General features: G+C 44.3%; 3 protein-coding genes across 9 annotated transcripts; 1 reads left to right on the top strand and 2 right to left on the bottom strand.

Moving 5' to 3' along the window:
* The first annotated feature begins 23,123 nt into the window (after window positions 1-23,123).
* LOC147889597 (pentatricopeptide repeat-containing protein At3g12770-like) lies at window positions 23,124-26,361 on the top strand. Of its 4 annotated transcripts, none has more exons than XM_087391898.1 (5): window positions 23,124-23,407; window positions 23,506-23,618; window positions 23,867-24,087; window positions 24,226-24,390; window positions 24,529-26,361. In XM_087391898.1, exons 1-5 carry the CDS (start codon window positions 23,339-23,341, stop codon window positions 26,352-26,354), a joined length of 2,394 nt encoding a protein of 797 aa, XP_087248024.1. In that variant the 5' UTR covers window positions 23,124-23,338; the 3' UTR covers window positions 26,355-26,361. The 4 variants fall into 4 exon arrangements, with proteins under 4 accessions (XP_087248024.1, XP_087248023.1, XP_087248022.1 ...); XM_087391897.1 differs by having other exon boundaries at window positions 24,226-24,417; XM_087391896.1 differs by having other exon boundaries at window positions 24,226-26,361.
* Window positions 26,362-47,257: 20,896 nt separating this feature from the next.
* LOC147889596 (beta-adaptin-like protein C) lies at window positions 47,258-106,449 on the bottom strand. Its single transcript, XM_087391163.1, has 16 exons — window positions 106,185-106,449; window positions 102,291-102,413; window positions 97,563-97,760; window positions 53,817-53,930; window positions 53,348-53,598; window positions 51,931-52,066; window positions 51,534-51,713; window positions 51,304-51,396; window positions 50,411-50,622; window positions 50,250-50,313; window positions 49,987-50,170; window positions 49,364-49,452; window positions 48,834-49,237; window positions 48,431-48,620; window positions 48,052-48,255; window positions 47,258-47,949 (listed from the first exon to the last, which is right to left on the bottom strand). The coding sequence occupies exons 2-16, from the start codon at window positions 102,375-102,377 to the stop codon at window positions 47,629-47,631; spliced, it is 2,727 nt and encodes a 908-aa protein (XP_087247289.1). The 5' UTR covers window positions 102,378-102,413; window positions 106,185-106,449; the 3' UTR covers window positions 47,258-47,628.
* A 4,584-nt stretch (window positions 106,450-111,033) lies between these two features.
* Window positions 111,034-124,020, bottom strand: LOC147889595 (pentatricopeptide repeat-containing protein At3g09040, mitochondrial-like). 4 transcript variants are annotated; one of them, XM_087391875.1, is made up of 5 exons: window positions 123,792-124,020; window positions 119,561-122,973; window positions 119,271-119,360; window positions 118,567-119,157; window positions 111,034-112,073 (listed from the first exon to the last, which is right to left on the bottom strand). In XM_087391875.1, exon 2 carries the CDS (start codon window positions 122,913-122,915, stop codon window positions 120,381-120,383), a length of 2,535 nt encoding a protein of 844 aa, XP_087248001.1. In that variant the 5' UTR covers window positions 122,916-122,973; window positions 123,792-124,020; the 3' UTR covers window positions 111,034-112,073; window positions 118,567-119,157; window positions 119,271-119,360; window positions 119,561-120,380. The 4 variants fall into 4 exon arrangements, with proteins under 4 accessions (XP_087248001.1, XP_087248002.1, XP_087247999.1 ...); XM_087391876.1 differs by having other exon boundaries at window positions 118,567-119,143; XM_087391873.1 differs by having other exon boundaries at window positions 119,271-122,973.
* Between the last annotated feature and the right edge of the window lie 20,159 nt (window positions 124,021-144,179).

Raw genomic sequence — 144,179 nt, 5'->3', positions numbered from 1 at the left:
GAAGGGACATCTTCCATGTGAGTGCATGGGGGTGGGCTCCCTCAATTGCAATTGACAATTTGAGGGTTGCATTTTTCATATACTCCAAAACCATATCCCTAATGCAAGATGCATTTTGATTTTCCCTCTTATTTTATATTCACATGGGTAGGCTGGCACAAAAGATGCTTGCCACCTCAACCCCTTCTCACACATTTTATATCCTAGCTACCATTGACCTTGCCCACACCTCATTTAATGTTGCCAAGGTGGAGGCATGGCACATGGGGGTTTCCTCCCACATTATCCAATATATGTATAATGTGGCAAGCAGCATGGATTATATGCATTATTTTCAAAGATGCTTCCTACATGGAGGGGTGGCACATGGGCTCCCTTGCCACCTCAACCATGGGGCCTTGGCTACTCAATATATTATGTGACTATTGCCACATGCACACATAGTACTTCCACTTATTACATTTACATTGGAAATTTTTGAGCAATAACAATTCCCCCCCCCCCCCCAGGCATGGAAAGCTCAGTGTTACATGCCTGGGTCACAACCAAACAAAGAAAGGCTTGAGGTAACACTTGTTGAAGACCTTTTGACCATGGGGCTCTTCTAGTTCTTGAACAACTACAAAGCCGTTGCTTCGTTCTTTCACCACCTTGTATGGTCTAGACCAAGTGGGAAGGAACTTCTTGTCCATTTGGTGGTCCAGCCTGCTATCAAGCCATAACACTAAATCACCATCATTATAGTGCCTTTCCTACCCCTTATAGATTTTGGAATCCATTCGTACTTTTTGTCGATTTTTTTGAATATCTGCATGATGTTGAGCTTGCTGACGGGTCTCATCCAACTTTTCAAGCTACACCAATCTAGCCTCTATCCTTTCATCTTCAGTCATTTGCTACTCTCAGGCCAACCTTAGAGTAGGAATCTCTATTTCTAGTGGCAGAATTGCTTCAGTGCCTATACCAACTTAAAAGGGGTATGTCCAATGGACGTCTTTTGACTGATGTTGTATGCCCATAATGCTTTAGAAATGTTTTGATCCCACCGGCTACAATGTCCTGCCACCATCTTACCCATTGATTTGCAGAACAGACCATTAGTCCACTCCACCTGCCCCATAGATGCAAGGTGGTAGAGGCTAGAAGTGTGGTGATTGATGCCCATATGGTCCATAAATAGCCCAACTGCTTCCTTCAATAATGGGCTCCCGTGGTCTGGACACTATTTCAATGGGCATTCCGAACTTAGTGCATATCCATTCAAAGAGAAAGTTAGACATCACTTTTCCACTTGTAGTAGGAGGGCCATGGCTTCATCCCACTTGGTGACATATTGTGTGGCCACCAAAAGGTATTTCTTCTTGTGAATTGTCATAGGCAAAGGCCCCATAAACTCTAATCCCCACTTTTGAAATAGGTGAATTAACATGACCGGGTGGGAGCTTCCAGTTACCACCACCGGGCTTACATGCATGATTACTATGGTGTAGTGAATTATGGTAATTAGGGATTAGAGGTGATTAGGCTTCATGATTTACTTTTGTGGGAATTACTACCCGATGGTGGTAGTTGTCATCAGCCATGTCTATCATGGCTATGATTCCACCATGCCACCACTCACCCACCGCTGCGCTTTAGCATGCATGATCAATACGAGTGTAGTAAAAATTACCAGCCACCAGGCTCGCATGATCAGTAGAGAACTAGAGTGCATGGTAATGAGTGATTAGACATGGTAATGAGAATTACTGCTCGATGATGGTGGCTATCATCAACCACATCTATCGAGGCTAAGATTCCATCGGGCTGGTAGTTAATTAGCAGCCACTAGAGTGGCACCACATGGCGTCTTCTTCATGATTACCAGCTCATCTGGGGGATTCCAATGCAGTGGCTTGCAATTAATATGGATAGAACCCCGGGCTCCAACCACTGCAGTGGCTTGAACTTTATAATATATATAAGATCCGTGGCATTTGGCATTTTGCTATGTTGCTCTGATCTGCCCATGCTCTGCTACTTTGCTCCACACCCCTCCTCTAGCTCTTTTTTGCCCCTACTCTACTTTGCTCAACACTCCCTCCTCCAGCTCTCATCACTGCATCTGCTCCCTTGCTCATCTTTTGCTCACCCACTCATCTTCAGCATGCCTAGTACCACCACCCCTTGATGCTTTGTGATCCCAATAATATTTGCCTTCTCATATAAGGTGATTGTATTGCACTCACTTGGAGTAGAAATGCTAGCACTAGTGGAGACCGTTCGTTCCCACAGGCGATTCCCCACACATCTGAATGTCATCATCTTAGATAACATGCTCATAGAGGGCCTCTTTCTAGCTGTGTTGTATGGGTTCCCCCTAGATGTTGACGAAGGCCTCAATATTTTTAGAGTAGAGTACTCTCGACATGCTGGGGGGGCTATAATCTGAGTCTTGGCAATGTGCATGGTCTTCGGCGTCTCCATCGTATCCTCCTTTGGCTCCCTAAAACTTTTTAATGCAACAAGCTAGACTAGTGGAAAACTGAGTTGTACAAATTCCCTCTTGCTTAGATGAGGCTATCAACAATGGCTAGATGTAATCTTTTGGGCTCTCAATGATCTTTTGCCTTATTGGATGTAATGTTTTGGTCTCTAAGGCATTTATGTAATCTCTTTTTGTTGAATTTGAGGCTCTCAGTATGCACTGTTGTTAGCTTTTATATTTGTATTTGAATGGTTATGGCCGCTACCTGTAATCTTTTGTTTAAGGCTCTCAACAATTGACGAGTTTTTATAAATGTAAGATCTTCTATTCAATTTTTGCTCGGTATAAGTTGATAATTTTTATATAACCTGTTATTAGACGTAGATGTACATTGTTATCTCTTTTGCTCAATTTTCACTCAATAAATTGTACCTTTGCCCTCATTTATATTTACTACAACAAGGACTAAAATACCAAGAAAGAAGGACTACAATTTTCTTGGTTTATGACCAAAATAGCGCTAAAATAGCTCGAACGACCCACCATTGTGGTTGCATGGACATACATCTAGAAAAAGACAATTAAACTTTCAAAAAATGCAATAGGGGCAAGGGCCATATCGACATGCATTATATAATATCCAGGATGCCATTGGATAGAAATGGCATGTCGATATGGCCCTTGCCCCTAAAGGGGACCCCTCAAGGGCCATATCATTAATTGCATTTTGCTTGGTTGCACAATAGAATACATGCAGTGTTCAGAACAAATAGATTGCATCTCATTATTACGCCAATGCACCTTCATGACGTCGAGAAAATTTTTGACGAGAGCGCGCATCCGTCCAAAATTCAAATATTCACCTAGAAGCGCATCACGTCGCAACCCCAAAATGGCCCCGAATATAGCTCTGTGATTGGCTACACCCAAGCAAATGTTGACCCATTTGTGATTGGAGGCAAGCGATCTATATAGAAAATCCTAAAGAGAATTTGTTGCTTAGGCATTCAAAGGAGACATGGAGTACAGTATAACAACAACAAAAGATAGATTTTTTTTTCACTAGCAAGCATTAGGTAGCACCTAAGATGTTTGATGGAAAAAAGAAGAGGCCATGATTTACTTGCACTAAACAAATTCTTGCTAGGTTAGATACTATCGAGCCTTCATAAGTGTAGTTACTATGAGAGAATAGCATGCACCACTTCGAAGATGCACTATACATGATCGGGTTTGATACTGTGTATTATTAAATGCAATGACGTTTCACATGCTTATGAGCCATATAGCATGCAAGTGCATGGAAAAAGAAACAATTCAAAATTGTAAATAGTGTTAGATTTATTAAAATATCTTTGCGCATGCACAAATTGCACTTTTTCAACTTCTTTCATTTTAAGATGCATCTAGAAACCCATAAATACCAATGACTATCAATGTTTTAAAACCACCATGCACTAGTCCCAATAGTTTAGATTTCAAATTTTCAATCCGTTTGGGTTTTCAACAAATCCAAAGAAAGTTATGGAGCATACCCTTAAATGAGTATGCACCACTTTAGCACAACATTGAAGGCCCATTAACCCATGCATAATGATCTCATTTAGGTGTGTCCTTAGGTTAAGGAGAAGCTCACGTAGTATACTTTAGAATGATTACTTGGTTGCATGTATATATAGAACAAAATTTTGATGTTTTAAAATAAATTGCTATATCCTAAATAGTCTTCAAGATGCATGCTTCACATGCAACATAGCACTTGTAATGCTTTAAAGGGCCCATTCCAAATCCTTATTCCATAATTTTTTACTCTAAAAGGAAAACACTCTACTTATCCCAAGATTTTTCCATGACAAGAACCTACACAATAGTGCAATTAATACTTAATATGAAGATTCAATATGCACGTCTTGTCCACAAACTAGAATCAAATAAGACCAAGTCAACATATGACACATGGATTCCATATGCCATCTAAGAAAATCCTTGTAAGAATACCTCAAGGCACAAGAAACCCACATGCAAATTGCAATTGAATGCAAAATGTATGACTGCATCCTCACTTATGCAATTGAAAACCAGCATAGCACATGGGAAAGAAGTATATGCTTTCCAAGATAACCATAAGACCCATTGCATAGCTCAAAAAATTTAGAGAAGTACAAACCTTTAAAATGCAACCATAGAATCCATTGCATCATTCGAAGCAACAAATGGAAAGGAAAGAGATGCTTTCCAAGGCAATTATAAGACTCATTAAGTGGTTCAAAACATTCAAAAGAAGTACCAAACTTTGAAATGCAACCATATAACCAATTGCATCATTAAAAGTAACAATAAAGAGGAGTGACTTGATCCAGTCAACAAACTTGATCCACTCAACAAACTTACAGTTCCCAAAAGTGCTTGGGCATAAGTTGTATTAAGTCCCTAAAAGTAGTTAGGATGTCCCCCTACTCAACCAAGTCATAAAATCGTATTTGTTTGATGAAGATAGCGTTTAAAGAAGAACTTGATCTACTCAACCAACTTATCGTTCCGAGAACTGCTTGAGCATAAGTTTTAAGTTTAAGTTTTGAACCTAAACTTCCCTTACTGAGAAAGCGAGAAAGAAATGAACCTTCAAAAAGATCATTTCTGTAGTGATCACTGGAAGAACCACTTCTAAATTAGCCAGATCGATCTGCATATTGAATTTCTGTAGTGATAATTGGAACCTTCAAACCTGTGATCTTCCGATGCCGATCACTGCACCGGCATATTGAATTTCTCTGGTTGTCAACACAATCCGCATCAGATCCTCGCCCACCACAATGGGTCCTCCATAATCCCTCCTTACCTCCGCCAATAGCTCCGATCTGTCAAACTCCACCGGAACAAAATGGTTCAGTACCAAACACTTCACTGTAGCTCCCGCCGCAACCTTGCCCACCTCGGAGGATAGCGTGTGATAGGACGCTATGTTGCGTATCCCTTCCGGCGTCCTGCCTGGAGCTAGGTGAAGCTCCCGATGAATAAAGCACTCGTGGACGAGGACATCTGCGTCCTGGGCAGCGTCGATTAGAGCTGGACAAAAGGCTGTGTCGCCGCTGAACACCAGGCGCTGCCCATCTGCCTCAAAGACGAATCCGAAGGCGTACTGGACGGGCGCATGCGACACTTCGACGGCACGAACCGTGAGCCCACTGTCGGCCCAGAGTACATCGCCGGCTTGGATCTCGCGGACCTGGACCTCAAGCGCAAGTGTGGAAGGGCGCTTTTCGAAAGCGATGCGCTGCGCAAGGTCGGGGGCCCAAGCAGCCAAGAGGCGGTCGACGAAGAGCTGAGTTCCGGGAGGTCCGAAGATCTTGGGAGGTGTGTCGCGGCCCTGATGCCAGGAGGAGATGATAAGCTGGAAGAGGTCGACGACATGGTCGGAATGGAGGTGCGTAAGGAAGACAGCGTCGAGGTTACGGCCGGGGCAGCCGGCGGCAAGCAAGCGCTGGGTAGCGCCGGAGCCACAATCGATGAGAAAGGCTGAGGCCTTGTATTGCACCAGGTTGGAAGGGCCGTAACGTTGGGTGGAGACTTGGGGACACCCTGTGCCCAGCAGGGTCAGCTCCATAGACGATGCACTACTGATCTCAGATAGCCTCTGTGGAACAACGGAACTTTTTTCACCCTATTTGGTCAGCTCATGCACTACTCGAGCGAAAAACGCAAGAGGCGAGAGGGGTCCTTTGCATCTTTGCAGCCCTCCAATCTCCACCAAAATCGAGCCGGCTATGCACGAAGAAACGCACGTGCGAGAAGATTAACTTCCGCTCTTTGCACACCAAATGGTGCCCAAGGGTGGATGGTCGTTTGGACCAGTAGAAAGCCACGATTTAAGGTTTAGGTGGCCACATACAATGCCCAAGCTTAGACCTTTGAATCCAATGTGGAATCCATCTCATGCCCTAAAAAAGGCCTTCCTTGCACAACCAAACTTGGCTGCCCACCGATGGGCATCATGATTTGGGTCCCCTAACTCCACGTCGATCCGGGTACTCATTTTTACAAAAGCGGTTTGTACTTGGGCCATCCGTGGACACTACACCTTCGTCACCCTCCCCTCCTACCATGGCCTCAACATCCACTTGTTTGGCCTCTCCCCACCCCCCTCTCTGACCCCACCCCTCAAAACACCCCTCTCTCCTCAATTTGATCCAATAGTCTACCCACTGCCTCATTGCTAGACTTGTCTAGTAGTATGACCCTCCTATAACTACACATCCAATTTCAGAGTGCACATTGTCAGCATCGACAATTATGAGCCGCCCACAGGTAGTAGTTCCATGTTGGTCTAGACGCTAGCAGCCAATAACACATTGCCACATGTTATAAGGATCACTGAGTGCGAGCTTCATAGGAATGACTCTAGAGGGCCTTCAAGGCCCTATCAATAATCCCCAATGTACACATGTTACAAGTGCGGACAACGAGCCACATCAAATGCTCCATTGCCAAAAGAGGGGTGCAACTCCAACATTCGATTCATAACCCTTTCCTCCACGGAAGCACACAAGCCATGTTTTATCAAGATGCCATTTTGTTGAATCACTTGTAGACATCATGCTTAACACTATCACTCATTCTTTCATACATCCTTAGTGGGCATCTCTTTCACTGCAGTTGACTCAACCCTCATCACCTACGTTCTTGGTGCAACCGCTCATAGATGAGCAATAGATGAACCTTCCCATTTTGGGTTCGATTTTGCAACCAACACTTTCCACCAAAGGAGGGGGAACTTGCATGGAACTCAACACTTTTGATGAATTGGAGGAATTGCTATGGAGTTCTCAAGAAGGAGCACATGAATTTTAATGTGAGTCCCTTGTTGATTCCTTCTTTCTTCAATTTCTAAGACATCTACCATTTTACCAAATGATCATTCTTTTTGCCTCGAGTGGATGCTCAACACAAGACCTCCATTCTCTAGAACTCTTTCAGAACTATGGTTCACCATAGAAGCGCATATGTCTTTTGAATTGCCGGGTGTCCAGCACTCAGACTATCATGACACTTAAAAAGAATTTGGCGCCTAATGTCATTATTATCTAGGACACATACTCTACCATTGTAGAGCAAGTAGCCATATTCAATAGTATATTTTCTCCACTTGAGTCCTTTACCACTAAACTATGGTGTGTCGCCATTTCCATGCGACTCCTCAGTGAAAGCCTCTCGATAAGTTAGATCCCTCTTCACAATTGCTTTCCATATTTCAGAAAAGTGAGGATCAAACTCACATTTTCCTTTTAAGGACTCTATGAAGTCATTTTAAAATCGAATAAAACTCAATTCATGCTAAGGGAGTCTGCTACCACATTGAACTTTCCCTTCCGATACGTCAGTGTATATCAAACTCTTGCATTAATTGAACCCATCTAGCTTTTCTGCCTTTAAACTCTGGCTGATTGCAAATCCACTTAATGCTTGATGGAGAGGAGGTCTTGTCAGAGAGCAATAAAGAAAGGAAGAACACCAAAATTTATGGGTGCTAACTCACCCAGATCAAGGTAAGCTCTAATTATGTATGTATGGTACAAAGGGGTATATATTGGGCCATTGGCCTTTACCCCATCAACCTCCCACTTAAAGGCCAATGCGCCTTTAAGGGAGAAGATGGGCATCCTAATGTCATCCGACACCCATCAATACTGTGCAATGTGCAAACTGCTCTGAGGAAAGACTCTTTGTAAGAAGATCTACAGGGTTCTCATTTGTGTGAACCTTGACAAGCTGGATGCACTTGTCCTCAATCACCTCTTTGATGAAGTGATACTTCACATCAATATGCTTTGTCTTCGCATGGAAAACAGGATTCCGTGCCAACTAGATGGCACTCTGACTATCATAGTGCAAAACTGGAACCTCTCCTTCAATTCTCAAGTCTCCCACTAGACGAGTAAGCCATATAGCTTCCTTGCATGCCTCAGTGGCTATAACATACTCTGCCTTAGTGGTAGACAAAGCCGTACATGGCTGCAAACGAGAGACCCATCAAACTGCACCTCTAGTGAATGAGAAAACATATCCTGTAGTAGACCTCCTGGTGTCTACATTCCCTGCAAAATTAGCATCTGCATATCCAACAACAGATGTGTCCTTCCTCCCAAAGAAAATGCACATGTTCTTTGTACCTTTCAAGTATCTTATGATACCTTTCACTGCCTCCCAATGCTTCTTGCCAGGATTTGCCATATACCTGCTAACATCTCCCACTGCAAAAGCAATATCTGGACGTGTAGCAACCATGGCATACATCAAGCTTCCTATTGCGGATTCATAAGGTATCTTTGCCATTTCAACCCGCTCCTCATCTGACTTAGGGCTGTCCGCTTGGCTGAGTTTTACATATGGAGGCAACGGAGTACTTATGGACTTCCCCCTCTCCATATTGAAATGCTCAAGTACCTTGCTAATGTACTCTTTCTGTGACAAATGAAGGAGTTTCTTGTTCCTATCTCGAACAATCCTCATGCCAAGTATGTGACTAGCATCACCCAAATCCTTCATGTCAAAGGTCTCATGCAACCTTTTCTTCAAGGCATCCACATCCAAAGTAGATTTCCCAGCAATAAGCATGTCATCAACATATAAAATCAAAATAAGAAGACTGTTATCTGATGCCTTCTTTGTGTAGAGGCAATGATCTGTCTCACTGTGTGTTACCCTTGGGATCACATAAATGCATCAAACTTATGGTACCACTGCCTAGGAGCCTGCTTCAACCCATAAAGGCTTTTCTGAAGCTTGCATACAATCCGTTCTTTGCCTTGCACAACAAACCCCTCTGGCTGCTACATATAGATGTTCTCATGAAGATCTCCATGTAGAAAAGCTGTTTTTACATCCATTTGGACAAGCTCCATGTCCTCTCTAGCAACCAATGCAAGCACTATACAAAGGGTAGTCATCTTCACCACTAGGGAAAAGATCTCATCAAAGTCAATACCCTTCTCGTGCTTAAAACCCTTGGCTACCAACCTTGCCTTATACTTAGGCAATGCATCTGCTGGAGACATCTTCAGCTTGTAAACCCATTTGCATGGCAATGCATGCTTTCCTTTGAGCAAATAAACCAAATCCCAAGTGGCATTCTTCATCAAAGAATCCATCTCTGACTGCATAGCCTTCTCCCACTTATGCTTGTCATTCCTAGACATAGCATCCTTAAAGCATGAAGGCTCACCACAATCTATCAACATGACATAATCTAAAGATGGAGCATATCTCTGTGGAGGTCATGAGACTCTAGTGGAACTTCTCAACACTTGCTCACCATGAGCATCTTGCTGTCCCAACTAATTTTCCTGCATAACCTAAGGTTGTCCACATAGATGTGGCTCTCCCACCTCACGATCTATGGGTTGTCCATGCCCTACATCATGTGGAATAAGTTGTGCATGCCTCTCATATGGTGGTTGTCCATCCTCTTAAAACACCACTCTGCATATCTCAACAGTCTTTTCTAGCTTCTTGTGCATCTTGTCCTCATTAAAGATAATATCATGGTTGCGTACTATCTTCCTGGCCTCTGGATCCCACAATCGGTATCCCATCTCACCTGAATCACCATATCCAAGAAAAATGCACTTCCTTGACTTTTGATCAATCTTGTTGCATTTTTCCTTAGGGATATGAACATAAGCTTCATAGCCAAATACACGAAGATGCCCATAAGATGGTGGCACTTTCCCATCTAGTGCCTTGCTAGGTGAGCTATTAATAAGATGTATTGCTGTCTTGATAGACTCAACCCAAAAGCCATGAGGTAGACCGGCATTAGAAAGCATGCTTATATTCCTTTCTTGAATAGTTCTATTCATCTTCTCAACAACCCCATTCTGAGAAGGATTCTTAGGAGTAGTCGACTCCTGCTTGATGCCACGTAGCTCACGAAAATTCTTAAATGCATGAGAGGTATACTTTCCTCCATTATCAGTGCATAAGCATTTGAGCTTCTTGCCCAACTGATTTTCAACAAATGCTAAGAATTTTTGAAATGCATCAAAGACATCACTCTTCTTTCTGAAGAGGATAGACCCACACTTTCCATGTAGCATTATCAATGAAAGTAGCAAAGTAAGAAGCACCACCCCAATGAGACAGTAGGCATAGGTCCACACACATCACTGTGAACCAACTCCAATGGTTCAAGCCTCTTCTTGCCCAAAGATTTTTTATGTGAAGACCGTGTTTGCTTCCCATACATGCAATGCTCACACATGCTAAAATCTAAAAAATTAAACACGGGAACATACTGCAAATTAGAAAGTATCTTCATTCCTGTCATGCTCATGTGTCCCAACCGATGATGCCACAAAGAGACAGATTATTGCTCGGTCACATTGATTACATTATCTCTTATGCCTGACACATGCATTGAGTACAACGTTCCATGCTTGGAACCTCTAGCAATCACAAGTGACCCTTTGCTAATTTTCCATGTATTGTTGCCAAAAAACACATGATAGCCATCATCATCAAGGTGTCCCATACTTATCAAGCTCTTTTTCAGATTTGGAACATGCCTAACATTCTTGAGTACAAATGTAGAACCATTAGGAAGAGACAAATGGATAGCTCCCACTCTAACAATGTCACATGGATAATCATTTCCAAGTCTCATGGTTCCTTTCCTTCTAGCATCATAAATGGTAAACCACTCCCTATATGGAGTGACATGGAAAGATGCTCCCAAGTCTAATATCCAATTCTGTGACAATGCATCATCACTAGTCACAAGAAAAGCATCCTCAAACATAGAGGCATAAAGAATTTCACCCTCATCACTAGTGTTACTTATGGCATTCATTTCCTCTATATTGACCGTGGATTTCTCTTCCTTCTTGGGCTGCACATTAGCTTTGCCTTTTCCTTTATCGTTCTTCCATTTGTAGCAATCCTTTTTGAAATGGCCTTTCTTCCCACAATAGAAGCATTCGAAATCCTTTTTGGCATGGGATTTTCCTCTAGATTTGCTTCTAGACTTGCTTGTATTTCTGTCATGGTATTTCCCCCTAGAATATGACCTCCCTTTCACATTGAGAGCACTTGAACTTTTAGTTCCAGCATTGTTCTTTCTATTTCCTCTTCAATGAGAAGGCTACTCTCAACATCACTGCTTGTCAGGCCTCCTGCATGGGCTGAATTGCTTATAGCAATCCTAAAAGTATCCCAACTTTCAAGAAGGGTGACCAATAAGATTATTGCCTTAACTGAGTCATCAAAGGCAATTTTCTGAGCTGAAACTTGACTGAAAATTGTGTTAAACTCATTTAAATGGCTAGACATTGAAGTCCCTTCTTCCATGCAAAGATCTATGAGTTTCTTCAGCCAATACACTTGACAAGCGGCACTCTGCTTCTCATAAAGATCATGCAACTTTGTCCACACACCATAGGCACCACTTGCAGTATCTTTCACATTGAAATACACCGATTTTGAAAGTGTGAGCATGATCATGGAGCGTGCAGGCTCATCCAATTCCTTCTACTCTTCATCACCTTCCCAATCCTCTGGCTTTATGCCTTTGCGTTTTATAGGCTTTACTTGCTTCTTCTGCACTAGAGCATTGTAGATTTGCTCCTTCCAATAGGAGAAGTTTGTGCCATCTAACTTCTCAATGTTAAACAATGCATTCTCTGATGCCGAAGCCATCACAATGGATGACAGAACAACCAGGATACACCACACCAATGTACCAAACTCAAGCCCAAAAAATATCAACTGCAATGACAACATCCACACTGTCACTGTCACAAATACATGTTCTGCTATAAGTGAACTCGGGGCATCCCAAAACTAGCCAATAGCTTTTGCACAGTAGATCCGATGCAAAAAGTGTAAACAGAAGAAATGTAGCTTGTAGAAAACTCTACAACTTTTCAGTTTACAGAAAGTCCAAAATCCTTACAGATTTCCTTATATCTGCTGTTGGAATCCACCACCTGCAAACTTTTACTGCTGTAATAACAGTTTGCAATAGTTTTGGCTTGTCTTGAACTGTCAATATCTTCCCAACCGTAACTTGGTTGCCTTTGTTGTAAACACCAAAGTTGTAGAAAACTAATAGATCTACAAACTTCTAGTTTACTACAGGTCCAAATTCATTATGTATTTTTTGATATTCACTGTTAAAAGCAACCCCCTGCTCACTTTTTCTAGCTGCTGTCATAAATTGTCAAAACTATAAATCATGGACATACCGGGCATCATAACTTTTTCTCTAGATCTCGAATTGAAACGCTTTCAAAAACAAGATTGCATATTGTTCAAAAAACTAAAACTTCTTAGTTCAACTCAGAAGACAATTCCTCATGGATTCTCTGATATCTACTTCTGAAAACAGCCACTTGATCACTTTTTACTGCTGTCACAAGACTGCAAACTGCCAATCAACAACTTTTCCTGAAGCATTTGAGGCATAAACTCCAATGAAATAGCCCAAAAATTTTGAAAATTGTTGTCCAGAAAATTCCCTTAGTGGGAAGAGTATTGCACTCACAAAAAATAATCCCTTCCTGGGATACAAGACAGCTTCAGAAAAACACTGCTCACTTATGCTTACTGTCTCAGATAAACAAAGGATCAAAATGCATCAATTGTAAGCAATCACTTTTAGCTAACCTTTGGCTTGATATGCATCAACTTGAAGGCATAACCCCAACTGAAATTTGAATATACTAGCCGCCTTTGATCAACTGGAGTCCGCCACAAGCAAAATGCATTTTTACTTTTGGGCCCCAAAAAAAGCAACTTCCAGTGGCTGGAATTGCAAAGTAGCAGGTCGTTTTTGATCGTAGATAGATAATATTCCTTCTCTCTTGCTCAAACAAGGCAATAGATTGTTGGAACAGTCGAAGCAACCAGATATATATGGTTGAAACAGTAAAAACGAGCTAGTATATGTCAAAATACAGCTCCCAGGGCAGCCCACGGGCAGTAGGAGACTCCACGCAACAAGTTCGGGCTCTTGGCATAGCAACACTGCAATGCTACAATCTCCTTGTGGGCTTTGCTCAACTAAGCTTTGATACCAGTTGATGGAGAGGAGGTCTTATCGGAGAGTAACAAAGAATAGGAGAACACTGAAAATTGTGGGTGCTAACTCACCCAGATCAAGGTAAGCTCTTATTATGTATGTATGGTACAAAGGGGTATATACCAGGCCATTGGCCTTTACCCCAACAATGCTTTCTTGATCAAATTTTGCACCATACAAATAGTGCCTCCACTTCTTCGAAGCAGAGACAATAGCATATAGTTCCTTCTCATATGCCAACTAATTCCATTGAGCACACTCTAACTTTTTTCATTCAAAAGCCATTGGTTGACCTTTTTTTAAAAGGACCACCCCAATAGCAAAATGATTGGCATCTGTCTCAACCACGAATGGTTCGTTGGGATCCACTACCTTTAAGATAGGAGCTGTTGCTATAGCTACTTTTAATTTTTCAAAACTCCTCTTTTGAGATTCATCCCATATGAAGGTTCTTCCCTTCCCCTTAAGCTAGAACGTCATCAAAACAACAATCTTAGCATAATCTTGGATGAATTTCCTATAAAATCTAGACAAACCCAAGAATATATGTAATTCTTCTAGATTTGGAGGATGTGGCCATTCCAATATGGCCCTTACTTTTTGAGGATCGATACAAACCCATTCTTGGAATATTATATGTCCCAAGTACTTTACTTCTTTTACTGCATAGAATTCACATTTCAATTCTTTAGCAAAAAGTGAATTATCTCTAAGCAGTTGCAACACTTTTTGCAAATGTTCCAAATGCTTTTTTCTAGTTTTACTATATATAAGGATATCATCTAAAAATACTATAGACAATTTTCCTAAATATGGTCTTAAGACACTATTCATAAGTGTCGTGAAAGTTGTTCGAGCATTCGTTAACCCAAATGGCATTACTTTAAACTGATAATGCCCATACCTAGTACAGAATGATGTGTTAGGGACATCCTCTTCTCTAATTTGTACTTGGTGATATCCTGACCTTAAATCAATTTTAGTAAAGTATTTTGGTCCTTGCAATTGATCAAAGAGCTCATCAATGCGAGGCATAGGATACTTATTTTCTATGGTGATTTTATTTAATGCTCTATAATCTATGCATACACGCATAGTACTATCCTTTTTCTTTACTGGTAAAACTGGTGCAGACCAAGGTGAGCTACTTGGTTGAATTTGGCCCTTCTTAAGGTATTTACTTGAGATGAAGGATTTGGGAGAGCTACATTATTTCTTGGGCATTGAGGTGATTAGATCACCAAGTGGGATACGGCTCTTGCAAAGGCAGTAGGGATTGGACATGCTGTCCAAATATGGGATGACAGGCTGTAAGCCTATTTCAGTTCCTTTGGAGCAGAATGTGAAGCTAAGCGCAGATGCAGGTGAGCTTCTGGAAGACCCTACTATGTACAGACGCATAGTAGGAAGTTTGATTTATATGACTATTACCAGGCCAGATTTGAGCTATGTTGTTGGATTGGTAAGCCAGTTTATGCAGTCTCCAACGAAACCGCATTTGGATGCAGCTAGACACATACTCAGGTATGTGAAGTCCACATTGCAGTATGGACTATTTTATGAGACTTGGGTTCAGATACAATTGCATGGATACACTAATGCTGATTGGGCTGGTAGTATTTCTGATAGACGATCTACCAGTGGATATGTGTTCTCTTTTGGGAGTGCTACAGTCACTTGGAAGAGCAAGAAACAGCCTACAGTTGCATTGTCGAGCACAGAGACTGAGTACAGGGGTGTAGCAATGGCTGCATGTGAGGTAGCTTGGTTGCATAAGCTACTTTATGATATGCATCAGGGCCAGTTGTCATTTATTGTGACAACATGAGTAGTATACACTTGGCAAATAACCCAGTCTATCATGCTAGAACAAAGCACATTGAGGTGCATTATCACTATGTGCCAGAGAAGGTTTTACTAGGTCTTATTGATCTAGTTTATGTCAGCACAGAGGATCAGGTACCTAACATATTCACGAAGGCATTGGGCACAGAGAAGCTGCGCAAGTTCAGAGACCTACTTGGTGTGCAAGAATTGGGATTGAGCTCAAGGGGGAGTGTTGAGATATCGAGCTCCACTCGTGATATGCCAGGGTGACCATTGTGCATTTATGTCACCGACTTGTTAGCTGCATATGCGGTTGGTGGATGACAGGTATCCTTATATACTCTAGTTCATGGCTCAGTTAGTATGCCACCTTAGTTAGCTGAGTTTAGTTTGAGACCCACATATAGGGTTCTTCTATTTCTTTGTACTAGAGTTCTTTTGGCTTTCACAACTAAGAAGAGGAAAACTGTTTTCAACCTCCACCTTTGTGTGTATTCCCCCATTGTGTATGTGAGAAAGCCGCAAGTGAGACTCCTTCCTTCTCTCCCACTTTCTTCACAGCCCCGTGATCATGCCATGTTGGACGTTTTCAAATTCCATAACAGTCATTGCGTGGCTGTTGGGATGCAAATCTCCATGGCATCAACAATGGGTTTCATCCAATTAGTTTTTTTTCCGCTTTGTTGCTTTCTATCCACTTTCAAAGAGTTTTTTTAAATCCATCCCTTCTTTCCTTCGGTGTGTAAATTGAAAAGAGGCTAAGCCTTTGTCAAAAAATCCCTCTCTCATTATCCCTCTATGTTCTCACCCTCCTCACGTTCTTGTTTTGTTCTTTTCTTTCTTTTACCCTCCCTCTCTCATCTCTCTCATCCTACTTCCCCCCCCCCCCTTCTTGCTTTCCCTCTCTCTATCATCCCATGGTTCCTCACTTCTTGCTCTTATTTCTTCTATCCATGCGCTGACCTCTTGGACCCTTCATTCACTCAGTCTCACATGTGTCTCTTGGCCATCTCTCACAACTACTATTCCCTTGGATCCATTCACTCTTCCCCACACTCCCCCCCCCGTCTCCATAATCTGTTGTTGCTACATATACACAAAACCCTTTCTCTTTCACTCAGCCTCAACTCACTAGAGATGCCCCTCCCTAATGTCTATCCCTCAACCTGACTATCCTCCCTTTCTCTCTGTGCTCATCCCCCTCATGAGTGGCACTACTCCTACATCAATGTAGCCAATGAATTGCCTAACCATTGTTGATGCTCGAGATGCAATGTGAAAGCTGAAGACAAGCGTCGGTTGCTTCAAAATCTACATGCAGATTGCTCCATGTAGACTTTGATTTCCTGCTATTGGACCATTAGACAGCTCCATGAAAGCTTGGTCTCAACAAACAGTACAAAAGTAGCATGATCATGTAAGGAATTGTCAAATGTCCATGGATTTATTGCAAACTATCAATCCTCCATGCAGGTTTTGAAGAGTTAAGTAGCTTTGACGATCACTTGATTGAGAGAAGAAGGATTAATGCCTCACACAATCAAGTAGCATTGTGTCAACAATAGATGAACATGTTGATTGCTTCCCTATAATCTTGGTGGGTTTGAACATTCATGATGATCTCTACTTTGTTGCCAAGCTTTGAAAGACGGTGTATCTATGAGGGATTTCAAGGAATTGTTCCAATTTGTAGCGTTTTGGTTGCTGTTGATGAAAAAAAATGCTCCAGGCAGCCAAAATTTGTTTCCCTTCTTCCCATTTGGATAGGGACTATCATTCATTAGTTGGATTGCTATTGATGATCTAAAAAGCTTCGGGCTGCCAAAATGCATTTTTGTTCTTCTTCCTATTTGGATAGGTACTATCATCCATCAATTGGTCATCTCTACAAAGATCCGCATCGTTGATTTAGTCTCCTTGAAAGCAATAAGACATTGATTTGCTTTAACTCTCATCCCTTTTTTTTAGCCCAGTTCTTTTGGCTGCCTCAATGCACATGGTGATCACTTAGCAATATAACTCATTTTGATTTGTTGACCACGTCCCATCTTTATTGCCATAGCTTGCTCAAAGCATCCCAAGTCATGGAAACCAATTCCCATCCTAGGAGAGACATGTTTAACTCTAGGTTGCCCTACATATTCACTTTTTTTATCTCTAGAGATTCATAGAAAGTAGATAGTTTTGAATTTTTTTGGGTATAGCCCGTATTTAGCTTGTTATTAAGAGGTTGCCCACACTTTGGGGGACTGAGGGTTGTATATCTTGTTGCCCACTGTACCTTTGAAATCATTGCAAGACTCCTAGCTTCCTGAAATAGGGAAGAAATCATCAATTTAGGCCCACCCATCTTCAGTTTACTGCCTATCAATTGCTACAACAGTAGCCTTGGTTTGTTGCATTAGAAATCAAGCTCTAAATTGTATTCAAGGCATCCCCAACCTTGCAGAGATTGACCACAGCAGCAAAGGATCTTCCAGTTGTTGTGTATTACGATTGCGGTTCTTGCTTCTTCTCATACTTGTATACTATTTGGTAGAAGAAGTTTTGATGTTAAAATCCCAAGGAGATAGGAAATATCTAAGTGCAATGAGAGTTATTATTTAAACTAAGCAATTGAGAGTGAACTTGATCTTAGGAAAGGGAATTATACAAAAGGAAGCGGCAGTATCATCATAAACTTTGCTAGGCATGCAAGAAAAAAATATGCATTTTGGAAGGACAAAACTATTTTGCATCCAAGCAAGTACATGTGCCTTATTGTAGATGGTATGATTAAAGTATAGGCAACACTGCCTTGATTTTTTGCCCCTCCACTGAAGCTACAAGGAAAACACTTTTAGAGAAACATTTATGTGGAGTGTTAGTGCATGGATTTAAACTCTTTGCAAATATATGGACTGATTCCTTGCATCCAGATCATAGCAATCAAGTTATAACATCCATTATGTAGGTAATTCATAGTGTATGTGCAAAAAAATGTCACCTACCATCAATTTTGAGGCAAATTATTGATGGCAAGAGAACAAGAATGTATTTATGTTCTCATTTTTCTTGATTCTAGTTGCTCATCAAATCTTATCACTAAGATTGAAGTTGGATTTTTGTATGTTTGATATACACATGACGATGTCAATCATGTTTTTAGCATTGTCCCAAGGAACGCAAGGATCTAGAGATAATAGTTGAGTTGATAATGAGATGTGGGAGGCAAAATTGGTGGCCACAAGGGAAGTACATTATACTCCAAGCTCAAAATAATGTGTGATTGGAGGAGCTTTATTCAACCTTTCCTATGAAAGGGTGGGGATGGTCTCAAAGGTCATAGCCATCTACACTACTTTCAATTTTCCTTGAGGGATGAAGAACTAGTAATGCAGTGAAAACACTATCCTATTGATAAGAAATGGGAGTCTGAAGATTCTTATAACTTCTTAACTTCAATTTCAAGCAAGGAAATGTATCCAAAATGGGATCCTATACAAGAACAAACCGATGCATATGAAATAGATGGCTTATCATTGTTTATTAGATGCAAAAAGGAACGATGGCAAAATACCCTTCTTAGCAGGCACAAAATGCAATCATAATTAAAAAGACATGAGTGTTGCAATGTTTCCAATGATGAGGATATATTGAGTGATGGAGAGAGTGATGAAGAAGAACCCAATGTTTCCAATGATGATGATATAGAGAGTGATGGAGCTATGCACATACTAACCCAATTTAACTGGAAACATTATTCTGAAAAATATCTTAGAGAATGAAATTAAAATCCATAGATTAGTGCATAGGTGGTGCACAGCTCATTTTCGTTTTGCTTTCCATGCACAACACCATATATCTAAAGAATAAACAAAGACATTAGAGAAAATCAAAACATAAATTGGAAAAAGGATTACAACTATACTTGTACATGGACGTGTTAAACATAGAGCTTATTTATTATTTGCCCCTAAATTTTATCTCAAAGTATAGAATTCTCTGATCCCAATTTTTTGCGAGGTTTTTTGAATCTCTTAATTTTATATCAGGCCCAATTAGTGGGTACCCACAAAATCTTTTTATATACTTGGGGAATTTGCTCATCATTTCCATTCAAGATGACATATCGTAAGCTACTTTGATATTGATCATTTTCAATTCCACCTCACCTATATCCTTGAAAAAATAAAAATAAAAAATAATGAAGCCTTAGATATAATATATAATAATTAATGCTAAAACTTTACAATTACAAAACAAAAAAAGCTCTAGAAATGTCAAAGAAACTGATAATTTTGCCCTAGGAAAAGATTGCTTCACATAATTTACAAGAAGCCAATTAAAGACTCGCTATTATAAGACCAAGGACCCACAAAATAAAAATAGTTGTTTTTAACTAGTTGTTTAAAGCCTGTGGTGTAAATAAATCAAATCTATAATTATTGGAGTACAAAAAGGAGATAAAACATTAAAACTTGGTACCTTTCAATGAAGCTCTTCTATCTCTACATAGATCTATATTTGAAAATTGAGAATAATAGAGCAACCACATGGACAAATAAATCTTGATATCTACCTTTCAAAAATTAGTCAAATAAAAACTATTCTTAAACTAAAATGAAAAGATACTACTTAAACTGCTAAGACAAAAAGATTTCATATCTCTAAACAAGAAAATGGATCTTGGGCTAGTCACTCTTAGAAACATTAAGATAGTAGATTTATTCATGGACGGAATTTTTTTGATTTGGGGACATAGAGGCCATTTATAAAAATGAGGGGGATTTAAAAATAGGAATATACATGCACTAAGGGGACTTTTAAACTCAAAATTACATGTATTCATATGGAAGAGGGTAAACAATTGTGCAAAAAAAATGTAAAATTATAAATATAGGGGAATTTCATAGGAGTTCTTACTTGCACATGTTTTATTGTACTTTGTAGAGCGCCTACCTCAAGAAATTGACAATCAAATGGAGGAAAGTTTGCAAGCCCTAACTCACCCAACTTGGAGAAAGGCACTATGTCTTAATTTTATGGGTTTTCAAATCTTATTACTGTTTACATTCAACAAATTTAAAACAATGGCTCCTAATGCATGAACGTTACATTGGTCTTAGTTTTTTTGAGTTCTCTATATTTCTCATGCTTTTACAAATAGTATATAAGAAAACAAAGCAAAAGCATTACTCGTTAGGTACTTTGGCTCAAACTTGTATGGTGTTTCTAAGTTTTTAGATTGGAGTTGGTGATTCTAGGTTTTAAAGTTGGAGTTGTTGCAATTATTAATGGCCATTAAATATGTGGTTAGCTAGCTTAATTGTCCTATATCAAGATGAGACCTTCCATCCCTTCTAAGTACTACATTGGGTACTTTGGCTTGAACTCATATGGTAGTTCCAGGTCTTCAATTTGAACTCTTACTGGAATGGATAGGGGCATTGGAGATATTGAGGATGAATATGGTTCATCAACAATTGCAGAAGATTAGAATTTCTCATGAGGCATATGTGTCCTCAAAGGGGTAGAGTTTAGCCTTGGAATTTGTGCATTTGGCACAAACTTTAGGTTTCTTGTACATCAACATTGATACTTGTTAATGTTGTTCCATGAAGTCTTTAATATGATGATCCTTATGTGTACTACTTCACCTTTTGGAAGACTTATCTTCATGATGATTGGATTTATTATCATCAATGCTTGTGTTTGAGTAATCCTACTATCCTCGATATCTAATGCTACCTCATGAGCACCACTATAGTGAACAGAGCTACTTATCTTTTTCATTTCATTTCAAATGATCTTTTTAGGTTATATATGAATTCACCTATTTAATACTTGCCATAGGGGCAAGGATCACACTTGGGTATCATGCGCTTCATTCTACCTATGAATTTCTTAGCCTTTTCTTTTCTATCATAGTTATCTTTCCTAGTTCTAGGGCAAGGTCAACTTGTAGCCTTTTAATTTGGGATCTCCTCTTAAACTAACTTGATAGGAGATCCTAGGTAGCTCTTTCCTACACCAATAGGTTTAGATACCATTTGAAAGCATCATCCACCAAGTTCATGGGGAGCCAAGCAATTTTTATGTTTGTATAGAAACCTTTTTCAATCTCCTCCACTAGATTTTGGAAATTCAATTTTGCAAAAAGTTCTTTTCTCATTGTTGTGGTGAATTTTTCTTGGTCATTAGAAGAAGTTGGTGGCATCCACATCTTTGTCTTGTCTTAGATCTGCCATGTTGCTTATGGAGGGAGAGATGTTAGAATTGTTGGGTGATAAGGGTACAAGGAATCCTTTGAAAAGAAGTGCACTTTAGTGTTTCGCCTAATTGCAAGTGCATTAATGAAAGGGTCTCTAAGTCCTTTCTTTGTAGTTTCCTAGTTTGTGAATGGCACTATGGTGGTTGACTTCAATGTGGAGGCTGTAGTTGCAATTAATTTGTTTGTTTGTAGATGTTTAATATGAATAGCATTAGACATTTGGAATTCACCTACTCCTTGGTTTTACGTATATAGATTGCATGATATGGTCTACTAATTGCAACATGGGCCAAATGTACTATGTAAGTTTGGGAACCCATGTTTAAGATATCCAAGTTGTTGTGGACTAAGTTATGTTCGAAAATGTGGAATTTATGGGTTAAGTAGTGTCTTTCTTCTATTGACTAATAGAGTTTAAAATGATGATCATTGTGTCATAAAATTTCCCAAATATGCGAAATTGAGGTTCACTTTGGGTTCTATTTGATGTCCAAGTGGCCAATTTACAACCTCTAGACTTGAAGTCTTTTGTGTGTATATTCGTCTTTAAAGAAAAATAATTAAATTTAAATGTTAGGGTTAGGGTTGGTCTTCAAGTTAGTCTTTGTTTGGTTAGGGGGTGCCCACTACCATGATTGACTGATGGTTGGGGACATGGAGGCTGGTGGGTACACTGAGAGGAGGGAGTAAGGGGGTGAATGCACTAAGGCAATGGTAGAGTTAAACGGGAGCTTTTGGTTGGTTTCAAGAGCAATGGCACTCTGGTGCTTCAAATGGCATCCTCCAAAATGGAGGTGCTAATCTCCATGCCAAAGGTGCTTCAAATAGGTCTCGAAATGCGTGCAAAAGCCACCACCAGCCGCGCATTTCGGGCAATGTGTGCACTAACTCTAACGAGACGCCCGCCCATCATTTAAAACTGGCGAACTATTGGACGGGGGGATGGGCATGTAAATAGCCTGAAGCAATCTCTTTTTTATTGTTTCTTTTCGGCATTGTATTGAAATTGAAAGTGCCAACAATGCCCGTCCGCTTATGGGGTGAGCAGGATAAAATCCTAGCGCATACGCACCCACACATGTTAGCGGTTTGGTCTAAACATTGTTGGGGGGCAATCTTCGCTTTGAATTAGTTGAGTCAAGTGTGTTAGGTGCAATTTTTCCTTTCAATTCTTGGCAGCAAGTGTGTTTCATGGAACCAGTTTTCTGAGATGAGACATGATGACACCTTGTTTTTGGCCTGCCGTTTCCAAGTCTTAGTGAAGGACTCCAACAAGAGAGAGAACTATTTTTGGGGGCTTTATTTTTGGGGTCCTCTTTTGTGGGAGAACTCGCACTTATACCGTTCCACATGTCGCCCGATCTGCATCTCGCTTGTGCATGCATGTGAGGCCACAAAACCCCCACTAGTGCTCCATACCTCATTTGTCCTGAAAGATAAACTACATGGCAAGCCAATTGAAGCTGGGTAAATCTTGTTTGCTCATGTGTGGTGGTGTGAGTGGATCCTAGAGGACTCTTGTTGATGGCATCTCCACCGATTTCCTTCCCAGATCCATGGCCTCCCCCCCCCCCCCCCCCCCACTCTCATCCATCCTCGACATATCCACCCCTTCCTTGCCTCCTTTACAATCCCTCCTCCTTTCCACTCTCGTGATCTCATTTTCTCGGTTGCCACGATTTTTGATGTTTATGGGTTCTCTCTTGCAGATAGCGCCATGGATTGCCCAGCTTTGGACCCCCTCTTTACAGTGCCTTCACGACGGTGGCATGAAAGGATCAAGAAGGTGAATAACTTTAAACTGATCCGTTTTGGTCAGTCAGAATCCAATCCTTCAGCAACTCAATTGCAATCTCGCATCTTACGCATTGTTTCTTGTTGCAGCGGAATTCAAGATGCCCTGGCTTGGTCCACAGTACCGTAAAAGAGGCCTTTTGGGATGCAGGTTTGGTGGAGGCCTCCATGGGGGCAAGCAGAGCTAGCCACTTTGAAGCAAGGTGAAGCTCACTGATCGTATAGAAAAAGCTGTAAGTCGACGACATTCTAGTGAGAATTGGGTGCTCATGCTGCCTTTGCATTTTCTGCATGAAGTCACCCTGGACTGAAGTTAGCTCACAGTTGCCCTTAATAGAATTCAATTTAGTGCTAGGCTATATAATTGAGTTCCGCTGCGCGAGGCATGAGTTTGGTCGCCTTTCCCCCGTATATACCGTTTCTCTCTCTGCTCTCTGTGTCGACCTTGCAGGCAGGCAGGGCATGCAGATTCTTTCGGCTCTTCCTTGTCAACGGGTGTTTTGGGTAAATATGGTTATGGGAAATTGCCGAATGACGCATCATTGGACACGGAAGTCACCAACCAGCAAGCCACTCATGCTTTCAGTAGAACCTTGTCTTGTCTTTTGGAAAGATGCATTGACAACAGAGACCTGGCGGCAGGAATGGAAGTACATCGTCTTATCGTGAAAAGTGGGTTTGAATCAGACTTCTATTTGGGGAGCCAGCTTATTCGCATGTTTAGCTCGTTTGAGAGGCTGGTAGAAGCAAACCAAGTATTCAACAAATTGTCTGAACCGAATGTGTTTTCGTAGACTGCAATCATTTCAGCACATGCCAGGCTTGGCAACAGTGAGCAAGCTATCAAACTATATCACCAACTGAGGAACGCAAGCGTTACTCCAGACAGGCATGTGTTTGTTGCAGTCCTAAAGGCGTGTGCCACAGCAACAGCCCTGATGGAGGGCAAGCTTATTCATTTGCACATCATTGAATGTGGGTATGAGTCACAAATATTTGTGGGTAACACCCTTATTGACATGTATGCAAAATGTGGGAGCCTCCAGGATGCGTGCTTGATGTTTGATAGATTGCCAAAGCATGATATTGTTACATGGAATGCCATGCTTGCAGGCTATGGCCAATGGGGTTACAGTCACGAAGCTCTGCAACTTTATAAGCGGATGCAACAGGAGGGCTTGCAGTCAAACCGAGTCACATTCATTTGCATCCTCAAGGCATGTGCCTGTATAGCAGCCTTAGATCAGGGACATCAGATTCACACTGGCATTATTGAAAGTGGCCTTGATGCAGACTTATGTATCAGCAGCACCTTAATCGACATGTATGCAAACTGTGGGAGTGTCCATGATGCAAGCATAGTGTTTGAAAGATTGCCAAGGCGGGATGTGGTGACATGGAGTACTTTGATTGCAGCCTATGGTCCCCATAGGCATGGTCAGGATACTCTTGAACTGTTTGACAAAATGCATTGTGAGGGAGTGGTGCCAAACCAGGTCACTTTTGTTTGTGTCCTGAAAGCATGCTCAGGTACACTGACCTTAGAGGAGGGCAAGGAGATTCATTCCCTTATCACAGAAAATGGGTTTCATTCAAATGTTTTTCTTGGTAGCACTCTTATTGATATGTATGTTAAACATGGCGAACTTGAGGATGCACGCATAGTGTTTGACAGATTGCCAAAGGAAGATGTTGTAACATGGAATGCCATGATTGGAGGGTATACCCAGCATGGGCAGAGTAAGGAGGCTCTGCAACTTTTTCATCAAATGCAGCAGAAAGGCATTTCTATAGACAAGGTCACATCTTTTTACACTCTAAAAGCATGCTCCAGTATATCTGCCTTGGAGCAAGGGAGGCAGATACATGCTCATATAATTGAATGTGGCTTTGATTCAGATATTCATATTGGCAGTACCTTGATTGACATGTATGGGAAATGTGGGAGTCTTGGGGATGCACACGTGGTATTTGACAGCTTGCCACAGCAGGACGTGGCAACATGGAATTCTATGATCGCAGGGTATTCCCAGCATTGCAATTATACTCAGGCATTACGCTATTTTGATGCCATCCAGCAAGCAGGCTTGAAGCCAGATAATGTGACATATCTGTGTCTTCTTTCAGCTTGTAGTCGTGTGGGCCTGGTAGATGAAGGTTGTTGTCACTTTAAGTCAATGGTACGGGACCATGGCATTGCACCGACACTTGAACATTGTGTATCTATGACTGACCTTCTTGGTCGCACAGGGTACTTGAATGAAGCTGAAGACTTGCTTGAAAGTCTTCCATTCTGTTCTAATGTGGTCGGGTGGACGTCCTTGCCTGTTTCCTGTAAAACTCATCGCAATGTAGACCTAGGTAGACGATGCTTCGGTAACTTTGTCACACTGGATCCGGGAAATGCTGCAGGATATATGCTAATGTCAAGCATTTATGCGCAAGCAGGCATGCGAGACCATGCAGAGAAAGTAGAGAATATGAGGAGCCATGTACACGTGTGGAAGAAGCCAGCTAAGGCCTTCATTGAGATAGAGAACACCGTGCATGAATTCAGTGTAGGAGACAAAACTCATGTAAGAAATTCTGATATTTATGCAAAACTTAAGATGTTAAGCTTGCAAATGAGAGCTGAAGGATGTATGCCAAGTTTCAGCTCAGTTTTTGACTATGCATCTGATTTCGTATCAGACAAGGACAAGAACAATGACCTTTGTGGACACTGTGAGAAATTGGCCATAGCTTTTGGTCTCATTTCTACCCCCAGAGGCACAAGCATCCGAGTAACAAAAAATCTTGGAATGTGTGCTGATTGTCATCACACCACCAAGTCGATATCTAAGATAGAATTACGAGATATTATAATTACTGATGAATTCTGTGTACATCATTTCAAGGGTGGTGTGTGCTCTTGTAAAGATGACTATGTTTTAAAATAGGAGTCAGTATTTGAAGAAACAATTTGAGAAGATCATGAAACTGTAGCATTGAATCATATTCTGGGGAATCTGCATGCATATGAACGCATCCTTATATGTAGATAGATAGATAGATAGAATACATACACATACACATACTTTTTTTTGGTAATATCCAGTGCAGTATATTTATATGCTCATGAATTTACATGATGGGAGGTCTCCGAAATGGAGAGTATCCCAAAGATCAGAAAACCAAAGAGAAAAGCTCTATGCAAGAAGCATCCATATCACCCTTATGGCAGGCATCACACACACACACACACACACACACTCACACACTCTCTTTTTTGGGGGTAAAAGTACACACACACACACACACACACACATGCATGTAGACGCGCACACATACATTTGTGTGTGTAGTTGGTTAAATTTGAATTATTGTTGGAGGTAAAGATCCAGTTTTTCAGTTTTCTCACGCAACAAAACAGTGGATCTTAATTTGGGCATTTTGACAGAAAAAGCTTCAGAGTTGGTGGGCTGAATGCTCTCTACTCCAAGGTCTCCTCTAAATATTTACACAATGCTATATTTTGATGTCTATTTAATTTAAGTCTATAGACCAATAAAGACTTTCTTCAAATAAGGCTAAATATTTTGAGATAATGACACTTGGCATAATTTAAGTTGGTATGAGCAAGTCCATTTAGTTGAGCGTTCATTTGGATATTTTCATGTGGGAGTCTGGATCTCCATCTTTTGTACCTATTAACCATGGACAGTTTTTTGCCATGTGGCAATTTGACGAGGAGCTTAGGAAATGTTGGCACATGCCACCCTAAGGCTCTTGGACTAACACATACACAAACATGCAAGTGAGTACACACACACACACATTGTCAAGCACGTAGCACATGCAGTGTTATTACACGTGCACATGCATGCGTACACTTTCTTTTTTGTGAAATACGCGCGCACATGCACACACACACACACACACACACACACACACACGTGCATACACACACATGCGGGCACACACACCACACATACATACGCACACAACACACATATGCACACACCACACATACATAAACATCTATTTGCTTTATTATTTGATTTAAATAATTAATCATTCAATCGATATAGTGCCGCAACATCACGTCAGTTCCTACTCATGCTTTATTTATGCAAACCTATGCAATAAAATTCGTATTCTTGTAAAAGTTAAGATGTTAAGCTTGCTAAAAAATATATGCAAGGTCTTAGATGAGTCTTCTATTGCATTTCATTAATTGACATTGTGATAAATTGGCCATGGCATTTGGCCTCATTTGAGCACCAAGAAGTTTATTCTTCCAAGTAAACAAAGAAAGTTAGAATGGATGTTTGTAATCATCACACCACTGATCTTATATGCTAGAAGCATATTCTTAGAAATGTGAGTTGTTTTGAACGATCCTTCATTAAGCTTTAATTTAAAACAACTATCAAAAGTAAAATTTAACGTTAAAAGGGACATTCATGTACTCTAATCTCCATCAAACCAACCTACACATAGATAAGGTTTAGCGAGAAAATGAATAATAAAACCATTGATGCCACTTGGGGTGTGAATTAGGACCACCTCCCCAACTAGAGTTTAAATATTGGGCTTATTCGTGCTTATTTTTTAGAGAGAGAAGCTTTTCTTACTATGAACAGGATGTGAAGTGACTATACATAATAGCAATTCAATACAAAATTTACCAAAATGATTAAAATCTCCAAAATTGTCCACAAACATTGTAGGATTTATCATGTACCAAGCAAATCCAAAAGTCTTTAGAACCTATGAGATGGATGTAACAGGTTGAAACAAAGCCTTCAAGCAAATCCCTTTGATTCTTCAAACATTACATAAGCCACACCTTTACTTGAACCAAAGTTGTCTAGGAAAAATTGCAATATCCAAGATGAGGACATCAAAGAAAAAAGAAGAAGAAGAAAAAGGACATTAGCCAAGTTTCACAACAAGCTTTAGAAAGGGAGAAAACTACAACTATTTGGATATAGAGTAGTGTAGTAGTTAGGATGGTGAGGGTATTTAAAAAATTGGAACTATATTCAAGAAATCCAAGCATCAACTAGATGATCTTGGAATTCAGCCTATAGGGTGAGTACGATGATTGATGGTGGTTTATGAGGTGAACACATTGGAGAAGACATGGAAAGAAGCAGCCAAATAGGAAATTCACCTTCAAGACTAGGATAACAGGCACACTTTGAGGGAGTAAAAGAGCATGCAAGTGTGGAGAGGCAAGAATGGGAAAACAAGAAGAAAGAGTGATCATCTTTCAACCTCTAAATTAGCCAAAGGTACAAAGGAAATAAAAAACATAAAACATAAAAGCTAGCTTGAGTTAAAAGACCAAACTTTTAGAAACTTGCCCCCGTGACCTCTTAGCCATTAGATTCCTTATTAATTCTTCAAAGTTGAACTTTATATAGCCAAAATTTAAAGTCTAACAACTATCATAAAAAATATTAGTTTTGCCTCGAACTTTGATCGTGAGCCTCGAACTTTGATCATGAGCCCATGAGAATGAATTGGGCCTAGTGACTGGATGGGTACACCATACATAACCATGGTAGAGCTCCCTAGTAAATGCATGGGTGCACAATAACAAACCATGGTGGATCGAATTATCTCAAAGTTCATGTGACTAGAACTCACAAGGATATCCTATGTGAACTTGACTTGCCTCATTAACTTTGAGATTTTGTCTTATGCCAAGGTAGACCCTCAAAGCCATTGAAGGTGCAAGAACTACTTCCATTGACATAAAGGTCCTATGGGTGCACAAAGCTATCTCAATCACATATGATGTTGGGCTATGACCAATGGAAAGTGATTCATGAATATTGGACAAGGAAGATTTATCAAGCTCTTAATCATAATCCCAAAGAAAAATGTGATCTTGTCACAAGCTCTAATCATAATCCCAAAGAAAAATGGGATCTTGTCACTAAGGTGATTGGTGTGAACCCAAAACATAAGTTTGTCTCATGTGGCCAATATCACAAAGATCTCATCACATAACCAAGATTGTGAAAGCTCGTCATGACAAAGACAATGAAAGCTAATAGATAGGTCAAGGAGCTTAGATGGCGATCTAGACAGATACTAGGTGAAGAGCTACTAGCTCTATCTAACATCTACAACTTAAGAGGGGGAAATTAATATTAATGTATAGGATCTAAGTTGTACTTATTGTACAAACTTCTGCTGCATAGTCATTGTGCTCACACATGCACATATTACCTACTATTTTTTTCTTTTTCTTTGTCAAACTTGGTTATCACATGCACCATAAAAATCCCAAAAAATCTTATACATTAACCCTTTTCTTATCTAATGCAATGTAAGAGGGGATGTCATAGAGATAGAGCATAGGAACAAACCCTAATCCTAACCTTAAGGGGTGAACATGTATATATTTCAATTTTTTTGTAATACAACATAGTATAGTAAGTCATCTCTTGTGCACTCCACCATTCTACCCTTGTACTTCCAAAAAGACCAAGTGGTTGTCAAAAATATGAGAGCTTGTCAAGAGAAAGTGGTTTTATGAAGTTATCTACTACTTGCTCTTGTATTGCACAGTGAACAAGGTCTATTTCTTAAATTAGTGGAAGTCTCTTGTGGTTGTAGCATCAACTTTGTATGGGACTTTCTCTTTGCTTTTTCTTGTCTCACATTGGACTAAACCTTTTTGAGTGAGCTGAAAAGTTACAAAAGATAATTGTTTGAATAGTTGGAAAGAGACAATGTCACTAAAATTATTGAGAGTCATCAAATTATGATGTTCTCTCATCAATAACATCTCTAGAAATTATAAGCTCTCTTTTGATTAGACCACAAAGGCAATAACATCTCTAGAAATGATAATTTATCTTCTGATTGGATCACAAAGGCAATAACATCTCTAGAAATGATAAGTTCTCTTTTGACTATATCACAGAGGCAATAGGCCTTTGATTCTTTATTATAGCCTATGAAGACAAATTTGATAGGGTTTAATATCTAACTTGTTACTAGAGCTCATTTGGAATGTGTACACATCCAACAAAATCTCAAATAACTAACTAAATTCTTTTACACCCATGAAACCTTCTTTTGTAAACTACAATTTCACATGCTTTTTCCCAATATGGACAAGAACATTCTTCACATCTAGCATGCATCTAGTTGCCATGTTGTCTCTAGAAGTAATTGAGCTATTTTGACTCACATTATCCTCCATTATCACTTCAAAGGATCTTTATTGTTTTCTAGTTTGATTTCCCATATCAAAGAATAAATAACTCTTTAAATGCATTTATAGAATATAATTTATTCTTTAGAAATAGATCTCTGGCATAATCATCAATGAAAGGTGATGAATTTAAGGATTTGTTGAATGATTGAGTTTAGGCATAACCCCAAATGTTTGAAATGTCACATCTAGAGTATGTTTGTTGAATGATTAAGTTTAGGCATTACCCCAAATTTTTGAAATGTCACATCATCAATGAAGGTGGAATTTAAGGATTTGTTGAATGCTTGAGTATAGGCATAACCCCAAATGTTTGAAATGTCACATCTAGAGTATGTTAGTGCTCGTAGATCATTAAGTTAGAAGATTTTGATGTGTTGACTTCCCAAACAACATGGTTCACAAAATCCTTTTGAAAATAGACCTACTAAAGATAGAACTACAGAAGGCTTTTAAGCATGTTTGTTTTCTTGGGTAAAACCAAACCTTTTAAATCAAGGCGCGTGAAGCTCTTGTTCCATAATGTGTTTAAATAAGCACCTTCGTTCTAAGGAGGATGGTGCTTCTTGATACTCTTGAGAGTCTCTAATAGGACTATACAAATAGATAGCTTTGGCTTGATGATCATTTTTGCATTGAGTGTTGAATTTACCTCTTTTGCAGTTTCTTCCCTTAGCAAAGAATACGTACTCATGATTCTTTGAATTTGTTGTGGAACTTCTCCTCATTTACCTTGCATGTTAAACACGACTTCAAAAGTCAATAGATCTTCTTTGGTGACCATGTCTAACAAATTTCTCATAGTAATTGCTTGGATTATTCAATGCAATTTGATCTAATATTTCATTCTTTATTTCCTAATCAATTGGATGCCAATTGATCCACAATTCTTTAAGTCTGACAAGGTAGTCTAGACCTATCATTGACTATGACTTTTTGGCATTGTTTGATTGAATCTCAAGCATGATAATCATGGACATGTTCTTACCGATGAATCTATTAGCTCCCAAAACTATTTGGCTTTGAGCTTCCATGGGCAGAATTGGCGCGATGAGTTCCTTGAACTATCACTTGTTTGGGGGCTTTTTTAAACATCGAGTAATTAGATTACCACGCAAGACAATAGCAATTAGGATACCTTCAAGGTTTGATCACACAAATTCATTTTGCATGGCCTTTCCATCAATTATCAATGGCTATTAAGGCAAGAAAAAGAGCCTTCAAGTGATGAAGATGAAGAGGGAGAGAGACAATACACAGGTTGAAAAATAATGCATTCCATTCAATTCATTTCATCATCTCCACATAGGTGCAATCCCTTAATCCAAAAGATACAAGATTCAAAAGGTAGGTGAGGGCTCTCAACCTTAGAGCAAGTGCACATATTTTATGACATATTTATGCTCAGTTATCACTAACACACCCAATGGATAGGAATTTCAGAAAAAGTTCTAGCCTGAACCCACCAAAATCTTTCTAGGTTTGATCAAATGGAAGTTTGTAGACTCTTTTCATGATGTAAACATCACATCAATCCAAGACTATGCTAGAACATAGAATGAAGAGCCCGGTGCAATACCAAGGTTCAAACTACCCCCAAACATAGCTACATTGAGCAATAAAGGAAAACTAGGCTATAGGGCATATTATCATTATGTGAGTGTGAATATACAGTGCTACAATTTTATGGTAACATGCCAGACTTGGGAACCCATAAAGTACAATGTCATCCATACACGATAACAAAGAATAGAAGTATAGAACCATGATTGCATAAGTATGTCCACACTGTACTTGCATGGAATGGACAAGGTATAAGCATCACATAGCCTAACCACAAGTAAATATATCTCACATCTACATCAAGCTTTGTACCATATGTGTGGCACAACACCTCAAACCCTTGTCAATGAAGAATATGGCACATTGCCATAGAAATCAGCCAAGAAACACAAAAGAAATGATCAAGCAATGAATATAATACTATATACATGTCATGATCATCCATTGACTTAATGAGAGCCATAGTAGCATCCTAGAAAGAAAAATGACATGAAAAATCTGCATCAATCAGCTCCATCTCCCTCATGCACTAGAACGCATGAGGAATTCCTTCAAGAAACATATGTGGTCGACGTATGAGGACACCCTCTACAAAGATTATTAACACATGGAACCAATTCCTTCAAGAAACATATGTGGTCAATGTATGAGAACACCCTCAGCAAAGAGTATTAACACATAGAACCATAAGTGTATCATATCCACTTGCCAATAGCATAGGAAAATCCATGCTATCCCACCATATATCATCCATAAGCATAATCTTGAACATCCATCAATATGAGCATGGAAAGATATATAAGTCCCATCATTCTTAGTTGCATAATAAACCATAACATGGATGGGTAACATGCTGATAAAATATGAAGAGGGGAGAGGAGAAGAGTGGAGATGAGGAGAGAGGACACAGCTAGAGAGTACACCACAAATGACTAACTGTACACTAGATTTAGTTGAAAAAATATAATATATACAAACCCATTTAGGGTTAGGGTTAGGGTTATGGCATCTAACCCTTTCCTTTATAGCACTTTATTGGGTTCATTCTATGCACATATGATCACATGATGGTGCTATGCACATATGATCACATGATGTTGAGCATGAACTCTCAACACCTTTCCTCAAGATCAACATCATGAAGTAGGCCTTCCCTCAAGATTATCTGCAGAGTTCGACATGAAAGATCTTGGACTTATGCACTATTGTCTTGGAATTTAGTTCTAGAGAGATTCAGATAGCACATTCATGAGTCAGCTCAAGTATGTTGACAGTCTCCTGAAGAAGTTTCATATGGCAGATTGCAAGATTGCAGCCACTCCCATGGAACAGAGTTTGAAACTTACAAAAGATTCAAAAAAGTCTACAGACAATGACAGGTACTATAGGCAGCTCATCGGTTCTCTTATATATCTGACTATCACAAGGCCAGATATTTGTAATGCAGTAAGTTCACTTGCACCGTTTATGGCAAATCCAAAACAGTCTTACTAGAATGTAGCCAAAAGAGTCTTGAGATACATCAGAGGTACAAGATAGTTTGGGATAGAATACAGAGAAAGTCATCCACAGTTGCATGGATACTGTGACAGTGACTATGTCGGAGATCATGAGACCAGGAGATCGACATAGGGATATATATTTTTCCTTGGTCAAGGTGCTATATCATGGTTGTTGAACAAACAACCAATTGTTTCTTTGTCTTCGATTGAAGTAGAATATAGAGCACTCATCCAGGTGCATGTGAGGCTATATGGCTCAAAAGACTATTGTCAGAAACAGATTACTTTGATGAGTCAAAGCCAACAATAATAGACTGTGATAAGCAATCGACTTAAGCATTGGCCAAGAATCTGGTATATCACTCCAGGACGAAGCACATTGATGTCAAGAGCACTTCATTAGAGAAAGAGTCTTACTTGGTGACATCACACTGTAGCATTGTGAGAGCAAAGTGAATGTTGGAGACATCTTTACCAAACCACTCGGTAACGAGCTATTCAAGAAACACCGACTAGCTCTTGGTTTGACATAGAGGAAGGACATTCCCATTAAAGGGGTGCGATGGAATGTAATGTTTAGTCCTTCTTCGATTCCCCAGAATCATCATCTTGAGGGCTGTTTTAGCTTTCTGATAAAGCTGTCCTTGCTTTCGGTCATAATCAGATCATCTAGTACAAAAGTGCAATAGTAATGTCTTCCCTTTGAACTTTGTAGAGTATGATCTGCATTGGATTTCATGTATCCCAGATCAGCAAAATACTTGTCGATTCTACTGTACCAACTTCTGGGTGCTTGCTTTAAGCCATACTAGAGACTTTTCTTAAGATGGCAAACCTTGTTCTCCTTTCATGGTTCAACATAACTCGCTGGTTGTTGCATGTAGACTTCCTCATCTAGGTAACCATTGAGAAATGCATTCTTGACATCGAGCTAATACACATTCCATCTGTTGAGTGTTGCTAATGATATCAAGAACCGTATGGAATCCATCTTTGCTACTGGAGCATAAGTCTCATCATCGACTTGACCATATTGCTGTGCAAATCCTTTTGCAACTAGTCTGGCCTTGTATATTTGAATACTTCCATCTAGATTGTACTTCACTTTGTATACCCATTTGTTTACTATGGCCTTCTTTCCTGGTGGAAGGTCGCATAATTCCCAAGTATTATTCTTATACAAAGCATCCACTTCTTCATTCATAAGAGTTTGCCATTCTGGCTTGTCTACTACATCTTTTAAGTACACTAGCTATTTTGTAGCCACCATGATTGTTATTGCATAACCATGCGGGTTAGCAGAAGTGACCTAGAGGGGTGTGCGAGGGTAGGTCAGCCGCAAGGGTTGACGGTTCCGATCTCCAAGCGGTTGTAGTCCTCAACAGCTGCTTCTCTAGCCGTCAGATGGTTCTGTATGCATGCTATTACTAGCATTCCGAGATCATCGTGTATGCAGATGTTGTGCGAGCTATTGCTCTAGAATACAGTGCTCTTTAGCATTCTATCTCTTGCATATCTATCTTCCATTCTGTATTCCGTTCTTGTGGATGTTGCATGTATCATTTGTCTATTGCTTTTCGTAGCGTCTGCACAAATTTATGATGTTACACATTGGCAATCAATGCACATTCTTACCATCATGCAAGGAATTCGTGATCGGGCAATTGAGCGTGCATGTCATCCGCTCCTTGCCGTCTTTGCAGAGGCACTTCACATGGAGTTTTGCATGCAATTACACTCACTCTGGAGGAGATTCGGGAGAAGATTGCTGCGGTGATGAGACACATCCATGGATTTCAAGATTAACTTCATCATATTTGATCTGACCCCCAACATCCTGCTTATGGGCGAGCGAGTGCAAAATTTCTAGTGAAGAACCTCATTCGGTGGTCGTGGCAGCACATTTTGCGGTTGTTGGCTTCCCAATAGGCATGCATGTGCACACGCTCGAAAGGACCTCCTGATCCCTTGACGCCGACGATGTGGCTACGACAGCACAACAGTGATCCCTTGCATGGGCCGACAATCCACAAGAAGCTTCGGGAGGGGTCAATCGGCATCAGAGTCCACTGGCATAATCAGTTTCACTGGCAAAGCTGCGAGTACAAGTCTCGATTGACGCACGGTGGGTGCTGGTGCATCTTCATCTCCAACTATAGTTTCGGTGGCCTCTCGTAATCTCTTCAGTCAAGGAAGGCTGTCTGGAGGAACAGCAAATGTTGGCGGTGCGGTGATGGCTACAGCAGGTAACATCAAGTATGCCAAGTTTTCGAGGAAAAAGTCAGACGACCCCGATGCACATGTTCAGATGTTTGAAAAGGTGTATGGGATCAACAATCTGGGAGTTGTGGTACTGCTCCAACAAGAGGCAGTTTTTTAGTCCACCTTATCTGGTAAGGCAGCACGTTGGTTGGCACAATATGCAGTGAACCATTTCACCACATATGATGCAGCTCGAGACGCATTCTTGAGGCGGTTTTGTCAAGACAAAATTATTCCACAAACTCTGGAGAGATTGCATAGCTTGGAGCAAGGCGATCAGGATGTGGAAGGATATGCATCCAAATTCAATTTACTCTTGCAACATGTGGTTGCGGCCCAAAGCCCTGCTCGGGAGGTACTCAATGACTACTTCATTTCGAGGTTGTCAAGGGATCTACGGATAGCATTGGCCACAGTGGATCAGACACAGACAACACTCGTGGTGGTCATGGCACAAGCAGTGCAAGCAAGGGAATCGTTGCACGAGAGGACATCTAGAAATTGCAAATCCGGGAAGAGCAAATCCAAGAAGAAAATGTCCAAATCCAAGTCGGATGACAGTGAGGATGATTTGGATGCGAACGGTTCGAGCGGAAGGTCTAAAGGCACCAGTTCGAAGGATTCCAACTTAGAAGCAGAGATGAAGACTCGGAGAGCCTCTAAAGGAGGTAAAGGCACGCCATTGGCTTCTGGAGAAGGATTTGTACCTAAAGGCTTGAAGGGGATATGGTGTACTCGCTACCGCAATCTTGGTCACTCCACAGTCGAGTGTGCTCTTAACGCAAATTGGTGCGTGATTTGCTTGACTAATACACACATACGGTGGCATGCCATTACAATGGGCACAGTCAGAGAGCAGTTGGTCCGCAACAAGATGCGGCTGCATCTTTTGTGCAAGAAGAGTCGCAGCAACAAGCGTTCCAGCCACAGCAATAGACGTAGCAGCACAGCCGGAAAGTGCAAGAGTGCATTGTCTCAGGTTGAGATGCCCTTCGCGGTGTGGCGAGATGGCAATATATGCTGTGGGTGACAGGCGAAGCCCTCGGTGACTTTATTTTTCTGATTCAAGGCCATTTCGGGGCCCGTTTTGGAGGCGCAAGTTCTTCGCAAGCACTGAGAAAAAGGCCCTGTTTTTATTGTGCGACCACTGCTCTGCAGGTCAGTGAAAAGTTACCGCAGAAACTGCATCGTATGCATGTGCGCAAAGATACTGGGAGTTACAGAATCATCCTTATTTCCTGTTGATGCAAAATCGTCACTAGGAAGTGACTATGTGGTCAAATACCACTTTCGTCAGTTTTGCAGATTTGCTTGTGTGAGGCAGAAGCTGTATTTTTTATAGTGACAGAGTTTTCTGCAGTGTTCTATAATAGCATCTGATTCTCTTTCACAAATTCACTGAAAAGCTTGACAAGAATAACTTCCAAGCATGGAAGTTTAGAATGACGAATTTCCTTATGGGAAAAGGCTATTGGGAGTTCATTACAGGAAATGAAGAAGAACCAGTTCTTCCTAATGTTCCCAATCAACAGGAAATGCAGGCATTTAAAGGATGGCATGAGAGAGCCAGAAAAGTTATGTACTGGCTGTATATCTATTTTGGATTCTATGATTGTGCATATTCGAGATGCAAGTATGCCAAAGGAGGCATGGGATACTTTGGCAAAAATGTACATCACAAATACGCAAGCCAAGAAAATGTAGCTCAAGCAGGAGTTGCACAATGTGCAGAGAGAAAATATGAGCATCAATGACTACCACATGAAGGTGAAGAAAATTGCAGATGCAATTGCTTCCATTGGGTCGCCAATGGAAGATGATGATCTAATTTCTGTGACCTTGAATGGTCTAGGAAAGGATTATGCATAGTTCTGGACATCCATTGCCATCCATGAAAAATTTCTTGATTTTGAGGAGTTGTTTGCTCTTCTATGAAGAGCAGAGAAATGGTGGTGCATCTTCTTTAGGAACTTCAAAAGAAACTGTCTTCTACTCAAATGCTGGCAGAGGTAGAGGCAGAGGTAGAGGAGGCCGATCTGAAGGCCGTGGTAGAAATCAGAATATGCAACAAACTCAAGAAAACCAGTCCTTTGGAGGAGGTCGTGGTAGATGGCAAAGAGGCCAAAATGCAAACAGCAATGTGGAATGCTACTATTGTGGTAAAATGGCTCGTATGGCTAAAGACTGCTACAAAAGGCAGAATGACATTATGAATGGAAAATTGCAGCAAGGCAATTATGCATCTTCTAGTAGATAGGGTGATGACAGAAATCAGCATTTATTTATGGTGCAGCACATGACCAATTCTGTGACAAGTGTAGAAGAACGAAATGATGTGTGGTATGTTGACTCAGGTGCGTCAAACCACATGACAGGTCACGCAGAATGGATGCAGGATGCAAGGAAAATGGAAAGACTAGGATTTGTGGAGACTGGTGATGATACTACACATCCTATTGTGCAAATTGGTAAAATTCCTTTGTTTATGCAGGATGGGAAAAAGAAATACCTGTCTGATGTATTTCATGTCGCGAATATCACCAAGAACCTGGTTTCTGTTGGTCAAATGGTTGAGCAGGGCTTGCAGGTCCGATTTAATCCTCATGGATGCTTTGTTGAGGATATGAAAAATAATGGTCGCCTAATAGCAAAAGGAAAGAAGAAGGGCAGGATGTTTACGTTGGATGCGGACATCTTTGAATTGAGTGCAGCAATGTTTGCACATGGGACCGATGTTGTTGCAGATATTGATATCTGGCATAAACGCATTGGTCATGTTAATGTACAGCGACTTAAATCAATGCAGGCCCAAAATATTGTTGCAGGATTGCCTAAATTCAAGGTTGCAGAAATGCATAAGGTATGTGAAGCCTGTCAATTTGGAAAACAGGCAAGGAAACCATTTCCTAGGGATGTTCAAGAGAGCAAGAAGCCATTGGAATTGATCCACTCTGATGTGTGGACTACTAAAGCTACATCTATTGGAGGCTGTCATTATTTTGTCACTTTTATTGATGACTACAGTAGAAAAGTTTGGGTGCATTTTATGAAAAAGAAAAGTGAAGTGTTTGGGCATTTCAAAGCTTTTAAAGCTATGGTTGAAAAAGAAACAGGCCTGCAAATAAAATGCCTAAGGTCAGATGGAGGGGGAGAGTACCTCTCAAATGAGTTTGCAAAGTTCCGGCAGGAGCATGGCATAAAGCAGCAATATTCATGTAGTCATACCCCACAGCAAAATGGACTTGCAGAAAGGAAAAACAGGCATATTGGAGAGGTATCTCGGGCCATGCTAAATGAAAAGGACCTACCAGATTATTATTGGGCTGAAGCAGTTGCTACAGAAGTTTACATAATGAACAGGACTCCCACTGCAGCATCACATGGCACGATGCCAAAGGAGATGTATACTGGTAGGAAACCAGATATTTCTCATTTGAAAATTTTTGGTTGCATTGCCTATGTTCATGTGCCAGATGAGTTGAGGTACAAGTTGGATCCAAAAGCTGAGAAGTGCATCTTCATTGGTTATTCTCTGTAGCAGAAAGGGTATAGATGCTATAACCCTTCTACTCGTAAGTTTACAGTGAGCAGAGATGTTGTTTTTTATGAGATGAGCAGCTAGTATAAACCAGTAAATGTGATGATTGATGTAGACGCACAAAATGGTAATGCTGCACAGAATTCACAGCAGCAATCTGAAAATATTAGTGGACCTATAGTGTCATCTAGTAGTGGTTAACATACTTCGCCATGGACAGGCAGATTGAGATCAGGAGAATCTCCTCAAAGCAATGCAGATAGTGGTACGCAGGTATCACGAAAAGGAAAAGAGAAGGTAGATCAGCCCATGTTTGATGTGAATGCATGTCACTCTTATGTGGATGGTGAATCCAGTGGCTCAGAACAGAGCATTAATGATGGGTTGGATATTCCTTCTATTGTTACACCTAGAGTAAGGAAGACTAGGGATGATTTGAGAGCACCTGAAAGTGAGCCTATTTTGCGCAAGTCTACCAGAGCTAGGTATCCTGTGGATAGGCTGAAATATGGTGGATTTACAGCCATTCACTATGCCTATATGGTCAAAGTGATACAAGAACCAGAACCCACTTCTTGTGAGCAAGCCATGGGAAAAGAAAAATGGGAGAAAGCCATGGATGAAGAAATGGATGCCTTGGAAGCAAATGCTACATGGGAATTGGTGCCTTTGCCTAAAGACAAGAATGCAATTGGCTATAAGTGGGTTTATAAGGTGAAGCACAATGCAGATGGTTCTCTGAACAGATACAAGGCAAGATTACTTGTCGAGGGGTATGCACAGACATATGGCATTGATTATAAAGAAACATTTAGTCCGGTTGGAAGGATGGAAACCGTAAGAGCAGTCATCGCTATGGCTGCATCAAAGGGACGGTCTTTACATCAGATGGATGTAAAGAATGCCTTCTTGCATGGTGATTTGCAAGAAGAGGTCTTTATGGAGCAGCCACCAGGTTATGTTCATGCTATTCATCCTGAGTTTTGTTTGCAGGTTGAAGAAAGCCTTGTATGGCTTGAAGTAAGCACCTAGAGCATGGTCTGACAAGATAGGACAATATCTTGTCACTATTGGCTTTCAGATTTCCAACAGAGATTTCTCACTTTATGTGAGAAAAACAGAGAAAGGTATTATGCTGCTTGTCATTTATGTTGATGATTTGATCATCACAGGTGATAGTGATGAAGATATCCCTTATGTGAAAATGCTATTGAAGCAGAAATTTGAGATGAAGGATTTGGGAGAGCTGCGTTATTTCTTGGGCATTGAGGTGATTAGATCACCAAGTGGGATACAGCTCTTGCAGAGGCAGTATGGATTGGACATGCTGTCCAAATTTGGGATGACAGGCTGTAAGCCTATTTCAGTTCCTTTAGAGCAGAATGTGAAGCTAAGCGCAGATGTAGGTGAGCTTCTGGAAGACCCTACTATGTACAGACGCATAGTAGAAAGTTTGATTTATATGACTATTACCAGGCCAGATTTGAGCTATGCTGTTGGATTGGTAAATCAGTTTATGCAGGCTCCAAGGAAACCGCATTTGGATGTGGCTAGACGCATACTCAGGTATGTGAAGTCCACATTGCAGTATAGACTATTTTATGAGGTTGGGGTTCAGATACAGTTGCATGGATACACTGATGCTGATTGGGCTGGTAGTATTTCTGATAGACGATCTACCAGTGAACATGTGTTCTCTTTTGGGAGTGCTGCAGTCACTTGGAGCAGCAAGAAACAGCCTACAGCTGCCTTGTCGAGCACAGAGGCTGAGTACAGAGGTGCAGCAATGGCTGCATGTGAGATAGCTTGGTTGCATAAGCTACTTTATGATATGCATCAGTCTACAGATGGGCCAGTTGTCATTTATTGTGACAACATGAGCAGTATACAGTTGGCAAATAACCCAGTCTATCATGCTAGAACAAAGCACATTGAGGTGCATTATCACTATGTGCGGGAGAAGGTTTTACTAGGTCTTATTTATCTAGTTTATATCAGCACAGGGGATCAGGTAGCTGACATATTCACGAAGGCATTGGGCACAGAGGAGCTGCGTAAGTTCAGAGACTTGCTTGGTATGCAGGAATTGGAATTGAGCTCGAGGGGGAGTGTTGAGATATCGAGCTCCACTCGTGATATGCCAAGGTGGCCGTTGTGCATTTATGTCACCGACTTGTTAGCTACAGATGCGGTTGGTACACCGCCCATGAATAATAGCTGGATGACAGCTATCCTTATGTACTCTAGTTCGTGGCTCAGTTAGTGTGCCACCTTAGTTAGTTGAGTTTTGTTTGACACCCACATATAGGGTTCTTCAATTTTCTTTGTACTGTAATTCTTTTAGCTTTCACAACTAAGAAGAGAAAAACGGTTTTCAACCTCCACCTTTGTGTGTATTTTCCCATTGTGTATGTGAGAAAGCCGCAAGTGAGACTGCTTCCTTCTCTCCCACTATCTTCACAAACCTTACCTAACCCAATTGTGGCCAACCAACCTTGGTATAGCCTTATCTGCCATGTGCAGAAAGGTGACCATAGGTATGGTGAAGTAGGGATAAGGCTAACATCGTGTCATTTCTGGAGTAACCGGAATCTTTGAGATTCCGATGGTGAAGGATTCCTTCGGGAGTAGCCGTGTGGGAGGCCTGGTGCGTATATCTACTGCAGACGTGTGGGGGATGGAGCTTTGAGCTCGTTGTGAGTCGCAGACGGGGCGCTACTAGTCGGAAGGAGCGCTGGCGGCTAGCTTTTGTTTGGCGATAGCAGCTGGAGCTATAGAGCTGTTGGAGGATATGGAGGAGTGGTGCTGGTTAGAGAGACCGTCAGTGTCACTGTGCTGTTGGAGAGGTGGATCGATGCACTATCGATGCTGAGAGCAAGGGAGGTAGGCTTTTGGAGTTGAGTGCTTGGGCGTAGGTTGGACATTGTTGACATCGTAGGGAAGTCTTTGTGGCCGTTTGAAGGCTGGAGCTGTCGGGTGGACGTTCGTAGTCGGAGCTTTGGAGATGGCCAAAGAGTCTGAGCAGCGTCGACGTTGCATGCGTTACGTGCTGGAAATGCCATCGAGGGCGTTGCTGTGGAAGAGCCGTATGGCGCTAGAGGTTGTTGGCGGTTGAAGACGGTGGAGCAGACCGTGAAGGAGTGCGTTGCTCGTTGGAGAGGCTTGGAGGTCCGTCAAGAGACACAGCACTATAGCTTGGAAGGCCTTGCAAAGGCTTCCAGTTTCTGAGAAGAACTCGGCCATCCGTATGACCTTTAGGAGGCCCTGAGCTGCCAAGCTAAGGTCATTGGAGCTTGAAGGTGCGCCTTGAAGGAGAACTAAGACCGTAGAAGCTTGCTATTGAGGTCTCCTTGGAAGCTTGATCTCTCTGGCTGGAGTTCTTTCACAAGCTTGTTGTAGAACAGTTGGAGGACTCTCTTTTTCCCTCAACTTCTCAGTCTCAAATGAAGCTCTCACTCTCATAATGAAAACACATCCATCTCTCTCAATGAAATCGCTCTCTCTCAAATCGGAAGTGAAATTTCTCACAAAATCTCTCAAGAATGAAGATGTACGGAAATACTTCTCTCGGCGAAAGAGAACGGAATGAACAACTCTCACTTTGAATGAACGGAAATGGACAGAAATATCTTACAATGAATAGAAATTTTTCTCTCAATAGATGGGAGTCTCTCACCGGAAGAGAATCCTCACGGTCACTCAAGAACACTCTCTCAAGAATCACAATGCCTCAGTGGAAGCAAAGGGAGCTCTGGTACCATGACAAAATATGAAGAGGGGAGAGCAGAAGAGTGGAGATGAGGAGAGAGGGCACAACTAGAGAGCACACCACAAATGACTAACTGTACACTAGATTTAGTTGAAAAAATAGAATATATACAAACCCATTTAGGGTTAGGGTTAGGGCATCTAATACTTTCCTTTTTAGCACTCTATTGGGTCAGTGCTATGCACATATGATCACATGATGTTGAGCGTGAACTCTCAACACATGCCTCACAAATGAATGGGATTTACCCTCCATCACATGGAAAAATCCATCATGTATGGAGCACACATCCTCAACCATGATATCATGAGAAATAATGACTTCATCATGAGTAATAGCATCATAAGGATCAACAACATGTAAAGCATCATCACATAAAAGATCATCGTGAATATTAATAACTAGAAATGTTGTAGAACCATCACATAAAACTACATCAACATGATCATCATCATCCTGCATAGTAGAGTCAAAGAATGGAGCCTCCAAATCTTGATCATAATCTCCAAATCATCATCATCATCCATCGTAGAGTCAAAGAATGGAGCCTCCAAATCTCGATCATAATCTCCAAATCATCATCATCATCCTCGATCGTAGAGTCAAAGAATGGAACCTCCAAATCTCAAAGTATCCATGTGAGAAACATTATCCGCATGAACCATAAGAGAAGCATTATCATTAACATGAGTATCTAGAAACCTGTGGTATTGCCTCATCATGAAAGACATAGTCAACAATATCAAGAATCATATCATTAGCAAGTGTATATTCACAATGTATATCATCATGGTAATCTTGACCACATGATGTGAAGCTAGGTACCTCTAAAAACTCTTCTTGGCTCTTTTGGCCTTCTTGTTTTTTGGGCGAAAAAAGATAATATTTTATTATATGAAGATTTTATAATGACGGTTCACTAAACAACATCAAAACTGAGAGAAAGACATGTGACACAAAATTGTAGTAGCCCTAGCATGTATCAGTAGTACTCTTGATAGGATCAGTGACAGTATATGAGCCAGAAGACTGAACAACAGAGAGGATTGATAACCCTGCCACCTGTCAACCTTTGCACAAAATCTGTCCAAGACCCAGTCTCTTCTGTCTTTCATGGTGATCCCAATCTCCATCAGGATGCCAAGAAGTCTGAAGACTTTACCATGAGGGAGGAAGTGGCATCCCATATTATTCAAAAAAGGTGGTTGGCTTCCATTGAGCATTGAGTACCCTGTTTTTGAGTGATTAATGAGGGATCTCGATGCATCCTGCTTGGTGCTTCTCAGGGTAAGACTCGTATCAAGTGTGAATTGTTGAGCCAAGACTTGTTTTCCTAAAGGCAACTCAATCCCTCTGATTAACCCTTGCTGAACCTTCTCTTTAACTAGCAATCCCAAAGCATCACCACCTGCTCTTTTTCTTTTGGCCTTTTTATTCTTCTGGGTATTCTCAATTCCCATCATATTTTTCCCAACATAATAGCAATGAAGGTCACTATCATTACCACTATCTAACTCTGAGTCACTCACATAAGTCTCCTCTAAGTCCTTTACAATTGATTTACAAGGTTCTATCCTCCTCCAGCTTGAACAAGGTTTAAGTATGTCCCTTGCATATTAATCTTAAGTATCCTCCAATGTGTAAAAATCTAATAATTTATCTCTATCTTTCTCCAATTGTTTAGATGATGTTTCTTTCTTCAAAGACTTAATGATGCCATCTATTTCTTCAACAAGATAAACTATGCAATAGTGATTTTCACCAATCTCATGCACAAGTGTCAAAAAGCATGCATCAAGGTGTCTCATTCAAATGTGTGAGTATTCATTGGGCATGGTACTTTGCACGGGTCTCTATCTCATCCACTTCAAGTCATTTGCAAAGTACCATGCCCATTGGCCATCATTTGCATGGTCGGGGATGCATTTTACCATGATTTTCACCACATGTCATGCAAGAGAGTGAAAAAACATGTATCAGTGTGCCTCATTCAAATGTGCGAGTCTTTGATGGGAATGAAATTTTTCACGGGACTTAATATCATCAATTTTAAGGCTCATACAAGTTACCATGTCCATTGGACATCATTTACATGGTCAAGGAGGCATTTTTTCGTGATTTGCAACACCTGTAATGCACGAGCATCAAGAAACATGCATCCCTGAGAAAGTTTTTCATTTGAAAGTGGGAGTCTCCAATAGGCATGATACTGTGTTGGAGTCTTAATCTCATTCACTTTTAGGCCTATGCAAAGTATTGTTTCCATCGGATGTCGTTTTCATAATCGGGGACACATTTCTCCTTTTTGAACGTGTGAATATTCAATGGACATAGTTCTTTGATGGGCCTTAATCCCATCCATTTTAAGACTGATGCAAAGTATCTTACCCATTGGATATCCTTTGCATTATTGGGGATGCATTTTTCCTTGTTTTCCACCACCGGTCATGCATGAGGGTTAGAAAACACACATTGGGATGCCTCATTTGAACGTGTAAGTCTCCAATGGGCACAATACTTTGCACGGGCCATAATATCATCCACTTTAAGGCCCATGAAAAGTACCATGATCATTGGATGAATCTTGAGAATGAGGGGGTCTTGAATTCCATTGAGTAGCAAAGGATTAGAGTTGTCAATTGTTGTAGATGGAGCTCGACTGTTGACCCCTTACCTTAGTGGAGTAGAAGACCACTTTGAGGGGTAGTTATGATTGTGAAAAGATGGCCCATTGAAACACGTGCAATGGGACCCAACCAAGTGGTTCTAGCTTTCTCAATTTGGGTGCTCAAAAAGGACATCAAAGGTGCCCTTTTTTCCAATCAACACCTACATTTGGGCATGCTACAACTTGGAGAGTGGCACTGGCTAGAGCAACAAGTTCCTCATGAGGCCCTCACCAAGTTTTGGTCTTGGCTATCAACTAGCCTTTGCTTGGAGAGGAAGATCTCTTCCTTTTGGACTAGCGGCCCATAGTTACGATCTTGAGAGGCAAGCTACACCTAGCAATTCTTTTAATCAACACCTCATGGATGATTGATCTATATTGGTCTTTTCAAGTTTTCAAATAGATGGTTGTTTTCTTTCGAGAACAAAAAACAAATCCTTGCAATCATTGTTAGTCGATAGAGGGACAACATACTCCATCAAGGTCTCTCTGACTTACGAGATAGACTGTCACCTCCTAGCTAGATTGGTTGAGTGTCACCTTTTAAGTCCCTCTCATTGAAAGAGACCCGACCCTGCTTGGGAGACCAACGCCAACATAACTACATGAAACATCTAGATAGTAGGTTGCAACGTAGTACTGGGGAACATTGGATACATCTAATTGCCACTCATCAATGTACGGCATGATAACCATTTACAGCCTACAAGCCAATTGGGAGTATGATACAAAGGAATACAAGGCATGTCATAGTAGTCTTTTACTCATAAATCCAAGGCATCCATTGGTTTTATAGCTATCCATGCGACCTCGCAATTAGTGCCTACTTCAAAGATGCCCTAGGCAATGAGCTAGGCTCTTGAGACAAGCAACATAGCAACTAGCAATTGGAATTTTCCTAGCTGATCTATATTGGAATTTTCCTCGATTTTCGGTGATTTTCATTGGAAAAACAAAAAAAGGACCCTTGCAAATACTTACAAGAGGAATTCACTTTGTCATGCAAAATAGTCCAAATAATATCAATTGAGTAGCTAGTAGACTTTTTTTAATTGGCCACATGGATTTGTGAAAAGGTAAGAGGAATGGAAGAGAACTGAATTATGGTATGACCTACCTACCCTTAAAAGTTGATAATCAATGTACAACATGTAACAAATGCAAATACCTCTACAACAATTCGATTATTCCTATCAAGGGTTGGATCCAAGACTAAATTAGAGAAGAGTTAGTAGCCATCAAAGATCACGTAGTATTAGCAATAGACAGAGGAACTCCTATACGACATGAAAAGATTGTCTTAACAAAAGTTTGTGAATTAAGTCAACTACTTGTGCATAGACTCGAAAAAGTCAAACTCGTCATAAGAACCCATGGCAACATTGCCAAATATTTAACAATTGCAGGATACATGTTCCTGATCCACAACCTTGTCTTTCTGATCAGATGCAATTCCGGTTGTGATGCCAGCTAAACGACTCCATAAAAATTAATACCTTTCCTGAAATAATGGGCCAAAACATTACATCCAGTCTAGCAGTAGCAAAAAACTACTGTACAAATATAGAGGATTCTTGAGTTCCAAAAACCTACTCTCCTTCTACAATAAAAGAATCATTCAGCCATCTCACTCCTACATACAAAACAAAACTGGATTGCATCAAGTGAATCACTCTCTATTTTTGTAACTTGCTACTGTAACTTCAATAGGGTCTCAATGGCTTCAAAAAACAATGGCGCCATTTCTAGACTTGGTGTCTTGACTGCACACTTCACACCAGGAGACCCCACCACGATTGTCAGCTCTACCAGAAAAGGAATCACCTTTCCAGAAATGTATGAAACTTTTCCAGAGAGATAAAGAACCTCTTGATTGGTGTCCTTCAGAAGACGGCGCGCAATATAAAACAAATTTGAGGCAGAGAGCTTTTCCAATGCCACATCAACATTGCTAATCAAGGCGTTTGGTAAATCCCTTGAGATTTCATGGGAATCTGGAAGGGCTTTCCATGTCTGTAGCCACCATAACACAATGATAAGAATTTTCCACCCAGATAACAAATAGACTGCAAGAAAATGGAAACAAGCAAGCAGATTCTAGGTTAGGCTTGGAACCTCCAGAAAAGTGTTCCGCTCCATCTTGCCTTCTTCTACAAAAAGCACTTGCAATGGGATCCTATCTTGGAAATACCACACTGGCTGCTGATTATTTTTTACAGCCACTTGCAAGACAGAATTAGGAGGCCCAGGAGAAAGGTTCTGAAACAACACCATGGGAAGCAGAGTATTTGCTGAAGCACCAGGTGGCAGTGCTGGAACCTGTACCTCACAAAAATAAACAAGTATATCAAGGAAAATCCAGGAATATATATGCTCATTGACCTCAACATCCAAAAGGAAAACCAAGGCTGTTTTCCCGAGAGGAAACTTGCAAGAAGGTAGGTAGGAGCTGTCTAAGAAGAGTTAGCAATATGCACCCGAGTAACCATCCTACCTGGAGAGGGCCTGCCGCAGCCAGACCAAAGGTGTTCTTATTAAACTGTATCATAAAACCATCAAGTGGAAGCTGTGAATGGTTCTCAAATGCCAGACTGTAGAAAATCTGCCCATCTCGTCGGATCAGCTGCCCACTAATTTGTAAACCTTGCCCAGCTGATGCTGGAAAGATTACTGGTAATGGAGGGCTGTAAGAGAAGGAAACGAAGTGTGAATTCCAATCGATAATAGAAAGGCATATTGAAAATGAGAGAAGGTAAAATACAATGCTGGCCATTTCAACCTTCTTCCCAGAAGCAAAGCTTGTGATTTGTCAAATATGACCTTTCCCAGACATACATTGGACAGGGTGTTTGAGGTCTGTCTACATATAGGAGCATATTAAAACTTATTGATCTTACCCTGAAGGAGCTGCAGCAGTAGGCTCACTCACAGGAACAAGAGCATTATCTAGACCAATCAAATCACCAAGTAAATCAGGCATAGGAGCAGCTGCCGCAGGTTGTGGAACTGCACTTTGAGCAGGTGCTGCAGAGGGACGAGGGACATTTACACCACTTGATGTATCAGGGACAGGGGCAGAAGACTCGCTCTGGCCTGAATCTTGGCCCTCCAGATACTCTTCTTCATCCTCAGGGCGTTGTATTGCTGTTTTTACACGGCTGACAAAAGCATCAGGAGGCTTATGATATACAGATGCAAGAGTAGCAATGTTTGCCAGCAATTCATCCAGTACAGTAGGATCCAACTGGTTTGAGTCATCACTGATAGTTGGCTTTTCTGCCAGCACAACATCTTTGGCAGCCTGCAGCCAACCATAGTATCCATGAATAGAGCAGGGAAATTTTGTGAATCAACTGCAGGCCCAATCTTTGCTAATATCGTATGTCTGCAATTAAAGTCTGTCATTTCTTGGTTATCCAGGGTGTACCTCAGGATCTGTTGACAGCAACCGCCAATAAATGTACGCTCGGTCACGCAGGTCTGGATTGTCAGTCTCCTGAGTGGCATTATTAAGAACTATCTGTATAGCATGGAGACAATTTACCTTAGCAAGTAACCTCAAAACCTTGTTTGAAGATGTTCCTTTTTCTCTGATAAAACACCGACCTATTTTATGCCATATATGTGTGAAGAAATGCAAGGCATAATCATTTCAAAACAATATAATTGAGCACTCTTAACTCATCCCAGGTACGCAGTGCAGGTAATTACTCTTATCAATGCATAATTGAGCGTGATCCCCCCACCCCCCGCGGCGCCCCAGGGTTAAAAAACAAAACAAACAAATACTCTGTGCTGCATCAAGGTGATAAAAGGCACAACTCCTTCAACGGAAATTATCACAAATTGCAAACAGAGTTGGCATTAAAAACCTGCTACATAAGGAAGACTCATTCTAGAAGAGCATTTAAGATGCAATCACCGTGATGAAGCCTGCAACTAACATGGTAAACTCTTTTTGTGCCAAGGTTGAACCATCCTTGGCAGACAAAAAGACAATCTAGGGGGAAACTTTGATAAGACAACCATTGAGAAGCTGATTGAAAAAACATGCCTGGATCATCTCTTGAGGTCGCTCAGTCGGCTTTTTGAGGAATAGCTTTACAGCAGCAGTGAGTAATTGTAGTTGCACCTGAGCTGGCTCCTCTGGAAAAGTCTCAAGGAAGCTTTCAAGTAACTCATCTGCATTATCTATTCGTTCGGCATATTCCCCAATTATCCAGATCATCGAAGCCTGAAGCCCAGATGTAAAAATGAACACCTATCCATGTCTATTACAGAAATAAACTCAGCACATAGAGTGATTAATGTACCTTTGCCTCTGGTTCATCTAGTGTGTCCAAATTCTCGCACAGAGTTGCAATAATTGACTCATACCTGGCTCAAAATATCTATGTCAGGACATTGAGGTCATTAACATCAAGGATGCATCAAAGGTCCTACACCACAGAAGCTCTGTATCCTAGTTTCTTACATGTTGGGATACCGTCTGAAGATATCTTTAATGACAATGATGGCCTCCTGTACCACATAATTGACCTTGATTTTTATGAGATCCAACAGCACACCTATGCACTTTTCAGCAGCCCGGTCTAGCTTGATAGCGCATCGTCCAATGGCACGCACAGCCTTCCTGACAAAATCCACGTCTACTTCTGTGGCATATTCCTTGAACTCCAATAAAACCTGAAAAATACAAGTTGGTCAATAGAGTAGCTAATATACCTAGATGAATCCAAGAACATTCCCAAACTCATCCTCTAAAAACAAAACATAGTGCAGTTTCAATCTCACGATAGTCACTCATAAGATTGAAAACCATAAACTCCATCATGCATAGCAGGGACTAGCTACTATGACATCCCCACTGACATCATCAGCGCCCAACAGTGGGTGTAGACCATAGTAATTCAAAAGGAATACGTGTACATTCTCAATTGGAATTCTGTCTAAACACACATGTTTCCTGAAACAGCACCTTGGTATCCTGAATATCAAGGAGAGGTTTCAGAGGATTCCCCATCAAGCAATGTTATTTAATGACCCTTCGCAGACCACACAGATGTGTCAAATGTCATTCACAACAAGGGCAGACCCACACACTATATAGCCTATTCAAGTTTCCCTCCCAGAAGGGGGGTACAGCCCTCTGCATTTCTGCCTCAAAGATTCTATGCCACAGCAAAGCCTCTTCTCATATTGACTATTATCCTTTGTACTAGTAAGCATGCACATTATCCTTTCAATGTATCGAAAGTCTGGTCCAGCATTTTTTATTCAAGCACAACTTCCCCAATCTGACCAGATAAACTATCTTTGCAAACTTTACAGGCAAAGTGAAATCACAGAATTTTACAAACTGCTCACCTGATCAATGTTGCGATCTGAGGCAAGCTTTATCATAATCTCAAGTTTCTCCATTTTTACATAGATTGGATCATTATATTTGCAAAAGAATACCTTCAGAAGAGCAGAAAGGAAAGCTAGTTATGCTTCCATACTTTCAATAAACGAGAGAACGACAAGCTACTTCAAAGGTTCAAAAGAGTGAGTCTAAAGAGTATATAAGACAAGTTGTAAATATGACATGGAATCACCTTTATCTCATGAGCAAGGATGCTGGGACGTCTCTGAACAATAAGATTAATGTTCCGTAGAGCCACATATTGAATTTCTGGTTCTGCTGAGATAAGAGTAACTAGTGGAGGAGCCATCTTTTTGCAAAGGTTGCGTACCACATCAATACTCGTGATGAGCTCCATTTGTTGCAGAATTACCTGAATGTAAAACAACATGTCAGCAATTGACATGAAATAAAGTCATGGTGCAAAAATTCTTTTCCATGCACATCAAGTATGAGGCTTCTGCAAATGACAAGTATAAAAAGAGATCAACCTAAATCTTTTTCGTGTCTCTACAAAATTTGAAATAAGATACCCAGACATGAAAGCTTCTGTCCAAAGAGAAGTAATTATCTTCATAACTACTAATTACCTTCACTGCTGAAAGCACTACTGCACAATTAGCATGCTGCAAGCGGGGTGTGACCCGCTCCACAATATTTTCTGCATCACGGGCATCCTTTGCCTTGTATCTTGATAATGCATCCAGGATGAAGACTTGACCCCACCTGAAGCCAAATTTGAAATCATCACATATCCTCCATCAACCTTTCCATTGGTACTTTCAATATCAACAGTGTGAAATCCAATAGACGAAATAGAGCAAATGCCTTATTGAGGCAAAAGACCAACGCTGCCACATCTGAGTTTTTCAAGTTGGGTCAAGTAATCAAAAGCTGCCAAGAGGGGACATATCACATAAGGCTTTCTGAATATTAAACCATTGATTTTGACTTCACGTATGGATCCATCAAAATGTCCACACATGAGAAGACAAGGTATGTTTTTTCTTCAAATATTCTCTTATAAAGGTTTGAAAAAAGTATGTCCTCACTTCTGCCTAATCCAACACTGCCTGCTAGCAAGTTATCACTTTCCATGCTGAAATCAAGAGTTCCAAACCTGCTTGACAAGGTGGAATGCCCATTACAACACCCCATACAATGACTTAATTCACTACTTGGAACATTTTGAAGGCTACCTTCGTTCATCTATATAATCCTTAGTGAAACCACTCAAACCCATGTTTCTCCAAAGAAGTAAGCAACCCACATTTCTACACAGACAGTACGGGGTAGCCATGGTTCATCCCCTTACAACTTTCCACCCATACAGTTCCAAATATGTGCCTTCAAGACTATACAATGCAAAGAGATGCATATCTACAGCAGCAGAAAGAATGCATGTATCTTCCAGTCTGATTTGAACAACAGAAGGCTAACATATAGCATTTTAATCAGGCAATGAATCAGTGATTATCATCATTACTAATAACTAGGAATGTTCAGGGACAACCATGAAGCGGGAATAATTAGGAAGCAGGAAAATCAACCCACAGCACTATGCCAAAAATACGCAGAGATTTTTGTTTTTACAGCTCTAACTTTCAATTTCAGCTTTAAAGTTGCAGAAGTATCACTCAGAATCCATATGTTAACATTGAAAACTTGATTTCAACAAGAAATAATTGCAATTTGAACTGCACTCTGTATAGAAATATGATGCCATGGAAATGCTATAGATATATACAGATCACATATATTACTCACGCATACTACACCCAACATCTCTCTTAAATCGACTGTGTGAAGACGTACTCCACTAAGAATTAGTTTGACACGAACATACAAGATTAAAAGGCAGACCAGTACAAACACACATATATCTTCCTAAAAGCACGTTCCCTTTCAGCAGTGGGCACACCATTTTTATCATTTCCAGTTTCCTTGCACCAGCAGACATATATATATATATATATATATATGAATACAGGAACCCAGCAGACATACTCTGTGCATTCGTTAAGAGCTGCCAAAAGCTTGAAAAGAGTGTGACTGGTGATCTCAAAGATAACTTTACTGCTGCTTTCTTGTATCTCTGCCAAAGCTGCCACTGCATTGGCCACAACCATGGGGTTGCTATCTGAAATCAAGTCCTTCAATGTCTCTAGAAACCCTCGATCCTCCACCAACTCTGCATTGATATCATACAGCTTTGCAACACAGATGGCAGCCGTTTTGCGTACATAAGGATCATCATCCTGCATCCCAGCAGTCACATTGAATGACATCCACAATGTCATATAAGGAAAGTAAACATACAAGAAAAAAGATGCACATGAAATGTCAAAACATTGTGGTAGCTATAAAAAATAATCCAAGATTGTATGACCTTGACTGACATAATTAATTACTCTGCTTAAGATATTTTAGACAAAACCATGTGTCAAAATAGTTGACCTTAAAGAAGGTGCACCACCTTCAAACACCTTTGAAGTGGATCACAAAGATACTCTGTGATTTTATCCACTCTGATACAGCCCATGGTCCGTACAGCCAATGCACGAATCAGTGGATTTGGATCTTGAGAGTCCTGCAGATGAACGAACAATGAGCCTGATGAGACCAACTGTGTCAGACTGAATAATAGTTAAAACTAGAAGGCTACTCTATTTGTATTGAATTACCCTTATTGGTTGTTCATCAAAAGCAACTCAAGTTACGATCTGCAGAAGTGACGAAGTCTATGGATAGTTAGAGGAAACAGAAGAAACACAGGGGCCGCGCATGGGGAGGGAGGGGGGAAAGTCATAAAATCATAAAAATGTTAATATCAAATTCCTAGCAAAACAAGTCAAATTTTAAAATGAGATTCAGAAAAAGTCAAGACTAGAGGCAAGATGCAGGGAGGCAGTAAATATTTCACGCGCTGCTCATTCCTCCTAGACTTGTAGAGCCATAATCTTTTACAATGTATCGTTCTCTCCATCAGCCTCTCTGTTGCTCAAGCCTCAACCTCAACCTGTCTATCACTCAAACTCTCCGTCAGCCTCTCTATCGCTCAGCCTCAACCTCTCTCCATCAGCCTCACCGTCGCTTAGCCTCTCCGTCTGCTCAACCTCTCTATCGCTCTCCATCCGCTCAAGCCCCTTCCATTCAGCTCATGCCAGTCACCACAGCCTGTTCATATGGTAAACTCTCTCCTTCTTGTCTCCTCATCTAACCACTTTGCTACAGCTATGTTCAACGGATTTCCATTGACAATGATCAATCACACAAGCACAAGGAGCAAGACTCTCAGGGTCCTTCAGGACCAGACATCACTCAGGCCATTCAAGCTGCTCAGGAGGTCATCACCAATTGCTCAACGCCACTCAGGCAGCCTTGTTTCAAGCCCAGCCCCCTGCCCAACTCATACACTTCACCTCAGCTCCTCCTTCCCTCACCTTCGCTTCAATCATTGCTCTATCACCTTTGCTTCAGTCCCATTAGACAAGTTGGGAATCCAGTAGACGGACAAACTTTTGTCAATGGAAATCCATTGATATATTTCCTCACACCTCCGTACAACAGAAATAAATGCTTCTGTACAGCCGTACGGAAGCCTTGGAGAATGAGCCTTAGAGAGAGGACCTCGGGATGCGTGAGAAATGCAAGCAACAAGAAGCAGACGTCAAAATCCATACCTTTTGCCTTGGAAGGAAAGGAAGGGGTAAGTGGGTATGCATGAGGGACTGCCACATGCCCCCCTCCTGGCTCCATTAAGGCACTCCAGGATGAAGTCGATCCTTGGCATGAGGAACCTGCTCTTCATGGTCAGCTGTTCAGTGCGCAGTAATCTACACACATCCGAGCTGAGTTGTGTTGGGATATCTCAAGGTGTATGCCCCAGGCACACCTTGGATTCTGTGTGTGTGTGCTAGAGGCACAGTTCGGTGCCCATAAGCACTGTTAGGTGGTGGTAGATGCCACATAGACTCATTGAGAGATTCTAGGAGATGATTGTGGAGCTTGGTGGCTCATGTAGAGGTGCCTACATATGGACCTCACCCTTCTTCATTCTACAAGCATTCTCTTGTTTTGTGTTCAGCTTCATGCTTTCCTTTCACTTCTCCAACATGGTATCAGAGCATTATGATCCTCCTTGAGCCCATTTATGCCATGTCATCTTCTTCTTCTTCCCCACCTTCCTCTCCATTTTGCCCCTTTTTGCCCAACTACTTGGAGGGCTCAATTCTCCTCCTACAAGCGACCTCTTCTAGAGTCCTTCTGGCTGGAGAGACCCTTCATATAGGCGACCTTCCACATCAGAGCAATTAGGGAATGGTGCCCTCAGACCCGCGCAACAGCCGCTTTCTTTCTAACGCCATTTCGTGCAATACGACTTGTTGGCAACCATTTCCAAATTCCTCTGAGCCACGCTTGCACAACAACATGAGCTAGCCCCTGTCCAAATTTGAAGTGAAATGGTCCACCAAGGAGGGAGAAAACGCGAAAAAACCAGTCGACAATCAAGCTCTTGGCTATGGCGATGTGACCGGCATTTCGACTTTTCTCTTCAGTGGCTCTTCTCTGGTATACCAGCGTTATTTCTACCTAAAAAGCCCTCTTTTCTTTGCTTTGAAGAGGGAGATCCAAGCCCTCCAAGATCAGGCTTCTGTTTTGGACAGTTTTGACTGTGTTGTGAATTTGGTGCTACATTAGATGCTACTTTGGCATTTCTGATACTTTAAAGTGTTGAATAGCATCAGTACAATTGTGGCTACAACTTTCCTTTAGGTTGCTATACCTGGATTTGCTTGGAATACTTTCATTTAGCCACCTCTATGAAGCATGCAAGTTGAAGTATCATTTCCATTATGATTTTTATTATGGAATTTGGTTACAAGTCTTTGCTACACCAAATGCTTGTACTTTGAAGCTTTTCAGCTTTTTCTAGCCTTGTAAGAGAGTAGACACTACCCATTTTGGGTTAGACCCTCTCATGGCTACCTTCTTGAATATTGATAAGTTCAATGGTAAAGGCTTTCACACATGGCAGATGAAAATTAAGTTTGCATTGATGAGGGAAAACCTCTGGGGGCTTGTCAAACCTGCTTCAACTTCTTCTTCAACAGCCTCTAATGCTAGAGAATCCTCAACTCCTACACGCCCGGCACGAGATCCTGCTAGAGAGGAGAAAGCCTATGGCATTATTGCTCTTGGCTTAGGAGATGACTATATTCATCACATTTCTGATATGGAGTCTCCTTCTGAAGCTTAGCAAAAGCTTGATATTCTTTTTTGTGCTAGCTCTCACATCTCAAAATTGTCACTTCAGATTGCTTTCTTTGAATTGAAGATGGCTAGTGGCACTCCCTTGGCTGCCCATGTCAATCACATGCGGAGTCTCATGACTCAACTTGCTTCTATCAACTCTCCAATCACTACGGATGATGTAATGGCAGTATTGCTCAAAAGTATGCCTAAAGATTATGATCATGTTGTCACCACATTGAAAAATCTTCCTAATCCTACTCTTGAAGGTCTTATTACTGCCCTTCAAGAAGAAGAAAGGCACAAGGAACTCCGGAGAGGCAATGACACAGCCTATGCCATAAAAACTCAAATGGGCAAGTTTCCACCTTGCAAACATTGTGGGAAGACCAATCACCTCTCAAAAGATTGCTTCAAGATCAATCCTTGCAAATATTGTGACAAAAACAATCACCATGAAAAGTTTTGTAAGGCCAAAAAGGAAGCAACTACAAAACCAGAAACTGCCAATTTACTTTCGGTTGATGTGCCTCCACAAGATGAGGCCTCCTATGATGATTATGCTTTTTGAACCAGCTCCACATATGCTCCATATCTCTCTTTTATGTTGAGTCAGGTACTCTGCCTAGATAGTCCTCCAAAATGAATGGAATAGACTATTGTGTTCTTAGTAAACACCTCTGGTCACCATATGATGTAGGCCATGTGTATGTGTTTTGCTCCATGGTACCTCCTGCAAACATTGTGTGCATGTACATGCAAGGGAGATAACCATTGGGGAGTCTTATGTATCCCTTTGTTTGCCTCACACCCTTGGGAGCCCTTGCTAGCATGAGATCCTAGCCATAGATTTATCCTTGACCATCATGAGATGGCTTGAGACACTATGTGACTAGATGTATCCTTGACATAGCCTAAGGCATTCCCTTTAAGGGGGGTTTGTTGGGATATCTCAAAGTGTATGCCCCAGGCACACCTTGGGTTCTATGTGTGTGTGTGTGCTAGAGGCATAGTTAGGTGCCCATAAGCATTGTTAGGTGGTGGTAGATGCCACATAGACTGATTGAGAGATTCTAGGAGCTGATTGAGGAGATGATTGTGGAGCTTGGTGGCTCATGTATGTTAGAATTATTGCTATAATTTAGCAGTGACCAATGTAATGTAATAAGTAGGTTAGGGGCACTTTTCCCTCACTTAGAGGTTTCTTCCCCTAATCACAATTAGTTCACTAACTATGGTTAGTGAAGTGATAAGGTTTTGTCACTTGACAAAACCCATCACTCCTTTCAATTGTATCTCTCTCATCTATTTGCAACTAAGCTTTCAGCTCTCACTCTCTCCTGCTTCTTGCTCTCATCTGCTCTCTCTCTCTCCCATTCTCACATTTGGTATCAGAGCGTCGTTGAGCTCTCGCCTCCAGCTCCAGCCAGCCCGCAAGCTCCAGCTCCAACTGTTCACCTTCCGTACAGATCATCCGTACAATTCGTACGGACTAATACCGTACAGCCTCTACGTGCGTACCCGTCCGTACAGACCTGCGCCGTACTGCAGTTCCTATGCAGTACTCGTCCGTACGTTCGCCGTACATTCCGTACAGCTCGAAATAGTTCGTGGAGCACAGTCCGTGGAGCACCGTACGCTGTATCGCTGTACTAGATCTGCTCGTCATCCGTACCTTGTACGGATTTCGTACGATGTAGTGCAACTCCATGCACTAGCTCCGTACTAGTTCGCAATACAGTCCGTACAGCTCCTGCAGCCCCTTTCGTACCGTACATCGCCATCGTCGCCATACAAGTCGTCGCTAGACTGTACGGTTATCCGTACAATTCCGTACAGCTGCGTACAGATCGTCCGTACAGCACGTGTGGCGCCGTACACCTGAGTCCTCCGTACATCACTGGCTGCTGCTTGCCGTACAGTACGTACGGTTGTTCATACATCTTCCGTACATTTTCGTACAACTGCCGTACAGTTTGAAGGTGGGCTTGAAAATTCGCATTTTTGCAGGACTTTTGAGCAGGGTTCTACTTGAAAGGTTCTTTGACAAGCGCATTCTTTGCATATAGCCATTGTTTGGCTCAGTTTTGTGGGAGCACATTTGGATTTTTTGGGCAAACATTGCAGTAAATCTGCAAGTGTTGAAGAAATTTGGGGCTTTTGCAATTACACTGTGATTTTGCAGTAAAATTTGGGGCTTTTGTAAAATTTTGACACACATTGCAAGCAAATTGCAAAGATTGGCCAAGAAATTGGGGATTTTGCAGGAGAATAGCTATTTGGGTGAAATTTGGCTCAATTTCAACTCGAAATTTGAGGCTTTTGCAGATCTAATCTGAAATTTGGGGCTTTTGTTCAGAAATTGCAGATTTGGGACTTTTAGTAAATTTGCCCCTTTCTGGTTGCAATTTCAAGTCACAAATTGGGGCTTTTGTGTTAGGAGAGCAATTTGACAGATTTCAGTTCACAGTGCACACTGCCTTTCTGTAAGTGTTTTGAAGCACTCTTGGCAGGTTTTGGGAGAGATTGGATGCTCTGGCAGATTTCTGACGAGGCATTACAGAGATTTGAGTTGCTTTTTTAGCCAGTGTTTGGCTGTGTTTTTTGGGATTTGTGCACTCCATTCCCAACAAGGGAATTCAGTTTTGCATTTGCTGTATTTTCTTTCTCAGATATGGCCCAGCAAAATCAGAATGATTTCGGTTTCAGTGGTCTCTCACAAGAGGACAAGCTGGATGGTACCAACTACTCCCTCTGGAGTTTTATGGTGCGCAATATTCGGATTTCTCGTAATTTGTGGGACCATGTAAGTGGGGATGAGTTCCGGCCAGCAAATGTGGCACCTAATACCCCTCCCCAACAAGAAGGAGGCAGAGGTCGTGCACAGGGTACAGCTGCAGCACAAGTTATTGGTGCAGTTATACCTACCACTCCAGAGCAGAAGAGATGGGATTCACGTGATGCTTTAGCTTTGTCGTGTATTTCTCTTTCAGTGAAAAGATTCATCATTCCGCATATCCGGTCGTGTAAGACCTCAAAGGCAGCATGGGATATTTTGGAGAGCATGTATGCAATTTGGAATGATGCCAGGGTGTCTTTTTTGAAAAGAGAATTGTCTCATACACATATGGAAGAGGGTGACTCCATGTCAGTGCACCTCACAAAGCTACAGGATTTACGAGAGCAGTTGCTGAATATTGATGAGATCATTCCTAATTCAGAGATGATTACCACTACTCTGAATTCTCTTCCTGAGTCTTATCTCAGCTTTCATACCTCGCTGAATTTGTCGTTGAGGGGGGGTACAAATCCTCTCACTTTTCACGAGTTGATAGGACTTCTGGTGCAGGAAGAGCAGACCAGGAAAAACATGGCTTCACGAGCAGGTGAACATGCCATGCTCTCAAAATTCAAACCTAAAGCAAAGGGACAGACAAAGACTTCAGCAAATCAGCCTTCCAGTGGTTCAAGACAGCCTTCTCAAAAGGCTAAGGGTGATGCAGGTAAGCCCAAGAAGAAGGGAATATGTCATTACTGCAAAAAGCCAGGTCACTACATTGGAGAATGCAAGAAAAGGCTTGCAAAAGAAAAGAAAAACAGCTCTAGTATGGCTGTCTCAGATTCAGCTCCTCATGCATCTGACAATGAGCAAGCTACAACCAACTTTGTGGAGCACGACTATGCCTTCTTGTCTTGCATTTCAGACTCTCAGTTGGCTGCTCGGGATAGTACAGCCACTTGTAATGATGACACTTATGCTTTTCTCACAGTTATGATTCTTCGAAGGATGCATCAGCTTTATGTGTTAATGAGACACATAATACATGGTATTTTGACAGTGGTGCCTCAAAGCATATCACTTCCAGGAAGTGCCTCTTCACATCTCTGCATCCACCACCTGTTGGTAAAAAGATCACATGTGCCAACAACTCCTACTCAGTTCGTCGTAAGGAGAAGTTGAACTTACAGCCATTGATGGCTCAACATTTAGAATTTCTGATGTCTTGTATGTGCCTGGTATCACAAAAAATCTACTTTCAGTGTCCACTCTTAACAAAGCTGGATTTCATGTCATTTTTGAAGATGACAAGTGTGCAGTCCATGATAGACAGCATGACTATGCCTTGAGATTGTCTGGCACTCTATTGCGTGGTCTTTTCCAGCTTGACATGTATGAGAAAAGACCAGCACATGCTCTTGCAGTTTCCACTCCTACTGCGGCTATGCAGAATGCGGAGTTATGGCACGCGAGATATGGACACATGCATTATGGCAGCTTGATGACACTTCAAAAACATGCCATGGTTGATGCATTGCCTCCTCTTGAAACACCTCCTCCACATGCCTGTGAAGGGTGCATTCTTGGTAAAATGCACAGATCTCCTTTTAAGAAGTATGGATCAATTAAAGCTGTTCGAAAATTACAGCTTATCCATAGTGATGTCTGTGGTCCCATGAGGACTCCATCATTGGGTGGTCATCTTTACTTTGTCACTTTTATAGATGACTACTCCAACTACACTTGGGTTTATGGGCTGAAACGCAAATCAGAAGTGTTAATGGTCTTCAAACACTTTGCAGCCATGGTTGAGAATGAGTCCGAACTCGATACAGACATTACGCACAGATAGAGGAGGGGAGTACTTGTCTGCAGATTTTGATGCTTTTTTGAAAGACAAGGTGTCAGTTCTGGTGGACTTAGGAGGTCCTAAAACTTCTATGTTACTCATCATTCGCACTCCGGTGGAGTTTACAAACAGCTCTGTTTCCATTATACATCAGCTTATACTGAGGCTAACTCCTCAGCAAAATGGAAAAGCTGAGAGAAAAAATCGTACTCTTATGGAGATGGATAGATGTATGCTGAAAAGCAAAAAATTGCCCCATAAATTTTGGCTTGAAGGTCTCATGTGTGCCAATTATGTTTTAAATCGGGCACCCACAAAAGCTTTGAAAACCAAGACTCCCTATGAAGTTTTGCAAAGGAGAAAGCCTTCTGTGGATCATTTCCGTGTCTTTGGATGCCTTGCTTATGCTCATGTGCCTGTTGAGTTTCGGCATAAGTTGTCTGATAAGGCAATCAAATGCATATTTGTTGGGTACACTGCAGAGAGCAAGGGCTACCGTCTCTAGAATCCTCTCACATGCAAGATCATTGTCAGTAGAGATGTAATATTTTCAGAAAATTCAACTCACACTCAAGCTGAATTCGATACGCCTTCTTCTTCCGGTAATGTCTTTGAGGGGTTACTACCCATTGCCTTGGGTTCCCTTGCTGATATATCTGATGAAAATCAGAATTTTCAGATACCTCCACATGCTCCGATTCAGCCACAGGATGTCATACCACCTCCACAAGCCGTGGAAGAGGTTGTTCAGCAAGAAATTGCAGATATACATGCAGCAAAAACAGTCCCAAATTGGCTGTTACAGACTCTCAGGGAGAGTAAAATTGATGCTCCATTACCTGGCAGAACTCGGAGTGCAGTAAGGCATGAGGGAGGTGCTCTTTCAATTGAATCAGCTTACGCAGGTACTCTTCTTGATGAGGAGGAACCTGAGACATTTGAAGAGGCACAGGATAATGTGCATTGGATGAATGCCATGCATGATGAGTTGCGGTCCATTCAGAAAAATCAGACATGGGAAGTTGTCGATTTGCCACCAGGTAAACATGCCATAGGTACACGGTGGGTTTTCAAAGTTAAAAGAAAGCCCGATGGCACCATTGACAGGTACAAGGCAAGGCTGGTCGCAAAAGGATATGCTCAGAAAAAGGGCATAGACTATGAGGAGACTTTCGCTCCTACATCCACAATGACAACCATCCGGTCAGTCATAGCAATGGCTGCAAATTTTCAGTGGAATGTTTATCAGTTGGACATAAAAACAGCCTTCCTTAATGGAGACTTGTTGGAAGAGGTTTATGTCAAACAACCTCCAGGCTTTGAAATTTCAGGAAATGCACTTAAGGTATGCAAGCTAAATAAAGCTTTGTATGGGCTGAAACAGGCCCCACGTGCATGGTATGCAAAGATTCATGCCTTTCTGACCAGCAAGGGGCTGCACAAAAGTCCAACTGAAAGCACCCTCTACATCAAGAAGGATGGGGGGGATATTTTAGTCATCATTCTTTATGTAGATGACTTACTGCTCACAGGGTCAAATAAAGATAATATTGCAGATTTTAACGCTGAATTGCAGACCACTTTTGACATGTCAGATTTGGGGCTGCTACACTTTTATTTGGGGATCCAGTTCACTCAAGAGCAAAGTGGCATCGGTATGTCTCAATCCAAGTATGTGCAAAAACTCTTGGACGGATTCAACATGCAAGATTGTAAGCCCATAGCTACTCCCATGGAGCCGGGGCTGAAGCTTACAATGCATGAAGCAGGTGAATCATTTGATGTCACACTCTACAGTCAGGCTGTTGGATGCCTCATTTATCTCTGCAATACACGACCTGACATTCAGTTTGCAGTTTCTCAGGTGAGCAGATATATGCACAGCCCAAAGACTATGCATTGGCAGGCTGTAAAACGCATCTTCCGTTATTTGCAAGGTACCAAGTCTTTTGGCTTGATGTTTCCCAGGGGGGGTGACTTGCAGATGCATGCCTACAGTGACTCAGATTGGGCTGGAGATTATGACACTAGGCAGTCCACAAGTGGCAATTGTTTCTTTTTGGGCAAAGCTTGTATTTCTTGGTTGAGCAAGAAACAATCTACAGTGGCTACCTCTTCATGTGAAGCTGAGTACAGGGCAGCTTTCACAGCGACAGTTGAATGTGTTTGGCTGCGTCGTCTATTTTCTGATCTTCATCTTTCACTAGAGGGTCCTTTTCCAATTCTCACTGATAGTCAGAGTGCTATTGCAGTGGCAAAGAATCCTGTGTTTCATGATCGCACGAAGCACATTGAGGTTCATTATCACTACGTCAGAGAGAAGTTGCATGCAGGAGAGATCAGCATGATCTATGTGTCAACACATGACAATGTTGCAGACATTTTCACCAAAGCACTTCCACGTGAAAAGTTTGAGGCATTTCGCAATGCCCTGAACTTATCTCCTTTTGGTGATTGATCATTTCCTTGTACATGACATTGGCACTGCAGGGGGTGTTAGAATTATTGCTATAATTTAGCAGTGACCAATGTAATGTAATAAGTAGGTTAGGGGCACTTTTCCCTCACTTAGAGGTTTTCCCCCCTAACCACAGTTAGTTCACTAACTATGGTTAGTGAAGTGATAAGGTTTTGTCACTTAGACAAAACCCATCACTCCTTTCAATTGTATCTCTCTCATCTATTTGCAACTAAGCTTTCAGCTCTCACTCTCTCCTGCTTCTTGCTCTCATCTGCTCTCTCTCTCCCATTCTCACAATGTAGAGGCACTTTTTCCTCACTTAGAGGTTTTTCCCCCTAACCACAGTTAGTTCACTAACTATGGTTAGTGAAGTGATAAGGTTTTGTCACTTAGACAAAACCCATCACTCCTTTCAGTTGTATCTCTCTCATCTATTTGCAACTAAGCTTTCAGCTTTCACTCTCTCCTGCTTCTTGCTCTCATCTGCTCTCTCTCTCCCATTCTCACAATGTAGAGGTGTCTACATATGGACCTCACCCTTCTTCATTCTACAAGCATTCTCTTGTTTCGTGTTCAGCTTCATGCTTTCCTTTCACTTCTCCAACAAGTTGCCCTTCTTGACAAAAAGGATCGGAGCTGCGTACGGTAAATTATTGGGGTGGATGAAGCGACTACGTTGGTTTCTCTTGGGCCTAACATTTAGACCCCTCAACCCATAGCATTTGGGCCTAGTAGGTCCACTAAAAATTGGACTAGGGACTTCTAGGAAGTGGGTGCTTCCTCTAGGCCAGTCCCCTTAGCCAAAGTGACCACGGAAGTAGCCACAGGTTTAGCTACACATGAAATTCACGTCCCCGTGCCCAAACACCTAGTTAAAGGGAAGATCCGAATGACTCTGGACTGAGTATCCTTGGAAATTTGATTGCTTATCTTCCATGATATCTGGATAGGAGATGGGCGAATAGCCTCTGTCCTTTGACAAGTCATCCAGCATCCTAGGTATGGTGACAACAAGGCAATCTCATAGATGGCTGACCCACCTAAGTATCGGCTCTGGTTTATCAAAGGGTGGAGAAGGTCTTTGTCGAGCAAACTCTATCGGGTATTCATGAATCATGATGAGTATGACCTCTTAGATTTAGGTCTATGGCTAATGCATGTAGGTTGGACTGCCCTGTGCACATATGATGTGTAAGCCATAATCCTACGAGACTAGGTGATTGACCTTGAATCTTCAACAAGTGATACAAATGCATAGATCTTTATACGTAAGTGTGGATGGATCATTGTAGAACCTATGCTTGATGAGCTAGGGCTATCGACTTTCCCAAGGATTTGGGATTTAGTGGCAAGTATTATGGGTGCTAAAGCCGACTCCAAGAAGATAGATGAACGAATCTTCATGTGGGAATGCCTGGATAGGATAGAGTTAAGCACCAAGCCTGATGTCTGTATCCCTATTTCCGAAATCACAAGATTGTGAAAGAAGCCTTGTCTATTTTGAGATTCAGCTTTTAGTATCCCCTCAGCCAATTTTGGACTTGCTTTATTTCAAAAAGCAAGAGTTGTTATTGGCACTGAATAAAGCAAGAGGAAAGACTATATCAGCCTATTGGATTAGCAGTGCTTCATATAGAAATGAAGGGGTTACAGTATCAAATGATTGGCCTTCGGGATTTGCAGCACCTGAGGTTGATCAACCCCTTCGTTTATAACTACTTTAGATCTCGCTCGCCTACCAGCTCCCACTGCCCCCCCCGCGCCATCCTCCTCCTTCCACCGCCTCCTTCCCCTGCCTTCTTGTAGGATCGGTTGATGATAGAAAGAAAGCAAGGTGCAAAGAGTAGATAGAGTCTTCTGTAGTCACGTCAACTAGAGTAAGAGACAAAGAGATTACAAAGTACTTGTAGATCTAGGACTAAGTGTCCTAGGTGTCACATAGGACTAAGTGTCCTATGTGGCCTAAAAGGCACTAACACTATAGGAGCCTATATTTATGCCTACAAGGCACATACCATTGTACGATCGCAACGAAGAAAGAGAGACTGCAGGTACATAACGAGTCGATAGATCAATAGTCACGTCAAAACTTTTGATTAATGATAACACACAAGTACAAAGTACTTGTACCTAGACCTAGGACTAAGTGTCCTAGGTGTCACATAGGACTAAGTGTCCTATGTGGCCTAAAAGGCACTAACACTATAAGTGCCTACACTTATGCCTACAACGCACATACCATGGCCTATAGGGCATCACTAGAACCACCAGAAGATGGCCTACAAAGAACCACCAGAAGATGGCCTACAAACCCCCCTCCATGGGATGGGCTGAAGTACTCTGGAAACGTCTCAGAATACCTGGTAGTTTTTTGTCATGGTGGCACATGTTCATCCAAAAGGATATAGCCACCTATGAATGTACAAGGAATGTCAGATCATGTAACAAAGGGAACCAAGTGTAAAGCCTGTCAAAAGACTTCGAACTTGGGACGAGGAAGTGCCTTTGTAAACATATATGCGATGTTATCCTCTATGGGAAGATAGGACAACTGTATGTCTCCTGCTAACAACCGCTCCCGAACATAATGATAGTGAACTTCAATATGCTTGATACGCGAATGAAACACTGGGTTACGCGCAATGGCCAAAGCACTCTGGCTGGCAGTGTAGACAATAGTGGAGGATGTCTGGCAAATACCAAGATCTGTAAGTAACTGTCGGAGCCAAACACACTCTACTGTAGCGGTGAAAGCTGCCCTGTACTCAGCCTCACAGCTAGACGTGGCAACTGTCGGTTGCTTCTTGCTGAGCCAAGAAATACATGAATTGCCAAGCAAAAAACAATTGCCAGTATGTGACACTCTGGTCTCGGAACATCCTGCCCAGTCACTATCCGTGTAAGCATGCATGGTAAGTGAACCCTGATCACCATAGAAGAGGGCTAAATCCTGAGTGCCTCTGAAATATCTGAAGACTCTCTTCACTGCCTGCCAATGCTGTGAACTGGGCATGTGCATGAATCTGCTGAGCTGAGATACTGCATACTGCAAGTCAGGTCTGGTGTGACATAAATAAATAAGGCATCCAACAACCCGCTGATAAAGAGTGATATCACATGGTGGGCTCCCATCATGAGCTGAGAATTTGAAGCCAGGGTCCACTGGAGTAGAGATTGGCTTGCAATCCTCAAACTGAAAACGATCAAGGAGCTATCCAATATACTTGGACTGAGACATCATGATACCCCCCTCAACATGAGCAAACTGAATGCCCAAATAATAATGGAGCTGTCCCATGTCTGACATGTCAAAAATCTGCTGCAAATCAGCCTTGAAGGCTGCAATTTGCTGAGTATCTGGGCCCGTGATCAGCATATCATCCACATATAAAATCAGCACTAAAAAATCAGATCCACTCCCACGTACATAAAGAGTGGGTTCTGTGGGACTATTCTAAAAACCAAGGGATAGTAAGTGTGCATGAATTTTGGCATACCATGCCCTGGGTGCCTGCTTGAAACCATAAAGGGCTTTTCTAAGCCGGCATACCTTATTTTGAGAATTAACAACCTCAAAGCCAGGAGGTTGTGTGACATAGACTTCTTCCTGCAGATCCCCATGAAGAAAAGCGGTCTTGATGTCAAGTTGGTGCACTTGCCAATGATAATGGGCTGCAATGGCAATGACACATCGAATGGTAGTAATCCTGGATGTGGGAGCAAATGTCTCCTCAAAGTCAATGCCTTGTTGTTAGGCATACCCTTTTGCAACAAGACGGGCTTTGTATCGATCTATGCTGCCATCAGATTTCCTTTTAAATTTGTAGACCCACCGCGTTCCAATGGCATGCTTGCCAGGAGGGAGATCTACTAATTCCCATGTGTCATTTTTGGCAATAGATTGTAACTCAGCTTTCATTGCATCCATCCACTCTTTCCTGTCAAAAGCATCTTTATGGCACAAAGGCTCTTCATTGCAAGCTGTAGCAAGGAGTGCAAACTCAAGAAAGTGACCATGCTGTCTATTCCCTGATCTTGTCCGGGCAGCAAAAGGCTGATCCTGTTTGCTGTCCCGCAACGTATCAAGAAGCCATCTGGGAACTTGCCTTTGCTGTCTATTGACAGCTCTTTCTTCAATGACTGCATCATGAGAAGTGGGATCATTTTGTGACGGGAGAGAAACCTGCAAATCAGCATGAGGGTGAGGCTGATTAATGCTTAGTGAAGGGCCTGCAGGAGGCTCATGTTGCTGCTCAAAATCCTCTTCTGATGATGGCAGAGGTAACCAAGATTCAAAGGCATCAAACATGTCAACATCTGGCTTTGCTTTGCAATCCACAAGAGGAGAAGCTGAATGTTCAGCAAAGATCACATCTCTACTAACAATAATCTTCCCAGTATTTGGTTGATATAACCAATACCCTCTGCTCTCCTGGCTGTAACCAATGAATATGCATTTGACTGCCTTGTCATCAAGCTTATGTCTCAGCTGAGATGGTACATGAACATATGCAAGAGACCCAAAAACTTTCATGTATGAAAGTGAAGGCTTCCTGCCTTTCCATGCTTCATAAGGTGTAATAGTCTTTAATGCCCGTGTAGGTGATCTATTCAGCACATAGTTGGCACACATTACTGCATCAAGCCAAAATTTATTGGGCAAAGACTTGGCCTTAAGCATGCATCTGGCCATCTCCATTGTGGACCTGTTTTTCCTTTCAGAAACAGGATTCTGCTGAGGAGTGGAAGGAGTGCATGAGTGAATAATGCCCCGTGAGGACAAAAATGCATCAAACTCCTTTGACATATACTCACCCCCCCTATCTGTGTTGAGGGTGACAAGCTTGTTTCCTGATTCATTCTCAACCATATTCAGCCATCTCTGGAAGCATAAGAAAACTTCAGATTTTGCCTTTAAAGGATATACCCAACAATACCTTGTGAAATCATCAATGAGAGTCATGAAATACTTGTATCCTCCAATGGCATTTGTCCTCATTGGGCCACAGACATCACTGTGTACTAGCTGCAATTTCCTTTGTGAAAGTTTTGGACAATTCTTTTGAAAAGGAAATCGATGCATTTAACCCAAAAGACAACCCTTACACACATGTTTGGAAACTGTGTGAGTTTGAGGTACATCATTTGCCATCTGCTGTGAATGTAGCTTTGCAAGAGCTCTATAATTGAGATGACTCATTCTTTCATGCCAAAGATGAGTTTCAGCAAGTTGTGAATCTGAAATAGCCAATGCTTCAATAGAAAGTGCAGCTGGATGATGATCAAGGTGATAAAGCCCTTTTTGCAAAGTGCCAGTGAGAACTATGGCATTATCATCATGAAGATCATAAACTAGACATCTGTAGCCATCAAAGATTACTCTGAAACCTGAAGTAGCAATTGCTGAGATTGAAATCAAGTTGACTTCAATGCCAGGCACAAAAAGAACATTTGTCAGAGTGACAGGATGGCTTGAAATGGATGTGAGCTGCACATCTCCAACTCCTTTTACAGCATATGAAGCATTATTAGCACATGTAACAGTCCCCCCTCGAGGTGCATCAGCTAAAGAATGAAACAACTATCTGCAAGAAGTGACATGCTTGGAAGCAATTTTTTTTTTTGCTCCTTCAAAGAGCTTGATGCACGCTCCTGCGAGCTTCCCCTCCCCCCCTCGCCGTTAACCCCTACCTCCCCTTCGCTCCCCCCCCCTCGCCGCGTCCACCTCCACCCCTCCCGTCCGCCCTCGACCCCCGTCCCCTCTCCTCCCCCCCCCGCCGGCACCCCGCCACCCCTTCGCCTCACCTCCGCTCCAGCCGCCCCTCGCTCCATCCCGCCCCTTCCTCCGCTCCATCCCGCCCCCTCGCTCCAACCCGCCCCTCGCCCCCGCTCCAACCCCCCCCCCTCGCCGCCGCTCCAGCCGCCCCCTCCGCTCCATCCCGCCTCGCCTCGCCTCGTCCCCCCCCCCCCCCCTCTTTCTCTCCAGCCCGCCTCGCCCTCGCCCCGCCTCCGCTCCACTCCGCCCCTCGCTGCTCCCTCGCCATCCCCCCGCTCCAACCCGCCCCCTCGCTGCTCCTTCACCCCCTCGCTTCACCCGCCCCGCCTCATTCCGCTCCCCCCCGCCCCCCCGCTTCACCCCTCCACCCCCGCCATTCCAACTGCACCCCCCCCCCCCGCCCTCCCCGCCCCTTCCGTACTCCCCGCATCCCGCAGCCTCCGCCCCGCCCTCCGCTTCGACCCCTCCGACCCTTCATTTCGCCTCGCCCGCCTCACCCCCAGGCTCCACCGCCGCTTCATCTCTTCTTGGGTGGCAGCCTGTTTTTCTTCATCTCGGAAGCTTGCAGTTAGTCTTGGCGGTATGGCGGCCCCCAGCCCGGATCCGGAGGCCCAGTCGGACCCTCCCTCTCCAGATGCCTACCGCGTTATCCTGACAGAGCAACAATCATCTCGTGTTCAGGAGGTAGCCAGTGACTTTGCTCGTACCTCTGTTTACGGTAGAGTCATCGGACACTCCCCCTCCAGGTCTACCATCAGGGACTGGCTCCAGTCCACTCTCTTGCTAGAGGATGGCCATATCGAGGAGGTGGCCCTTATGGGAAGGGGCATCTTCTGGCTCAAACTCTCCAGTGAGAAAGCTGCGAGCAATCTGATTGCCGGTTCCCCCACATCGGTGGATGGGAAGATCATCATGATAGTCCCGTGGTACCGAGGTTTCAGCGCAGCGGACTTCGATACTCGGTTCCGTATACCTCGCCACCCAGTGACACTAATTTTTCCAGGGCTTGCTACTGAGCTGCGGCCGATTGTCAGGGACTTGGGCTCCCATTTTGGCTGGGTTATGCACGACACCTTTGCCGACGCGGTGACCACGGCAGGAGCTCCCCGAGTCCGTGTGGCTGTGGCGGATCCTGCGACTCTCCCTGCAGTGATCGAGATCGTTACAGGTGCCGGCAGTATCACCCAGAGCATGATAGTCACCGGACAGCCAGGTCAGTGCCTGCGGTGCCATGGCTTTGGGCACTTGGCGGCTGCTTGTCCACGCTTTGCCAGCTCGTCTCGACCCTCCCCGCCCCCGCCCCCTCCGCCCCCACCTCCCCCCCCCGGACAGCCACGTCAGGAGGAGCCGAGGCAGTCGGAGCCTGGGCCAGAGGTAGTGGGCGGTTGGACCGAGGTTCGAAGGAAAAGAGGAAAGTATAAGAAGATTTCGGATAAAGGCAAGGAGGCAGAGGTCACCATTCCTGCAGCAGCACTCCACAGACCTGACAGGCAGATGCCCCAGGGACCTGGGAGAGCCTCTTCTTCGACGGCAGCCCGCCCTCCACAGCCTCAGATCCTCCTCTCTCCCACCCCCCCGCCTTCTCCCCAGTTTCCCCAGTTTCCCCCCCCTTCGCCCGCCCCGCAGTTTCAGCCCCCGCCTCCTTTTCCTCAGTCCCCTCCCCCTCCCCCTCCCTCTCATCCCCAGTTCCAGATGCATCCCCATCCCCCTCCCCCCCCTGCTCCCCTCGCCCCTCCTACAGAGTTAGCTGCACCGTCGCCTTCCCAGCCGAGTGCAGCCTCCGCTCCACCTCCTCCACCTTCTCCGCCAGTCGCCTCCGTGGAGCCCGAGTCGCCTATCCCGCAGCCTCCTCCCCCTCCTCCCCCGCTTGCAGGACACCCGGTGTCTGTACCACCAGTGGAGCAGGTTTCCCTTCCCGCTAGCCCCTCAGTGGCAGACTCAGCTGGGTCTCAGCTCCAGGAGAGAGAGCTCCCTCGAGACTTTTACAGATCTGGCCCCTGGGACTACCTGGATGTGGCCGACCTTGGGACCTTCCCGGCTTGTCTCGACATTAGTATCTTCATGCTCCGCAAAGGGGCGGATGGGAGGATTGGTGCCTTGGCTCCCAGGGATGGCCCTAGCTTCGCCTTCACGTTCCTCAGCGATGGCACCGAGACCTGGACAGACGACTCGGTGTGGGAGGCTCTTAGAGAGCAGACACACGCCCAGATTTGCTCCTGGATAGGCCCGTCCGGTGGGCAGCTCCTCGAGACTCAGTGGTCCGAGGGCGATGTGCGCTTGCGGTGGCGTTGCGCTGCCAAACGTTTCCGATTGATCGTGATCCTCAGACCCCCCCTGGCATGGCCTCTTCCCCAGGATGTCAGAGCTTGGTCCCAACAAAAACTCCGAACCTTCTACGGGATGACCGCTTCAGAGATCTCGAGCTGGCTCGAGAAAGCATTTGTTCATGGCACTAGAGGCCTCTCGCCTTTGCTGAAGGTGTTGAAGAACGGGCAGGACGACCCCGTCTCCCCTTCCAAACCTTCTCACAAGCGGCAGCGCCTCCACTCCGATCTGTCTGATTCTTCTTCGACTTCTTCTGCGAGCAGACAGCTGTTCGCAGCCCCCCATCCCTCTCCATGAGCCTACACCTCGTATCCTGGAATGTGAACGGGTTTCACTCTTCGAGTACCCGTGGTCCCAGGAAGCTCATTTTGCGTCAGGAACTTCAGCCTGCAGTGATTGGTCGATTGGATGTACTGCTGCTCCAGGAGCACAAGCTTTCTGCGGCTCATGCCCGTAGCTGCGGGAAGGTTCTCCCTGGACGCTCCTACACTTATTGGGAGCCTTCGATCGGCGCACAGGGGAGGAGCGGGGGGGTCTGTACCTCCGTGTGCGAGCAGTTAGCTCAGTCAGTTTTCGGTCACGGCACGTTGATCCCAGGCCGAGCCCTTTGGGTAGGCCTGAATTTGGAGGGATCCAAGATAGGAATCCTCAACATTTATGCTCCCACAGACCTCAGATGCAGAGCCACCTTCTGGAGGACACTTACAGGGATTCTTCCAGACATGGATTCCTGGATTGTTGGAGGAGACTTCAACAACCTGGAGACCTTGGAAGACCAGCAGGGTAGAGATCCGGAGTTCACAGGTATGGCTCAGGCAGAGCAGTCAGCTTGGGACTCTTTCATCTTCGCGACAGGAGGGAGGGACAGTTGGAGAGACCCGTCCTTCCGGCGTTGGCACGGGAGCCTGGACTTCTCTTGGGGCTTCCGCAGGGAAGGAGGCAGACTCCTGGAGCGGCTTGATAGGTTTTATGTCAGTGATTGGGCCATCAGCAGAGGTGGCCAGGCGGGCATTGTTCCAGGGACGACACTATCCGACCATGCGCCTGTGCTCCTCTCATTAGATTCGGCAGCCCAGACTCTCCCCCCCCCGATCATGCAGGATTCCCGATTCCATCTTCTCGAGGGTGGACGTCCGTAGCAGCATTTGCAGTCTTTGGGACAGAGACTGGGGGGAGGGCATGGATCTGGTAGACTCGGTAGCGCAGGCTCTGCAGGAGTCCAGCCAGATCTGCCAGCTCGCAGCCCTACAGGTTCGACAGGATTGGTGGGGCAGAGAGAGAGCTCTTCGGAGGGACCTCGCCTCCATTCAGCGACTTCAGCAGTCTTCCCCGGGCTCGGAGGAGCTTCGGATCCAGGCCCTTCGAGCCAGAGCCCTCTTGGAGGAGACCCTCCAGCGTCGCTCCGAGTTCTCCTATCACGCCTCTCTCTCCTTCTGGGCCCGGAAGGGTGACCGGATGTGCAGGGAGTTCTTCAGGACACACGGCCAGAGAGCTGCAGGTGATCAGCTACGGAGTCTCAGGACAGCGGATGGTCACTTTGTTACGGACCCGGGGGAGGTCCTGGGGTTGGCCACTGACTTCTACAGGACCCTCTTCCAGCAGGAGCCACTTGCCCCTCGTGCTAGTCGTGACCGTGAGGAGGTGTGGAGGCACATTCCATCCCTGGTCCAGCCCAGCATGCAGGCGACGTTGGCGCCGTTCACCGCGGATGAGATGTTGGAGGCCTTGATGGCTATTGATGGGCAGAAATGCCCAGGTGAGGATGGGCTATCCCGAGCTTTCTTCACCTCCTTCTGGGACCAGATCCATCAGCCCCTCCTTGCAGCTCTGCAGGGGATTTTCAGCAGCGGTCAGATGCCAGAGAGCCTTTCCTCGGGACTGATTTGCCTCATCCCGAAGGGAGGAGATAGACAGGAGATCCGCCAGTGGCGTCCGATCACTCTCCTTACCACTGCCTACAAAATCCTCGCCAAGATGATCAGTGCCAGAGTTCGACCTCTACTCCCAGACCTCGTCCATGACACTCAGACAGGCTTTGTCCAGGATCGCAGTATCCTGGATAATGTCTTCACCTTTTCAGAGGCGGCGGAGTGGGCTCAGTACAGCGGTTCACACCTTACCATTTTACTTCTCGACTTCGAGAAGGCCTACGATCGCGTGGATTGGTCCTTTTTGGAGGGGACTCTGGAGCGGCTAGGTTTCCCGGCAGGCTGGATTCAGGGTATCTCAGCTTTGTACAGGACAGCGTCTAGCAGAGTCATCATTGGAGGCAGGATGGGTGAGCGTTTCAGCTTGGAGAGATCAGTACGTCAGGGCTGTCCCCTGGCTCCTTATCTGTTTCTCTTCTTCGCCGAGGCCATGACTTACTACCTTCGGGCGAGGTCCACAGGGCTCAGGGGTGTTCGCCTTCCACTCCGGGAGGACACGGAGCTTCTGGACTCAGAGTACGCAGATGATACAGCCCTTTATGTCCAGGACGATGAGAGGATGCTAGAGAGGGTGCGGATGGCCCTGGAGGTTTTCTGCTCGGCCGCTGGTGCGAAAATCAACTGGAACAAATCAGTTGGTTTTCTCACAGACCCGGGGGCGTGTTCTCAGTGGGGGCGATTCCTGGGCTTCAGATGGATTCCACGTGGACAGACAGCTAGATACCTTGGCTTCCAGGTTGGCCTAGACATTACGCCAGCTCAGCAGTTTCTCCCGGTGCTAGATTCCATCCGACGGAAGCTGGCTTTCTGGAGCACTGCTAAGCTGTCCCTTGCAGGTCGTGCTTTAGTAGTTAACCAGGTCCTTCTAGCCACGGCTTGGTATGTGGCTTCCTGTTGGTGCTTCTCGAGATCCAGCGTGGCACAGCTCAGGAGGTTGGTTCGGAACTTTCTTTGGTCTGGGGAGGATGGGCAGAGAGATACCAGAGCCAGGGTTGCTTGGCAGACAGTCATTCTTCCGCAGGCGGAGGGGGGTCTGGGGGTCATTGATCCAGAGCTTCAGAGTCAGGCCTTGTTAGGCAAGCTTATCATCCGCGGTTTGACCCCAGGGGGGCAGACGTGGAAGATGTTACTTCAGCAGGGAGTCGGCTCTTGTGTCCCGCGCCGAGGTGGAGAGTGGCTACCGTCCTTCAGGTGGATCTTCACTTCCGCCCCGCTCACTCAGCCCCGCTCCCCACTCGTTCGTAGCCTCCTCATGGTTTGGAGGCGGCTCCGTCTCAGTCTCATTCAGTCCCAGCCCAGCTGTCAGGAGGAGATCGATCGCCAGCCGCTCGTCTGGAATGGGCAGGTCAGAGACGCCGAGGGCCTTCAGTTGGGGGAGAGATCACATATCAGGTGGGACGGCTGGATGAGGGGGCCAGCCCGGTCCCTTCGAGTTTGGAGGGATACGTACAGACATCTGGAGATGGCCGATCTTGCAGACGCAGCGGGAGGTGCACGCGGAGTCCAGGCGAGACGCACGGAGATCGACGGTGCGATCCCAGCCGCTTGGTTGGCCCCACCTGAGCCTCAGGTCCTCATGCCTGGAGACACCCACTGGCTGGGACAGTTCACCCCCCGTGGCATCCCACTGGTGGTCGCAGGACGTTTGGATGACTCCTCTATCGCCTTCTTCGCGGTTTCAGGGGACGGACGACTCAGGAAAGAGGATGCGCTCATCGACCCCCTACTCCCGTGGCAGAGGGTTAGGGTCGTAGGCCTTCTGGGGAAGGTCTGGCATACCGACCCCAGTATCGAGCAAGACCAGTTGCAGCTTTGGCGTCTTTGGCTCTGGGAGGGGCGGGCCTTGTCAGAGCTTGAGTGGGACCCAGGAGAGTGGTGGTGGCCAGAGATTGTGACAGGACAGGGGCCGACTTCCTTCTTCGCTTACAGCACGACTCTGGGCAGGCGAGTTCTCGGGAGGATGCAGAGCCGCCCCCCCACCCAGCGTCCTAGCTGGTACGCACAGGGTATTTCCAGGTTCTTTTTGCAGGCTTTCTGGAAGGCCTTGTGGGAGAGCTGGCGGCCGCGGAAGATCTCATACTTCCTGTGGCTTCTTACCCACAAAGGTCTTCCAGTGGGGAGCTGGTTGAGGCAGATAGGCCAGGACGGTTGCTGTCAGATTTGCCATGCGGATGAGGAGTCACCAAAACACTGCCTGTGGAGCTGCACGCGTGCCCAGGAAGTGTGGAGGTGGACTTTCGGGCTTCTTACTCGTGCAGCACCAGAGCTAGGAGTGATCACTTGGGGCGCGTTCTGTTGGTGCAGCACCGCACCTAGTCTTCATCACTTGTTCGAGGCATGCCAGCAGGACCCCACTTTCCTTATCACACAGGGGACGTGGGGGCCGCTCGAGGGTATCCCACAGCACCTAGCAGAGGCTGATACAGGAGTTCGGGAGAGGCAGCCAGTCTGGGAGATTATCAGCAACATTACAGGATGGCACATCTGGACCTCGCGCTGCGCGCAGATCCTCGGTGGCACCTCCTTATCGACTGCCCAGATCATGGCGGAGATTTGGAGTGAGATTATTCATACCCTCAGAGGCCAGTGGGACCAGATTCAGGGAGACTCCCGGGCTGGTCAGGAGAAGCGGAGACGCTTCCTCCAGGCTTGGGATACACAGAGCCTCTTCTTCGAGCAGACTACGCAGGGCCTTCGGTGGCACTACTCACCACCCCGATGGCTGTTCATTCACACTCAGCATATTCCTCCGTGAGAGTATGATTTATTATGCTACCTTTTGGGCTGCGTCCGGTTTGTGAACGCAGCCCGTCAGCTATAAGCTGACCTCTTGTATCTTGTTCTCGAAGTAATATAATTAGAACTGTTTTTTCGGCAAAAAAAAAAAGACATGCTTGGAAGCACCACTATCAAAGTACCAGGACTGAGCATCATTAGCAGTAAAGAGTGCATCAGCTTTGGATGGATCAAATGAGCAATGGACAGCCCATGCCCAATCATCCTGAAGAGCATGTGCATGTGAAGCATCTTCTGACTCATGGGATTCAATAGCATGAGAGGCATTAACTGTCAATCCTGCTTTCTTTTTCTCTGAAGCAATGCGCTTCCTGCATTCTGAAATGTCATGTCCAGGCTTGCGACAATAGTTGTGTCTTTTCTTCTTTGCCTTGTCTGCTGTATTTTTAGATGCATGAGAGGAATTGCAGCTGCTATGCGCAGATTTTGGCTTGCCCATAGGCTTGGAAGCCTTGCGTCTTCCTGTCTGCTATGAAGCAAATGCATGATCAGGAATAATGGCTTGTCTATTAGCTCTACTTTGCTCTTCCTGCAAAAGCAAAGTAACTAGCTGATCAAAAGAATAGTGGTCTGGATTACCCATGGCCACTAGTCGAAGGGTTGTAGCAAACCCTTGATATGTATATGGCAGTCCATTCAATGTGGTATTGACAAGCTGTAAATTTGGCACCACCTCATCAATGTTGGCAAGCTGTTCCATGAGATCCTTGACCTTTGTCAAATATGCATCCATTGACTTACCTTCATTCATATTGACTTCCTGTAATTGCCTTCTTAAGTATGCAACACGAGCTTCATTACGAATATGATAGAGAGAAGCCAATTTATCCCAAGCATCCTTTTCTGTCCTGCAAGACCGGTCACCGGATGTGTGGAATAATGATTCTCTTGCATGATAAAGCAATGCATGAATGTGCATTTGCATCTCTTGCATCCCATCTTGACTGTTCTTGAGTTGGAAGAGCAGCAACAGGAGTGCTAGAGGAAGAGGCATCAGGAGGAGTACCCCCTGAAGAAGGACCAGTTGTAGAGGCAACCACAGTAGCATTGGCTGGCCTCAGATCAATCCCAGAAACAATATTCCACAAGTGCTTTGCAACAAGAATATGTTTCATGAGGTAAGACCACATTGGATAGTTGGTGCCACCCAACTTATCATCTTCACGAAGAACACCAAATAAATCTTGATTATTCCCAACCATAGCAAATGTGATACCCTGAAAAAGACCTGAAAACCCAAAAAGCCTCAAGGCTATCACTGCAAAAAGCTGGCTGTCCAAAAATGACAGCAAATATCTGCAAATTTTTGACCCAAATCAAAGGGCAAATGCAGATCTGACCCAAATGTGATTGTGACAGGCAATGTTCACTGCAAAAACAGCAAATTTGGCAAAAGCCCCAAATTTGTTGTTATAATCTGACACAATGTCCTGCAACTCTGACTCAATATCCTGCAAAACTGACTCAATGTCCTGCAATCTCTGTAGATCTCACACGTAAGAAAGTAAAACTGTACGGTTTGCACGGCGTATGGGTGTACGGCTGTACAGCACCCAATGTACACTGTAAGGTGATGCAAGTACGGCCTGTACGGTTGTACGGTGTAGGAAGTACAGGACATGTACAAACTGTGTACCGATGCATGTACCTGAGTGTATGGTTGCAGGTACGATGTACGGATGTAGGTGACTGTATCCAACGTACGGCTGTACGAATGCAGTTACGAGGCAAGTACGGAGTGCATGTACACTTGTACGACACGTAGGCGTTGATTGTACGGATGGTGGCGCAAGTTGAATGCAGGTACAACTTGAGTGTGGAGCAGAGCCGTACGGTTCTACGGCACAGGTACAAGTGACGACGTAGGTACAAGTGACGTCCGTACCGTCGTACGGACTGTACGGAAAAGGAGGACAGGGAGAAGATGAAGGTCCGGGGCAGAAATACAAGTCCAAGCTGGCTCTGATACCACTGTAGGATCGCAACGAAGAAAGAGAGAGTGCAGGTACGTAACGAGTCGATAGATCAGTAGTCACGTCAAAACTTTTGATTAATGATAACACACAAGTACAAAGTACTTGTACCTAGACCTAGGACTAAGTGTCCTAGGTGTCACATAGGACTAAGTATCCTATGTGGCCTAAAAGGCACTAACACTATAAGTGCCTACACTTATGCCTACAAGGCACATACCATGGCCTATAGGGCATCACTAGAACCACCAGAAGATGGCCTACAAAGAACCACCAGAAGCTGGCCTACAACCATGGCCTATAGGGCATCACTAGAACCACCAGAAGATGGCCTACAAACCCCCCTCCATAAGATGGGCTGAAGTATTCTGGAAACGTCTCAGAATACCTGGTATTTTCTAGTCATGGTGGCACATGTTCATCCAAAAGGAAATAGCCACCTATGAATGTACAAGGGATGTCAGATCATGTAACAAAGGAAACCAAGTGTAAAGCCTGTCGAAAGACTTCGAACTTGGGACGAGGAAGTGCCTTTGTAAACATATCTGCTATGTTGTCCTCTGTGGGAAGATAGGACAACTCTCTATCTCCTACTGACAACCGCTCCCGAACAAAATGATAATGAACTTCAATATGCTTGGTACGCGCATGGAACACTGGGTTACGCGCAATGGCCAAAGCACTCTGGCTGTCAGTGTAATAGCAATGAAAGCTGCCCTGTAATCAGCCTCACAACTAGATGTGGCAACTGTTGGTTGTTTCTTGCTCAGCCAAGAAATACATGAATTGCCAAGCAAAAAACAATTGCCAGTATGTGACACTCTGGTGTCGGAACATCCTGCCCAATCACTATCTGTGTAACCATGCATGGTAAGTGAACCCCGATCACCATAGAAGAGAGCTAAATCCTGAGTGCCTCTGAGATATCTGAAGACTCTCTTCACTGCCTACCAATGCTGTGAACTGGGCATGTGCATGAATCTGCTGAGCTGAGATACTGCATACTGCAAGTCAGGTCTGGTGTGACTTCAATAAAAAAGGCATCCAACAGCCTGCTGATAAAGAGTGATATCACATGGTGGGCTCCCATCATGAGCTGAGAATTTGAAGCCAAGGTCCACTGGAGTAGAGATTGGCTTGCAATTCTCAAACTGAAAACGATCAAGGAGCTCTCCAATATACTTGGACTAAGACATCATGATACCCCCCTCAACATGAGCAAACTGAATGCCCAAATAATAGTGGAGCTGTCCCATGTCTGACATTTCAAAAACCTGCTGCAAATCAGCCTTGACAGCTGCAGTATGCTGTATAGCAACTCAAAGTAAAGCTGTAGCCACAGTTGTACTGATGCTATTCAACATTTTAAAACGTCAGAAATGCTAAAGTAGCATCTAATGTAGCATCAAACTCTCAACCTTGTCAAAACTGTCCAAAACAGAGGCCTGAACTTAAAGGGTGCAATTCTCACAGCTCATAGCTCTATTCAAGGGGATTTTTATGCAAGAAGAAAGGCCTTATACCAGAGAAGGTCCACCACCAAGGAAGGGCGCAATATTGCGCCAGGTCGCCATAGCCAAGCTTGAGAAGACCGACTGGTTTTTTGTTTGTTGTGCCTCCATTTCTTGACCAAATGAGCTCAGATTTCAATAGCAGCTTGCCTTCAGTGTCGTCCAGCTCGGGCTCAGAGGAATTTGCACATAGGTAAGCACAGAGGCGGCATTGCGCGAAAGTTCGTCGAACAGTCTTCATGTTGGCGTTGCGCGTACAGACAAGAACTCTCTAATTGCTTGCAGCTGGAAGTTCGCCCGTACACTTCGAGTCTGCAACTCAAAGGATTTCAGCAATGGTCGCTTGTGGGTAAAGAACAGAGCTCTCCAAGATTTGGGGAAGGAGGAGGAAAATGGAGAAGATGAAGAAGCTTTGAGAAACTAGTAGTTTATGCTAGAGAAAGCATCTAATGCTAGGCTAGGCTAGATCTAGAACCTAAGGCTCTGATACCAAGTGTAGAATCCCGTAGGATAGAATAGATGCATCTTGCAAGAGGTGTGAGAGCACAATGAAAGAAAGATGGTAGTTCTCTATTATAGATTGTGAGAGAGATGACTCTCTCTTATAGAAAGGGGGAGAAGGTAATACCTTCCCTACATAAGTGGCAACCAGCCCCTACATCAGTGGGATTGCCTTTGTCTTACATCATCACTTAGGTCACATACTAGACACATCATAGCACTTGATGTGCCTTTACAACACACACAAACACACATGTGACTCCCCCAGATGCACACATGCGCACCATAGAGCAAGCCCTTGATCATACTTATCCCAACAAAAGAATGAGACAACTGTCTGCAAGATGTGACGTGCTTGGAGGCACCACTATCAAATTGGCTGGTCTCAGATCAACCCTAGAAACAATATTCCACAAATGCTTTGCAACAAGAATATGTTTCATGAGATAAGACCACATCAGATAGTTGGTGCCATCCAACTTATCATCTTCACGAAGAACGCCAAATAGATCTTGATTGTTCCCAGCCAGAGCAAATGTGATACCCTGAAAGAGACCTGAAAACCCAAAAGCCTCAAGGCTATCACTGCAAAAAGCTGGCTGTCCAAAAATGACAGCAAATATCTGCAAATTTCCAATCCAAATCAAAGGGCAAATGCAGATCTGACCCAAATGTGACTGTGTCAGGCAATGTTCACTGCAAAAACAGCAAATCTGGCAAAAGCCCCAAATTTAATGAGGGCAAATGGGCCAAAAAGAGGGCAAATGCAAAAAAGCCCCAAATTTTGCTGAGATTTTGCAAATGTCACCCAATGTGTGCGAATCTGACTCAATGTCCTGCAGAAAAGACTCAATGGCTGAAAATCTGACTCAATGTCCTGCAAATGTGACTCAATGTTCTCCAATCTGACCCAATGTGTTGCAATCAAACAATAAATTGCAGATCAAATCCCAAAAGAAATAGCCTCAAGGCTTGCAACTGCAAAATTAGGACTTGCTGTCCACAAACTGACTGCAAAAGTGCACCTATCCCAAAGTATGGACCTCAAAATGTAGACTTTCCAAGCTGTTGAAATGGCTTGAGATGATCATTTCAAACAGTAGAAGGAAGATAAGGATAACAAAAATCCTCAAGAGTCCCAAATTTTGAGAAGGTCCTGAATATAGCTTTCACACGTGCTAGACCTATACGGTGCAAGTACGGAGTACAGTGTACGGAAGCAAGTACGTTGTTGTACGGATACAAGTACACTATACGGAACAGTGAGTAGCGCACTGCGGAGTCCAATGTACGGAGACTGTACGAAGCAAGTATGTCTGCTGTACAGAAGCCTCTGTACGGAATCACAAGTATGGTTGTACTAATCCAGGTACGAGGCAAGTGGCTATACGGCAGCGCATGTACGGAGCACGACATACGGGCTGTACGGAAGGTGCACGACGACACTACGGAGCAAGTACGGGATGTTCCGTACGACAGGTGTACGGACGTCTGTTGTAGATTGTACGACGCAAATAAGTACGGAAGCAACGGGTGGAGGATGTACAAATTCTAACGCAGGATCTGTACGGACTGTGTTGTGCGAGGCATTGGATTGGGCCAGGGAGGAGTCACAGCCTTTGGCCATCCTTCTCTTGGATTTCGAGAAGACTTACAGCAAGGTGGAGTGGTCTTTCTTGGAGGGCACTGTACAGAGATTGGGTTTCTCAGACAAAAGGATTCGAGGAGTCTCTGCGCTCTATGCGGGGAGCTCTAGTCAGATGCTTATAGGTGGACACACGGGCAAGGCCTTTTCTCTCTCGCGCTCGGTCCAAGCAGGGCTGTCCCCTAGCTCCCTTTCTTTTCCTTTTTGTGGCTTAGGCATTGGGCTACTACTTGAGAAAGCAGAGGGCGGGCTTCACAGGGTTGATGCTCCGAATCAGACAAGAGGAGGAGCTATTGGATTCCGAGTTTGCAAATGACACAACCTTGTATGTAGAGGGCACCATAGTGAGCTTGGAGAGAGTCGGGGGAGCCTAGCTATTTATTGTCACGAATCAACTGGACGAAATCCATCAGTTTCTTCACAGGCTTTGAGGAGAGACAAGAGCTTCGAGCGTGGGGGAGTGCTTTTGGCTTCTGTTGGATACCACGGGGCCAGACAACGAGATACCTCGGTTGCCAAGTGGGTCTCGATATTACAACAGAGCAACAGATCGTCTCGATTCTTGAGCGTGTTCAACGCAAGCTTCTCTACTAGAGCTCGGCCAAACTCTCCCTAGCAGACCGTGCCTTAGTAGCAAACCAGGTCCTTCTTGCCACGGCTTGGTACATTGCCTCCTACTGGTGCTTTCACAGAGGGTGCATTGGACAACTCCGGCGATTGGTTCAAAATTTCCTCTGGGTAGGATCGGACAGCACGAGGAACACCAGAGCCCAGGTCGCTTGGCAGACGGTGATCATGTCGCAGGCTTTGGGAGGCTTGGGTACAGAGAAGAGCCCTCTTGGGCAAGTTGGTTGTGCGCGACCTCATCCCTCGCGCAGAGCCCTGGGCTCCTCTTACAACGAGGGCATCTCAAGAACACCCCACGCTATGGGGGGCAGTGGTAGCATTCGCACAGATGGATATTCTCGGAAGCCCCCCTTACAGGAAGGGTTCCCCATGATGAGGAGCCTCCATAGGATCTGGCAGAGATTAGCAAGGAGCCTCATCTGTCCTCAGCACCGTTGCAGAGAGGAGTTCGAGCGTCAGCCCCTCATTTGGAACTCGGAGATCAAGGATCGAGATGGACGTATGCTCGGATAGAGGACTCAAATTGGATGGGCACAGTGAGATAGTGACCCGTCCTACTTCTTTGGCAAATGGAGCAAGTTACCCATTCCGCGAGGCTTGGAGCCACAGCGCATATGCGAGGGGCAGGGCAGTGGATGAGAGAGATTAACCTAGCCATCCCTGAGTCTTGGTGGGAGGGACTCCACATGTGGATGGACAGCAGATGGTTGGGTCTGTTTTCTCAAACTAGGGTTCCCTTGAGGATGATGATTTAGCGACGCAGCAAGCAGCCTAGTTTCTTTCGTGTAGGGCCTGGAGGCCTACTTCAAGCACTCATAGAGAGAGACCCAAAGATGGACGGATGTCTGGATGGGATTCATTGGCAGATGATCAGAAGTGGTGGGTCAACTGGGGAAGGAGTGGCACATTGATCCTCCCAGCATCCCAGGGCAGGATGCCCCCAGATGGTGCCTCTAGCTTTGGGAAGGTAGGCCTCTGAGGGAGGTCCAGTGGTATGGGCCTTCCAGGATCAACCTCACCGAGCAGGTGAACGAGGTGCCCTTTTTTCCCTATACCACTCGGATTGACAGGAGGCTTCAAATGGACTCTTTGACATGGACCCCTTCAAGGGAGAGGCATTGGGTGGCCCAAAGGGTGCCCCAAGAGGTCCGTTCTAGGTTTTTGACACTTCTATGGTCCAGTTTGCGGCCGAGGAAGATCTCCTACTTCTGGCTAACCGCCCACGGAGGCTTGCCCATAGGTCTCTGATTGGAGCAGATGTGGGTGGAGGGGCAGTGTCACTGCTGCTCTAATGGAGTTCTAGAGACAATCCCTCTCTGCCTTTGGAGATGTCGTAGCATAGTGAGGATTTGGATGGGAGCCCTCTGGATTATGACTCACATGGAGAGTCTTCAAAGCGACTACACCTAGGGGATGGTGGCCTGGTTGACTAAGGGAGGTCACGCCTTCCAGATTGATGAGGTCTCTCTAGCTTACTAGATACAAGGTCAGAGCATTCAGAGGATAGAGCTCCATGAGCCGATCCCTCTTGATAGCCCGGATCCTCATTCCCCTCTTAAGGGTTTAGCGTGTGGAAGGTAGTAGCCAATATCACGGCGTGGAACACTTGGGTTGCTCACTATAGTATGGTGATGGGTGAGCATCCAGTTCCACCCTCAGCTACCTTAGTCGCCATCTCGTAGGATATCATCTACACCCTGCGCTCCGCCTGGGAGCGTGGGATCACAGGCTCTAGGACTGTCACGAGACACTCACATTGCTGCAAGGCTTGGCCTATAGGAGTCTACATTTTCACTCCGCGAGGGATTCGTTGGTTGTATAGTCCTCCCACCTCGCTGTTGGCCCCTGTACCAAAGATTCCCTAGGCAGTGAGCTGGGTTTCTCTAGAACGAGCTGGTTTCTTCCTTCAGCCTTTTTCGCTTTTTTCCATACTCAGCACCTCCGGGGCTGCTGTTTTGTATAAAGCTTTTCAAGCATTAATAGAAGGTTCCTTTATTTCTATTTTTTAATTTTTTTAAACTGCTTTAGGTCACGTGCCACTTAAAAAGCTTACAAGCTTTACTTGGCACACCTGCTCTCTTATTTTTGGCTCACTTGTTTTTAGACAATGGAGCTTCACTCGGCACATCTGCTTCTTTTATTTTGGCTCACCTAATTTTAGACGATGGATTGAGTAGGGAGGGGCCCTACTTATGTACGATGGTTTGAGTAGGGAGGAGCCCTATTTATGTGCCAAGCACTCGGACAGAAGATATCTCTTTTCTGCCATCCTAAACAGCTTCGGGCACTCTATTTTTTCGCTCCCTTCTAGCTGAGGACTGGCAATTCCTTGCAGCTTTGTTCTGGTATGCACACGGAAGACTTCTCCTAATGCAGTGCACTTTACACATCCGCACTAATCTTCTACAAATCGCAAGTTGTTTACTGCCTCAATTTCCCTTGTCTGTCAGTGGAGGGTTGCATATTGTAAGGTCGACTTCATGGAGGGGAAAGTCAGTGATTGAAAACCTCTCTTAATCAATGCTTCATGGAGATCTATGACGAAGTTCAATCTGAGTTGACACCTCGACGACCAGACATAATTCTTAGGGATCTGGAAAGCATGGAAGAGGAGCTATGGAGAGCTTTGAAATATGACAAGATTCCACCCTTGGGACGCTCCATAGCGAAAGAAGCTATGCATTGTAAGAGATGCACGGAGGCTGAGAAAGCATTCATTCACCAGTGGATTCGTCACGGGAAACCGGACTGAGAACAATCCATCTATGGAAGACCTGATTGGAAGCCTATTCATAGGCACCTCCACTCTATTCAGCCTAGAACCTCCATAACATCCTCTATGAGGAAAAGTTTTCTTTGAGGTCCTGATTATTCATCCACCCTTTTGTTTTGGTACCATATGTACTTTATATCTTTTGCATGGAATAGAGCATGGCATATTTGCTCTACTTTTGTAATCTATTTTTATATGCCACAAATAGTTATTGACAATTACTTCAGAGGCTGATCTTTGAGGAGTGCCAGAGTACTTCAAGAACTACACAAGTGGTAGTGTCCCCATAGCAATGCCACGGCCAGTAAGAGAATCGAAAGTGCAAGAAACCAATAGCATTGGAGAGACTCTGATCTATGAGGGACCGACCAAAACTTGCACAATAAACCTCGCCCTTAAAGGGGAGGAATAGAAATTAGTATTCATTGGGAAACAGCTTACACAGGAAGATGAAACAAAGCTCAAAGCACTCCTAATGGAACACCGAGACTGTCTAGCATGGTCATACAAGGAAATGAAGGAAATTTCACCAAAAGTGGCAGTACACACGATACATATCCTATTCGCTTCTCTTTTGAATGGAAATGTTTGTGCTATTCCATTGCTTTTGAATATTATGTGTGTTCCAAATTAAAAGCTGTTATTGAGCTCAACTTATATCCCTAACCTAAATCATTCTATGGTCCTAAAACTTTTTGGAGATATCATAGCCAAAGAGTGTTCGTGTGAAGTGTTACATACTAGGTGATCTAGTACTAGTTTATGTGTGAGTCTTGTGTGAGTGCCACGTGTCATCATGGGACTTATCCCATATGCACTAGGTGCTAGTGTGTGAGTGAGTAGCCTATATAAGGCTTGTACTTCACTTGTCTTGATACACTTGATGAATGAATGAGAGCCTTTTATTATGTCTTCATTTGAGCATTATTTCCTCACACCCTCTCTCTCTCTCTCTCTCTCTCTCTCTCTCTCTCTCTCTCTCTTCACCATGTTTCTAACATGGTATCAGAGCTAGGTTAGCCTGCCATAGCCATAGCTGCCACGTCATCTTAGACCTAACCCTAATTCTAAACCCTAAATCTGCTTCAGCCTCCTCTACAGCCTGCTGCCGCCTAGGGTTTTTGCACCACAGCTCTCCATTGTCTCTCCTCTTGCAGCCGCCTCTGTTATCATATCTTCCTGCCTGTTTTTCACCCTGTTTCGCCTCCATTCCCTGGTGTTTGCAGCTGTTTAGAGCCTCTCCATAAGCCACCTCTGCCTCGCCTTTTCCTGCCTGCTCAGCTGCCTCCATTCCACCTCCTTTTTCAGCCATTTGCTTCTGTTTTTCCCTCCATAGCCTGCCGCCTCTACCCGGACTGTCTAGGAGCTGTCCTCGAGTTGCTCTAGGTGGTCTTGGCACCCTGTTAGCTTGCTGGTCGGCTCATTTCCTAAGAGGCGCCTGTACTTGTAGACCTTCAGAGCTGTTTTGGAGCATTCCATCGCCAAAAACAGGGTGCTATGTGCTGCTGCTGCATAGCCGTCTATGACAGAGCTCCCTCCAAGCTGTTTTTCAGCCTCTAGCACATCTATACCAGTCGATTTTTAGTTTCAGAGCTGTTTTGGAGCATTCCATCGCCAAAAACAGGGTGCTATGTGCTGCTGCTGCATAGCCGTCTATGACAGAGCTCCCTCCAAGCTGTTTTTCAGCCTCTAGCACATCTATACCAGTCGATTTTTAGTTTGGTGAGCTGCTACAACATTTTGGACTGCCTTGCTGAGCCGCCTTGCGGTGTTCAGACCTGCGTGTGGATTTTCCAAGGGCTTCAAGCCTTCGACCAGCTATCTATACAACCACTTCCTCAGCCGACTTGCACACGTGAGGCCTGCTCTTGAGTTTTGAAGCCTTAGACCAGCAACCGTACTTGCTGGTCCCCTCAACTTATTGCATGCCTTCTAGAAGCCCTCTTCCATCATGACTTCCTTCTCTTCAAGTTCCCTACTCGTGGAGAAGTTCAAGGGGGACGGCTTTCCCACGTGGCAAACCAAGATGCAATTATTGCTGATGCATGAAGGAGTTTGGGATGTTGTTGAAGAAGAGCGTCTTGAGACAACTAATCAGCAACAACGCAAATTATGGAAGCAGCAGAATGCCAGGGCCATTGCTCTTATTGGTCTTTGCTTGGCCAACTCTCTCATTCATCATGTGGACTTCAAATCGATTGCTAAGGAGATTTGGGATCGCCTTGAGAACTTCTTTGGTAATAAAATCACCAACTCTAAAGTCTTCTTGAAGCTCAAATTTTATGATCTGAAAATGGAAGAGAGTGATGAGTTGAGTGATCATCTAGCCCGGTTTCAATCTCTTGTTCAACAACTCTCAAGTTTGAGGAGTGTTCCTGATGATGAAGATACGATAGTCATCCTTATGAAGAGTAGGCATGGCATTTCTCGCTTTGAGCACACTCTTGAGATCCTTCGTCTTGCCACTTCCACGTTTGATGATACCTCATTGAGAAGGATCGTCGCAATAAGGAAGCCGCTCTTGCCTCTCCTATTGATCATGTATTTGCTTCCACAAGAAAATGAAAGACCAACAAGAACATTATTTGCAGGTTTTGCAAAAGGAAAGGACACATTGAAGCCCATTGCTTCAAGAAGAAAGCACAAGAACAAGAGAAGCATCATGCCAATCTTCTGGCTGAAGACGAAGCTGAACCTGAAGAGTCCCCAGAGGAGATACATGCAGCTACAGCAGAGGTTCATGGCCTCTCTCTTGACGACGAGGATCCACTTGACCAGGGTTGGGCTTTCTAGGCCCCTATGCTATGTGTGTTTGTGTTGAGTCACATAAAGGTTCTCAGCCTTGAGTTGTTCCTCTAAACTGAATGTATTTGGAGTCAATAAGAGGTACTCTGCCCTGGGTTGTCCCGGTTTGTGTTGTCCAATGAAGAAATCAATGATCATTGTATCGTCTCGTTGGGCTCCATCAAGACCACTAGATCTTACTTCTTGTTCTGAGCAGCAATCTTTGTGTCCCTAGGCCTTGTGTAAGAAAATTTCCACACGTATATGATCAGGGTGGACCCACCCGAAGCTGCCTAATCTATAACCTCAAGGCATTTGGGAGATGGATCTAGATATAGCCAAGGGGATCAAGGACGCCTTCCTTGAGATTTGCAACCAATCAATAATTTTTGTAGAAGCTGCAAAAGCTTTATCGAAAGCTTGCGGGGCGTTGAGCAAGTCTTATGTGTGTGGAGTTGCGGAGATCCTTCTTGATGACCTGGTTTACTTCTTGACATGTGAGTGGGACCCACGGGGCATCCAAGCTGTATTGAAAGGGGTATTACTTGTTTGAGCGTATCAACTTTCTGGTCTTCCTCTATCGCTAGTGCCATAGACGAGGGTATGGCAAACCAAGATAGCTTGCTTTGTCTTGATGTCATGGAGTTGAAGTACTGACTCCGGTACATGACCACCCTGAAAGGTTTCATCAAGAAGAAGGGGAGTAGCTCCAAACTTTGCCACGAGGATTTGATGTGGGACCAATGGTTAGTATGGGCAACCCGTGCAAGTAGTAAAACTTGTAGCCTCTCTATCTGCCTTTGATAATTCTGGGCCCCAAAAGGGGCTACCATACATACCAGTTGAATGAACAAGAGTCGAAGAGAAAAGACTTAGTAACAGGATCCTAAAAGTGTGATTGAAAACACTATCCCTTGACTTTGGCAATTACGGCATACCCTTTGCTCAATTTGGCCTATCAGCTAGTTTCATTGTGACAAATGTGAGAAGCGGACTCTTAATAGGTATAGAACACAACAATCTCCATTATTGCTCCATCGAAGGTGAATTGCTCTCGGCGTGCTATCGCTCAGGATTGTTGGAGATCATTAATCTTTGTTTTCCCAAGATTGACCTTCAAATCATCAAGCTCACGGAAAGTTTGGAGTGCATCCAAATGTTGCTAGAGGCCCTCTGTGGAAGAGGAAGCGAGATTGCATCATTTGCATAATAGGAGAATCGGGACAAGGGATCTAACTAATGATGATCTAGCACCACGTTATGTCTAAATGAATGACTCAAGCTCATCAATGTTCAATCCAAATAGAGTCACTATAAAGGAAATTCGTGCTTGACTCCAATCGTACTCATGATCTAATCCTAGACCTATCTTTCATAACCTTGGCCTTGAGGGAGAGGTGCGGGTGGAAACTCAGCCAAGTATTCACTGGGCTGATTGATGTCATCCGACATCTCAAAACCCTATCCATAAGGATAACTCTATCCAGAGTTTTCCCATAAGCCACCAAAAGAAATCCTGATTCCAAGGATTGTACTTCTTGTATTCCTTCTCTAATAATCATGAATTCTCTCTTTGAGAACCCAAATTTCTCTGTGTTCAGCAATGTGGTCTTAGATTGTGTTCCCTTCTTGTACTCAATCCATGCACAAGATCAACTTGCCGAGTTCCTTTATCAGCTTGCCACTATGCAAGTGAATCCTCACTTTAGGATATCAAGCATTAAAAAGTCTCATCCAAGATTCATAAAAAGTAACATGATCAACCATGCAATATTCCTTAAGAATAGTAGGTTGTCCAACCTTTTACCGTTGAAGATTGTTTGCCAAATTCATGGCTAGTTAGTCAAATCCATGACTAATCAAATCATTCATTGTGCCTTGTTTTAAACCGACTGACCTCAGTCAATCCCAAGTAAGATTGTGCATCCCATACTACATAGCCCCAGCCAATGCCGTTGTCATGAGGGTCTAAACAAGTTTGCTAGAAACATGGTGAAGGGAGAGAGAGAGAGAGAGAGAGAGAGAGAGAGAGAGAGAGAGAGAGTTAGGATGTGAGGAAATAATGCTCAAATGATAATGAAAGGCTCTCATTCATTCATCAAGTGTATCAAGACAAGTGAAGTACAGCCTTATATAGGCTACTCACTCACACACTAGCACCTAGTGCATATGGGATAAGTCCCATGATGACACGTGGCACTCACACAAAACTCACATAAACTAGTACTAGATCACCTAGTACTACACTAACACTTCACACCAACACTCTTTGGCTATGATATCTCCAACACCCCCCTTCAGAGAAAAGAGTGTGAGACCCAACACGCAAAGAGTAGACCTATCCCCCCTCCACCGCAATACTACAAAGAGCAAGTCCAACTATCCAACACCTCCCGTGTGATAGTGACTTCTCAGTCAACTTGCGACCGGCAAGGGCAAACCATCACTCATCATCCCCCCTTACTCTGAACTGGGTGGTCAATATCATCAGACCAAAGTAAAAGACAATACATTCATTTTTTGAACAATCACAGGGGAAAGAAGCCAAGAATCCGAGAGTATGACACAGCAAACCAGCCAACGTGTTGACAACCACATAAGAACCAAAGATATCCCCTCTCTACTCTCTGGCTTGGAAAGATAGACGACAAGAGTGAAAGTGGTGCTTACCAAGTGGTGATCTATTTCTTGGTGCACATAGGAAAAGAGAGCAAGGCACAAGTAGAGTATCCAAGCTAACCATAGCAATCTCCTATCATCAATTTCATGATTTGATGGCACCATCCTTCACCATCGAGATTATTTCCATATCCTCTGTCACCCTATGGCCGGGGTCCCCAAGTAGCATACAAAGGACTCAACACATACGTGAATAGATGACCAACTAGCTTCTCAATAGTAATCTCCGATGCCTCTTGTAGAGTGATAAGATTTGCTGTGTGCATCCTTCTGTACAAACATCGCGGCGTATCTCGATGATCTCGATGCCTATTCTCTCTCCGTTTTTATACTCTCAAATATTAGTCTTGGGTGTGGACTCTCTCTCACCTTAGTGGCTCCACCCCTTGGCTTTTCTTAATACTCTCAAAAACCTCAAAAACCTTTCGATCTTTCAAAAACTATAATAAGCTTTCTTTCTTTCTTTCACTCCTCATGCCAACACCTCCCTTGCATCCTTCAAACGTATAAAAACCTCCTTGTCCCCAAAGTCTACCTTCATTCTATTCTTCATTAATTGACTAATAGATGTAGGTTTTTCACAAGCTATAGCACATAAAGAACATGAAAGGTATATTTTCTTCTCACAATTTAGTATTGAATGACATGCTCCCAATTTCTTTAGCTGGCTACTGTGTATGTCTCCAATCATCATTACATACTCCGGATGTGTTGGTTTCAAAGCCTCAAACCAACCCTTTTTACTAGACATATGCCTTGAGGCACCACTCATTCTTATGCAAGTACATTCAATCACTAGAAATGCTCCTCTTTCGTAACATCATCGATCTAACTTTGACTCTTCCTTTGGGTTTGTCATCTCCTTCGGACCTACATTTTTATTTCTACAATCTTTAGCAAGGTGACCGAGTTTGTCACACTAGAAACGTTTTCGCTCCTCTTGTCCCCACTATCTAATTTGTCCCTCTTTGCCACATCATCGTCTTTGGACTTACCCTTACCAGCCTTGCTCTTGCTGCCTTTCCATTTTGCAAGGAAGGCCTTGTGAATGTCACCACCATCTTGAAGCTTCTTTAAGTGACTTGAATCCACCTTTTGGCCAATGAGTGCCAACTTATCCCTCACGACCTTCCCTTGTTGAGATGGTTATCAACCTGATCCCCATCCTCCATCCTCATGGTGAACAACTGTTCTAGAGGAAAGGATTCTCAAGGCATTGTACAAGAGCTAGCAAAAACTAGAAAATAGAACTTCAAGTAAACACACTGCTTGAAACTGAAAACACAAGAGCACTTGCTGAGTTAGAGTCTCCTCCTTTTCAGAGGGACAGCTTTCTTCAAGATATTGCAGCAGACCGCAAAGAGCGCCACCATGGGCTATGATACCATGTTAGAAATAGGGTCTGCTTGCTGTAGCAACACTATACAGCAGAAAGATAGCCCACCAACTGGAAATTTACAGCAGAGAGAAGTGCAAAAGTACTCAGTATATATGTCCATAGGGTGTGGGAAAACTTCCTCACAGTGATCTACAATCATCCATTTAAGGGCTGGAAAAAACTAAAGCCAAAATAGGGAAAGCTGAACTGCAATCTATGGAGAGCCTATGCACTGCTCGACACTTCTGCTGCAGTGCCTCATGACGGGCTTCAATGGGATGGGATGTAGCATGCACAAGCTCCCTTTACATATCCTGGGTTGAGCCTCAAAGAGAACAACTGACCAGCATTAGGGCCAACCCAGTTTGGGCCAACCACGGTCTTGCTGACCTGACTAGAAGGGAAGATCTGCCCAACTACGTCGCCGAGTAAGTCAGGTCACATCCCAGCATCTGCTGACCAAGATCTGCTCCCCTACTAGCCACCACGTTTTTATAGACCCAACTAGAAGGGACATATCTGGTCAACCAGATGGCGGACTAGGTCAGATTAGATCCAGGGTTCATCAACCCACAGATATGTCACCCTACTAGCCCCAAACCCATGCCTACAAATAGGTGTCACTACTGGTCCAAAATCTCCTGTCTTTTGATAGTTACAGGTGCCTACAAACAGCCCATATGTCATAGGCAATTGCACCTGTCTACTCCTTCCTTCAAATTACCCAGGTTTACTGCACATCTTGTACTCCTCGTATGGGGGATGAGGACTGCCATGTGGGGGAGCAGAATGGCTGCCACATGGCAGTACACAGATCGCCTTGTTAGATTAGTTTTAGGGCAGCCTCGAGGACCACCTTGGCCAGCATCGATGGCTGGCCATGCACGGCGGCTAGTGCAGGCCCTGGTATGGGCAGGAATGGCACCAGCAGCTGGACTGTACAGAAGGTACAGGTTCAGCAGGACAGCAGGTACAGTCAGCAGGACAGCAGGACTAATCCGAAGATGCAGCAGGTCTGGTCCGCAGGTACTGTGTGGGGTACACAGCCTGGAGAAGACTGCACTGCAGATAAGGTTTCCAGCAGACCGGCACTAACAACAGGAGCTTATATAGGCTCCAAGACAAGTCGGCTGTGCAGAGAGGAGACAGACTGGATTGGCTCAGTCTGTGGCCAGTTGGCTGGCGGACAGACTGGTTGACCTGTCTGCAGCATTTCAGAGATCCATAGAGTCAGCCTGCAGATCACTACCTTAGGTGAAGAGGAGATGGACACCTGAGATCAGAGAGTGAGTTCTTGCAGGAGCAACAGTCGCAAGCATCTGCAGCATACCTAGGTGCAGACCTACACCCTGTAAGAGAGTTTAAGGAGGTCCATTGGAGGAAGCTTTATCTACAGTGAACCTAGAGCAGATTTTACAGGAGTGCTCTACCTTCGAATAGCTACTAAAGCCTACACTAAGGCACATGGCGGAAGAGGAGACGTCCACTTCAGCGGGTGCAGCAATTGGAGCCAGATTTCATACCTTACCTCGGGTTGTTTACTGATGGTGCTGATACATCTTTGTGCTTGGTATCTCTTTTATATATATATTCTGTTTTAGCTGTACATCTGAGTTCTTTGTGTTGCTCTTTGTGTTACACAATCAGAGAGCGCTGGACCATGAGGGACTACGGACTGAGCACTTTGCACATGGACAGGAGGTCCTAGCTCCAGTCCTAGCACAGATGTTCAGCCGGGCTGTGTGCCACGGTTTCCCACCTGCCCAGAGCACTACCACTATAGTACTGATACACAAAGCCGGAAACCCTATGGAGTCTAGGAACTACCGTACCCTCATGACTGGCCATACTCTGGCCAAGATTTATGGATTAGTTTTAGAGAGAGAGCTCAGCAGCCACACAGAGGCACGGGGGCAGTGGGCATTAGGGCAGGCAGGATTCCGGAGACAGCACTCCACCCTAGATCACATTTTCACCCTGAGGGCTATCATTGAGGAGGCGAGGTCCAAATCGAGGGGTCCTGTGAAGACTGCTCCTAGATAAGTGTAGGACTGCATTATCTCCACTGGCTCGTCTCGATAATTGAAGTTGAGTCGACGGAGCACAGCATGTGAGTTGTTGAAGACCATAACCTTGGTCTTCCCAAGGTTGACTGTCAAGTCTCTCTCTCTGCAAAACACCTCTAGGGCCTCCAAATGTCTCTGCAGTCCCTCCACTGAGGATGAGAAAAGGACTATGTCATCGGCATATAGCAATATCTGTATCATGAGATCGGCCAGTAATGATCATTTGCCTCTGAGGCGGTCTATGAAGGAAGTGATCTCATCAATGTAAAGCCCAAAGAGGGTCGGTGAGAGGGCTTCACGCTTCACTCCGATCGTACTCTCGACCCAATCTGATAGACCACTTGGAGCGCGAACTCTGCCTCTAACTGACTCAGACAGGCTCATCACTCCCCATACCAGTGTCTCTCGAATCTATTCATGTAGTCTCCTGGTCATGTGGGACCGTGGGACAGTGTCGAAAGCCTTCCAAAAGTCTAAAAAGCATGTGTAGACTTTCTGGGCATGTGTAGACTTTCTGGTGCACTATGACACATGCAACCCACGCACGACTCACACGGGGGCGAGGTGCTCTAGCCCGATTGGAGAGACGGTGCTTCCAGGCACACTTTCAAGATCCACAGACGAAATGCTAGCTCTTCGATACATTAGTGCGACTGATTGCCATGCATACAGCACCCTTTTAGGGATGTGATCTACCGATAGCAGAGTGGAGGAGATTCGAGCGGCTATAGGTGACTATGGGATCTAGGATGATTCGGAGCAAGCCCTCAATCCCACATGAGATTATACACGCAGAGTTCACCATGACACAACTACAGATTGATGCTATCTTCCAGCCAGTGACATTCATTCACAGAGTCTGGGATTTACCCCAGTGGAGACTACCAAGGCTGACTCTAGAGTCATCCAGGCGACTAGCTGAGAACGGGGTGGACACATGGTATGCACGTATATCCACATGGTTTGCCAAACATGGGATTCAAATGGACACGCTCCCTCCCTTTCAATACAATATGGATGCACCCCCTGAGTCGATCCCACTAAACAGATTTACGATTAGACCTCCTCCAGCTCCACACATCTCGGACTTGGGGGGAAGATCAAAAGCTCCCCACCAAGACCCAGTTCTACCGTGACCATTTTCCTGAGAGTCTCTGAGGAGGGTTTCATCATTAGACCCTGGTATCTAGAGGATAGAGGAGTCTACACGCATTAAGGATGGCCATGCGGGTTTCATCCCATCAGCCGAGGATTGAGATAGGGAGAGCAGCACGTATACACAGATAGCAACGGATCTGCATGATATTCACGCTAGGAGAGATTGAGACAGAGGAGCACTTTCTCTACGCCTGCCCAACCTACAACAAGATCCGGGGGCGATACCACTGTCTTTATCAAGATGGGAGTGGGTTCAGCCCACTGTCGCGACTGATCCACTTCCATGACCAGGTCTGCATTGGGCTTTATCTACTTGAGATGCGCCGCCACAGGGAGACCTTACTACAACAGATCAGAGAGCAAGGGGAGGGGGCCAGACCACAGGACACAAAGGCTGACCCGACACAGCGGCATGTCACAGAATTCTATGCATTTAAGTCAGCTCCAGGACACAATGGGGTGGAGGAGGAGGAGCTACCTAATATGCGAGCAGTCTGGATTGCCGAGAGAGGACCACACAGGCTATCCGTGACACGGAGAACGACCAAAGCACACTTGATTGAGGTCCGACCCATCACATCTTTCCTCAGAGGAGACCACTCGAGACGAGGGGTCACTCTGAACATAGCACAATGGGTTCAGAGATGGAGGAGACCACATCCCCCTCTGCCACCACAGCGTGAGACGGCTAGGCAGGCGCAAATCCTTGTATCCTCGGGGTAAATCTTTCGCTGCAAGGGAGTTGACCTATAACCAAGCAACAACCCTATGTTTCCCAACTCCTACAAGAAAATATTTTAGCTCCAATGGAACCACCTCTGTAAAACGTCACCTGGATGCCCATTTTAGAACTATATGAGACCTGCCCAGTCTTAATCTTTGAACAATCATATGCTCTCCACAATGATAGATCCTAACCCCTTAAACCAAAGGAGGACAACGTTGTAGCTGTAATGCAGTGGACCTACAGAAAGCCTCACCAAGTGCTATCTTCTTCCAAATATGTTCTTGATTTGAGATTAATGGAGTGATGGCCATAATATTTGCATAGATTACATTGATTCCCAAGTATGGTTTTAAAAGAAGGTAAAGAAAATAGCTCCTCACTGGTCTTTTGTCACAAAGGATTCATCATTCAAGTCTTTAAAGCAAGACTCATATGATCATTTGAAAGATCCGTTTGCTAAATGCTATCAACTAAAAAACTCTCTTAAGTTATTCCTTTTTTTTAATCCAGATGGAATATGCTGTTTACGTTCAACACTTATTTGAAAATGCCAAATTTAAATGAATTCAACACATCATAGACAAACCATGATGCCATATTAAGATAACAAATCTGGAAATTTTAAAATTCTACTTTGAGACATACCCAATATATAGCTGCCAAGATAATTTCTATGCTTTTCAAGCAATACACACTATGGAAGGCAAACCCAAGTCAATACACACTATGGAAGGCAAACCAAAGTCCGGTTATTTTGGTATCTATTCGGTTTGTTGAGGAGTGATGGGCTAGCTCAATTGACTAAATATTAATGGTTTCACATGAGAAGTTCAAGATCCTTTGGGCTGTCCTAATCATTTGGAATTCTATACTACAAGCTCATTGTACAAGCCAACACATTATCGATCCTTTGTCATTCTTCCTTTCCCTAGCTAACTGCCATGGTCATGCAAGCATAAACTCCATGCCTCAATCTAGATTCTAAAAAGGCATAGATTTTGTACCATAAACTAATGCTGTTCTTTTTAAATTTCGGTTTGCACGACTTTTGTGACCCAAGGATAACAAATTATGTTATTAACTGCTTCACTATATTCCCATGAAGAAAGATTCAAAAGGCAATCACGAATCCTCTTGGTCGTGTTCACCATCTTCCTGGCGGTAGGTGTAAATTATCTGGCCTCTACCTTAATATAGTCATTACAGAAAATATACTTTGGCAGAAATTCTCACCTTTACAAACGTGTTTACGGCAAGGATAGCAAGATCAGGCTGGCTTTTTGCATAATTTATGAGGTAGAGATACACCAACTTCTTTAGCTCTAAATTCTCAGTTTGCATGCAGTTCACCACATCTGTAAAAAGCATGGAAACATCTTTCCCGACTGTCATTGCAGCTATCACCTTCTTGACTGCATCTTTCTTTTTATCCTGCAGTCACAACTACTACTTTAGTACTCTTGCTATGACAAAAACATAAATGAGTGGCTGTTCCCAGAAAAACAGTTTTCATTTGACAGACTTGAACCCATGCACACATGCAAAATCAGGGAAAAAAAAACACATTGAAAAACGCTATGGCGAGGGGACTATATAAGTTTGCCCACACTCCCATTGTACTCATGTTTGATGTGACACTCTCCAGTACCTAAATCGAACTATTCTTCGTTTTGAGCACATCAAAACACTAATATGCAAAGAAATTAAAATGACAGATTTGGGCAGTAATTTGGTCATACAAGTATGGCAGCACACAAATGGCATTTCCGTAAGTCAAACAAAGCCAGTTAAAATCTTGCTGGAATATTTTCGCATGCAATTATTTCATGTGTGAGCAAGAAGTCAAACACTGCTCTTTCTTCCACTTGGGCTGAGTATATGGCAGCAAATTCAGCAGTATGTGAAGCGATTCAGCTTCAAGTTTACTTGGTGTTCTTGGAATAGCATAGGAGCTATTGGTTGGTTGTGACAGCCAATCATGCATAACTTTGGCAAAGAATCATGTGGATCATTCTAGGACTAAGCACATTGATATTATTTATTACTTATCCATGAGAAGGGTGAAAAGCAGGAGGTCCAGATGATCTATTGTTCTACCAAAGACAATCCAACAAATACAAGCAAAAAAGAAAATATATACAGGCATAACTTGTTTCTTGAGAGGGGGATTCCATCTCTCTTGTGAACACACTTGGCTCTAATACGATGTGAGAGAATTCACAATCCACATATGCACAATAGTAGAAGCAATCTGACCCAAAACTATTTCACACGTGCAGCCCAATTGGCAGAGGTATTTGAGCCCAAATATGCCAGAAAGTATAAGATGACAGCGGGCAGCGCATATGGGAATGCAAATGAGGCTGAGAAGAAGCCTAAGGTGACTGATTGGCATGAAAGAAAATCAGCAGCGGCACCATTTCCGAGGTTTCCCACTGTTACAGGCAGCAAGATGTCATATGCTAAGCCATACAGGTCAATTGATGCTAAGCCAAGAGCTAAGCCAAGTGTTGGAAATGAAAAATCAGAGTTTAAACAACACACCAGGGCTATTATGGACAGCAGAAAGCAGGCAATCTTATGCTTTAAGTGTGGTGAGAAGTGGACTCCTAAGCATCAGGAAGTCTGCAAAATGCGTAACATTGGTACTGCAAAACTCCCAAGTATACTCACCTAGTGGGCAGCAGTGAAGGGCATCCATTATGTTGAAGTTGTGGCCATATTCTCCACTGTCCTGCTCTTGAATGTGTTGTGACACAACTTCAGGATTAAAAATTGTCACGCATACCTTGTTCCTGCAGTACAAGCTCCTCCTTGTCACTGTGGGTAAGTTTACTTTGGCATCCCTTGCTATCATCTGTGTGGTCTTCTATATTTTCTTCCTTTATGGAGACCATACAATGCTGGATGAGAGGATGGTACTTATATAGCACCTCCCTAGGCCTTTAGACCCCTCTATCTTGCAGACACGCCAAATACTAATTATCCTAACCCCCACTAACTTGACCCACTTTTGGCCTTCATTACACAATGACAGACATGGGCTCATTGCATTATAACTTGGGCATCCAGTTTGTATATGTTGAGGGGATTATAATGATGAGTCAGTCCAAATACATTGGACAGCTCTTAGACCGCTTCCAGTTTGAGGATTGCAAGCCAGCTTCTACACCATTGGAGCCTGACTTCCGTTTCCGCTCTGAAGATGGAGGTGCCCCATTTGATGCCACCCTTTATCAGCAAGCTCTAAACTGCCTCATTTATTTATGTCATACTCAGCCTGATCTTCGATATGCCATCTCCTAGTTGAACAAATATATGCACGCACCCAACACGGATCATTGGCAAGCAATGAAGCAGGTCTCCTTTCACGGACGGTGACTGGGCGGGTTGTTATGACACCAGAGTGTCCCACACTGGCAACTGTTTCAAGCTTGGATCTTCGCGCATCTCATGGTTCAGCAAGAAGCAGCCTACAATTGCTACTTCGAGTTGTGAAGCTGAGTACAAGGCCGCTCTCACAGTTACAGTAGAGTGTGTCTACCTCTACAAGTAGCAAATCTTGACATCAACCAAGCAGCTTCTACTACCATCTACACTAACAGCCAAAGTACTTTGGCAGTTGCACGTAACCCAGTGCACGTACAAAGTACATTGAGGTTCATTATCATTATGTTCGAGAGCAACTGTCAGTTGGAGACATACAGTTGTCCTATGTTCCCATGAAGCACAACTTAATAGATCTCTTCACGAAGACTCTACCACGACCCAACTTTGAGGCTTTTCAGCTTGCCTTACACTTGGCTCTATTTATTGCGTGATGAGGATCTCCCTGTACTATCATAGGTTGCTATATCCATCTTGGATGAACATGTGCAACCAGGATATAGATTCCACGTATTCCTAAGACGTTTCCAAGATACTCAGCCATACCATGGAGGGGGGTCTGTTAGCACTCAGCCCTGGTATGTGCCTCAGGTCAACTCATAGAGTTGACTTCATTGGTCAGCCATATGGTTGACTTTGGGGCCCCTTTGTACTTTCTCATTATCCATTTGCAAGTACTCTCAGTTTCCTTCAATTGTTGTTTGCTCCCTTGCATTCTACTCCCTTTCCATTGCTTCCCGCACCCAACAAATTGCTTGTGATGTAGCAGCCAATGTCATTTGTAGATCTGCATGCCACATCATAAACAGGCTGCCACATGGCATTGCAAGTCTTGGGCATTTGAATGACCCACAGCTGCACATCATTACATGACCATCTGCCATGTCCATACCCCCGGCAATAGATGGCTGAGTTCACATCTTTTATTGCTCTCTACATTCTCCTGTAAGGGGGCCTTACATATTGAGCATCTAGATCAAGGTGGTTGTCCAGCCAATGGAGCATTGCTTTCTCTAACAAGGTGGATTCGTATAAGTTAGGCTTTCTTATGGAGTTGCCCACTGCAGCCAAGGGAAGGAATGGTCTTATCGTTGGTTCCAAGAAACTGCACCTAGGCTCAAAGGTTTCTTGAACATGTGTTCGAGCTACATGGGCCTTTTTTAGAGCGAGCGAGAGTCGATACAAAGATGCCAAACTCATGGGGAACTTTAGGCTTAATCTGTTCTCTACCAAGTTTGTGAAAGTAGGCAGAGGGCACACAGCATTGGAGAGCTTAAGAAGCTCAAATGAATTGCATACAACTTTGAAATACAAAGACACAAAGACAAGGTGAAAATTTTACTAGGCGTGCCAAAGGAGATGTGACAACCTCACCCTTAGATTATGACAATTCTTAAAAAAGTGGGTTTTGTAGAACAGCCTACACCAAAACTAGATTAAGTCCCAAAGCACGACACATGGCATCATGCCACATGTACAGTTCAAAAACTTATTACTGCCCCATCATCTCAAGGATTCTAGACTCCTTTATCAAACTAGAGTCAGATCTGAACTCGCTTACAACCCATGAGGCCATTATCCTATCCATGATGAGCATAAGCCGAACCAATCCCTCCATAATGTAAAATGGTTGTACAAATATGCTTGATTCTTACTGCATCATCATGCAATCTCAACCACTATTCATTGTGGAAGGTTTGTTAAAAACGATTGCCTAGCCAGCGCAGCAAAAATTGGCCAGAATCACTAAAACTCAAGATCCACTCACAGATGGTGCATATAGAAGTGTTACAAAGTGACATGCAAAGATCTAGAGATAAACACAACATGTAGGCAGCAAAACTCGAGTGCATATAAAGCAAATATGGAGAATGTCAATGACAAAAGATCTGTCAAGGTACTTTATATCTGCAGCCAACTACTGCCAGACAAGGGTGGTTCTTTTCTTCTTCTTCTTTTCCTTTTTTCTTGAAGCACTGGGGGTAGGCAAGGACCTAAGGCAAACTTTGCTTAGCATGTGCAGTTGACATTCATCTGAGCACATTAAAAAGAACTAGCTCAAAATAACTTATTGCGCTACATAGCTATCTTTGTCTCTCCCTTTTCAGAACGTGATGCAATCAACAATTGGAGGTGTACATAGGCAATGGACAGAAGTAAGGTGCTTCCCTCTATAGAGAATACCTAATTTTTACATTTGACATGATCTTGGCACAAAGGCGTTGCTGCTAAGCAAGGCTTTTGCATTAGCCCAAAAAACATCTATAGATCTTTAGTACGTAAATTTCCAGAAACACTTTGAGAAGCACAGTGATAATATACAAGAGAGAACACAAAAAGTGGACCCCTGAAAACCAATTTCGACATCAAGGAATAAAGACTGAAAGGGAGAAATGACAGCATATTAAGATGACAAACATGTAACACATGCCCCATCTGCTAAGAAAGACTTATCTATAATTCCATTACCACATGTCCCACAGAAACTGTTTTGTTAGAGTTCATTCTGATCAAAGATCAAAATGGATGGTCGACAAGACATGCAGTAAAACGTCAAATTAAATAGCAGCTTACCTTGTACTGAGAATTCAGCTCCTCCTTGAGCTCTGGGATCTCTCCCTTCTTTGTCGTGGAAAAATACTTGGAATCGTGACCACTCATGATGTCTCACTTACGTGATGTCTAGTACCTAGTTTCCTGCAACCAAGGCTATTCTGTTAATATATAAGCTCTTCACCATGAGACTCTCTTGACTGAACGTCCCTCCAGTAGAAGTCATACTCTCAACAAAAGACAGGAATAAAAGCTGCAAATACCTGTGAGCGCTAAAAACTCCTCAGTTGCATGAGGAATTTTAACAAGCTCAAATTAAAGTGACATATGACCAATCCAAAAGTGCGATGATGAGGACTGAAGCTTCTAATTCTTATTACCCCAATTAAAAACTAAGATGCTTGGACATGTCACAAAAGCGAAAAAGATGCCTAAGGAGATAGCTGAAATAAACAGAAGGAAGGGCAGAGGGCGGTGCCAGTGACATCCGACAAGCTGGTACCATTGCTTCTGCAACAAGAAGCTCGGGAGAATTGTCCGGGGGCAAAGCCCTTATAGCTCAAGACATGAGCAAAGGCAAAGATGGATGCTGTTGTTAGAGGTCATTTCCTGATGTCACCGAAGAGTGTGCCCGCCCCCTGTGAGGATAGGTGTTCACCCCGTGTTGGCCCGTATTCATGCCATAGTGGCTGGCCATGTGGAGGCCGTTCAGGTCCTTCTTGAGGCCTGATGTGCTGCCACGTGGCAGCCCCTTTGAGGTGCCTAGGGAGTCGGCTCCCCTATGAGCAGGTCGGCTGGAGGGCAGAGGGGTAGGAGCAGTGGCTCCTGAGCCTGGCTGGTCAGCTGGCAGGCCCATGCCTTAGGGCCTTGTGCAGCACTTTATAGGCTGCTGATGGGTCGGCCATGCAGGCCTGTTGGGTCGGCCACCTAGCAGGCTGGTCGGCCAGCCTGCCCTACCCGACTAGGGAGGGGCTAGGGGGCTATATATACGCCTCCCTCAGCCATCTTTGTAGCATCTTGTGGAGCAGCAGTTCAGCTCATTCCAGGGCTTGGCAGAGGAGCAGAGCCAGCCCAGTCTTGCACCTGTGGAGCAGGGTAGTGGAGCAGTTCATCCACTCTCCACGTGGTTGTTGAGCTGTGTGTTCCGAGCTCTCGAGCAGCCCGTTGATTCCGTGGTTTTCCCACAGATGTAGCGGGGTTTTCTCCAGAGATCACTTGCAGTTCTCCTGTGTCTATCTCTCCTCTCCTGTGTCTCTCTCCTCTCTCCCCTTCTCAGCATATGTGTGTGAGGCATGTTATCTCTCTCTCTTCCATTGATTTCCACTGCACTTCTCACAGCTGTAACATCATAGGACTACACATGGAAGCTAATGGTCCAGATAATCTTGGGATTTGATTTCTTGTATGTTATTTGGTTTAGACCTTGCCAGATGGAGGACGGGTTGAAACAGACCCTGAGAACATGGTGCCTAGAAGACTCCAGGATGTTTACTCATTATGAGGGGGGTAGTTGGAGTATATTGTTACCTAGATTGCTCGAGTTCGGAGGCGGGTACGTGACTGAAGGAGGTGGCGCCATCTGGTGCTACAAAAGAGGGACCTGTGTAGCAGGGTGGTTTGCTTATATGAGACCAGACCTGGTGGAGCAAGAGCCACTGGATAAAAAGTCACAAAGCAACATCCACAATGCAATATTCAACCGGGCTACAACATGGGAACTACTGGAGCATCTTCATCGACAGGCTGGTATCGGACCAAGATGTGTCAGTGGGAGGGGGTTTGGAAATGCTCCCAATCTGTAAGCCCCCCTATGACGAGAGCATGGAGGGATGAACCAAGGAGTCCATGAGCCTTCTATACTGCACCCTCTGCTAAGGATCTCCAACAAACTGCCACATGCCTCTTTTCAGGCTTCAGTCATGTGCTGCCCATGTGGCAGCCCCATGCTTCCATGTTTTGCTGTGTGTATGCTGCCCACATGGCAGCCAAGGTGCTGCCCGTGTGACAGCCACACTCAACAGAAGGCATACTTGGCAGTTTGGAGCCACCATAGACAGCAGAGGTAGGGAGGTGCCATGTGGCTCCCAACGACTGCGTGGAACAGATCTGCGCGGGGAAAACAGTACGGAACACCAGTGCTGATATCAGCAGCTGTACGGAGGTCTCTTGCAGGCTGTACGCACGTGCAGGACCAGATCCAGGGCCTGGAAAAAACCTGAGCAGAGGCAGAATTACCGGCGGGATTGGTACAGCACAGGTAGGAGGTGCCTTTGGGCCAGCATCCAGGCCAGAATCAGGACTGCCGGCACATGGCAGCACCTAGTGCAGCATACAGTCCAGCAACAACAGCAACAATTTCAACAGCAAGATCAGCCATATCTTATGCTGCAACGGCCTAAGCCCTATTGTTACTGAAAAATATGGCCTAGAGCAAATCCTACTGGGCTGTCTGGTGACATGCACTGTACACAGGTCTGTTCCATTTACATCGTGATGCTAATGAGCTCATTGCCCATTGTTGAAGAGGAGCCCTTTTGTTAGTGTCCTTACCTCACTAAAGTTTATTCATTTGTTGCTTTTGCTGAACATGTTATGTGTATCCATTTCAATCCAATTCGCTATTCATTCTTGGATTACTGACATGGAATGTGTACACGTTTGTGCTTCAAAATAGAGTAGCAATTGGTGCTTCTCTATGTGTGTGTATGTGTAGCGGTGCCCGTACTATCTGTGGGGGGTGCGGAAGCGTGGAATGCTAACTAAGGGAAGGGAGAGAGATACTGAGTACATTCGTGGAAAACATCTCATCAATGTTGCACAGATAGCATGGTACCTACTATCTGTATTCTTAGGGTTAGGCCTGGCAATCACCAGATATCGACTGCCTAAGTATTAGTTCCCCAATGAAGGGCTGAGCTATTACACATTTCTCCCATTGAAGAGTTGGACTGAGGTAATGAAGGCCGCTCCTGGTTGAGGTCAACTGTAGAGGCTAGAGGGAAACTGATCCCATGATAGGATGGAATTTGAAGAGGCTAGGGTGACTTGACAGGTTTCGAGAGCTACAGAGGCTAAAAGCTCACATTTCGAAGAATTAGCTTGGCTGAGCAGTGCTACAGAAGGAGATGCGAAGGGAGGGGTGGGGGATTGGAGAAGGAGGTGGGATAACTGCATCCTCTCCTGGGTGAGAATGGAGAAAACATCAGGGAGGGCAGTTTTGTCGTCGGTATGCCCACTTTTCAATTTTTCTTCAAGTATAGAGCTTGAGTGACAGAGAGGCTCCTCGCATACAAAATGTACAACCATCGCATAAACACATAGACACGAAGTGAAATTCCCTAGTGAAAGCAAATAATTTCACATTGGCACGCTGCGGACTCTGTGGTACGGCAAGATACACATATTTGGACCCCACCAAGGTAGTAAAAAGCATCGCAATGCCAAAATGATCCATAATTCGAGGGATTTAAAATTCGTTGGGAGACACATCCTGTTCCCTCAGGAGTCGGGTTGCTCAATGCTTAGCACAATTGACAGAAACCTGAAGAGACGCATGGCACAACCAAGAAATGCGAATGGCTCCATGCGACTGCAACCTTCTCAGTTCCCTTCGCTCGCCTGGTCTCCAGAACCTGCGTGCGGGCAGTTCACAAACAAGGGTTTTCCAAAGATCTGCCGATGCAAGGATAGCTAAGATGGATCTCCTTCAAAAGCTCCGATTGTTGACTTGCACTCGCGCTCAACCTTCGGACAACGATCAAGCCAAGTCTTCCGGTGGATTCTCAGGCGATAAGGTCACAGAAGGCACGAACAATTTCGCGGATCTAAAGAAAGCAGGAATTGCAGGAAGCGATGGAGAAAAATCCATGGAAGAAAAAGCAAGGGAAAAATGCAGGAGGAGAGGGAGAGACTTACGAGATGAGATCGGGGAAGGGATGTCAAGGGGGATGCATTGGAGATCCGAAGGTCGATGAGGAAGGAAACCTAGAAGAAGCAGAGCAAGATGGGCAATGGCGTTTCAAGTGCAAACGAAAAACTGCACAAAATCCTGTCGAACGGCACCTCCCAACGAAGAAGACGACCTCCCAAAGAGAACACAGGTCCTATTGTACTCTGGTTAAGTCATTTTTCTTCTCCAGTTCATTTGGACATGGTCTCTCTCTCTCTCTCTCTCTCTCTCTCTACCATGTCACTACTCTAGCACATTGGATAGGCAACGTCTGGGGAAACTTATAGCCCCATGTGCCATGAGCTCCTCCTACAAGGCCATCACCCTGTCCGGTTACTGCCGCCTTGGCTAGTCTCTACCTTGGGCAATCTCTACCAAGCGGCACATAAGAATTGGGAGACTTCATGGTCTTTGTCAAGGGCAGCCACCCAATCCAACGGTGGAATGTTGGGCTAGAATCAGGAGAACCCATATGCATTTTTCTCTGATGAACTTTAGGATCTTTCAGTGTCGGGGATTGTTGAGCTTATACGAACTGTGATACAGGGTCCTATGGCAAGGCAACCAAGAGCAACATTTGTCATGTTTATCACAAATGCACAATGGGATGCCTTGTTTGCTAGTTTGAAATATGCATTCAGGGGTGTTATTGGAAAGGTGTTGCTAGTATGGTATTGCGGCATGAGCATAGTTATCATGGTGACCAAATCTTGCAACCCATGATGGTTGCATTTATGCATAGGGGTGATGGTCTACCATTTGAAGTTACCCAAAAGACTCTTTGGCTCTTTTTCCAAGAGAGAAACATTAAAAATAATATTATCTTCTCTTGATTATCGACGTCCAAAGAATCCTTCCTTGATAGAAGAGATGGTAGAAGCATATCGGATCAAAGGTTAGAATGTGGCGCAGTATGGAATGGGGTTAGCTGCAAAGACTATATTACGAAAATGAATCGATGTGATTATCATTGATGCCCTCCATCAGATTGAGTTCTTTGTAAGTAGATGTACTACTAGGTCATGAGGAGCTTGCATCTGACACCTCGCAGACTCATCCATGTTGTGATGTACTACCAGGAAGTGATGAGCCTATACATGAAAGCTCCCAGACTGGTCTAGAGTAGCATGTTAGTCAGATCTTTGTAATGAAGCCCCCGAGATGGCTACCCAGGTCGCTACTGTACTATCTACTATCTCAAGAAGTGAAACTTGACAAAATATCTCAGGCCCTCTTGGATGTAAACTATAGTGCCCCAGAATCAAAAGAGGAAGTTGAACGTCTAAGGCAAGAGGAGCTTGAGAAATGTCAAGAAGGAAAGAGTGCAAACTAGAGTATCTTTCCTATATGTAAATGCTATTTTAAAATAAAGAAATCTTTTTTGCTTTTTCGATATGTGTGTGAATATTTTTTAAATAGTTTGTTTTAATGATGTATATGAATATTTAATTTATTTTAATACTTAAATAATGACATCAAGACCAAGATGGTGTTCATGTTTAAAATTTTGTTTTGGTGTTTTTAAATATATTTTGAATAATTTGTTTTTGGTAATTTTATTTTATTTTAATATTTCAATGGTGAATATTTTAGCTTAATTCCTTTGGTTTAATATTTTAATAGATGGTGCATATTTTAACATGATGATTGGTTTAATAGTTTGTTAAGCGTTCGCTTAATTATTTTCTTTTAATGGTCTAATTCTCATGTGTATAAGGATCAAAATTACTCTATGCAAGTGGGGGTGTGTAAAGGGTTGGCTTAATTGTTTTGTTTTAATATTTTAATAGTGAATGTCAATAGCAAGAAGGTGTATATGTACACAAATCTCTCAAAGAGAGATCTTATCTTCTCATGTGTCTAAGATCAAAATTACTCTATACAAGAGATATTACAATATTTGTTTGAAATATATGGAAAAAAAACCATGAGACTATGATATTCAAAAGTTTTGGACTTGTACTTAGTCCAGTTCTAGAATTTGACTTTAGACAAGTCCAAAAATTCTGAATACAGTGTTTTAGAAGTTGATGGTTTTTCATACACTGTATCTAGTGTGAGTCCTTTGTTGTCTTTTGTTCAAGAACGTTGAAAGCCACTGATGCTCCCAAACACGATCGTATCCTTTCTAGTGCCTTTCTATCAAGAATCTCCCAGTCGTCGGCTGACATACTCGCAGGCTTCTTTGCGATCCCACCTAATGGCAAGAAAAGATCCTTCTAGTACAAATAATCCTCAATCTACATCTTCCAATGCTGGTAGTTCTTGTCATTGCACTTCTCGATTTTTAACTTGTCTTCTTTCGTCATTGCTCCCAATTGAGCTAGGAAGCTCCTTCCTAACGAGTCAACAAACTTTGCTCAAACAAACGCTCGTATATCAAATGTTAGCAGCAATGCAATAATAGAGCAACAATGCGAGAAGCAGAACGCATAAAATACACAATACAAAAAGCTCACAGAATGGAAGAGACAAGAAACACCGATATACCTAGCTCGCCCAATGTGAGCTAGGTCGACGAAGAAACAACTAGTCTTGCTTCTTTCTTATCAAGCAAGTGACAAGATACAAGATACAAGTAGCATATCCACCGCTCTCCTACCATATGAGCCACATCCTTATCTTACGATTTCGACCACACAACTCATGCACCAATTTGTAGGTATTTTTGGCTTCGAGGGCATTGTCCTCGAACCCCCGCCAAGGGGGGAGTAAGGTTGCCGGCCCCCCTTGGAACCCCCCGGCGACAATACTAGGAGGGGCATTGCCCCCCCTTCATGGGATGGGTGTAAACATGCATGGGTCTAAAGCATGGCCAAAAAAAAAAACTGGAAAAGATCAAGCTCCGCATACAACAATAAGGATCCTGAATGTGTATGCACCTAGCATCGTCTACATTTTTGGAGATAGTTGACAGAGTGTCTTCTAGATGTTGACTCTTGGATTGTTAGAGGTAACTAGAGTTTGTAGTGGACAAGTAGGGAGGTGTTTCTTTCTCTGAGATGCCTATAGTGGAGAGGAGTGTATGAGAGTAGTTTATCTTCACGATTAGTGGCAAAGACCCGTGGAGAGAGGCAAGGTTCACCAAGATCCCCGATAGTCTCTTCTTTTCTTTCAAACAAGCTTTATGTCAGCGCACCTCGACATGATGGTTTGCTGGAGCACATTGACAGGCTTTACGTTGGGAACTAAGCGCAGCATGGGGGGGCTCCACGAGCATTTTCGCAGGTACTATGACGTCAGATCACTCTCCTATTGTACTTTACCTAGAGCAACTTTGTTGTGGACTCCCCCAAAAGGGGGTTCACATCCTCGATGGTCTGCTTCAAGAGGAGGAGATGTAATAGGTACTAGCTGAGATTTAGCAACAACCAAAGGGTGGGCCTTTTGGGTGGTAGATGCGATACAAAGGTGCAACGAGGAGCTACAGTCCTAGGTCCTCAAAAATGAAGACATGCTTTGTAGGAGCGGGAGACAGCATTGAGCATCCATAGAGAGACTCAGAGAGCAAGATCTAGACTCTCAGTGGCTCAATGATTGGTAGGAGAGTGAGAGGATTGACCTTCATGCCACAAAGGTCCAGTGAGCCCAGTTCTCATACTATTCCTCCAAAGCTAGATGGGTTCAACAAGAAGACATGACGATCAGACTGTTCTTCCAGACCATTGGGCCGCATTCAGTTGGGACGCAGCTTCAACGGTTGAGAGATGCGCAGGGGCAGATGCACATAGACCATCAAGAGATTCTTGAGATGACAGCATACCAGTTGTTCCAGTTCATGAGAAGTCTCCGTCGATTCTTGTAGCCTGTGAGGTTCCTACAGTAGTCCTATTGAGCTTGAGCATGCAATTGGAGGTATCGTTCACGAATGAGGAGCTTTGAAAGGCCTGAGGAGCTTTGAAAGAACCAAGGAGTCCCCCTCAATTCTTGCAGCCCGCGAGGTTCCTACAGTAGTCCTGCCAAGCTTGAGCATGCAATTAGAGGTACCGTGCACGAATGAGGAGCTTTGAAAGGCCCTCAAGTCCCTCCCACCTTAGAAGTGCCCTGGGGAGGATGGCTTGTTGACCCAAGCCTTCTTTCGGAGCTCTTGGGAGTTTCTCACCTCACTACAACTACCTTGAAAACGAGATCTTCAGCTCAGGCTCACTTCCTTGGTCATTGACTCGGGGCTACATTTGCTTAATCCCAAAGGGTGGGGATAGGTCAAACTTTCACTACTGGAGACTGATCACCTTACTAGATACCACATACAAGATCTTAGCCAAGGTCTTGAGCTAGCAGTTGAGAACCCATCCTCCTGACTTCATTCACAACATGCAAGTGTAGCATCTTGGTCAACATCTTCACCTTTTGGGAGGCGGCGAATTGGACTCAAGAGGAGTCACAGCCTCTACCTATCCTTCTCCTAGATCTTGTGGGGCTTAAGATAGGGTGGAATGGTCCTTCTTGGAAGGAACTATGCATAGATGGATGAGAGGGGTATCAACTCTATTGCACGGAGTTCTAGCCAAATTCTTATTAGTGGCCACATGGGGTAGGCCTTTTCTCTTTCCCATTCAATACAACAAGGTTGCCCCCTCGCCTCCTTTCTCATTCCTTTTAAAGCTGAGATACTAGGTTATTTTTTGTGTCGACAAGCTGCAAGCCTTATCGGGATGAGACTTCCAATTGTGTGGAGGAGGAGATGTTAGATTCGAAGTTAACAGATGACACGGAAAAAAAGGGATATCAACCACCACATCTTCTATCGAAGTATATAAGTTCAATTTCATTTTCATGTATAAAGTGCTATGCCCCTCAATGTGCTTTGTTGTGACTTATAATGAGTTATACGCACCTCAAGGTGCTTTGTTGTGACTTATAATGAGTTCCTCATTCATCAAATTACATCCCTCTAGTGATGATATTACGTGCATCATGGTTTCAAATCATGTAGGCCTCTTTGGCAAAAGCCTCAAACTACGAGCACAAAACCACAGAGAGAAGAAGAGAAAGCTACTACCATCCTCAGGCGGACACACCCACCTGACAGCTCTCACTCCCTATGGGACACACAGGAGACAAACATAATTCTAATAGGATCCACTTGTATGGCTTCTTGCTTTGAAAAAAAGCCAAGTTCTTCCGGAAGGCACCTAGGGCATCCACATGTAACTCTATCCTGCCATCTTCAGTGTCCCTGTACTCTTCAGACCTCAATCCTAGAATTGCCTTAAAAAACGCCTCCTTTATGCATGTGGTGTCAGCCTTGTTCTAAAAAATGACAATGTGAGCAACCAATGATGGAGTCACAAAGACTTTTGTCCCTTTGGCTCATCGGACCATTTCTCAATGTCAAACATTAAATTGTTCCATCTAAATCTGCATACTTGATCTTGGGAATTCTCAAAGTTGTCACCAAGAAACTTTCTTCTCGTGTTGTTACCACACTTGCCATTGTTTGTGAATCCTTTAACTCCTGGTTGCACGATGATGACTCCTTGTGATCAGCCGCCTTCTTTCTGCAGCCCCCTCACATAATGTTCAAGCTTGTCACAATAGAACATTTCTTCTTTTCTTCCTTCATTCTCCCAAAGTGTCATCCTCATCATCAAATTTGTCTTCTTTCTTCTTGTTGGGCTTGCCGGCCAGGCTTGCCCTTTCTGGTGTCCTACTCTTGCCTTGTGCAATGAAGGCTTTGTCTTGCCACTAAGCCCCCCACTCTTCGTAACGTTGGTTACAAAGGTTTGAAGCTCTTGGGCCACATGTTGAGCATGAGCATAAAAAACGAACCAGGTCTACCTTATGAACAACTACTTCGAGTTGGTCTCTTAACACTTTTACTTTTGTATGCATGGTATCTCGCTCCTGTTATGCTCTAGCCGAGATAGCATGACCTCGGAAAGATCGGTGGGCATTTTCTCTTAGATGACCAACTTTTGTAATAGTTAATGTGCATAATTGAAATGGTCAAGAGAAGTAACTGCCAAGGTCCTAGGTGAGGGTGAAATGGCATTGACTAGGTAGTTCTGAGTGCTAAGGCCTAGGTGCACCTAAATGTGCAATAATGCCAAGGGGCAAGTGGTTTTAAATGTGCCCCAAGAGAGGGGTAAAAAGGTGCACCAAGTGGAGAGGCTAAAATGATGACATTTGGCAAGGAGAACTATCTAGGGAAATGAGGGTCTCGTGGATAAGCATGAGAAAAACAAAGGAAAGAACTAAGATACATGAGATCTACGAGAGTTAGGTTGGGAGGAAAAGACATATGCCATCGCCCGTGACCTGTGTCAAAAAAAAAAAAAAAAAACTTTAGAGTTTCCTTCAATAGTGATAGAGTCTTTATCAGTTGGTATCAGAGTTCATGTAGTGAGCGACGATTCTGGAAGATTGACAGCGCAGTCTGAGACGGATTAAGCCGTGAATTGAATTGGGACCAGGTGGACGGGCTTCTTCGAGTGATGTTCTGCTGCACGGTTGGCGTAGGTGACGCACTGATCGTAACGAGCCTCCGCAACGAAGGGTTGACGTGGTCCGTGTTGGATGGTGCTCCCGTAAGGTGGTTTGACGAATAGTATAGCAGAGGGTGTCGACGATTCGTGGCTGGAGTTAGGGGTCACATAAGGTAGCGGCTGGTAACAGGCGGAGAAAATATCTGAGGCTGTTATCGACGGGCTCCACAAAGATCATCTGGCTCTCATGGGCTGTGCGGAAGGCGATTCCAAATTGAGCGCAGAGGTGACGCAAGAATGTAAGTGACGGGAGCAGGTGGACGGACATCTCCGGTTAAAATTATGCGATGTCCTTGAATTTGGAGTGGAAGATTCGTGCATAGTCCTTCGACATTGGTACTTGGTGGCTGGCCAGAAAAATACGAAGCCATGGGAAGGTGATGGCCTGGGTGCTACAGCAGATGTGACTCGGACTGTCCGTGACAGGAGTGGTGGAAAATTGCGAGTAAGCATCGGGCGTCTTAGATATTAGGTGGTGAAACAGAATGAAGGACTTACACACAGGGAAAAATCGGGAAGCCCGTGCCCATTTAATCTGCGAGGAAAATTCCAGGGAGCTTTCCTTCCCTCTTCAAGGAAATTTTCTCTTTCTCTATACGAATTTTGGGCGGGTGTTGATTTGGTTTCTATAGCAGAGATTGTCACCTAACTTCCTGCATTTATAAATTAAAAAAGAAAGAAAGAAAGAAAGAGAAGGAGAGCTGAAAAGAAAAAACCCTTTTCCATTGTGAAACTATGGAGGCAGAAGGGCAGAATTCTAGGGTGAATCCTAGTGAGTCTAGAGCACAATCTGCACAACAAATGTCACATCATGCAGCACCTACTTTGATCAGTAGGATTTTGATATTAGAAGATGCTTTACAGCAGATTATGAACCAGCAGCTTCAAGTGAATGCTGGTCAGAATGAGATTAGGGAGATGGTACAAGCCTTGTCGGCTAGACCGTCTAGAATTGATAAGGGTAAAGCTCCAGCAGAGCCAGAGCCCAGTATACATTCATTAGAGCGCGCAAGGGTCAAAGTGCCTAATATCGCTAATTATAGGCCGGAGAAGTATGCTGGTCGGATGACCGAGCACAGCTCTGATGTGATCGAGGTTTGGTTACACAAGTGGGAAGAAGCCTTCGCCATTTGTGAAATTAGATCTAATCTAAAGAAAATCCGTGAGGCCACACACTTGTTTATTGAGGCAGTGGATAGATGGTGGATAAAGCAACAGAAGGATCAAGTTGCTCCTACCACCTGGGAAGGGTTTAAAGCTGAATTTAAGAAACACTTTCTCCCACCTGATGAAGAGTCCCGAGCTTGGGATGCTTATAGAAATCTTCGTCAGAGGAGTCTGTCGGTGGCAGAGTACACCGACAAATTCAGGGAATGTGTCATGAATATAACAAACCCTCTCCCTATGTCGGTTCAGTTAAAAGACTATATCTATGGACTGAACGACAAGATCAAAATGGAAGTTCAGGCTAAGTATGTGACTACATTAGATGAATCTATTGCAGTAGCCCTGAATTATGAGGATGCCAGAGGCACAGATCTGGTGGATTTGTGCAGGCAGGGACTCAATATGAGTACCCAAAAAAAGGGGGAGTTCAGAGGAAATGGATTTCGAAGACAAGTGTCTTGCAGCCAAGTGGCCAAACCAAGCAGGTGAAGCCGGTTGAGGGACCAGTAAAAACAAGTACCACCGTTGGGGTGAAAAGGAAAATAACTCCAATGGCAGCCCGTGCTTGGTCAAAGTCCTCGTTGACCCCTGAACAAAAAGAGAAAGCTAGAAAAGAAGGATTGTGCTTCGGCTGCCTTCAGCGACATCAGTGGAAGGATTGTCCACTGAATAAAGACCGTCGCACGGGTAATATGATAATATCTGAATGCGACGTGGAAATGCAGGAGAGTCCCACTGTGGAACATATGCAGATGCAATTGGCGGGACCTTCTCTGAGGTTAGTACCTTGTTTGTTATGTGTATCTATTGCTAAGTTAGAGACGAGTGCACCTGATAACATCCTATCTAAGCCCCCAGCAACGGGGTATACGGCCTTTAATGATACAGAGTTAATTAAAATGAAAGGGCAAGTGGCCAGTCATGATGTCATTGTGTTGTTTGACTCGGCGTCAACTCACAATGTGATTAACTCCAAGCTCGTGAAGAGGCTGAAATTAAAAACAAGCCCATCTGACTATGCGTATACAATCAGAATGGCAGATGGAAGTTTAACTGAAGTATGGGACCAAAGGGTTACCCAGTTGGAGCTTCGGATTCAGGACTATGCTGAGAAGCTTGATTTTGAAATGACCAAGCTTGCTCATGCAGATATAGCCCTGAGTATGGCATGGCATTCTAGAAAGAATCCAGCCATTGATTGAAAAAAGCACGTATATCAATTCAAGATGAATGATGTGCTTTATGTCTTGAGAGGTGAAAAAGATATACCTCAGGGACCGTTGGTTTCCATGATGGAAATCAGAAAAGCTCAAGTAGAGTTTTTATTCCTTCGCACAGCATCGGTAGAGCCGGTTGATGATTCTTCGACTAGCACTGATGTTACGCAAAGTGGTGAGATGGCCAAGCTGGCTAATCTTATAATAGAGTAGTTCTCTGAATGTTTTAGGGATGAACTACCTTATGGGTTATCTCCAGAGCGGAAAGTTCAGCATAAGATTGAGCTGATCCCGAGGGCGAAACCTGTAAATAGACCTCCCTATAGAATGAGTTTTGCTGAAGAGGCGGAGGTGCGTAGACAACTGGAAGAATACCTCAAGTTGGGACAGATTCAACCAAGTTTCTCACCTTTTGCTTTGCCAGTGATATTAAAGAAGAAAAAGGATGATACATTTCGCCTCTGTATAGATTACAGAGCATTGAATAATATCACTGTTAAGCACAGGTATCCGATGGCTCGGATTGATGATTTGCTAGATGCATTACATGGAGCCGTGATTTTTAGCAAGATAGATCTTAAGTGTGGCTACCATCAAGTGGCTACCATCAAATCCGGATTAGAGCCGAGGATGTGCATAAAACTGCTTTCAGAAGCAGGTTTGGTCATTATGAGTTTTTGGTAATGCCCTTCGGACTTACCAATGCTCCAGCGACCTTCGTCATGCTTATGAACGATTTACTACGTCCGTATATCGGAAAGTTCGTAGTACATTTTATTGACGATATCCTGATATTCAGTAAAAGTGTTACTGAGCATCGTGAACACTTAAGAATAGTGTTTAGTACTTTGAGGAAAGCCAGTCTTTATGTAAATAAAAAGAAAACTATACTGTGTATGGTTAGGCTTGAATATTTAGGGTTCATAATTACTCCACATGAGGTAGAAATGGATCCGAAGAAAGTGGCTGCGATACTAACTTGGCCAATCCCTCAGACTCTGACCGCGTTGCGATCATTCTTGGGATTTGTCCAGTTTTATAGAAGGCATATCAAAGGATATTCCGGAATAGTATCGCCATTGACTGATCTGACCTCAGATAAAGTACCTTTTATTTGGGGACAGAATCAACAAGAAAGTTTTAATACCATAAAACAAGCTGTGGTCACAGGACCGGTGTTAAAAATAGTTGATCCCCAGAAACCGTTGTTTCTAGAAACCGATGCAAGTGGCATTGCGGTAGGAGCAGTTCTCCTTCAAGAGGGAAGGCCAGTAGCCTTTGAAAGCAAGAAGTTTTCTCCCTCTCAAAGGAATTAGCCAACTCATGAATTGGAGTTGTATGCTGTTATCCATGCTTTGAAAACATGGAGGCATTATTTGTATGGTTCAGAGTTTTATGTGGATGTGGATCATGATACTCTGAAACATTTTTGTAAACAGCCTGACTTGAGGGGCCGCCAAGCTAGGTGGGCAGAGCTCATGCAGGAGTTTAATCTAACGATTCGGTACCGAAGAGAAAAAGACAATAAGGTTGCTGATGCGTTGTCTCGCATTATGCACAACCTGAGTTTCACGGTATTAGAGAGTGCTCTAATGACTGAGATAAGAGAAACCCAAAAAGTGGACGAGTTTGTCCAGAGCTTGTGGCCTAAAGCTCATGTGTTAAAACCCGGGGAAAATGAAAAGGATGATCTGGCATCCAGAAAAGGCCAAACTTATGCAAGATATACCATAAGGGATGGTATGCTAGTTAGAAATGGCAAGGTTGTAGTACCTAGTCAGAATGATCTCAGGCAGAGAGTCATTCGACAATGCCATGATAGCCCGTGTGCGGGACATCCAGGTGTCGAGAAGACATATGATCTCGTGAAGCCGGACTTTTACAGCCCTTGGAAGTACCACTAAGTAAGTGGGAGAGCATTTCCATGGACTTTATTGTAGGGCTGCCTACAACACAAGGAGGGTATGATTCTATCCTTGTGGTGGTTGATCGTCTAACCAAGATGGCTCACTTCATTCCGACTAGAGAGTCTGTTAGTGCCCTGCAAGTGGCGGATTTGTTCATTAGACATATATTTCGTCTGCATGGATTGCCTAGATCCATAGTGTCAGACAGAGATGTCAGATTTACCGGTCATTTTTGGACAGCGGTATTTGAGACACTAAGAACTGAGTTGGGAATGAGTAGTGGGGATCATCCTGAGACGGATGGTCAGACGGAGAGAGTCAACCAGACTTTAGAGGATATGCTGAGGGCATATGTGTCATTGAGGCAACATACGTGGGACAAGTGGTTGCCATTGTTGGAGTTTGCCTACAATGATAGGAAACATTCCTCTACCGGGTTCAGTCCGTTTGAATTGAACTATGGTTATAGACCAGCAAATCCAACTATAGTTGGAGTGCCTCAGAAAGTGCCTAGTGCTGCGAACTTTGTAGTTCAGATGCGAGAGATGCTAGCACTTGCGAGAGCTAATATCCGCCAGGCTATGGATAGAGCCAAGGTGTATGCGGATGAAAATCGGTCTATAAGAATATTTAAGGAAGGAGAAAAAATTTTTCTCGGAGTTCCTTCGCACTCGAAGTCATTGACTTCAGGAGAGTGTGCTAAGTTATCACCTCGATACTGTGGGCCGTGGTTAATTCTAAAGAGAATAGGCAGTGTAGCCTATAAATTAGAATTGCCACAGGGGTGTAAGGTGCGGTTTTTCATGTTTCGCGCTTAAAGAAATTTTTGCAGACAGGTGACTCACTAATCGAAGGTGTGGTTTTGTTTCAGGAGATAGAGGATATTGCAAGGCGCAAGCCAACAAGAATCCTGGACCGAGGAACAATGCAAATACAAAATCGGAAGATACCCACGGTGTTGGTTGCATGGCATGGTCAGCCTCTATCAGAAGCTACCTGGGAGTCCGTATACCAGTTACGGAGAGTGTTCCCAGATTTTATCATCGAGGACGCTGATGCTTGAAGAGGGAAGGAATGTTATGCTCTAGCCGAGATAGCATGACCTCGGAAAGATCGGTGGGCATTTTCTCTTAGATGACCAACTTTTGTAATAGTTAATGTGTGTAATTGAAATGGTCAAGAGAAGTAACTGCCAAGGTCCTAGGTGAGGGTGAAATGGCATTGACTAGGTAGTTCTGAGTGCTAAGGCCTAGGTGCACCTAAATGTGCAATAATGCCAAGGGGCAAGTGGTTTTAAATGTGCCCCAAGAGAGGGGTAAAAAGGTGCACCAAGTGGAGAGGCTAAAATGATGACATTTGGCAAGGAGAACTATCTAGGGAAATGAGGGTCTTGTGGATAAGCATGAGAAAAACAAAGGAAAGAATTAAGATACATGAGATCTACGAGAGTTAGGCTGGGAGGAAAAGACATATGCCATCGCCCGTGACCTGTGTCAAAAAAAAAAAAAAAAAAAAAAAACTTTAGAGTTTCCTTCAGTAGTGATAGAGTCTTTATCAGCTCCTCTTAACTCATGTGAATAGTTGATTCTGGAGGTTGAGGATCCTTGAAGTACTGTTTGTTCCATTGGATGTCCCATGTTTCCTTTGAAGTATCTGCCAATTGAATGCGTGGAATCACTCCGTCTGCAATCATCCCGATGATCATTGATAGGGCTTTGGTATCCTTTTATTCCCACTCTTGTACCTCATCTGGATCAGCTAGTTTACCCCTTCTGATGTATCCACTTCGTCTTCGAGTTTGAATTCCTCTCCCATTGTCACCATCCACAACTTCCTTCCTTGCCACGGCTCCGTAGCTTCACATTCCAGAAAGAGTAGTTATCCCCATCCAGCTTGCCCGCTTCTCCAAAGTTTGGAATCAGCACACGTGTTAACCATAGGACTGAAGTTCCTAGAACCGTCTCAATGCCAATGATGCAACTGATGCAAATACTAGCAATCCCTCACTAAGGAACACATGTCTGAATCTTGTTCACCTCCCTTCTCACAAAGGTACTTGTCCTTCAAACATAGGAGATGACTTCAATTCCCAAAAGCCTGAACTAAGGCCTCTTTCCAAAGGTTCTCACCTCCAAGCTCTGTGCACCTGTGAATTTTGCTCTGAAACCATGTTAGAAAACAAAAACGAAGATTGCTTTTGCTGTCCTTCAAATGCAGGAGATGACTTCGATTTCCACAAGCCTGAACTGAGATCTCTTTCCAAAGGTTCTCACCTCCAAGCTCTACAGACTTTTGAATCTTTCTCAAGACTGTGATACGATGTTACAAACAGAGACAGAGGTTGCTTGCTGTGGCCAAAACTCCTGTTGCAGAAGAATGTACAGAAACGTAGCTCAGGAAACACACAATGCTAAATCAAATCTCGCTCCTTTCCGTTGTGCACACAGATGTAGATACAGGTACAAACACAGATCTTAAACAATGCACAGTGGAGTAGAACAACAAAACATGTATTGTAGATTGCTCCAATGATGGACAAAACATAATACAAAAGGTGTCTCACTGTGTCACAAAGCTAGCAGATAAGGTACTGTGTAGATGTAGGCCCCTGGCACCTCCATAACTGTCTTCTACGTCCTCTGGCATCTTCAACCCTCAACTCAACCGGTGTGCTCTAAAAAAAGCTTCAGTGGGCTGCTTGGATGCCACTCTATCAAACCTCCTTGCTGTTATGGAATGCAGCCAATTGTGAGGCTCACTAAATGGTCTTTGCAAGGGCCCCAATGGGGCCCTATAAAAGGGCTAGAGCCCTGCCAATCTAGCTGATCAGATCTACAGACTGGGTTGGTAACAGTTGACCAGTCTGCAATATGGCATACTCTAGCTGGCCTGACTGACTGCCCTAATTCCCGAGTGCATACTGCAGTCTAGTGACCCGACAGCATACTGCAGTTTAGTGACTTGCATGGCCACGCAGGAGGCACCTATTGGCCCGCCTTCTCCTGCACTGCCAGACTGTGCCCGTCTGCTACGGACACACATCTGCCCCTTGCTCTGCCGGCTTGCTGTCTGCAGGCTCTGCTGTCTGTTCAAAGCCCTGACCAAAGCCCTTCACCTCCCCTCATTTCAGCCTCTGCCAGGCCCTAAACCAGACTCAGAAACAGCCCTATTTGCTAACCTGCACAGCAGCCTTTGATGCTGCCTTACAGTCAGCCTTAGGGACTGTCTACGCTGCCCACTTCGCAACCTATCACCTGTCACACTTAGCTCAGCATACATGTCATCAAAGGAAGAGAGAGCCTTTCACTTGCAGTAAATACATGCATCTTTTTCTTAGTTTTCATCCAGCTCTTCCAAGGATGCATCCAAGCATTCTCATGTGCTCACATCTTTTGTATTCTTAGTGCATCCTCCCACATGTGATTTGCTGCATAGATATTTGACATCAACACGAAACCGGAAGCATTTGTAGTTTCAGATTCCAAAAGACCAATAAAAGTTCGTCTTCCGAGCTCCACATTGTTGTATTTTGCACAAGATGCTAGCAAAGTCACCCACACCACAAAATCAGGCTTAAATGGCATTTTGAGGAGGAGCTCTTCTGCCTCATTCAAGTTTCCTGCACGACCAAGAAGGTCAACCATGCAGACATAGTGCTGAACTTTTGGTGTAATACCATATTCTTCCTCCATCAATTTTAAGTAGCCATAACCTTCAGTGACTAGGCCTGCATGACTACATGCAGAAAGAAGACATACAAAAGTCACATCTACAGGCTTAATGCCTGCTTGCTGCATGCTCTCAAGATATTCTTGTACTTTCCTCCAATGCCCATGACTTGCATATCCATCAATCATAACATTCCAGGCAATCACATCTTTGACAGGGTACAAGTCGAACACCTTGCATGCATCTTCTAGGTCGCCACATTTAGCATACATGTCAAGTAGTGCGGTTCCAACAAGCAGATCTGACTGAAGCCCCCACTTCATGATGTCAGAGTGTATTACTTTGCCTTGCTCTAGGGCTGCAATGCTTGCACACGCTTTGAGAAGGAAAACAAATGTAAACTTGTCAGGCTCTGTGCCCTCCTGTTGCAATTTCTGAAACATGTCAAGGGCTTCCTGGCCATGCCCATACTGAACATGTCCTGAAATCATTGCATTCCATGACGTGATGTCTCGTCCAATCAAATTATCGAAGACAATTTCTGCATCCACTAGACTGTTGCATTTGACATACATATCTAGCAATGCGTTTCCCACAGATAAAACTAGCTCTAGCCCTCGCTTTGTGATCGTGGAATGAATTAGCTTGCCCCAATCCAGGGATGCTATACTCCCACATGCTCTCAGTATGCCCATATATGTCACCTCATTTGGCTCTATGCCCTCCTGTATCATTTTGCCAAACAAGTGAAGCGCTTCTTCACCCTGGTTATGGTCAGAATATCCTGTAATAATGGCAGACCATGAGACCACATCTTGAGTAACCAGCTTATCGAACACCTCCCATGCATCTTCTGGGCTCCCACATTTGGCATACATGTCAACTAAAAGGTTTCCAATAAAAACGTGCGACTCATTCCCGTATTCCATGATGCTAGCATGGATAAGCTTGCCCTGATCTAATGCTGCTATGCTGCCACATGCTTTAAGGATGGACAAATGTGTGACCTCATTTGGCTCAATGCCCTCATGTTGCATTTTGTCAAACAAATCGAAAGCTTCTTCACCATGGCCATGCTCAGAATATCCATCAATCAGTGTAGTCCATAACACCACATCTCGTACATGCAATTTATCAAACACCTTCCTTGCATCATCTATGCTATTGCATTTGGCATACATGTCAATCAAGATGCTCCCTATAAAGATATCTGAATCAAGTCCCCGTTCTATACTCTCAGCATGTATTAACTTGCCCTGATCAAGGGCTGGTATGCTAGCACAGGCTCTGAGGACACATGCAAAAATAACTTCATTTGGTTCGATGCCCTCCTGACACATTTCTAGGAATAACAGGAGAGCTTCCTCAGCAGGTCCTAATTCCGTGTAACCTGAAATAATTGCAGACCATGATACTATATTTCGTACTAATAGCGTGTCGAAAACCTTGCGAGAATCTTCCAAGCTCCCACATTTGGCGTACATGTCAACCAACGTACTTCCGACAAATAGATCCGACTGAAGGCCTCTTTTAACAACAAAAGCGTGAATCAGCTTGCCCTGGTTTAGGTCAGGTATCTTCGCACAGACTTTCAGGGTAGCTGTACATGTGACTCTGTTTGGTTCTAGACCATTCAATTGCATTGTACCAAATGACTGTAGTGCTTCCTTACTCTGCCCATGCTGGACATAGCCTGAGATCATTGCATTCCAAGACACCAAGTCTTGTCTTGGTAAGCCCTGAAACACTTTGCATGCATCCCTTAGACTGCCACATTTGGCATACATGTCAACGAGGGCATTTCCCGCAAATATATCCCCATCAAGCCCTTCCTTCATGATGTCAGCATGAATCCATTTTCCCTGATCTATGGATCCCATGCCAGCACATGCATTGAGCACAGCAACAACTGTGTAGGAGCTTGGCTTCACACTTGACATTTGCATATGTCCATAAAGTGTGAGAGCCTGATCATTTTGACCATGTTGAAGATGTGCAGTAATGATCGCAGTCCAAGTATATACATTTTGTTTCTGTAGACTGTTAAACACTTGCGATGCTTCAATCAAGCTCCCACAAGTAGCAAACATGCGGATGAGCTGGCTTCCCACTGCGGTATTCCACCAGAAATTGTTTTCAATGATCAGGTAATGAGCTTGCCTACCTGACACCAGATCCTTTTTTTTAATGCATTCTTGCAGAACAGAGACCAAGGTATCCACGCGAGCACGCAATCCTTGCTTAACCATATATACGGCAGCTAAGTGGAACTCCCCTAACCGTCCCTCCTCACATTACTGCACAAGTCTTTGAAAGCCCAAGAAAAGTTCATATCAACCCACCTGCGTTCTTCTTGATGAGGAGCTTAGAACATGGTATAGTAAACACGTGAAGCAAGACAATAGAAGCAATGAGATTTAGAGCACAAAAAAGAGTAAACACTTCATTGCTTACATCATACAGATTTTGACACCCAGTATAGAAATATCAATGCACTTACACAACTTTATCAGGGAAGATAGCTTTTCAAAAGGCACAACAAAGAAGTAAAATCTTAAGGTTCCAAAAGCACAGACACAAGACCCCAATGTAGGGACAATTAGCATCTAACAAGTCAAACCTGATTATTTCATGTCTAATCCTCATGAACATCATAATGTAAGGATTACAGAAGAGACCGAGACCGCAGGATAGAGATATGACGGTTTGTGTGCAAGGCTTGTGCATGTGAACGGTTTGAAAGACAGGAAATCTCGAATGCTTTCTAACAAGAAATTATAAACACAAAAGACGCATCCACCCAGCACAGAAACACAGAGAGAGAGAGAGAGAGAGAGAGAGAGAGAGAGAGAGATGACGACGACTTCTTTGTCTCCCGAGAGAAACGCAGTCTATGGGAACCAAAATAATACTACAATATTCCCTCCCGCAGAGAGATGAAGAGTTCTACGTATACCTTCTGGTCAAAAGGCCAGGCGCGTCTTGGGGCTTTTACACTACAAGTTGAAAATTTACAAAACTGAAAGTGCATTGCCTATTTCTTCCATGTTCTCCAATCCTCTATGTTCCAGCTGGGTCCAGTGGCTCTTAAAGAAAAAAAAGTTTAACGCAGGTGGGTTTTGGACCTTAGTGTGTCGTTGATCTTCAATGGTTGAAAACGTCTAAAAGCAAGGGTGCCAGTAAAACACACAAGGGTTATGTCTGTTTTCTGCAAATCTCACTCGCCCTGGCCCATGGGGAGCAGGAGGTGGTGAAGCCAAATGTACTCTTAAACTTACGTAGTATGACTTTGTAGGGACGGAAGGAGCAATTTTTGCCTCATGCAAAATCTTGCACTACAACTATCCCTTGAGGGCAGGGGTTCAGCACATTCTGAAATCGTTTATCGTATGTGTTTGTCTCACGAGTGTTCACACAAATCAGAACACTTGCTTTTCTTGAGAATTTGCAGATTTTTGGCTTGCCCTTGGTTAGCCTTAGCAACTATTCCAAATTTGCAAAGCTAAAAATCCTGATTATTTCTATTTGTTGGGGTGAGAATTTCCTATTGGTAAACTCGTATATATGACTTTGGTACAAAGGAGATTGGTCCAAGTATGCTCCTTGTAAGAGGCTTTAATGCATGCATTTAGTGACTTAGTCCTCTCTCTCTCTCTCTCTCTCTCTCTCTCTCTCTCTCTCTCTCAATGAAATTCATCTTGTTGACTTTTGGACCATTTGCATTTACTACTCTTTGTACACTCTTTCCTTTTCATGCCTCCAATTTTATGCTCTCTCTTAAGCATTTCACTCACCACACGTAGGCCTAATGAATGATAGATGTATATCATTCACCTTGTTTAGCTAACATAAACTAAATTGCCTAAAATTTTCTAGATTTTACAAGATATTTTTTATAGGTGAAAATGGGAATGTTCATTATATGCAGTTCACAAGTTTTCTATGAACATTGATGACAAAGTCGTCAATGGGCCTTGCCTCATCCATCTGCAATAAAATAACTACTATAACGACAAACATGCAAAACTCTATTCAATGCAATCTTGTTCACTAGATGTATGAGATAAGAGTAGCGTGTGCGTGCACACACACGTGGACATGCACATACACATGTGGGTGCACATACACATACACATTTGCATATACGAAAACACACACACACACACACACACACACGTGTATGCACGCATACAAAAACACACCCATGCACATTCTCTCTCTCTCTCTCTCTCTCTCTCTCATCCATGCACACATGGACATGCACACACATGTGGGTGCACATACACATATGCATACATCAAAATAACACACACATCCATTTGTATACACACATACAAAAACACACCCATGCACATTCTCTCTCTCTCTCTCTCTCTCTCTCTCTCTCTCTCTCTCTCTCTCTCGCTCACACACACACACACACACACACACATCCCCTTGGAGATCATGGTGTCCTCCAGTTGATGGTTGGGTGATGATGTGTATGCTTGAACACTATGATAAGAAAGTAGATAGCGAGGTGGAAGGAATCCCATGGAGGGGATTTAATGAATGACTGCTCATAAAATTCAATACGTGCAATAACCCAATAAGTAATTGAGTGACTGCTCGAATTAGAAGTTATCTAATTTATATATCTGATGGGCATATGATATGTGTATAAAGATGAAGACTTTACAACCCCAAGGTTGTATACCCATTGGATACAATAGTGACTATGAGAGGGGCTTGGACCACACCCACGAGGAAATGGCAGGAATGGACTTTCAATACTAGGGGAGTACACAAACTCCCGTCAAGAGAAGGAATCCCCCATCATCGAGAATGTTTACAAGCCTAAGAGAATAGGGGACTCTGAGCTCTCCTAAGCACCATACTCTCCTGGCAACTACAGGGTGGAATAATGGAGACACTTCAACTCTCAGGCATGTACCATTGGCTCACAATGCAGCTGCGTAGAGAAGGCAAACGAAAGACACTCAAAAGGAGTAGCGACCAGCCCTCGAGTACACGGGCAACTACAATGTTCAGGTAAGCAACTTTAGTAAAAAAACTCCACTCTATATTGCTGATCTAGATTGATTGAAGACAGTTCTCTCTGGCAAACAGAGTTATAGTGAGACAAAACAGTTTGTCTGAGACAAAGTGCCAAGAAAAGATAGACGGAGCCCCAGCTCTCTCATACCGCTACTCTGAGAAATGATGCTCTTGGACCCATGGGTTTTACAATGCACCTTTACTCTCCAGGATCCTTAGGGGCAGATAATACCCATACTTCTCTGAATTGCGAGAGCTTCACGTAAGTCCCCATATACTCTACTGTGATGACTAGGGATGGAATACTTTGGAAAAGCTCAAGTATCTCTTTCTATAGGTGAGCATCATGCTTGGAACGACCATGATTATGCCTATGTACGATGTATATTGATATCGTACGTGAGCTTAGAAGATAATAGAAGCCTCTAGAGCACAAATGGGTAAGTGCCTCCAACTGTGTTTCACAAGAGATGGCCTCTAATGATTACCACACTTTCTAGAACTATTTGGAGTGCATCGCACATCCCTCACCAAGGTTTTCGTGCCGGTTGATATGCTATGCTTTCTAGTATCTTGAAACTACGTTATACTAGAAACTGAGAGGTCATGGCAGACTTAGGATAGATGAGTGCAGGAGAACCACAACTAGCTACTATTTTCTAGCTCCTATGAGCACCACTGCAGCTCGCTTGTATGGGTTGCAGTTGCTTATACCTCAGGTACTCCGTGATACTCTCTCATCTTGTCCAAGAGCATATGTGTGGACCTCATTGATGGATGGAATGTGAGATGCACGATGCATTCCTCGTGTTTGTGCCACTGTCTCATGAGCACGTAACTCATGAGGAAAATCTACAACTATAGTATAAAGGACAACCATGTCTATGTGAAGCAGAATTGTAGCTACTGGCTCTCAACCTATTGGAGTAGCGTGAGGAATCCTCGGACCTATTGGCTTACCTGACATCCATGTGGCAGCTCTCGAGCACCACTGCACTATTTCAAGCTCAAATAGATTGTCTAAGGATCACCATGCGGCTATTCCAACATTTGGTTTATCATCTAGCTAGGTGTTTTGACTTTGGATATATCCGCATTCATCATTCTATATGTTAGAAAAATAGTGGATATGGAGCGAGCTCGAAAGTCCGAATGCCAAAGTTTATCCACGAGAACTCACGATTACTACGTTTACTTTATATGAACAGAACTTTAGTAGCTGCAAGGCTAGAAAATACATCGGTATGCACAGCCGAATTTATTTTTTGGGGACAAGTTAGCAAGTAGATTGTTCTACGATCCATTAATTTTCATTCTACTTGATGGTTAATACTCAAAAAGCAAACTACTATACTCACTTGGTGCAAATTGACAACTACAACCTAGGCCGGGGCTCTCTCGCCTCCTTGCACCAATGCACTAGTAATTAGTGATTTTCTAACATTTAGAACTCATGAGGTACATCCGGGGTATTTCTTGTGTAAGCTCAGATCTACCTCTATGCTTTATTGGACAACAATTGTGAGACAAGGATGGAGCTACATCCCACCTTACTAGTCTAGTGGACGCATTAGTAGAATGCACTCACTATTATCCGATACTTTGACCCCATGGGAGGGGTTAGCTTTTGGAAAATGCTACTACTATATGGTGGCCCTTGGACTAGTATGACCTTTTGATTTTATTATATATGCTATTTTAACTACCCATTGAATAGATGGATAAAAAGGAGTTCTTTGTGCATTTGGATGTTGGATCCCCCCTAGGGAATCATGACTAGTATTATAACGAATCCCTTGATTAAAAAATATGTTTCTAACATTTGAAGTCCAGCCTTTTTTGGAATTTATATTACTTCATTATTGTTATGAGACTGGGGATTAAAATAAGAAAAATCTATTGATTCCAAGTTCAAGATAGTTTTCTTAGAAGTCATTAGATAATTGAGATCATAAGAACTTCTGCTAGGTGGCATGGCTCTTATCATGAGTACCATAATAGTATCATGAGATCTTTTGACCCTCTCAGGAACTTTACCTCACTTTGATGTGTACTTAGATTTAATTGTAATGTTGAGAAATGGAAAATCCAAACACGAGAAATGGAAACTCCCAACAGGAGATCAAGGGAAGTTATACGTACATCGAGGTTGTACTTGGATCTTGTAACCTTGGACAATCCCTTAGACTTGGTTGAAACACCCAATTTTGTGATTCATTGGAGAATTTCGGGTATTACCTGGATTACTCTAGCATTTGATAAGCATTTCTTTACTTGGAATCATCTACCATTTTATAAACACTTCTGTAATGTTATAAATGCCAACTGCTTCAAGGATGCCAAGATTTTATTAATGCTAATCTTCATTGAGTGATAGGGATAACAATTGTGTGTCAGCATTGATGCCTGGCTACCACTTCAAAAATGGATTGTCCTAACTTTCATTTTTGTTGTGATGGTGCCAGGTGAGTCATCATACCTCTCCATCAGATTTGCATAAGAAAATCTAAGGCATGAAGACACGGTGTTGGCAACTTCGAGGAGCACTCTACAACAGATTTTCTCCAAGTACTGCTAAATGAGATTGAACCCTCTATTGGAGACTAGTCATCAGTATCGTTGTACTTTTTGCAATATACTGACATAAATGTGAGTGTAATAATTGACTCCCACTTTGACACCTTGTTAAAAGGAATGGTATGATATGGATTATTCTCACTTATGTGGTATTGAGAGGTTGGTTATTAATGGACTACTCTCACAAGGTGTTTGAAAAGGGCAATGGTAGATGTTTGCAATTGGTTTACTTTGACATTGGAAACTGGTCCAGAAGTATAGTTGGAAAGATGTTTGATATGACGAACCCACACTAGTGTATCCATTGTAAGATAATAAAAATCTTACGACTAATGGCTATACTTGGATTGACTTGTTTTGGCCGATTGAAGTTTCAGGCTTGATTGTGGCACGAGGACTATGGGACCAACCCCTTCCCTAAGTTGGGACTGATACCCTTGATCAACTGGTCGAGCGTCTTTCACTTGATACACTCTATGAATGTCCCCGTCCTACTGGTCTAAGGACTATTCCATAACTATGAAAACTTGGTCACCCTCCACTGACTAGTTGGAGAGGACTGATACTTTTATTTACTTTTTACTTACAGATCTGAATCCACTACATAGGGTAATCGATAGTAAATTTCCCCTGGAAGAAATCACTATAATACTTATTTTTTATTCTATTTAGGGTAGTACTCTGACCCAATCCATTGTGACGGGCAGCGGACTATAGCCCTCACTTGGATTGTGTGTCAGACCTGCAGGAATGCGGTCTGTGGGAAACACACACACACACACACACATGCACATGCGTGCGCACACACACATACACACACATACATCCCCTTGGAGATCATGGTGTTCTCCAGCTGAGGTGGAAGGAATCCCATGGAGGGGATTTAATGAATGACTGCTCATAAAATTCTTGATTGAGTGATAGGGATAACAACTGTGTGCCGGCATTGAAGCCTAGATAACACTTCAAATGCATTGTGCTAACTTTCATTTTTGTTGTGATGGTGCCAGGTGAGGCAGCATACCTCTCCATCAAATTTGCATTAGAAAATCTAAGGCATGAAGACATGGTGTTGGCAACTTCCAGGAGCACTCTACAATGGATTTTCTCCAAGTACTAGTAAATGAGATTGCGTCTATAGGAGACTAGTCATTAGTATCATTGTACTTTTTGCAATATATTGACATAAATGTGAGTGTAATAATTGACTCCCACTTTGACACCTTGTTAAGAGGAATGGTATGATATGGATTATTCTCACTTAGGTGGTATTGAGAGGTTGGTTATTAAACGGACTACTCTCACTAGGTGTTTGAGAAGGGCAATAGTAGATGTTTGCAATTGGTTTACTTTGACATTGAAAACTGGTCCGATAGTATAGTAGGATGGATGTTTTTTGGTTTTCTGCTCCTGCGAACTCCCTCCCCTCCTCCGATCCCGTCTACCCCTCCCTCGCGTTGCGCGGCCCTCCCCCCACCTCCTCCCTCATCGTCGCCTCCCGCGCGGCCTTCCGCCTGCCTCTCCTCCCCCTCTGCCCGGTCGCTTTGCTCCTCCCCTCTCCACGCTCTGCTCGCCCCTGCTTCCCCGCTCCGCTCCTCCCCTCTCCGCCCGTCGCTCCCCCCACGCTCTGCTCCTCCCCTCTCCTCTCTGCTCCTCCCCTCTCCGCACTCAGCTCCCCCACCTGCCTCCCCCCCCTCGTGTTGTGCTACCACCCCCCGCCCCCTCCTGCCCCCTGCTACAGTGCTACGTTGCCCCCCCTCCCCTCCCTTCCTCACCTTTCCTCCCCACCCCTCGTGCGGCGCTGCCACACCTCCCCATTCCCCTTCCTCTCACCCTCTCTGTGCTGCGCTGTCCCCCCCCTTTCTTTCTCCTCCTCCTTCCTCCGCCATCCGCCCCTTCGTCACCACCTCTCTCCCCCCCCACTTCCCCGTACCTCTCCATCCCTCCTTCTTCCCTCCCTCGCCTCAATCCCCCATCCTCGCCTCTTCCGTTTACTTCTCTTTCCCCTGATTTGGATCGTTCACAGTTAGTCAGTGCGGTATGGCGGCCACGTGCCGGAACCGGTGCCCCAGATGGAACCCCCCTCCATCAGCCTATCGCATAACACTGACAGAGCAAGCACCAGGTCTCCTTGGTGAAGCAGGCTGCCATGGACTTCTCCCAGACATCTGTTTATGGGAGAGTCATTGGCTACTCCCCCTCACGAGCAGACATCAGGGACTGGTTGCAGTCCACCCTCTACCTTGAGGACAATCACATCGAGGAGGTTGCACTCATGGGACGTGGCATCTTCTAGCTCAAGCTCTCCTCAGCACAGGCTACGATCGATATGGTCAGGCGATCCCCTACTTCTCTGGGTGGGAAGATCATCCTCATGGTCCCATGGTATAGGGGTTTCAGCGTAGTGGACTTCGATGCCCGCTTTCGCATTCCTCGCCATCCAGTTACCCTCATCTTCCCAGGTCTTGCAACCGAGTTTCGCCCGATCATCAAGGACCTGGGGGCGCACTTTGGCTGGCCTATGCAGGACACCTACATTGATGCGGTGGCAGCCCAAGGGGTGCCACGTGTCAAAGTGGCAGTCCTCGATCTGCAGAGCATCCCCTCGGAGTTCGAGATCGAGACGGACATAGGTGTGGTGATGCAGCACATTCTGGTCACTGGTCGCCCAAATCAGTGTCTGAGATGCCATGGCTTTGAGCACCAGGCGCATTCCTGCCCTCGCTTCACGGATACAGAACCTCTGAAGGCCCCCATTCAGGCAACTCAGGATCCCCCCCACCAGTCAGCGACACCCCCTCCCGAAGGGGAAGGCTGGACAGAGGTCAAAAGAAAACGGAAGGGAAACAAAGCAGGACCCAAAAAGCCTTCCCATCTATAGCAAGAACCCCCCCCTATGGTCACTACTCATCAGCATCTCGATAAGGGGAAGGAGAAGGGAAAGGAGAAGATCAGCCAGCCTCCCCCTCATCCTTCACCCCGCCCTCCTTCCCCTCCCCCCTCCTCCTCGGTCCCCCGACCCCCACCCCCTCCAGGACCCCCCCTAGCACTGGTGGTTTCCGCTCCACTCTCTTCCTCGAGCATGATCCAGAGGGAACCCCCCCTCTACCTGAGCCACCTGTAGCCCCGAAGTCAGCACAGACCTCCACCGCGCCTATCCCTCCTGGCCCGACAGAGGGGAGAGGCCCTTCCCCATAGAAGGCTAGCACCCCTCTCTCTGGTTCAGACTCCTCATCCTCGTCCCCACGTCCAAGGGCTGCTCCTAGAGCTCTTCCTTTGGAGTTTTATCGAGTAGGACCTTGGGATTATTTGGATGCAGTGGGTATTGGCTCCTTCCCTGCATGCCTATACATCAGCATCTTCTTCCTCCGCAAGGGGGTGGAGGGTAAGGTGTCCATCCTTCCCCCTCACGATGGTCCTAGCTATTCCTTCACTATCTCCAGTGAAGGGAATGAGCAATGGATGAATGAAAATGTTTGGGAGACGATACGAGATCAGTCCCAGGAGCAGGTGCATGACTGGATCGGTAGCAAAGCAGCGGAGCTTCTTCAGCAGTAGTGGAAGGAGGGTGACGTTCGGCTGAGATGGCGCCACAGCGCCAAACGTTTCCGACTCCTGGTCATTATTCGGCCACCTCTGGAGTGGGCCTATGTAGAAGGGCTCCGCCCGTGGAGGACCTCAGAGGTAGCGAGCTTCTACACTATTTCCCTGGCAGAGGCGTCGAGCTGGTTAGAGAGAGCCTACCACCACGGGATGAAGGGCCTCTCCCCTCTGTTGAAGGTTTTAGAGGATGGGTCCAATGATCCGGCCTCTCCCTCGAAACCCTCACAGAAGCACCTTCGTCTGCACACTGGACATCCTCCGACCACTTCGACTTCGACCGCAAGCAGACAGCTGTTTGTGGCCCACCTTCCCTCCTCATGAGTATACGCATTATCTCTTGGAACGTCAACGGGTTCCACTCATCAGGAACCCGCGGCCCCAGGAAGATGGTGTTGAGATATCGAGCTCCACTCGAGATATGCCAGGGTGACCGTTGTGTACTTATGTCACCGACTTGTTAGCTGGAGATGCGGTTGGTACACCGCCCATGAATAATAGCTGGTGGATGACAGCTATCCTTATCTACTATAGTTTGTGGCTCAGTTAGTATGCCACCTTAGTTAGTTGAGTTTGGTTTGAGACCCACATATAGGGTTCTTCTATTTCTTTGTACTAGAGTTCTTTTGGCTTACACAACTAAGAAGAGGAAAACTGTTTTCAGCCTCCACCTTTGTGTGTATTCCCCCATTGTGATTGTGAGAAAGCCTCAAGTGAGACTCCTTCCCTCTCTCCCACAATCTTCACATGGTATCAGAGCCTTGTTCGTGGTAAGGAGCTCAAGAAAGCAAGCCAAGTTTGTGGTGTCTTGGTAAGAGGACCAGTGTTGCTTTCCTATTTCGAGTTTGGGAGCAAATCTCTGCAGGTAGCACAGCCAGAAGTGCAGGAGTGCACTGTTTCAGATTGAGACGCCCTTCGCGGTGTGGCGAGAGCGCAGTATATGCTGCGGGTGAGGGCTAAGCCCTTAGTGACTTTATTTTTCTGATTTGAGGCCGTTTCGGGGCCCGTTTTGAAGGTGGAAGTTCTTCGCAGCACTCAGAAAAAGGCCCTGTTTTTTGCTGTGCGACCACTGCGCGGCTAGTCGGTGGAAAGGTGCCGCAGAAATTGCATCGTATGCCTGTGTGCACAGAAATTGGGAGTTGCAGATTCATGCCTGTTGCCCGTTGATGCAAAATCGTCACTAGAAAGTGACTGTGTGGTGAAATACCACCTTCGTCAGTTTTGCAGATCTGCCCGTGTGAGGCAAAAGCTATGTTTTTTTGCAGTGACAGAATATTTTGCAGTATTCTGTAATGGCATCTGATTCTCTTTCACAGATTGTCACTGAAAAGCTTGACAAGAATAACTTCCAGGCATGGAAGTTTAGAATGACGAATTTCTTGATGGGAAAAGGCTATTGGGAATTCATTACAGGAAATGAAGAAGAACCTGTTCTTCCTAATGTTCCCAGTCAACAGGAAATGCAGGCATTCAAAGGATGGCATGAGAGAGCCAGGAAAGTTATGTATTGGCTGTCTATCAGTATTTCGGACTCCATGATTGTGCATATTCAGGATGCAAATACGCCAAAGGAGGCATGGGATACTTTGGCAAAGATGTACAGCACAAATACGCAAGCCAGGAAAATGCAACTCAAACAGGAGTTGCACAATGTGCAGAGAGAAAATTTGAGCATAAATGACTACCACATGAAAGTGAAGAAAATTGCAGATGCACTTGCTTCCATTGGGTCGCCAGTGGATGATGACGATTTGGTTTCTGTGACCTTGAATGGTCTAGGAAAGGATTATGCACAGTTCCGGACATCCATTGCCGTCCGTGAAAACTTTCCTGATTTGGAGGAGTTGATTGCTCTTCTAATTTCTGAAGAGCAGAGAAATGGGGGTGCATCTTCTTCAACAGGAACTTCAAAAGAAACTGTCTTCTACTCAAATGCTGGCAGAGGTAGAGGCAGAGGTAGAGGAGGCCGATCTGCAGGCCGTGGTAGAAATTAGAATATGCAACAAACGCAAGAAAACCAGTCCTATGCAGGAGGACGTGGTAACTTGCACAAAATGGTAATGCTGCACAGAATGCACAGCAGCAATCACAAAATATCAGTGGACCTGGAGTGTCCTCTACCAGTGGTTCACATACTTCGCCATGGACAGGCAGATTGAGATCAGGAGAATCCCCTCAAAGCAATGTAGATAGTGGTACGCAGGTATCATGAAAAGGAAAAGAGAAGGTAGATCAGCCCATGTTTGATGTGAATGCAGGTCACTCTTATGTGGATGGTGAATCCAGTGGCTCAGAACAGAGCATTGATGATGAGTTGGGTATTCCTTCTGTTGTTACACCTGGAGTAAGGAAGACCAGGGATGTTTTGAGAGCACCTGGAAGTGAGCCTATTTTGCGCAGGTCTACCAGGGTTAGGTATCCTGTGGATAGGCTGAAATATGATGGATTTACAGCCATTCACTATGCCTATATGGTCAAAGTGATACAGGAACCAGAACCCACTTCTTTTGAGCAAGCCATGGGAAATGAAAAATGGGAGAAAGCCATGGATGAAGAAATGGATGCCTTGGATGCTAATGCTACATGGGAATTGGTGCCTTTGACTAAAGGCAAGAATGCAATTGGCTGTAAGTGGGTTTATAAGATCAAGCACAATGCAGATGGCTCTGTGAATAGATACAAGGCAAGATTAGTTGTCAAGGGGTATGCACAGACATATGGCATTGATTATGAAGAAACTTTCAGCTCGGTTGCAAGGATGGCAACCGTAAGAGCAGCCATTGCTATGGCTGCATCAAAGGGATGGTCTTTACATCAGATGGATGTAAAGAATGCCTTCTTGCATGGTGATTTGCAAGAAGAGGTCTTTATGGAGCAGCCAGCAGGTTATGTTCATGCTATTCATCCTGAGTTTGTTTGCAGGTTGAAGAAAGCCTTGTATGGCTTGAAGCAAGCACCTAGAGCATGGTCTGACAAGATAGGACAGTATCTTGTCACTATTGGCTTTCAGATTTCCAAGGCAGATTTCTCACTCTATGTGAGAAAAACAGAGAAAGGGATTATGCTGCTAGTCATTTATGTTGATGATTTGATCATCACAGGTGATAGTGATGAAGATATCCTTCATGTGAAAATGCTATTGAGGCAGAAGTTTGAGATGAAGGATTTGGGAGAGCTGCGTTATTTCTTGGGCATTGAGGTGATTAGATCACCAAGTGGGATACAGCTCTTGCAGAGGCAGTATGGATTGGACATGCTGTCCAAATATGGGATGACAGGCTGTAAGCCTATTTCAGTTCCTTTGGAGCAGAATGTGAAGCTGAGCACAGATGCAGGTGAGCTTCTGGAAGACCCTACTATGTACAGACGCATAGTAGGAAGTTTGATTTACATGACTATTACCAGGCCAGATTTGAGCTATGCTGTTGGGTTGGTAAGTCAGTTTATGCAGGCTCCAAGGAAACCGCATTTGGATGCGGCTAGATGCATACTCAGGTATGTGAAGTCCACATTGCAGTATGGACTATTTTATGAGGCTGGGGTTCAGATACAGTTGCATGGATACACTGATGTTGATTGGGCTGGTAGCATTTCTGATAGACGATCTACCAGTGGATATGTGTTCTCTTTTGGGAGTGCTGCAGTCACTTGGAGCAGCAAGAAACAGCCTACAGTTGCCTTGTTGAGCACAGAGGCTGAGTATAGGGGTGCAGCAATGGCTGCATGTGAGGTAGCTTGGTTGCATAAGCTACTCTATGATATGCATCAGACTACAGATGGGCCGGTTGTCATTTATTGTGACAACATGAGCAGTATACACTTGGCAAAGAACCCAGTCTTTCATGCTAGAACAAAGCACATTGAGGTGCATTATCACTATGTGCGGGAGAAGGTTTTACTAGGTCTTATTGATCTAGTTTATGTCAGCACAGAGGATCAGGTAGCTGACATATTCACGAAAGCATTGGGCGCAGAGAAGTTGCGCAAGTTCAGAGACCTGCTTGGTGTGTGCAGGATTTGGGATTGAGCTCGAGGGGGAGTGTTGAGATATCGAGCTCCACTCGAGATATGCCAGGGTGACCGTTGTGTACTTATGTCACTAACTTGTTAGCTGGAGATGCGGTTGGTACACCGCCCATGAATAATAGCTGGATGACAGCTATCCTTATCTACTATAGTTTGTGGCTCAGTTAGTATGCCACCTTAGTTAGTTGAGTTTGGTTTGAGACCCACATATAGGGTTCTTCTATTTCTTTGTACTAGAGTTCTTTTGGCTTACACAACTAAGAAGAGGAAAACTATTTTCAGCCTCCACCTTTGTGTGTATTCCCCATTGTGATTGTGAGAAAGCCTCAAGTGAGACTCCTTCCCTCTCTCCCACAATCTTCACAGATGGTGCTCAGACAGGAGCTCCAGCCAGCCTTGGTGGGAAGGGTAGATTGCTCCTATTGCAGGAACACAAGCTTTTAGCTTCTCAAACTAGTATTTGTGGGAAGGTCCTCACAGGACGCTCCCACACCTACTGGGAACCTTCGATTGGCGAGCAGGGGAGGATCGGGGGTGTCTGTACCTCCATCGACACTTCTCTAGTTTAGCATGTGTGTGGTCTTGGCACTTTGAACCCTGGACGTGCGCTTTGGGTGGGTTGAATATTGAGGGATCCCGTATCGGCATCCTCAATATCTATCCCCTGACCGATCTCAGATGGAGAGCTGCTTTTTGGAGATCCTTGACAGACTTGTTGCCAGAGATGGACTCTTGGATTGTAGGAGGGGACTTCAACAACCTTGAGACCCTAGAGGATTAGCAGGGATGGGCCCCAGAGTTCCTCGGTATAGCTCAGGCAAAGCAGGCAGATTGGGACTCCTTCCTATTCACAGTGGGAGGTCAAGACAGCTGGAGGGAGCCTTCCTTTCACAGATGGACAGGGAGTCTGGACTTTTCTTGGGGTTACAGGAGGGAGGGAGGCAGACTTCTGGAGTAGCTGGACCATTTCTATGTCAGTGATTGGGCGCTTGGCAGAGGTGGAGAGTCAGGAGTGGTTCCAGGGATGACACTCTCAGACCATGCCCCAGTCATCCTAGTTCTGGACTCAGCCTCTCACTCCTCACCTCCACACTCATGCCGAATCCTAAACTCCATCTACTCCAGAGTAGCGGTTCACAGCAGGATAGTGGACCTGTGGGAGCAGGATTGGGACCCCACTGGGGATATGGTAGCATAGGTAGCTCAGGCACTTGTTGAGTCTAGCCTCATCTGTCAGCAGGAGGCAATTCAGGCAACAGTGTTGGGCAAAGGAGAGGGGTCTCAGATGTGATCTCGCTTCGATTCAGCAGATGCAGCAGTCTTCTCCATGTTCTGAGGAGCTCAAATAGTAGGAGGTTCGGGCCCGAGCCATGCTCGAGGAGATCACCTAGCGTCACTCAGAGTTCTCATTTCATGCTTCCAAGTGTAAAGAATAAGGGAGAGAGATAGGAGACTCAAGTTCAGCTTTCTTCACAACACACAAAAGAGAGAGAGGACACAAGGTTGGAGGGTGAAGACTTTCTTCACTTTTGCACACAACAACAATACAATAGAAGAGGGAAATACCCTATATGTCAAAACCTAGAATACGTGGTTCATATGTGAACCCAAACCAAAAACATACGTGGTAGTCTAACTACACCACGAGTACAACTAACATAGGCGGTGACATAAATGATAGTCATCCAGGAGATGTATCGGGGGTAGAGCTTGATATCTCAACACTCCCCCTTAAGCTCAAATCCATCTCACGTACACCAAGCAAGCTCCTAAATCTGCGAAGCTTCTCGGTACCCATTGCCTTCGTAAAAATATCAGCCACCTGCTCCTCAGTGCTGACATAGACATGCTGACATAGACAAGATCAATCTCACCAGCTAGAACCTTCTCTCTCACAAAGTGATAATGCACCTCAATGTGCTTCGTTCTAGCATGATAAACTGGGTTATTAGCAAGCATGATGCTGCTAATGTTGTCACAATGAATGACAACTGCTGCATGAACTGACTGTCCCATATCTGCAAGTAGCTTCCGTAACCAAGCTACCTCACATGCAGCCATTGCTGCACCCCTGTACTCAGCCTCTGTGCTCGACAAGGCAACTGTTGGCTGCTTCTTGCTGCTCCAACTGATGGCACCACTCCCAAGGGAAAACATAAAACCACTAGTAGATCTCCTGTCTGAGACACTACCAGCCCAGTCAGCATCTGTGTATCCATGTACCTGTAATGCACACCCAGCTTCATAAAACAGTCCATAATGCAATGTGGACTTCACATACCGCAGTATGCGCCTAGCCGCATCCAAATGTGGCTTCCTCGGTGCCTGCATAAACTGACTCACTAGCCCCACAGCATAGCTCAAATCCGATCTGGTTATAGTCATGTAAATCAAGCTACCTACTATGCGCCTGTACATAGTAATATCTTCAAGAAGCTCACCTGACTCTGCATTGAGCTTCACATTCTGCTCTAATGGAACAGAGATAGGCTTACAGCCTGTCATCCCATATTTGGACAGCATGTCCAAACCGTATTGCCTTTGCAACAGCCATATCCCACTCGGGGATCTAATAACCTCAATGCCCAAGAAGTAACGCAGCTCTCCCAAATCCTTCATCTCAAATTTCTGCTTCAACAGCAGCTTCACTTCATTAATGTCTGCATCACTATCACCTGTAATAATCAAGTCATCAACATAGATGACTATAAGCACAATCCCTCTGTTTGTCCTTTTCACATAAAGTGAAAAATCTGAATTGGAAATCTGAAATCCAATAGTGACAAGATATTGCCCTATCTTGTCTGACCATGCCCTCGGCGCCTGTTTTAAGCCATACAAGGCTTTGCGCAACCTACATACAAAATCGGGGTGTGAGTTATCCTCATAACCTTCTGGCTGCATCATATAAACCTCTTCCTGCAAATCACCATGCAAGAAGGCATTTTTCACATCCATCTGATGCAAAGACCATCCCTTTGCAGCAGCCATAGCAATTACTGCTCTCACGGTTGCCATCCTTGCAACTGGGCTGAAAGTTTCCTCATAGTCAATTCCATATGTCTGTGCAAAACCTTTGGCAACCAATCTTGCCTTGTACCTGCTAACAGACCCATCAGCATTGTGCTTTACTTTGTAAACCCACTTGCAGCCAATAGCCTTCTTATCATGAGGCAAAGGCATCAAATCCCAAGTGTGGTTTGCATCCAAGGCAGCCATCTCTTCATCCATAGCTGCTTCCCAATTTTTATGCCCTGCTGCATCCTCAAAACATGTGGGCTCTGGCTCCTCTAGAACCTTGACCATATAAGCATAGTGATGTGCTGTATACCCATCATATCTCAGCCTGTCAACTGGATACTTAATACGAGTGGACCTCCGTACAACTGGATCAGTTGCAGGTGTCTTTAAATCATGCATGCTTTTCCTTGCACCAGGTGTAACAACAGAAGGAATCCCAAGTTCCTCATCAAGGCTCATTTCAGAGCCGCTTGACTCTCCATCAACATGAGAGCTACCAGCAGACACATCAAATACTGGAGCATGGTCCACTTTTTCTTTTCCCTTATGTGATACCTGCACAACACTATCAGGACTGCCATGTGACGATTCACTAGATCTCAATCTCCCTGTCCATGCATTAGATCCACTAGTAGAGGACTCTCTGGGTCCACTCAAGGCTTGAGATTGCTGCTCTGCATTTATTGCAGCATTCCCATTTCCTGCATCTGCATCTCCTACCATAACAGTTGGTGCATACCAGCTGCTCATTTCATCAAAAACAACATCTCTGCTCACTTGCATTTTGCGAGTGGAAGGGTTATAACAGCGATACCCTTTCTGGTGCTGAGCATATCCAATAAAGATGCATTTTTCTGCCTTTGGATCGAGCTTTGTTCTCTTCTCATCAGGAACATGAACATAAGCTATGCAACCAAATACCTTCAAGTGAGAAATATCTGGTTTTTGGCCTGTATACATTTCTTCAGGCGTCATGCCATGGACAGCTGCAGTGGGGGTTCTGTTCATAATATAAACAGCAGTTGCTACTGCTTCAGCCCAAAAATAATCAGGCATGTTTTTCTCATTTAGGATCGCCCGTCCTACTTCTGCAATATGCCTGTTCTTCCTTTCTGCAACCCCATTCTGCTGAGGGGTAGACCTGCATGAGTACTTTCTTTGAATTCCCTGTTCTTTCAGATATTCACAAAATTCTTCTGAAAAGTACTCTCCCCCTCCATCAGATCTTAGCACTTTAATATGCACACCTTTCTCTTTTTCAACCATGGCCTTAAAAGCCTTGAAATGGCTGAACACTTCACTTTTGTGCTTCATAAAATAAATCCACACCTTCCTAGTGTAGTCATCAATAAACGTCACATAATAATGGCATCCACCAATAGAAGCAGCTTTGGTTGTCCAAACATCTGAATGGATCACTTCCAAAGGTCTTCTGCTCACCTTAGCATTTTTAGGAAATGCATGTCTGGCCTGCTTACCCATTTGGCATGCTTCACATACCTTTTGCATTCCCTCAACTCTGAATTTAGGCAAACCTGCAACAATGTTTTTCGTTTGCATAGATTTCAGCCTTTGTATATTCACGTGCCCAATGCGCTTGCGCCATATCTCAATATCTGCAATGACACCTCTCCCATGCGCAAACATAGCAGCTTTCACCTCAGGCATATCAACATCCAAGGTGAACATTCTTCCATTTTTGTTGCCTTTCGCAACCAAGCGGCATTTATTTTTCAGGTCTTCAACGAAGCATCCATCAGGATTAAATCTAACCTGCAGACCTTGCTCAACCATCTGGCCAACTGAAACCAGGTTCTTAGTGATTTTTGGAACATGAAGTACATCTGCCAAGTACTTCGTTTTGCCATCCTGCATAGCCAATGGGACTTTACCAACCTGCGTAATTGGGTGCGCAGTATCATCACCTGTTTCAACATAACCTGGCTTATCCAAATTTCTAACATCATGAAATCACTCACCATGACTGGTCATGTGGTTAGAGGCACCTGAATCAACATACCAAACATCATTGCAAGCTGCAGCATCTCCTGACATGGAGTTAACCATATGCTGCATCACAAAAAGGTGCTCATTTTTGTCGTCACCATGCCCACTTGATGATGCATAGTTGCTTTGCTGCAACTTCTCACTTTTGATGTCATTCTGTTTTTTATAGCATGTATTCTCCTTGTGTCCAGGCTTTCCACAATAATAGCATTCTGTGCTGCTATTTACTTGCTGGTTCCTTTGCCATGAACCACGGCCTCTTTGGCTCCCCCTGCCTCTAGAACTACCACGTCCTCCTCCATAGGACTGGTTTTCCTGTTGTTGCTGTTGGTTCTGATTTCCTGCACGGCCACCAGAACGGCCTCTTCCTCTACCCCTGCCTCTACCTGTATTCGAGTAGAAAGCAGTCTCTTGAGAAGTTGAGGTGGCTGAACCACCATTCCTTTGCTCTTCACTCAGCAAGAGAGCAATAAGTTCCTGAAAATCAGGAAATGTTTCACGGACTCCAATGGATGTCCGAAATTGTGCATAATCTTTCCCAAGACCATTCAAGGTCACGGACACTAAGTCCTCATCATCAACAGGTGCTCCAATGGAGGCAAGAGAATCTGCAAGGCCTTTCACCTTCAAGGAATACTCATTTATATTCATATTTTTCCTTTGCACATTGTGCAACTCCTGCTTTAGCTGCATCTTTCGTGCTTTGGTATTTGTGCTATACAGCTTCACCAATGTATCCCATGCCTCCTTAGGCGTCTCTAGATCCTGTATATGCACAATCATAGAATCTGAAATGCTAACGGACAGCCAATACAGGCATTTTCTGGCTTTTTCATGCCATTCTTTAAAGGCCTTCAATTCAGCAGGAGTGGGAGCAGCACCCAAAACTGGTTCTGCAGTTTCACCACTGATGTAATCCCAAACTCCCTTTCCCATAAAGAAGTTTGTCATCCTGAACTTCCATGCTTGGAAGTTGTTCTTGTCAAGCTTCTCACTGACAATGGTAGACAGATTCTCAGACATTTTACAAATCACGAATTGCAACAGCAACCTGTAAACACAGCAAATGCTCAGAAGGGCAAATAGCAAAACTTCTGCAAAGAGCCTCACAGGGGCAGATCTGCAACACTGACGAAAGTGGTATTTCACCACACAGTCACTTCCTCGTGACGATTTTGCATCAACAGGCAACAGGCATGAATCTGCAACTCCCAATATCTCTGCACATAGGCATACGATGCAATTTTTGTGGCACCTTTCCACCGACTAGCCGCGCGGTGGTCGCACAGCAAAAACAGGGCCTTTTTCTGAGTGCCTGCGAAGAACTTCCGCCTTCAAAACGGGCCCCGAAACGGCCTCAAATCAGAAAAATAAAGTCACCGAGGGCCTCGCCCTCACCCGCAGCATATACTGCGCTCTCGCCGCACCGCGAAGGGCCTCTCAATCTGAAGCAGTGCACTCCTGCACTTCTGGCTGTGCTACCTGTAGAGATTTGCTCCCAAACTCGAAATAGGAAAGCTACACTGGTCCTCTTACCAGGACACCACAAACTTGGCTAGCTTTCTTGAGCTCCTTACCATGAACAAGGCTCTGATACCATGTAAAGAATAAGGGAGAGAGATAGGAGACTCAAGTTCAGCTTTCTTCACAACACACAAAAGAGAGAGAGGACACAAGGTTGGAGGGTGAAGACTTTCTTCACTTTTGCACACAACAACAATACAATAGAAGAGGGAAATACCCTATATGTCAAAACCTAGAATACGTGGTTCATATGTGAACCCAAACCAAAAACATACGTGGTAGTCTAACTACACCACGAGTACAACTAACATAGGCGGTGACATAAATGATAGTCATCCAGGAGATGTATCGGGGGTAGAGCTTGATATCTCAACACCAAGTCCTTCTGGGCTAGGAAAGGTGACAGGATGTGTAGAGAGTTCTTCAGGACTCATGGACAGAGGTCAACAGGGGAACAGCTCTGATCTCTTAGAGCATAGGATGGTAGTGTCAGGATAGATCCAGATGAGGTCCGAGACTTGGCGACAGATTTCTACAGATCATTGTTCCAGCAGGAGCCCCCAAACCCTCGTGGCTGTGTATGCAAGGAGGAGGTGTGGAGGTCTACACCGCGGCTCGTGCAGCCTAGCATGAGTGACTCCATTCTCGCCCCTTTCACTGTGGTAGAGATGCAGGATGCGGTGAGTGCTATTGATGGGCAGAAATGCCCAGGTGAGGATGGCCTCTCCAGAGCTTTCTTCACCACCTTTTGGGAGCAGATCCACCGGCCGCAACCTTCCAGCATATCTTCTCCAATGGGCAGATGCCAGAGAGCCTTGTGACAGGCTTGATTTTCCTCATCCCCAAAGGGGGGGACCGTCAGGAGATCAGACAGTGGCGCCCTATCACCCTCCTCTCGACCGCCTACAAAATCCTCGCCAAGATGATCAGTAGCTGCATCCGGCCCCTGCTACATGACTTGATCCATGACACCCAGACTAGTTTTGTCCAAGATCGCAGCATTTTGGACAACATCTTCACTTTCTCAGAGGTGACGGAATGGGCCCAGCATAGTGGCCAGCACCTTGCCATACTCCTTCTTGACTTTGAGAAGGCGTACGACAGGGTAGACTGGTCCTTCTTGTAAGGTACACTCTCTCGGTTTGGTTTCCTGGATGAGTGGATCAGAGGTATTGCTAGCCTCTACAGGTCGGCCTCCAGTCGGGTTATCATCAGCGGCAGGATGGGGGAGAGATTCACACTCGAGCGCTCGGTGTGGCAAGGCTATCCGCTAGTGCCCTACCTCTTCCTATTTTTTGCGGAGGCCATGACCCACTTCCTTTGAGCTTGTACCACTGGTCTTCACGAGATGCGTCTCCCTATTCAAGACGATGCAGAACTTCTGGACTTTGAGTATGCAGATGACACAGCCCTATATGTGCAGGATGATGTCGAGTCACTGGAGCGAGTGAGGCTGTCCCTAGAGGTTTTTTGCCTTGCCGCTGGGGCGAAAATAAATTGGCATAAGTCGGTTTTCTTATGGATCTGGGAGCCAGCTCACAGTGGGGTATTTTCCTGGGGTTTCGATGGATCCCTAGAGGACAGGCGACACGTTACCTGGGATTCCAGGTAGGCCTGGACATCAAACCGGCTCAGTAGTTCTTGCCGGTCCTAGCCTCCATACGACGGAAGCTTGCTTTCTGGAGCACGGCTTGGCTATCCTTGGCAGGCAGGGCCCTTGT

This window comes from Dipteris shenzhenensis, chromosome 20 (genome assembly GCF_047967505.1).
Source record: "Dipteris shenzhenensis isolate YYH24624 ecotype China chromosome 20, Dip_SZ_1.0, whole genome shotgun sequence".
Taxonomy (NCBI): domain Eukaryota; kingdom Viridiplantae; phylum Streptophyta; class Polypodiopsida; order Gleicheniales; family Dipteridaceae; genus Dipteris; species Dipteris shenzhenensis.
The sequence above is the reverse complement of the archived record's forward strand: the minus strand, read 5'-3'. Positions and strand labels throughout refer to the sequence as shown.

Bases quoted from the DNA above. Each gene is read 5' to 3' on its own strand.
- LOC147889597 (XM_087391896.1), top strand. From the start codon at position 23,339: ATGGATTGCCCAGCTTTGGACCCCCTCTTTACAGTGCCTTCACGACGG. The intron at 23,408-23,505 runs GTGAATAACTTT...TTCTTGTTGCAG, and splicing joins GGCATGAAAGGATCAAGAAG to CGGAATTCAAGATGCCCTGG. The intron at 23,619-23,866 runs GTGAAGCTCACT...TCGACCTTGCAG, and splicing joins GCTAGCCACTTTGAAGCAAG to GCAGGCAGGGCATGCAGATT.
- LOC147889595 (XM_087391873.1), bottom strand. From the start codon at position 122,915: ATGGTTAAGCAAGGATTGCGTGCTCGCGTGGATACCTTGGTCTCTGTT.
- LOC147889596 (XM_087391163.1), bottom strand. From the start codon at position 102,377: ATGAGTGGTCACGATTCCAAGTATTTTTCCACGACAAAGAAGGGAGAG. The intron at 53,599-53,816 runs GTGGTGCACCTT...GCTGGGATGCAG, and splicing joins CACTTCAAAGGTGTTTGAAG to GATGATGATCCTTATGTACG. The intron at 51,397-51,533 runs GTGATTCCATGT...GCTCTTCTGAAG, and splicing joins TCCTTGCTCATGAGATAAAG to GTATTCTTTTGCAAATATAA.